This window comes from Phodopus roborovskii, unplaced genomic scaffold (genome assembly GCF_943737965.1).
Source record: "Phodopus roborovskii unplaced genomic scaffold, PHOROB, whole genome shotgun sequence".
NCBI classification, from domain to species: Eukaryota; Metazoa; Chordata; class Mammalia; order Rodentia; family Cricetidae; genus Phodopus; species Phodopus roborovskii.
In genome coordinates, this window is record NW_026127074.1 from 32,123 (window position 1) to 176,301 (window position 144,179).

Consider the following 144,179-nt stretch of genomic DNA (forward strand, 5'->3'; position numbering starts at 1 on the left):
GATGGGTTATTCCTGTGCCACAGGCCATTGGTGCCAAGGGATAAAGTTTTGTCCTACCCCCTTCGTCTCAAGCCTCCCCTCCTAAGGCTACTCAGGGAGGAAAGTTCCTCACATGGCCACCCCATAAGCATAGGGGCTGGTGAAACAAACTCAGGAAGATGAAACAGGAAGATTGCTGTAAATATGAGACTAACCTGGGCTACACAGTGAGCCCTCGTTTCAGAGTAGACAGACAGACAGACAGGCAGACAGATTCAAGGAAAGAGAGACAGCGGAGAGTGAGATCAGAGATAGGAAGGTAGAAAAAAGATCCATGGATGGATAAAACAGAGATTATAGAAAGATCATAGGTAGGTAGACCCCTGGCCTCTACAGTGTAAAGCTTTCTTTCAATCTATGTGTATATTGAGAGTTCTATCTCATGCTAAAGTGAAGGCTTCAGTGAGCACTCTAAGCTCTGACTTCTGAGAAGTAGAATCTGGTGGTAGAGTGCCAGATTGTTCAAACTGGTGAGGGCAGACTCAGACTCAAAGCCTGCATGCCAGGAGCCAGCACTGTTGAGAGATGAACTTCCAGTTACAAGCCTTGCAGAGACAGAGGAAACAGCAAGTAGTGGATTTCAGTAGGTAAAGGTTTCAAGTGACTCCAGGCAGGAATGGATGAGCATACTGGCCTTGGCAAGGGGTGTGGCAGGGTAACATGGAGGGCGGGAAAGAAAAGAGATGTGGGGGTTGTCTACTAAGATGATGTTCAAAAGATGAAGCTCAGCAGGATCCAGAGTGGCTGGACTCTTTTGTACTAGGAGCTCCTCAGCCATTGTGGTGAGAAGACGGGTCAGGCTATGGCATCCCACAATGCCATTGTCAGATTTCAAGGGTATTGACAGTGGCAAACCCCATCTTGACATCTTTCACTCGGGGTCAGACCCTGTAGGAAGGAGTGGCTCCTTCCTATCCAGGAAGACAGAAAGGACTGTGTGAAGTACTAGAGAACACAGGAGGACCTGAAGCTTCCCAGAGGCCTGTCTTTGGGATCCCTCATGAGCCCCTCCCTCCTTCTCTTAAGCACTAGGACCTAAGAAATGTTTTTTGTTTTGTTTTGTTTTGTTTTATTCCTCATCTTAACCTTGTCCTCTGTTCTTCCGATATCTTTACAGGTGGAAATGGAACCAGAGAGTTCCAGACAACCAGCAACCCCAGAACTTGGCAGCACTTAGCTTTCTCGGGTCGCCCTGGGATGGTCAGGGCCCCGGACCCAGGTCAGCAGGAATGCCTCATGATAACGCAAAGTCCTTATCCCCTGACTGCCATGCACAACTCCTCACTGTTTAAATAAGTAAAGGATTGGTGCATTATGCTCCCTGCTCCTGTCACCTGGCACAATGCACTCAGGCAGTCCTCTGGTCAGCCCAGGGTTCCATGAGTACCAGTCTGCACACAGGTGGGGCAATCCCTTTAAAAGAAAGACCTCTGCCCACTTAAGCTCTCTTTCTAGCTCCTGTCCCTCTGCTCTCTTCTCTTTCTGCTTTTCCAGCTCGATTCCTGCTCTCTCTTCTCACTGTTCCCCTGGGGCAGACAGGGTGTTTCCTATCTCCTTCTTATCTTCTGTCCTCTCTCTATCTCTGTATCTCTTTACCTCTTTTCTCTCTCCTTCCCCCTCCCTCCAGTTTCTAATAAAACTTCACTTCTTACTTAATCTCTGTGTGCCTGGCACTTTTGTCCCCTGACTCAGTCACCCTCACCCATCATGGAACCTGCCATGGTCCCCATGCAGTGTCTCATCCTAACAGATCTACATGTTGTAAGACTGTCTCCTTCCAGCCCCAGGGTATAAGCAATCTGTCTCAACCTCCACCACATTCTGTACTTACAACAGGTGCAGGAAAGTATCTTCTCCAGGTGCCACTTAAACTTGCCTCCTTGTCTGGGAAGCATAGCAATACTAACTCTGTTGCATCATGGCATTAGGTTTCCACTGAGAGCTTTGGTGTGTGGGATGCCAGCCAGGCAGGCAGCCCTTCATTCCCATGCAATGGGAAGAGTTTTCTACTTTGTCTCTCACAGACAGCAGCAGCTTCAGTGTCAGCATTTGGGTACCTCCCAAGTCTCCATCCCTAGCCATGCACAGGCTGGGGATCCCTGACTTCCCATGTATCCTTCCCCCTGTGGCAGGCGAGTGTAAGCTCATACTGCCCAGACTTTGAGGGAACATGTGGAGTTGGTCTTTAGGGCTTCCCTGTGGACTATGTGAGGGTCCAGGACACAGTGGACAGGGACAACCTCGAACCTATGGCTTGTGTTTCTGTCCCAATGACAACCCTCCTGTAGTGAAAGGTTATTTATGCTCTTTATTGGGATCTTAGGAGAGATGTGTCGATCATTACATGGTGACTAGGTTTTGCATCCTCCCTCTCCTGAATGATCACAACAACCCCCTGAGCAGATGGGGAAAGTCCTATTCTCAGGGTCTCAGGAGCCACCCCAGTGTTGCAGCTTTCCTGGCTGACTCTCAACAGGTTTCTTCCTACCAAATCTGTGCACAGGAAAGCAGAGTTGTGTTTGCAGGAATGTGTCCTGGCTCACAGTGGAACCAGGCAGTCATGGCCTCCCATATCCTTTACTTGGTTGGGCAGAAGTTACATGCAGACTTTCCTCATGGAAATGCCCCTTTCTTAAACTTGGTTCACTTCTCCAAATCCTCTCTGTTCCAATTTTTATGCTTATGGACTACCACTTCAACAGGGTATATCTTTCTCTTTCCACATAATAGTCTCCCAGGATTTTCTTTCCCAACCTCACAGTACTTTGATGTCAGTGTTTACCATTACTAATATTTAGGGAATTCTTTACTAACATTTGAACTACCTCTGAAGATGTTTGACTAAGGTTGACAGAATCAGAATTTGGGGGTCTGTTTCAGTGGGTTAGAAAACTTAGACTGTATTGAGTGGAGCTTTCTTTATCTTTCTAACAAGTAGGTGCTGATGTCTGAAAGCCAGGTTTGCTAAGCCAGCTAACATGGAGAGCACTTCCCTGGGAGGTGTTTTTCCCTAAAGGGCCTCTCTCTGTCTCTCTGTCTCTCTCTCTCTATTTCTTTCTCTGCCTCTCTCTGTCTCTGTCTGTGTCTCTCTCTGTCTCTGTCTCTGTCTCTGTGTCTCTCTCTGTCTCTCTCTCTTTCTCTGTCTCTCTGTCTCTCTCTTTCTCTGTCTCTTTCTCTCTCTGTCTCTCTCTGTGTGTGTATGTGTGTTGAGGGGGCACCTTCAGTTTGAAATGCAAATATCAGGGAATAAAGGGTCTCAGAGTTCCCAGATCAGTAGGGAAAGTCCAGGGTGCAACAAGTGTTTATTTCAGAGATAAGAAAAGGCTGTTTTAAAGATAATTAGCTAATCCTAACTCAATTATACATTCTGCCTGATTTAATGGGCACATATTTGTTCAAAAGGAAAAAGATGCTCACTGACACAATTCAGGGTTTCTTTTTTTAAATTTTTTTAAATTATTTTATATAACAAAGTCCATTTAAATGAAATCAAACACTTATAGACAATATTTGGGAATTTTGGCGTTGTTCTTTCCAAACTACTTCCTGCTGGTAAGGGGCGCTGTCTTGGGGGATTCGAAGAAGATTCAGATATCCTGGCTCTAGTCTGTAGGGCTGCTTTGTCCAGCTGTTTTGAATGTAGGATCACCTTGTACTCTGTTTCAGGCTGTCTGGCATGATCAAACCACATTAGTCTGGAAGGAATCCCCAGCTTTTCATTTTCTGTGGAAACAAAAATAGAAAACCTTTTCCCAGTAACTTGTCCTTGAACTTAAATTTTGGAGTCAAAGCACTTTTTTAAATTTAATTTATTATTTTACATGTCGATCCAAGTTCCCTCTCCCTCCCTCCTTACTTCCCTCCATCCATCCCTTTTACCCTCTCTGCTCTCTCAGATGCACTTTAACCACCCTCTCCTCCCATCCTCCCACCCCAATTCCATATGTAGGGGAATGCCATCCAGTTGGGGTCATGTAGATCTGACAGGTCATGTGAAGTAGGGACTAGGGCTTCTCTCCTATCTCTAGATTAAGGCCTATAATTCACATCACCAGAGGAACTAGGATACAAGGATACAAGGTGTATTCTAAGAAATTCGTATAAAGTCCCTCACAGAAATGGGAAGGGGCAAGTCCCCCAGAGCACAGGGGAAGTGGGGGGGGGACAGTGAATGGAGAGAGAAGCAGGAAAAAACGAGGGGGAGGAAAGGAAACCATGTGTGACCAGGAAGATTGAGCCTGGTTAGGAATAGAAGACAGGAAAGAGAGAGACAGAGACAGAGAGAGAAAGAGAGAGAGAGAGAACATAAAAGAGGGAGCCAGTATTGGTTTGAAGATAAAATTGACACAAAGAAAGGTCTAGAGAACTACAAGACTGCTCCCAACTAACAATTTGAGCTTCCATGGAAAGGCTGTCATAAATGCCCTTCCCGGAGAGTGAGATCAACAACTAACTTTTCCATGGAGGCCTCAACTAATGCCTGTTGGAAACAGGATCAAACACCCATACATAAACACTGAGTCGAACTAGAACCCAGATGCAGATGGAGAAGACAGACCAGGCTGCAGAAACACATAGAGACAGCTTACCTGAACAATGAGGAGCTAAGGGCCACTAGACTGACAGCTGGGAAGCCAGCATGGGAATGACTCAGAGACCCCCGAATATGGGTCTCAGCCAGAAGGACTGAGCAGTCTAAGGGACCTCAGACAATGGAGCCAGGATGTATCCCTGGTGCAAAAAATGACTTTGAGAACAATGCAGTGGTTTTAATGTACTGTTTCTAGAAATAAAATACAAGAACTAGCATAGTTGGTATTTACACCATAGGTTTATCCTGTGTCATTTTACTGAAATCTCATGCACCTTGGTCCAGTTCTCTCCATAATAAAAACAGAACATGTGCATATCTGACTGTTTCTCTATGATCTGTTCTGTAGGCCACTTTTGCACTATTATTCTGGAAGTTTCTCTCAGATACTGTAGTTCATGCTCAGGTTTTGGCCTTTAGGTAGGCCATGAAAATGTTCAGAGCAGAAAATATCAGAAAATTGAGGTGGGGACAGCAGCTAAACCAGAGCAGCATCTCTCAAAATGTTCAAGAGTTTAGCGACCAATTCCAGTGCTTACTTATTGATTAGTGGGCAGAGTGGTACACATTCTGGAGAAGAAGGCAGAAAATTCTAGGGAGAGCACTGCTTGAGATTGAAGCCAGAAGAACTACAAAGCTTCCCTTGCATGGGGGTCCATAAAGGAGGGGGAGGAACATAATTTGTAAGCAGTTCTCTATGTGAGGAAGAGGAAGTCTAGACAGTCAAAGTAATCATGAGATCACTGTCCTGTATGTACAAGTCTTTGTGTGAAAGTTTTGTAGCCACAGAGTATCTAGGTGATGAGGGTCTAGGAATGTCACAGAAATGACACCATCTAACAGATTTCACCAATTTGAAAAGTGGCTACCTCTGAGTGAGGATGGACACACTGGCAGGATCAGATGTCAGATTTATGGAGAGGTAGGGATATGGTGCATTTACATATGGAAAACCTGGGTAAGGTGGGGACAGAGGAAATGTGTCACCTTGGCCCTGGTGATAGGAGGGCATTGTTGCTGAGACATTAGGCAGGGTGAGGATGAGGGTAGGAACCTCCTGGTTCTGGAATGTGGACAGTTCTTAGTTAACTAACACTTTGCATAAATTTCACAGAATGGTAAAATAACAAAAGTGATGATGTATTCATTGGGATGGATAGATATATTGGCACTCAGTTGAGTTAGAAATTGGTTAAAAAGCTGATGGAACCCTAATTGTGTAATTGGCATTAAAACAGTGCTGTAACACAGGCATAAAACCCAATCACTGGCTAGTAGTGGTGCACGCCTTTAATGCCAGCACTCAGGAGGCAGAGACTGGTGGGTTCTGTAACTTCAGGGCCAGCCCAGTTTACAGAGCACATTCCAGGACAGCCAGGGCTTCTCAGAGAAAACCTGTCATACAAAACAAAAACAAACAAACAAAATCCCAACTCTTAAAAATATGTTAGTGTCACTGTATCATTGAAATCTAGACAACAATCTTTTAATTAATTTACACAAAACAGTGCCTATAATTTAGTGCTTACAATAGTTTTCAAAATCAACTAAAGCTCAAAGGTTTTAAGACCACATGAAGGACTTATTTGTTTCAAGGTGCTCAATAAACCCCACGACTGTCTAAATAATACTCCATGATCCATTGTACTTAGTGTAAATGATGATACAGTTGAGGCTCTGTGAATGTTATTTTCCTCCAACCTATGTTTTAGAGGTGTGGCAAGCTTAATCAATCATTCAGAAGTGTGTGAACAAGATCACTTAGTGCAACATAAATTATAATGAGAACATTTGGGGGGTTAAGATGATAGGTTGTGGGTATAAAACTTCAGAAAACTGGTGTTAACAATAAGTTTATATAGTCCCTTGAGGTTTCCAGAGGAAGGTATTGTAGTGGCTACTATGTGGTCTTCAGTTTCATTTTAAGCTTGTTTATAATAACCAAAAGTAGTTATGTTCAGCGGTTCCTCTGCCAATTTAGTTGATGGGCTAATTCATTTGCCTCTGTATTACTCCAGTCACTCTGTGTACATGACTCTTGGAAGTGTTGGGGCATCAGTTACATATATGGCTTGTTGCTATACCTACTCCATTTCTGAAGCTTAACCAGACCCTCAAAATGTAGCTTTCGTCTGTAAAACTTTTGTACAAAACCTTTTATTTTAATAAAACAGCTTGACTTTAAAGACACACAATATTCAAATATAGGAGTGTTATTCAGAGAGTTGACACCAAAAAATATATTTAGGCATTTCAGTGTGTGTGTGATATACTTGATATTAATATATATAATTTTGCACTGTACATATTGATTTAAATGTTTTCATATATCATGAGACATAAAAGTAGCGAATAAGCCATCATTTTTATGTGGAAAGTTTCTAAGGAGAGATGTTAGGCAATACATTTTATATAATGGTTTTCAAGGCTGTGTAGGTGGACTTCCTCCTGATTTTCATGTTTAACCTATATAGCGATAAAACCTCATGGTCTCATAGAATTAGGACCTATGCACCTACAACCAGTTGGAGGGGCGACTGGATACTCAAGTGAAAGTCCAATGACCTTGTCTCTGTCCTCCTTATTTGAAAAAATATTAGTATTTAACAAGTCCAGCTATAATTGTTTTAAGCAGGCAGTGATGGCACTCTGAAGATAGACATTGTTGAGTCAGAAGGCATTCTGTCACCTAACCTTAACAAGAGAAGGCTGAAGACCTTTACACAAAAGAAGTGATTAAAGAAACTACTGTTACCTGTGTACCTACTGCAAAAACCATTAGGTATTATAAGTTCTAAGGTCAACCTTATAGAAAACATAACCTACTTTTTTCCTATCTTCAAAACCAAGCATGTGCTGTACAACTGGTTTTTCCCTCTAGCAAAACATACATATTTGTATTGGAGCATTGAACCAAGTTGTACTATTAATTTGTGTTTTCAGTGTTACATTTCCTTAGAGGAGTAGGATACAAATGTTAGCTTTCATGGTTATTCCTTTCACTGCCAACCCTACCCCCCCTTTTTAGGTTTTGGTTTTTAGTTTCGTTTGTTTTTGTTTTGGTTTTTAGTTTCTCATATTAGTCCATCATAAAAATCACTTTCATTACAGGTACATTGTTGTACCTCAATGTGTAGTGATAGAGGTAGTGATGCATTTTTACAGGTGTAGAAACACCGCATCTAACAGTCACTAAATTAGAGTGGTTTTGCTTGACATTGCATAGGTCTACATGGTTCTGGCATGGTTATTACTTTGGGGCTGGGCTAAGGGAGGTGCTGGAGGAGGAGAGATGAATATTTTGCTACAAACTTTAAGTAACAAATTTTTGTAACAAACACATTTTGGGGAGAAGCTTTAGCTCTTACATGTCAAGTTTTGTTCTGTTCCCCTGTACCTAGTCTCTCTCTCTCTCTGGTGTGTGCATGTGGGTGGCTGGGTGGGTGGGTGTGGGTTTGTGTTTGTCTCTCTCTCTACAGTCCTCCTACACTCCAAACCTCTCTCTCTTAATCTTGGTTACAACATAATTCATCTACCATGTTCAACATATTGAATCATGAATGTTACAGTCAAGCTTTACAGCTAAAGGGTGTCTTCACCTCTGGATAAAAGACATGCTTTGGGACTGGTGACAGTCGATTAGAGGGGATGGAGGGCCATATCAAGGGTCCCATGAATGCATTTATGGTGGTCTAGGACTCAGAGGCTTAAGTTAGCCCTGGAGAATCCAAGCATGGAAAATGCAGAAATCAGTAAGCAACTGGGATACCAGTGGAAATCACTTACAGAAGCTGAAAAAAGGCCATTTTTCCAAGAAGCACAGAGACTGAAGACCTTACACAGAGAGAAATACCCAGACTATATATATAGGCCTCACCGGAGAGCTAAAGTACCACAGAGGAGTGACACTTTGCTGCCTGCAGATGCCTCTTCAAAGCTTCACAACCAGCTGCAAAGGAACAAGAACCTGTGCACATTCACATACAGAGAGGAAGGGCCTAGGACTGCACACTTGCCCTCCAGGATCCAGCTAAGCTATTTGCATCCCCACTGAGTACTCAGTCCAGCAGCAGCACCAGCAGCAGCACGTACTTTACCAACAACAGACATCACCGGTGACCACACAACTTAGCAGGATCACATCAATAAAACAGTGTGGCAGTGCAATGGCAGTGGCTTCTGTTGGGATGTATGTCAATATTCCCTCTTGCTATAATTCGCAGCCTCAGATTTCTCACCTTTAATTTGGTTACTGATTATCCTTCTCCTGTAATAAAGACCATGCTCATTTTGTCTGGATTCCAAAATGAGGTGGGTAAAGATGATTCGTGTATAAGAAAGGAGAATACTTGGAAGGGATTTTACCCAATTTTAAGGTTGTTTAATAGATACCTGTTGCACCACTGTGGAAAGTATTGTTTATCTGTAACTCTTCAATGTTCATCTATAAGAAAAGCACAGAGTTTAATGGTATGGAAAAACAGCCTGTGCTTCTTTGAAAATGCAAAACCCTTTTTCTTTCAGGGTTCTTTACATCATCTTACTCCACACCTATGAAGTATGCTTTGAACTCTTTAGAACATCCTTTGGCAAAATAAAGCCTGCTTTTCCCTTAACTATTGTCTGTCTTTAAATATCTAGCTGTTTTATTAAATAAAAGATTTTCTACAAAAGTAGTACAGACCAAAGCTACATAGCATCAGTTGACCCTTCAATCTGAACTGGAGAAATATCACAAAGTCCCTCTCTAAGATGAAGAATTACAAGACTTTAACAAACCTGAGAGAAGGTGAATTAGTACTTTGTTGGGAGGAATATCTGACTAATGATCTCATACTCATACTTAGTGTTCAGCTCTAAAAACGAAACAAATTCGGGTAACATTCAATGTACATTTACAGTATGGGGAACTATCGAGGCCACGAGTTAGGTCCAGGCCAAAGGGACTCAGGAATTAGCATGACTGGGCTCGCTATGGCCACTAATAATGAAAGACCCCCCAAGAGACCCCAAGAGTTTAGAGCCTGTCACGGGGGAAGGCCCTTGCCCCCAAGAGACGAGACCAGAACACTGGATGCAAGTGCAAGAGGTTGTTTATTGTTCACACAGGTACCTGTGGATGCTTCAGTCTTTCGCGGGACTGAGCGTGCTGAGGTTAAAACTCAGGCAGTTTATACAGGGTTGGTGTGGCAAGAAGCAGCATTACAGAAGCAGAAGCATGGCTACAGGGATTTCATTGTTTCATCTAAATGTAGCAGTTGTAGTTAACCAAAGGACAGTTGGTTATTCAGGTTGGGCACAAAGAATACAAAGAAGTCAGTTATGACTCTCTCAGCATCCCGGATACCGTCCTGCTGACCTTGCTTTGGTCCAAGCTGCAGACCACAGATACCTGGTTGGCGTTGGATGAGAGCAGCACCTGGTTCCCTCCTGTACTTTTCCCATAACTTGACCCTGGCAAATTAGCAAGAGCAGTTTAAACAGGCAATAAGCATAGTGGGGGTCTTTCAATAAAACTCCCTGTGAATTATTATGGAAGACAAACACACCGTACTGAAACTCAAATATGTTATTGCCTGAGTTCATAGTAAACATCACATATCGACCTTCTTCAGTGCATACTCACAACAGCTCCTTCCAAACACAGATAAAGGGAGAGGGTGAGATGGCTCAGGTGTAGAGGCACTTGCTGTCAAGCCTAACAATTTGAGTTCAATGCCGAGGAACTTCACAGTAGAATGAGAACCAACTCGCTCAAAATTTTCCTGACCTCCTCAATTCCATCACAAAGTGTGTGTGTGTGTGTGTGTGTGTGTGTGTGTGTGTGTGTGTGTGTGTGTGTGAATGTATATATGTTTATACTGTGTGAAGAGGTATCACTGTGATTGGTTTAATAAAGATCTGAATAGTCAAAAATACAGGAATTCTGGGCAGAGTAAGGAACTAAGGTGCTTAGGAGACACCAACCAGTAAGACACTGAGGAAGTCAGACATATATTTCAGAGGAGAGGGACCTGAGGCATGTGATATAATAATAATTTCAGGTTAATTTAAGGAAAAGCTTAGCCAAGGCCCAGGTTTCATGATTAATTATGAGTCTCTGTGTCAATTTGTGGGAGATGGTGACACAAAGGATAGTGGATTACACCTGTGTCTCCTGTTTCATCTGTGTGAGTTCATATAAACTCTGCTCACTTGATTTGGAGGGTCTTTTTCTCTTGGTGTCCTCCATCCCCTCAGGCTCTTGCCCACATTGCTGCCTCTTCTCACAAGGGGTTCCCTGGATGGGATGGAGAAGACTACTCACAGCTGAGGGATCCAAGATCAAACATAAACCACACTCTGTCTGTCTGTCTGACTGTCTTTCTGCCTAACTGCCTGCCTGCCCCCCTCTCTCCCTCCCCTCTCTCTCTCTCTCTCTCTCTCTCTCTCTCTCTCTCTCTCTGACTACACAATGTCTCACTGTAGGCAATTGATCCCATCTGCAAAGCATTCCTGGGTCAGCCCAGGGGAACAGAAATCCAAGAACCATGAGTGAACCCTGAGGTGGGGACTTCTAATGTCCTCTGGAGAGGTGGAGCCTCCAAGAACAGGATTTTTAGGGGCAGAGTGTGGACTGAGGTGACTCAGGACAGGGCCCAATCTTGGCATCTTGAGGGAAGGGTTTGGAGCAGGGCTACAAACGCACATGTCCTCTGAACACTGAGGTCCCTATGTTCACTGACCTCTGATGTCACCCTGTCCTCTGATGGGTCTTGTCTCCAAGTCCAGTGACCTCTGATGTCCACTGTCTTCCCATGTCACCGTGTCCATGGGCTTCTGTCCATGTCCCCTGACCTCTCATACCCCTCTGTAACTTACCTCTGATATCTACCAACGCTGGAGTTCTGTGTCTTCTCATGCTTTACCCTTTGGACACTTTTTGTGCTGACCTGAGCCCTAGAACTCGAGTATGTCTGTGATGCTCTCTCGTAACCACAGCCCCGGGTCCTCATCTGGCCTCCAGAGACATCAAGAAGGATACAATTAGAAGAACACTTACAGTCCCAGGTTCAGGAACACTCACCCTTGTTATCCACCTCATTATTGCCAGGCTAGGGATGGCCACCACCCAGTGCCAAGTAAATGCCAGGTGCTGATGTGTCATGTGATAAACTTCTCAGTCCCTCCATGCCTCAGAAGAGCCTCAGCGGGCACAGAACCCTGAAGAGTTCCAGGTGATAAGGGTCCAGCATGTCAAGACTCAGGTCACATGCATGTCTGTCCCACAGGGTGCCTTCCTCCAGCCCTCCAGAATTTCCTGTCCTCATGGACAGAGTAAGGACCTAAGGCTGGCCTCCTGCTTGGCAACCTGACCTGTGTGCTTGAGCCTCTGGCCTGCAAATTGAAGAACATTGCCAGAGGACAGCCACCCTTTTCTGCACCAAAGCACCTGGCGTGTGTTCCCGTATGGAATTTCTCTGTTGATGCCCAAGGCCTTCTACTAACTTCCAGACTTTCCTGAAGCCCCATGCCCTTTCACATGTCTGTAGCTCTGCCAGGGCAGGGCTGCCTATCTTGTCCCCTGCCCACCTTTATTAAGGACAGCCTTTACAACAGTAAACATACTGGCCAGAGAGCATGGGTGACTGCCCTACTATGTGTAAGTATGGTTACTGTAACCCACTGAGTGCTAGCTGCAGGTCCTGTCACACACAGAACCTTCCCTCACACTAGTGTCAGACATACTGCCCAAGAACAGTCAGCATGGGTTATTGCTGTGACAAAGGCCAAGGATGACACAGGATTACAGCTCTGCGCACCCTAAGTCTTCTCATGGAGAAAACTACCTAAAACACCAACCCCCTTATGTGGAAGGGCTGCGGAATCTAATATTCCTGAAGATGAAATAGGAAGATTGCTCTAAATATGAGCCTAGGCAAGGCTACACAGTGAGCCCTTATTTCATACTTTATGAGACAGAGACAGACAGAGAGAGAAAGGGAGAGAGAGAACGTAGATATGAAGGAAAATAAAACATCCATAGATGAATAAATCAAGGAGAGATCATAGAGAGTCAGATGTGTGTCCTGTCCACTGCATGGGGTACAGTGTAGTTATTGGAGAGTATGGTGTGTTTCACTGACCGTCAGCCACTGTCCCATACAGAGGAGCCCCTTTCTGAATGTCAGGAGTACAGCAATCTTTGGTCCCTCCCTCCTAACAATTGCTGCCTCTCTGTCCTCAGTGCCCTGGAAGCCCTACGTGTCCTAGTCGGGGTTCTGGTCCTTAGTGGGAACAGAGTGTGGAGCAGAACCTACTGTGCTTCAAGAAACACATTCATTCTCTGCTACAGGGGATCAAGCAAAGGCTGTTCCTAGAGCTGTCAGTAAGGGAAAGTCCAGGCCTTGGGATTCCAGCCAGGGGCTTGCAAGTGTAGACTAAGGAGAGGCCTGCAGGCCTGGGGGTGGCCCCAAAGCTTCCCACTTAAGAGTTGGGATCTGTGTTTGAATCTCTAAAACCCCGTGTAAAATCCTAGTCATAGGCCAGCTGTGATGGCACAAGCCTTCATTCCCAGCATGTGGGAGCAGGCAGGAGGCAGGAGGATCTCTGCAAGGAGTCTTGCTCCAAAATGAGTCTGATGACCTGGGACCTTAGACTGATGTGTGAAGGTTGCACATCTAAGAAACTATGACCACCTGCTTCAAACAAACAACCCCAGATTGCTTGGCTTGTTGCTACTATTACTACAGTTCCAATGGATTGCATGAACAGTTTCTCAATAGTTACAATAATCAAAGTCCATCGTTGCCATACTTCTTTCCCCTCCCATCCACCAACTTTCCCACCAGTAACAATTATCAACCTGAGTCGTAGCCCTAATGTTAAAAGCATAAACGGTATTGTATGTCACCAAAAATAAAAGACACAGAAACCGATTCTGTGGGTCAAGCTTCAAGCTAAAGATCAGAAAGGCAAAGCAGCTGGCCACTGATCAAGGCCCCACCAAACCTCAGACTGCAATCCCAGACTTCTGTGCTCTCAACAATTAACTGGGAAATACCAAGACCATCTAATGAAGACCCTGCTCCTGTCTGTTATATCTCTCTGGTGCTGGGATTACAGGTGTGAGCCCTGTTAATCTTTGAGACCATTCAGTCTCTCATAGAGCTGGGTGGCCTTGATCTCAGAGAGCTCCATCCTCCTTTTGTCCTGATTCCTGGGATTAAAGGTGTGTGTCACCACCACCTGATCTCTATTATGGCTTCAGTCCGACTTTGCTCTCTGAATCCTCAGCCATGCTTTAGTACATTGGAAATAAGGTAACACCAGAGTATTGCAAGGGAAAAGGGGAGTGTTGTAACCAGGCCTGCCTACAGGGACAACAGTGTCCACAGTTGGCATCAGTAGCAGTTATAGTATCATGCAGAGAGAAAGGGAATTTTTACTCTAGTTGACAGTTTAGACCACTGGTAAAATCTAAGTTCTCAGGATCAAATCACCAAGCAAGGCTGGATCAATTCCTTCTTCATCCTCTACTACTCTATCTCCTGTATCTACATGACTAAAAACTCACCCTCAATAGTTGGCACTGCTCATACCTTGTACTCATGTTCCTTCTTTTCAACTCCCTACAGTATTGTAACAGTATTGTAATTTAGAGGGAGGACATTGTGGGTTTCTATGATTCTGCGTATTTCACTATTCCTAGACTATTCCTGGTCCCATTAACTCCTGATATCAATTTATTATCATTTCTCCAAGACTGTTGTGTTTCAAATCATTCTCTACAGATCTACACATATGCAAATTTGCATTGTCATTAACTGCTGTGACTCTCTCAGGCTAACAAGAAGGTGACTGGCTAGGCAACATCCTGTCCTTGAGCAGCCTGAATTCATGGGTCACACCTGAAACATCAAAGACTTTAGGGGCTGAACCAGGTCTACTGTGTACTTTTAACAACATCCTCTCTGGCTCTCCCAGAGGGCAGTCTTCAGGGGAAAGTTTTCCTTAAAGAACAGGTATTTTATCCATAACTCTGAGAAAGTGAAACAGAGGCAGCCAGTAATATGTTTGGTACAGAGAAAGCAAGAGAGCAGGCAGTACATGTGCTCCTATGGCCATGCCCAGCATTATGCAGTGAACTATAAACGTTTCCCAGAAGAAATCACATGACTCCTAGAACATGTAGCCTATCCTGGTCTATGTAGTGAGACCCTGATACTTTCTTTATCTTTTCTTTTCTTAAGGTCAGTCTTACAGTCACAGTGGTTCATGCCTTCAGGCAGCCTGCAAAAGTGGAGACACTCTCCAGGAATTCTGGCTGAGCAGGGAGAACCAGGTTCCTGTGGGAGACCCTGTTAAAAAACAAAAACAAAACAAACCAAGCAGACAAACAAAAACCTGTGGGCTGACTCTGGGGGCCTGGCCTTTTATCCCACCACTCAGCAGAAAGAGGCAGGCCAATCCCCTACTTTGGTGCCAGCCTTGTCTGTGGTGTGAGTTCCAGAACAACCAGAGATTTACAGGGAAACCCTGTCTCCAAAACCCTAAAAAGCAAACAAGAAAACTAACACAGGGGAGAAAAGCAGTTGAGAAACAACCTGACTTCAATTCCAGGCCCCAAAGCACACAATGAAAGGCATCCTGTCATTCCCAGAACTGAGTCAGGCAGAAGGCAAGATCTATTCAAGTCACTCCTGGTCTTTGTACTCACAGATGCAGTGGCAGTCAGACAGTCTCTTCTGTCTGTCCATAGAGGTGTTTGGCCTGTGAAAAGGGCCATTTAAATTCCTTCAGTTCCTGAAAAAGTTTTGCTCATTGCCAGTTGATTTTCTACTAAGTCGCTGGTCTTAAGGAGCAACGGGAACTCAATACATACAGAGGCTCCTCAGCATTTCAACGTTTGCTTTCTTGATGAGTATTAAGTCACATAGAGGTTTTCAATGAAGGATCTGGTCCCCTAGCCTCAGGTACCTGGGGTGGACAGAGGAACTCATGACATATGCATTCCCTCTTCTGTTGGAGGCATGTGGCCTCTCGTCATGGTTACCCCCAGAAAGTGGCAAAAGACAAGTAAGAGGTCTTGTCTGACCAGGATGCCAACCCTGTTATCAGCCTGGAGACTGGTGTGAAGGTCACTTTGTCTGCAGCCTCACCTCTCTTGTGGGAATTAAAAGAAAAGGTTGGCCTGAGCTTCCTATCCTGAATCTCTAGGGGGCAGCACACACACCCAGTTGTACCTCTGTGTCACAGGGATAGCAGGGCACTGATTCTGGGGTACTGGAGTGGGATGTTCAGGGCCTCTGCACGGGTATGCAAAGTCTTTCCCCCCTAGTGTAATGCAGACCCTGTGGTTAAGGAACAGGATCCTCCCTGCAACGAGGTCCCAGGTCTGAGACCTGCAGGAACATCACCCAGTTAGATAATATCACAAATATTATAGGTGCTGGGCATGGTGTCAGCTCCTGATCACAGCACTCAGGGAGCCAAGGGGGGAGCACTGTCAGTTTGAGGTCAGTGGGGAGTGAAGAGGGACACATCCACCCCGTGAGACTGTAGCTCAGCAGGGATCGACTCAGTGATTCTCCCTTCTAAGACTTCATGGCTCTCTATGCATCCAGGAAGATGTCCTGGATGGTGAGTGTTTCCGTGAGAGCCTGGCAGTCCCTCACTGCACCAAGTGGTTCCAGGTTAGGGTGTACTGGGTGGTCCAGAGTGGGGACAGTCACCATCCACATCTGTCCCAGAACCCCACTGATCAACAGAGGCTCCACCAGTGGGCTGCCGCTGTGCATGACTGTTCTGGTGGGGGTACCTGTCCACTCTGCAGAGGCCTGCCCACCTAGGAAAGTGGGCAACCACAGCAGGGGGCCAGCCATGTCTCTAATCAGCACTGCGCTGACCCGTGTAGGCACATGGGAGGTCTAACAAGACACATGTCACCAGGCCCCCTCCTAAAAAACTAAAATTTGGCTCACTTTCATATTTGACAGTCACCTTAAATGCCAAACTGGGGGATAGAGTCCAAGCCCTATGCAAATGCGGGCAACCCAGAGAAATGTAAGCTCATCCATCACGCAGGCCTGCCAGCATCAGTCTGAGGAGCCTGGCAGCCCTAGCCTTCTCACACCTCACTTCATAGTATGCTGAGCTTGTCCAGTCCACAGACACCTACTATAGCTTGGCCTCATCATCTCTGCCCCCCGTCCCAGCCACAGAGTGTCCCTTGTGTTCCTCCTCCTCCCCCTATCATGTCTCCATGTCCTGTTTAATCCGGGGAGCTGGTGGTGGAGAACATACAGCGGACAGTACCCCCGCCCATGAGCCCGGGGTGCTATGAGGCAGGTCCTGGAGTATGTGGCACACAGCTGACAGGTCAGTCATGCTCCAGGAATGGGGTGGGGGAGTCTAGGGCATGGGCAGCAGAGGCCATGGCCATCTGAATACATGCACAGGAAACAAGTATCACCCACACTCACTGGGCTTGAGATCCAAGCATACAGCAGGAAGGGCAGAGACACCACCATCCTCTAGGGACACAAAGAGTGACAAGGGCAGGAGTCTGTCTCATACCCAAGCCAGGACTACCCCATTAGTCTCCCTATGCCAACAGCATGTGCTATGGGTAGTGCAGCTTGTGCCTGCCTACTCCAAGTGCACTTGAACCATGACTGGGTTTCAAGGGAAGCCACAGGACACTCTGTTTATGTGGAGCTATGGCACCTGGCTAGCTGTGGTTCAGTGGGTGGAACATCCACCTAGTATGCCCAGAGTCCCTGAATCTTGTCCTCAGCACATCACAGTCCAGGCCTGGTGGCACACACCTATCACCCCAGCACTTGGGAAGCTGAGCAAGGTGGGTGATGAGTTCAAGGACAGCCATGTTACATTAGGTGGCTGATGATCAGAATGTGACACTTGCCAACCTTGGAAGGGACAAGAGTGGGTGTAAGGATTCGGGCATTAGGCTGGCCTGCCCTGTCACCTGGCAGAATGCACTCAGGCAGAGTCCTGGACAGCCCAGGGTTTCATGAGTACAGTCTGCAGGCAGGTGTAAAGGACCCCTTTAAAAGTCGGGCCCCTGCCCACTTTCTTTTGCTTACTCTTTTGCTTTTGCTTTCTTTGCTCTCTTTACTCTTTCAAGCTCTTCTCTCTTTCTCCCTGTCTCTCTCTCTCTGCCTGCCTCTCTGTGTGTCTTTCTCTCCCTCTGTCTCTGTCTCTCTCCCACTCCTTCCCTCTCTCTCTTTCTCTATCTCTTGTTTTCAGTTCCTGCTGCCTCTATGTCTCTTCCCTTCCCCCTCACTCCCCTTTCTAAATAAACTCCTCATTCAAGCTCCATCTGCCTGGCATGTATTTCCCCTCACCACGGTCACCCTCTCCTGCTATGAACCTGCTATGCTCTCCTAGGTGGTCCCTTACCTTGGGAACCCCCACACAGGACCACACCCCCCTGCAGTTTTATCCTATAACTGTAACACAAGAACTTCAATGGGTCCTGGAAGGAGGTCCCTACAGGCTTTACTTTACCCTGGAGACAGGTGTGACTCTGAGCAGGAAAGCAGGATCAAAGGTCAGCCCTGTCCTGTGGGCGTTCACACAGGCTAGAGCATGGTACCTGCACAGGTTCAAAGTGGTCAAGGGGACCCATGCAGTGCACCCCAGGGCTGACTGTATGTTACCAAGGCAGGCCTTGCCCAATGTAGGCCTTGGGTCAGTGTACTGCAGCCACAGCACAGACTACAAGTGCAGTCACCCACCATCGTAAATGGTCCCTGTGTCCATCTATTCCTAACAAGGTTTACACTTTTCCCCTGGCTCAGATGGGACAGGCATACAGGACCCCAGTGAGAAAGGCCCACAGAACACTCTGGAGCTCATAATCCCACAGCAGTGAGAAGACCTGATGGCCAGAAAACAGAAAATAGGAAGGGTAAAACTATGTTGTAGATACCAATATCCTTGTTCTTGTTGTGTATTCCACAAAAACGAACTTTAAATCTCCTCAATTGTGACAGGGAGCTTTCTTTTGCTTCATTTTGAACAAAAATGTGCCCTCAACTTTAATAATGTAGAATATAAAATTAAATAAAGATAGCTAGTTACCTTTAAAGGAGTGTTTGTTTGTTTGTTTGTTTGTTTGATTTTATCTCTGATGGAAGCCATGCATGTTTCCAGGGGTCATGAGAAGATGAGAAGCAGCACTTTGGAAAGAGGGAACCACCAGCCTCTCTCCTTCATTCACCTGAAAGGAAGGGAATCTTAATCTGAGCCCACACCCAAGGGTGCTAGCACGAAGCAGTCATATACCATGCTTTTACACTCTTTCAGCCAGCATCCATCTGTGCACAGCTGAAACAAAGCTTAAGTAATGACTAAAGGATAGGTTAAGTCATTACTTCGTTAATAGCTGCTAGGTAAAAAAAAAAAATCTTGGAAACAATTTAAAGGCACCATTTTAATAGTGAATTGAAAGACTCATTTTGGTCAAGGACAGTAACAATCACAGTTAGGCCAAGTTGGCTAATGCACCAATTCTAACTAGGATGGTTGTAGGGAGATAGTTCTGTGGAACTGGCCACGCCCATTGGGGGTGGAGCCATGGGCGGAGTGACCTGTGGAAGGAGGTCGGAGGGGGCCAGGAAAGGTGGTCTCTTTCTGGCCTGACTCGGACAGGAGAGGATCGGGTTGAATTTCCTGGTGTTCATCTGTCTAGGTTGTAAGTTATTTCTCCCTGAATAAACATCTATTCGGCCTATTTGTTTATCCTGATCCTTCTTTTCCGTGATAGATGGTTAGGTGACTAAAGGCTATGATTAATTCCTTGTACCTATTTCTTCCCTCATCTCCTTATAAGATTTAATAATGATAATGATAAAGAAAAGTGTTGCTGATTGGGTATGCATCCTGAGGATTTAAAGTAGAGATGACTGTTTTTCATATAGAAAACCTTAGACTTATGACTTCTTTTGATAATTTTGTCTAATTTAACTTTGAAAAAGCTTGCTTTACATGTCAATTCCAGGTTCTGGGCACTCCCATCCACCCCAGTTTTCCCATCAACCCCCATCCCATTACCATTGTGCTCCCCAAGGAGGGTGAGGCCTTCCATGGTGAATCTTCAAGTCTGTCATATTATTTGGAGCACGGCCTGGCCCTCCCACATGTGTCTAGGCTGAGGCTTCTATGTGGAATGGGCTCCCAAAGTCCATTCCTACACCAGGGATAAATACTAACCCGCTACCAGAGGCCACGTAGACTGCCCAGTACCCATTTTCTGGGTGTCTGGGTTGGTGCTATGCTGGTTGTTTCCCAGCTTTCAGACTGGAATCCATGAGCTCCCCCTTGTTCAGGTCAACTATTTCTGTGGGCTTCTGTAGCCTGGTCTTGACCCCTTTGCTATTTAGTCCTCCCTCTCTGCAACTGGATTCCAGACTTATAAATCTTTTAAGATTTTTTTTTTAAATCAGATTAACTTTTGAGATAAAGTGATTGTTTTTGTTGTTGTTGTTGTTGTTTTTTGTTTGTTTGTTTGTTTTTTTGCAGGTAGTGGGTGCAGTCTATGGGCCAGAGAACTAACTGAAAAAATTACCAAAGTGCTTGGACATCAATGTATGTGTGTTCTTGGGATAATATGCTTTTCACCTGTAAATTCTTAAAACATTTAATCATATTAAGGGATATGGAAAACATGATGTTTTTTTAGAAGAATAGTACAACCTGCCAGGAGAAAACAGCAAATAACACTTAAAGGCAGGTCTATTAGGGTTACACCAGATCTCTCAATGGAGATCCTAAAAGCCAGACAGATGTGCTTCAGATGCTTCAGACTGTTAGGAGACCAGCGGTGCCGGTTCAGACTATTACACCCAACAAAACTTCCGATCACAATTTTGGAGAAAGTAAAATTCTAAATTTGAAACCAAGGTAAACAAAGTAAAGCACTGTAAACGTGCTCGAGGGAAAACTCCACAAGACTGACACTGGGTATTTTCATCACTTAAGATTCACTTTTAACGTGGGACAGGGTGTTCCACATGGACCTGGCAGACTCAGAGTGCTCAGCTATCCAGCTTGTCCCCAAGGTGCCCCATATCCAACATCCAGGTGCTGGAATCAGGAAGCTGGCATTTGTGGATCCTAGAGATCTGAACTAGTCTCACACTGGTGTGGAAACAGTTTAGGAAAAAAGCCACAGCCCTAGCCATTTTTCCTATTTATTGTGTTTCCCCCTTCACGGCCATTTCCCGCTTGTTAGCCTTTGTGTTGTGTGTTTTGTATGAAAACTAAGTTTTGGACCATATACAATCCATACAATGGGGCAACTAGTTGAAGAGTAACTCAAAAGATGATTAGTTGCGGATCATAGGAGGACACCTTAAAAAAGCATACACTTGTAGGGAAGTGGCAAGACAAAGGCAAGTAGCCATCAAACCTAGGTTCTGTGGGGACAATAGCCCACTCCAGCATGTGGTTAGCTCTTCTCCAGAACTCCAAACACATTTCCATCAACCAACACACTGAGCTTTCCTTCTTACTGCCTATTCCTTAGGTTGGGGTTTCTCCCTCTTTCCCTGGTCTTGGGACTCCTCTTCCCAAGCCCTAGCAATAAGAAACTATTTCTCATGCACATCCAAGATGAAAGAAAGAAAGAAAGAATAAATTTTCTCCCTAAAATGCTAAACTTCACCCCTGTCCCTCTTCTATCTGCACAACTGATTTCAAATCATGAGACTGCTTCAGCAACCCAGAGCCAGCCTCAGCTTTTCCCAGGGAATCTAATTCCTGACATCCTGACCCAGCCTCACAGACTTCCCTAGCTTCAGATGTTCCCATACAACCTGGTCATTGACAGACACAACCTCTGCTTCCAGGCCTTGACCAACAACTCAGCTTCCTCCGGTCCCTAACAGCAATGCTCCAATGTTAACTGGAGGCAGCCAGAGGGAACAGCAGCCACTTCCCCAAACCCCAGTACTCAGACATAAACCAAACAGATGGGAATGAAGGGAGCCCACTGGAGCTTGGGGCTCTGGCAGGCAGGGCCTTGACTTTCTGCTGGACCCTCTATCCCCAATTCCTCTGCCTGGTTAAATCATTTAGATTACATTCCTAGCTACCAACTCTTCCTAGAGTTGGCCACATTCTCCTCCTGAGCTGACTACCAAGTCAAAGTATTTTCCTTCAACAATCACAGGCCCTCTTTGGCTCCCCTAATTAACATCCCCAATGAAAATACACCAAACGTCCTAGCCCATTCTAACACAGACCTTGTTTCTTTTCTTACAAATAAGATCTGCAAGCTCTTCTGCTGCTGTTTGCAGCCCCAGTCAGAAATTAGACACTTTTAACTTCTCTTCCCAGGGTATTAAAGGATCCCGCCGTGGTGAAAAAAGTGCTTTGTGTCCAATATGGGGTCAGGGAGAGAAGACCCTGGTGTGTGCGTCCACACTTGCATGTGTACGTTCCTGTGTGCGTGTTTGTGTCTGCGCGTGTTTTCTTGTAGGTTGTCTGCAACAACAGTTTCCTCTCATGCTGTTTTAGCTGAGGCATCCTGACAACCAGTGTTTCCTTTATTTTATTTTTTTAGTAATAACTAATGCTCTGTGTATTTTTCTTTGTTCTTAAGACAACAGTTTCTCTATGTTGCACTGGGAGTTCTAGAACTATGTAGACCAGTGAACTCAGAGATCTCCCTGCCTCTGCCACCCAGTGTTAGAATTAAGGTTTGTCTCAATCCCATCCCTTAGTGTGTGTGTGTGTGTGTGTGTGTTTTACTTTAGTTCCTCTCTAGTTCTCTGTTATTGCATTAATATTGCTTATTGTTTTGCTATTATAATCTTGGCTTAATAATTCTGAAATTCCTAGCCTATTATCCTTGCACACTAGTTCCTTTCTTTGCTACAGTACTGAGGGTATAGGTCATGTTTGTGTGGTATAATGAAGTATCTGGCCTGTTTTCTTTTGTTGCACCTATCCTCAGTCCTGGTTCTTCTGTGTACAGTGACTTGAAGAAAAGCTTACAACAGCCCCCAGTGCAGCGATACAAAAGTAGGATACTCAGAGGACAGTTGTATTCATCTTATAACTTAAAAAACACATATATGTGACTAGACATACAAGATGACTCCTCTAAAAGTCTGAAAGACTTCATTAGTCAACTTAATCATAACGAAATGTTTGAAACGACAAAGAGTTAAAGTTACTTTCTAAAATGATCCATGACACACAGACGATTCGCCAAAACAGATCTGCACAGTAAAAATGTATATATATATATATATATAAAAAAAAACCCAACAAAATAACAAGAAAGAAAAGCCGAGTAGAAAACCATTCAAGAATCCCATAAAAGTTCAGCTCCTGGAGGAAAAGAAAACAAAGGAGAAAGAAGGAAACCATAGAATAGAAGAACAGGTCAAGAAGTCAAACACTCAGGGCAAGCATCATCAGTCAGCTAAATCAACCAGAAAGAAATGAATTATCAGGGAGTGGAGATGGGCTGAAGATACCAAATGGAAAAAACAGCAAGTATTACCACAACTTTCAACAACTCTGGGATACAATGAAAGAACATTTAAGATTCCATGTGGTACATCATTTGGGGCAGGGCCTAGACCCTCTCCCTTGTGTCTAAGATCAGAGAGTTTTCTCTGGGTCGCCCATGGAAGCAGAAAGAGAATGGGTCATTGGGGGACATGGGAGGATGGGACAGAGAAGGAACTGGGATTGACAGGTAAAATAAGATTGTTTCTAATTTAACAAAATTATCCAAGTACTAGAACCAGGAGATAACAAGCACAGGAGAAGAAACAAACATGTTCAGTGGAATCATATCCCCAAACTCCCCAAATCCAGGGAAATGTGTGCACATGGAAATACAGAAGACATTTGGAAGTCAAAATAGACATGACCAAAAAGTTCCTTCTGGTCCCATTAGGTTTAAAACGCCAGGTCCGGAAACCTAGCTAATGAGACCAAGATCTAAGGAAGTCACAGATCTCTGAGAGGAATGTTCAGCCACCACTTTTCCAAACCCGAATAATGCCTACAGCATAATCCCTAAACCCACAGAGAAGTTGATCACAGAAAGCCCGCTGCAACAGGTTAAGAGACCTTACTAAAAAGGACACCCAATCAGAATGCAAACAGTTGTGAAGCCTGGGGCCAATGGACGTAACTACAAACACAAATCCTGTACCTAGGCTCAAAACCACTACAAAAGAGGGGGGAAGAAAGATTCCCAAGAGACAGAGGTCTGCTGTGACAATGTGTCCTGCTTGGAATGGCAAAAGCTTACCAATCAGAGTGCCTAAACATGAGCGCAACAAGGATGAACAGGAATAACAACCACACTAATGTGGACTGGAAGAGTCCTTAGCCCTAGAGGATCTACATGCCCCTTGGGAATGGGGGAGACGGACCACCCCAGGGAGAAGCACACCGATTTGTTTATCCAATACTAAATGGTGCAGCCCAGGAGACATACATGCAAATGACATTACAGTGAGCAAGCACTTCCTTTTTAGGAAATAAATGTAGATACACACGCGTGTGTGTATATAATAGAATTTAATGGGAGGAAAAGCAGCCATGAACTTCAAAGGGCAAGGAGGAATTTATTGGAATATTAAGGGGGAGGCAATGGAAGGGGTAAGGAAATGAAAAAAAATACTATTATCTCACAAGGCAGTAACTGTTTGAGAAGTTACGGGCTGAGGAAGAGTTTCGGAGGGGTGGGGGTGGGGGTGGAAAAGACCAAAATGTATCATAGGGAGACATTTTAATTAAAAATGAAAAATGCAGACACTACTGGACAAAGAGTATTCAACGCTGTCAGAGGAAAAGTGACCCTTGACTTATTCACAAAGGTATTTTCTCCAGAATTACTTCAGACCTCCAAGGGCTTAGAAAAGATGCTCCAAGAGGCTACACCTGCCAACCACATAACTATACTGCGCAATGCTGTCTTTCAATCAATGTAACTCTTCATAGCACGTTCCAAGTCAAATACAGACAACAGTCATTCAGACACAGGACGCCGGCACTGCAGAAGAAACAGGAATGCAATATACACATGAGGAAACAAGGTACCTGAAATCACGTCGTCTCAGGAATGAACACTTTTCACAAAAGTGGCGACTAGCAAAGCATCAAACATTTTTCAACTCAAGAAACCCTCAAGTCACAGAGAGATTAATGTCAAAATGCACGCAAATACAGTTCTGACTCAAGCAGCAAAAAGGTTATGTGCCCGGGTTCAGGGGCGTGAATGGGTGTTACAGGGAGGGCATCCGAGACCTGACAATTCTCCTAAATGTAAAGAGCTGTCCCAACTGAAAGAGGTAGATTAGCGCAAATAGCAAATCCAAAAAAAACACAGGCAGGTAGATACATACTCAATAATACTACACACGTGAAGTAGCAATCAACTTTCAGGCTTTATCCCTAATAACCACCTTTCATCCCCTTATTTCAGATGAGCAATTGGCAGGGGACAAACAATCAAGGGACAGGATGAAGGTAAGACAGAGGATCCCAACCCACAGCAGCCGGAACTGGGGTCTGTGCTTCGTCTGAACATCACTATGACAGATGCGAGGCTGGAGAAAGAAAGGGCTGACCTCACTGTGGACAGGCAGCCACCACAGTGACTTCTCCCTAAGCAGACACAACAATGGGAAAGTCGGCATAACACAAGTGTATGACAGGAGTGGACGTTTCATCTTCGGTATTGTATTTGAATACTGGAAACCGTGCATGCTGCTTCTGCGCTGCTGGACTTTTTGTCCCTGTAACCTACTCATCTTAGATTAAGGCTTCCACTTCCTCACCGGGATTACAGCATTCCCACCCTTGACAGGAGAGGAAGACACACTGCTTATAGACTGAAAATTTTATTACTGTGAATTCCAGTGCCAAACCATGTGAAAAGCAGTATGAAAAATTCTAGAAACAAGCAAGTCTGGACTCAGGTGTCTTCACACCTTAGCAGGGTTCTGACACAGGCTAACAGAACTGAAAGACAAGAGTCAGTAAGAGGTCAGCGGATGATGTATCGTACATAGGGAACATCGACGTCCTCTCCACTCTCGTTGTTGCAGCACAGCTCAAACACAAGGGTCCTCACATGATGGCCCAGGTTTCGCTTTGACACACGGCTCACAATCCCTGTCATCCTGAAGCCAGGGAACACAGAGTTAAGAGGGAAGACAGCAAATATGAAGGGAAGGGAGGAGGCACATTACAGCGAAAGAAAGTGAACTGTGTGAGTAGCACACTCAGTGGGATGCCGAGAATCCCCCAGGAGGCTTCCCACTCCCACCAGCCCAGAGAGGCTAACTCACGGCTGATCCAACCGTTCCTTGAGCTTGGGGGGTGGCATAAAGAAGGAATAGAGCATGGACACACCGTGGGACAGCATGGTGATCTCCAGCCTGTGCTTTGTCTGCAGGGGTTCAGACGGAAGCGGGTGGTGACTGTGAGATGGACAGTGCTAAAGCAAATGAACAACTCCCCACACACAGGGAGTTCCAGGAGGAAAGTTCCCTACCTTAAAGTAGTCTAGAAACTGCTTGAGGGTCATCTCCTTGCCGCCAGGTTGTAGTGCCTGTACGTCAAAGCGATCCCACAATGTCCACTCCTGATCATAGTACTGGAGGACAAGACAAGTGCTAAGAGAGGGGCTACCCCCACCCCAAATGTTCTTCTTAGCACGTATTAACCACAGCCCTTTTGTCAACAACACTCCTGTGGCCTGAACTGAGCATGATCAGTCAGTCAGCAGCTGGAATGTTTGCAACGAAAAGGACACCCACCACAAAGACCCAGCTGTCTCCTTCCCCCAACCTCAGCATTAAATGTTTGATTTAGTGAAGACAGACAGGACTCACAATGAACCCATGCTGCCAGCTCTTCTAAACGGCAACACCAACATTACCTATACTTTTTGGCACCATACCTGGTGACAGGTTGGAGCCAGGGGTGCAGAAAAGCTAAAGAAAGGCAAAGCCAAGTTGATAAAACTGTTTTTGTAAGACTCCAGTTGTTGGTGTCCCTGAACCACCTTGTACAGCTCCAAACACACAAGCCCGACTACAGCTGCTGTGGTGGTTGCAATGGTTGGGATGATCTTCCCTGCAATCAGCTTGCTCTGTAAGACAGTGAAAACAAGGATTACTGAGTAAGAGGTGTTAGGGGCCTACCAAAGACCCAAAGGAAAACACCCTGGGCAAGGGTCAACGGTAGGTAAAACTCCTTTGACCTTATGCCGGTCTGCCGGGGAAATGCCGTAGTTTTCTGCCCGCAGGTTGGATGCTGCCACGATGAAATCCATGTGGAAGTTGCTGTCATCATCCTTGTTTTCAGTAGAGAACTAAGGTGAACGTCTATGCAGGACACAAATGTCTCCCCAGAACCCCGGTGACTACATGATGTACTGAAGGCCTAAGGGCCTTTTTGTAATTATCATGAAACTGCTTTTTTAATAAGCCAAATGTAATTATGCCATTTCTCTCTCTCCTTTCCTCATTCAAATCACTCCCAAATCCTCTAAGCCCTGCTTCTTCTCTTGAAAAAGCATGGCTCCTTCCAGGTTACTTTTAAATAATACCCCTAAATATATAAACAGAGCTTGCTAAGTCTGTGATCATTACATGTGATCCATGACTGCAGGGCTGACAACTTTGTACACAATAAGCAATTAGAAGACTCGGGAGGAATACTTCTCCCTTCTTTGCCTCTACTTTTTGTCCCTGGGCTGGATTCCATGAGACACCTCCCTTCCTATTAGGCAACTCCCTGAGAACTCCCAGGCCACTCCTGCCCTGCTGCGAACCAGGTATAGTACTGTAGACCTTCCCCTTTCATTCTCTTCCTCGTGGGAGTCCAGTCGCCCACTATCATCTTCACAGCAGAATGGGTGAAGCAGGCTCCCCACCCCAGACCTCATCTCTTGTGGATCCCACAGAGCTTTTCCTCTTAACACACCTACACTTGTCACTTGTTTTCCTTTCTCTCTCTCCCTCTCCCACCCTCCCTCCCATGCTTACTCTCTTTCTCTCTCTCTCCCCTCCCCCTAATCCTCCACCCCACTGTCTCTGTCTTGTGCTTATCTCAGCCCTGTACTTCAGGATTCCCTGGATAATGCAGGACACTCTGGTCTGGAAAACATGTGGTGTAACTTAAACCACATCCTCATCTCTCTCTGAATTCTTCCAAGTCCAAACCCCCAATCTCCCTCAGCTCTACCGAACCAAATCTGCCAGTCTCATTCCTAGTTCTGCAGCAGATCACATGTGGCACCCTCTCCTGCCACTTCATCTCTGTTAAGATTCCACAGATCTTCCCTCCATAGTCTCCAACCTACTAGTTGCTTTGTTCAACCCTGCAATTCAGGAGGCACTCCCTAGGAACCCACAGGCATGCCCTGCCCAGCAGGGAACCAGGTAAGCTACTTCCACATCATCCCTTCCAAGTCAGCTGTTCCAAGGTCAGTGCCCCTTTCTCATCCCCAGCCCCCTAACAAAGGTAATAAACAATGAGATTCTGGTGAAACACCTAACTTCCCTCCTTTTTGAGAAGCCCTCCCACCATCCCAAACCTACTCCAATTCCTAGGTCTCAGGTCCCAACAGCAAGCAACACTATTTACCCAGTCCCCACACTTGTCAGTACCCCAGAGGATTTTCCTACAAGCAATGTGCAGCCACCATACCCTCCTAAATAGCAGAGCGAGAACAGACACCTAGGAAGTAATTGCTCATCCCAACAAGGACAAGAGCAGGTTTCAGCACCTAGAATTACAACCTCCCCACCAACAGATACCAAGATGGTCATAAAACATTATCAACAACAGCAACGGCACTATGTCTCCACAAGAGCCCAGCAACCCAAACACAGCGGTCCCAACACGGCTGAAACACAAGTAAAATACCATAAAGCAGCCTTGACAGATACGACAGCGGACCTTCAAGATAAAATTAGTAAATATCTCTTAAAGTAACCTCTGGAAACACAAACAGATCGTGGAAGGAAATGAACAAAACAGGCAAGGACCCAAAGGAGAAATAATCAATAGAGAAAACCCAAACTGAGGGAAATCTGGAGATGAAAAATCTGGGACCCTGAAGAGGAACAACAGAGGGAAGTTTCACTAACAGAGCACAGGAGACGCAAGAGAGAATCTCAGGGGTTGAAGATAACATAGAAGACATGGAAACTTTCTGTCAAAGACTACGCTAACTCTAAAAATCCACACCTGCCCTGAGGTATCCAGGAAATCAGGGACACCTAAGAATAATAGGATAGAGGTGGTGGAAAAATCAGAGGTCAAAGGCGCAGAAAGTGTTTCCAACAAAACAATAGGACAACATTGTTCTATCCTAAAGGAGATGCCTATAAAGGTACGACAACACACAACAAATACCAAAAAGACTGGACCAGAAAAACCAGAGTCCTCACACCACATAAAACACTAAATATGAAGAACTGAGAAAGGATGTTAAAAAGCTGCAAGGGATAAAGGCCAAGTGACGAAGCAGAATAATGGAATTGCAATCACCTTCTCAGAGAACAACTTAAAATTCACAAGGGATGGACAGATGACAGACTATATATACTTGTAAGAGACTACACATGCCAGCCCAGATTAATGTACCCAGAAAAAGTTTCATTTACCATAGATGGAGAAAATAAGATACTCCCTATGGAAAACATATTTAAGCAACAGCTATCCAGAAATGCAGCCCTGCAAAAAGTGACAGGACAACTGCGACCTAAACAGTTTAACCACAACCATGAAAACGCAGGGAGTGAACATCCCGAGATCAGAAAATCATAGAAGGGAAGGAGAGAGGCACCGGTGGTGCCTGCTCACATGAAAGCATGCATGCATGCAGGCACATGCACACACACACACACGCACACACAGGTACAGACACACCCCATCACCTACCACCACCACCCACCGTTACTACCCACCTCTATCACCAATACCTCCCTCTGCCGCCACCACCACCAAGACAAAATTTTACTGGTCATTGATATTGCTCAATACGTAGTCTAACATACTTAAATAGAAGACACACACACACGCTAACAATGGACTTTGGGACGTGAAAACAGAATCCACCTCTCCCTTCCATGCAAGAAATGCCCGGGAAGTTTACACATCCCCTCAAGGTATTAAGATGTAGATAGATATTCCAAGCACATGGAACCGTGAAACAAGCTAGTGTAGCTATGTTAATGTCTGACAAAACAGACTTCACACTAAACTAATAGAAGAGATGGAAGGACACTATGTTTGCATCAAAGGAAAAAGGAGCCAAACAAGAGGACATTTCAAGCCTAAATGTCTATGCCCCAAATACACTGGCACCCAACTTCATAAGAAACACTACCACTACTACAGCTGAGAGCACACACTGATCCATACAAACAGATAGTGGGAGACTTCTGTATCCCAGATTCAACAACAGACAAGTCATCCAGGAAAACAACAAAGAGAAAAATGGAGGCGCTGTGTTTATAAACAAAACAAAGGGGTCTAAAATATATATACTTATAAACATTAAATAAATATATAAAACATCTCTCCCAAACATAAAAGACCACACCTTCTTATCAGCACCCCATGGTGTGTAAAAAACTGATCATGTTACATGATCAACACAAAAATCCCAACAGGTACCAAACATGAAATCACACCAGTTTAAAGCTGGAGGTCAACAATAGAAAACTTACAAACTCATGGAAAATGAACAACTCTCTACCGGAATGAAAAAAGGGTCTAGACAGAAATTAGAAATGAAACACTTCCTAGAACTGAATGGTCATGGATACACAATGTAGCCAATTTCAAGGGCACACTGAGGGTGGTACAAAGAGCAAAGTTAGTAGGCACTAAAGGCCTATGGATGAGAACCCAGAAATCTCCTATTAGCAACTTAACAGCACACACAAAAGCTCTAGAAAAAAAATGAGGGAGTCACACCCAACAGGAGTAGACAGCAAGAAATAAAACTGGGACTGGAATCAATAAAACAGAAAAAAAAAAAAAACCAAACAAACAACACAATGAAACAACAGTACGTTCTTTAATAAAGTCAGTTCATATTAACAAACTTTTCACAAAAAAGATAAAGGATGAAAAGAAGACAACAGGCAGGAAATTCAAAGCATCTTAAGAAAGAACATACTTTTCTTTCTTTCTCCTTTTTAATTTTACTTTTTGCTCTTTCCAGACAAGGTTTCTCTGTGTAAGCCTGGCTGTCGTGGAACTTGCTTTGTAGACCAGGACGGCATCGAACTCACTGAGCTCATCCTGGCCCTGCCTTCCAAGTGCTGGGAATAAAAGCATGCACCACCACTTCCTGGCTTAAAAACACGCTTTTAGGAACATGTGTGGTCCACCTAATTGGAAAACCTAAGCAAAAGGATAATTTTCTTCACACTTAACTTACCAAAGTTAAAACAAGAACAGACAATCTAGTTAAAAAAAATTATAATCTACAGTGGGAGAGAAGTCATGAAAGTCTCCCAACCAAAGAAAGGCCAGGTTCAGATAATTTTAGCATGTAATTCTATCAGGCATTCAAAGGATACTGAATGCCAATACCTGAAAAACTATTTAAAAGAGTAGATACAGAGCTCTACTGCAGAACTCACCTGTGAGACCGCAGCTACCCTGCTAACCAGACCACATACATGCCAAAGAAAGACCAAGTCCCCTTTTGAATGTGAATGAAAAATACTTAACAACCATGCAAATATACTCAATAAAACTGCAAACCTAAACCAAGAACACTTCAAAAAGACCATCCACCATGATCAGGTAGGCTCTATTCCAGAAGTGCAGGAATGTTCTATATACAAAAATTAATAAATGTGATTCTCCATATAAGAAAAATGAAGGGAGACTATGGGGAGACAGCTCAAAGTAAGGTGATGTAAAAAGGGTATATAAAAACCTAAAACTCATACTCACATCTACACACCTACACATTCATATGTGGATGTTCATATATACATGTGTGTACCTCTCTCTTTCCTCTCTCTCTCTCTCATTCTGTGTGTGTGTGTGTTATTTGCACTCTCTCCAGAGAAGATAAACACCAAGCTAACCAGTTTATCTACAATTGCGTCCTGTCTGCAATATACTGTAGGGAAACTGTGGGACAAAGTTTGCGGGAGTAACCAACTGGTAACTGATTTGATTGTAAGGCCTACACCATGAGATGGAACCCATACCAGACCATGCTTGGCTGTCTGATCAAGAACCTGAGACTAGCTAGGGACCCAGTGTGAAAGCACATACTGGTCTAAAAGCAAAGAAGGAAATCATGACCCCTAATCGACATGGATCAGCGTCTTATTCAACCAGCATCAGAGACGCTTCCCTCTGTGACAGATGGGTTATAGACACCCACCCACGGCCAGACATTATGCAAAGGGTGGGAGACCTTGGAACACTTATCCCTAAATGGGATGGACCCATGAAGTTCCACTTCTCAGAGCTCAGGGCACCTTGAGGGAGAGGAGGCAGAAAGAGTGCAAGCGTCAGAGGCGTTGGCGAATCAAAACAAACAAGGCCCTCTAAGTCAACACAAGCAAAGTTCTTATGGTTTCCACATCAGTGTTTTTGATGGAATTCATGAATGTGCAAACATGTGGGTGGGTCTCTGACTCATGTCCCTTCTCATGAGCTAAATTTGCCTTCTGCTGGACAGTTTTTGTTTAATATTATTCTGCTATTAGTACACATGTACACACACACACACACGCACACGCACACACACTTAAAATAAATGATGTACAAGAGTAATGTCATTAGGTAAAGGCAATGAAGTGAACAGATATTTGTACCTTCCCAGAGAGGGAAAATCAGTTTTCTCCAACCGAGTGTTAACAACTACTTCAAGGCAGGTATAATGTTCAGGAGGAGTTGAACAGCACATAATGGACTAAACAGGTAGCGTGTGTGTGAGTGCTTTTAATTCCTTGCAGTTTGGTGGGGTTTGTTGTTTTGGGGGTTTTGTTGTCGTACTGCATTTTTGCTTTTTGAGGATGAACTTAAAAGCTGGGTGGGGAAGGAGGGGTTGATGAACTGCAAGGGGAAGAATATGATCAAAATATATTTAAATGTAAAAGTTGTTTTGAACAGGAAAATGTCTCTTGGTGCCATCTCCGTTCGGGTCTTGTTTAGGAAGCCCTAGTGTATACTGTCACGTCAAGGTGACAGGCTCTCAAAGCAGCAGTTATCTTTATCCTCTGGATCTTATATTCCTTTCACCCGCCCCCTCCCCTTCCTGAGTCTTAGGTGGGGCAGTTGTTTGGAGATGTATCCACTGAACATACTGAAAGGAACCATTGGTGGTTTGTGGAAATCAAGCCAAGTACTGGGCCCCTAAGCCATCTTAAAGAAGCTGCTAGTACCTCTTTACCTCACCAGCCTCATTCCTAACTGCACTCTGGGGATTGATTCTAAAATACCCACAGATGTAGTTCTCACCCTTCATCAAAGAAACTTCTCCATGAAACAGATGGACGCCACTCTAGGCCCCCAGCATTGACAAAGGCCTCTGTGCCCATCACACTAACCATCCTGTGAAACCCACCAAATACCTTCTCAAACTCAATGGGGTACATCTTGAATCCAACGAGTTTGTCTTGAGGAGGAAGTGAAGTCTTGAGTTCCTCCAGGTGGCTGTACTCTGAAAAGTGAAGGAACACCATTGAATCTGGTGAACCCGTAGCACTTGCCCAAGGTGAAATCAGGAGTGGAAGGGTGGTGTTCACTTAGGTGTTTGAAAAGGAGAGGCATGCCGGAAGTTGTGAGGGAAGACCAGAAGAGACAAGAGAAAACACTTCTCTTGTCCCCTGAAAAGGACACACATACATGGGGTTAAAAAATACAAACAAGTCCAGGAAGACTTGGAGAACCCCAGTAACAAAGATGAACACACACGCACACACGCACGCACACGCACGAACGCACGCAGTGCACACACACACACACACACACACACACACACACACACACAAACACACGAAAGGAGGTAGCATATCTATAAGAGATAAAGGACACAAGCAAAGAAATTATCCTTCAACAGATGAACACACCTAGACACTACTAAGGTCAAAAGAGAGGAAATTACAGATGTCTATCAATGCATAGCCATGACACTGAGTAAGACAGATTTGCTCTAGAAAAATCAGGCATAGTTACTCAACCTCTATGGCTCAACGAATAGGGTACAGCTGGTGGTCAAACAAAAGAAACAAAAAGCAGACAAAGGTTTTCAGGGCCAGTGAGGGGGTGGAGGCCAGGAGAAGTTGTTCAACAGGCATAGTTGTTCAACAGGGTAAGATGAAGACAATGGATCTGGGGGGGAAAGGGATTCACCAAAGTTCACAGAATGAAATGACAAGCAATGGTATAGGGGAGAGAAGCACACATACTGCTATTAAGAATGAGAGGATTCTGAAGAGGAAATCTCTGGCAAATAGTATATACAGAAAGGAACGCCGAGAGACAAACACTATGGAAGGGAAATCGAGAACTGTATCGGTGGGAGACTTGCACAAGAGAAGAGTCTTTTCAGAGATATCAGAGGAGGAGGAGATGGGAGTGCAAAAGCCAGATGTGTCTCTAGCAGACACACAGAGGGCACTGGCACAGAGGAAAGTCTGAGACACATGCCCCAGTGGGAAAACAGAGGAGACCTGTCACCAGACAAAGCAGCAAAGGTATCAAGACACCAGAGGGCAGGGAGAAATCACAGTCTTGGTGTATGAAAGCCAATCAACAGAAACAAGAAGTAGAATTCTGTGAAGATACCACACAAGAGAAGGAATGGAACATTTCCATTAACCTATAGTGCAAAGAAATGAGATACAGAAATTCGCTTCAAGCATCCATCCTTAAGCACAGATGCAAAAGAAGGCAGCCTAGGTAAATCTCAGAAATACAGTAAAAGGCACGACCTGTGGCAAACACCAGAGGGGAGGCTAAGGGGGAGAGGAGACAAATGGGATCCCTGAACTCATGGCAAAGCATTCTCACCAAATGTGGCACTGGTGCTCTTCAGTTCCTGCTCTGAAACATGGATCCTGACACCAGACTTGGGAGCCAACCTGGGGACCTGCAGAGTCTGCAGGAGTTTGGAGCAGCAGCGCGGTCCTGGGACCCTCCTAGCCCATATGTCTGGGCGAACAGGTTGGCAGCGGCCATCACGTAGTCCAGATGCAAGGGCTGAAGGAAAGGCAGGGCAAAGAAAAGCGAGCTCAGCAACCTTACTGGGGAGGGGTAGAGACCCACTCCCCAGGCACCCACCTAGGAGACCCCAAGGACACTTACATTGTTTGTGTCAAAGGTGAGCGGGTGTGGGCAGCGCTTTGGCCCCGACCAGAAGAGTGCACCAGAGCTTGTCAGCTAAGAGAATGCAAAGTTAAGGACAGGGCTGGGAGAGAAGGAACTCTCCAGCAATCCTTGGGCCGAGAAGCATATGCTCACCACCCTTTGAGTGACACACACACACACACACACACACACACACACACACACACACACACACAGAGCGAGTTAAACTTATTGATTTATATGAGGTACTAAACTCATGCAATATGAATTTGTGCACATTAATTCTTCTTAAACTACCACTCACCATTATTGCACTGATTTCACCGATATGGCGTATCAAGGCATTACACCCAACAAGACCCACTATCAAAGGCTCCTGGACTTGAACCCACAGCTTGCTGTATGCTTAACCATAAATGTCTCACTTGTCACCACAACCCTCCTGAGCAATCTGACCTGCCTCAGCCCACAACAAGTGCAGGCAGAAAGGAACCTAAGCCCCTTCCTTGTGGGACGGCAAGAAGGGAAACACAAATGGGTGCGCATAAAGTACTTGTAGGACGCTTGCAAGCAGCTCTCCACGGGTCAGTAACCATCCAATTTCCAGGAAGCCCCTTTGGCCAAATGGACCCATCACATCTGTGATACCTGGTCTGGAGGGAAGTTGTGCAGCAACTGCTGGATGTTGTCAGAATACTGGGTGTGCCAGTGCCGGTAGGCCCAAGTCACACAGTCAGCCCAAGTGTTTGGCCTCTGCAAGACTAGGGTACGCTGTACAGCCGCCAGTACTTCCAAAGTCTGGGTGCCAGACAGCTGCAGTGTGCGCTCCATGAACTTGGGATCTCTGTCCAACACATAGAGCTGGATTATTTCAGAGGCCTGGAAATAAGGTTTCTGGACAAGCCTCCTTTCTCCATGGAAAAGTCAGCCCTGACCACCTCCCTCAGCAACCATTAACTCATCAAACAGCTCATCCACTTGCCTGAGGGACACAAGGCAGGATGCCTTACTTGGCTGGCAAGGCAGTGTCTGTTACTTACGTGAGGTACTGGTTAACGCTTTGTGCTGACTTCTTGAAGAGCCCGTCAAACTCATCCCGAGCCCACTACAGACAAGAGTAAACAAATGCCAGTCAACAAAGGTTCTGTACATATCCGTGAGGCTACCAGATAGTAGAGCTTGCTCTGGGTGGAGAGTACATTCAGGTTCTGAATTCTAACTAGTGCATTCAGGTTCTGAATTCTAACTGTCACACATACTACCTACCTAGTCTTATGACCCACAGCAAAGGAATAAACACCCCTGTACCCATCTCAGTTTACAGCCTCTCATGTAACTGTAGTAGCTGCACTCATCAAAGTGGATGAGCATACACCTACCGCATTACTGAGGACAGAGCCAACTGCAGACCCAGTGCTAAAGTCCTGCGATGTATATGACAAAACCGTATCCAGAACTAAATGCTTTACAAAATCTCTGGTAGATATTACTTCACTACTATGCACGACTTCAATGCACATTTTTTTTTCACATGAGGAATCTCATCTACAGAACAGAGAGTCTCCTAAAAAATGCACCGAACACATTCTGAAACCTTTTGTGCCTCTCTGCCTGCTGTGCAGACTCGGAGAACAATTCCATAACCTGTAGCAAAGAATACGGCACCGCAATACGGTTGAAGCTCTCCACAATGGATTTCCTCCTGATCTCCAACTCCTTAGCAAGTCCTTAATAGACTACACTACAAACCTATGAACCAAGAGAAATCAAAACAGGTTTCTCCTTGAATTGAAAGAACACAAGCAGGACTAGGCTTTAGGTCAAGTTTCCTTCCAAGGACATCAGAAATTATATACTTGATTGTACAGGCAGAAGCCACACTGACAAACCAGCTAGCTGCTTAACATATCTGAGTAGGATTTAATCAAGCCAAAAATGCACTCATTATTACAGGTGAAAATGAAATCAGTAGACGATATTAGCTGCTTCTTCTTTTTTTCTTTTTTGCAAGCACTGTTTACATAGATCATTCTCACTGTTCAGACACAGGTTTAATGATGCTCCCTTAACGCCTTCTAAAATAAAAAAAGCTCAAGGCTCTTCAATTGTATCCTTTTCACACAATATTTTTGTCCTGTGCCAACACCTCCCAGAAACTCCTGAACTCCCTACCCACTTAACTCATGTTCTCTCTCTCTCTCTCTCTCTCCTGTCCCTCTACTCCCCACCCCTCTCTCAAGAAAGCACAATAAATGTGAAGTCATAACAAAGAGAGGAAGAAGCAAAGCCCATTAGCAAGACAAGAAATACCAAAAGTATCCAAGAAAAACAGCATGTCCATTCAGCCATCTCCTCCTAGGCACAGAGACCTTCCCTAGAATGTGGTCGGTATACACCATAACATTCAAGTCTAGACAACACATTTTCCCTTTATGAGCAGGTATCCTATCTTGACTGGGGGGTGCGTTTGGTGGTGGTGCGGGCTGTGTGAGGGCTTCCCCTACTTTGTGCTGGGGTTTTGCTGGTTTGAACTTGTGCAATCTTGTGAGTGTTGTTACCAGAAGTGAACAAGGACCTCAAAAGAACCATGTCTGCTAGTTACAACAGGGTGGACATTCGTAAGGTCTCAGACACTCTGACAGCACACTCAAGATGTGAGCGAATGTGAAGTTCTTTTCAGAAGAAAGGAGTCGCTGGTAGGTACTCTGGGTGTTGGTATAGTCAAGGCACGTGTTCTGGACACACCACACAGCACACAGCACACAGCACAGAGCAAACGGGAATTTGGAGGCTGGGAAGGGCAGAGGCTTGGTGACCTGTTGACTAACCAACCCTTCTGCCTCCCATTCCTCCCAAGGTTGATCACCTGCAGTGTGTGCTCAATGGCATTGGGGAAGTTCTTCAGTGTGCAGATGGGGATGGATTTCTCAGGTGGGTCCTGGCTAGAGCTGTAGGATTCTGTCAAGAAGGGAACAACCACCTGCACGTTGCCCTTGGTGCCCACTGTGCCTGACTCCAGCAGAGGCTTATGGTAGTACACACAACGGCGGTCCATGTATAAACCTTCAGGGAGACGGATGGGGGGGGGGGATTGGCAGGTGAGCAGCAGGAATGTTAGAGTAAACACAGGAACACAAGAACATCATAAAACACACAAGCACATGTGTGCTCACTCACACACACACACACACACACCCCTACCTCTTGTCTTCACTTGACTCCATACTTACGAGCATCCAAATTGTCCAGAGCATTGGCCACACCATCCAGGTTCTGGAAGAAGTCATCATCGTAGATGTGTTCTGTCTCTGGGCCCACTCGATTCTGGTGGCTCAACACCCTGATGTGTGGATTTATGTTACGCACCGCAGCAGCAGCAGTCTCAGATTTTAATTTCTGTGTAGAAATATGGAGAACACAGCTGTTTCCCGTGCACTGACACACAACAACTCCATCGAGAGATCTGGGGAGACATCTATCTCATGAAGAGCAAAACAAGGCTCAATGAGAAGCAGGCTCCAATTATGTAAATACCACCTGTGGGGGGAGGGGGGATACTGTAAAGGAGGTTAGGGACCAAAGAATGCTCTTTTATGACAGCACTAAGTATTCCTATTATCCACAGGAGTGAGTCTCTGTTTTCTTGTGCTTTAAGAATTATAAAAGAAATTTGGATACAGGCTATTTTGAGTCTCCTGAAGTTGGTATTTTCTTAGATCATAAGTGAGTGAGTGAGTGAGTGAGTGTGTGTGTGTGTACGTGGGTATGTTGCTGGTGGTGTTTATATTTTAGTGTGTAAGCACATTCAAATTCTAAAGGTGAGTAGAAAGAAAAACTGAAAGAAGAAACAAGGGGTCAGAATGGCCTAACACCTACTGGTTTTTCAGTTAACTACATCCAGAATAACCTAACTAAAACCACAGACAAGAAGGTTCTTTGAAAGTCTGAGTCACATACCACTGCTCAAAATCCTCCTCTGGTCCCACTTCATTTACGGTATAAACCGATTGTGACCTCATCTGCCTGGACTCTCTATTCTTTAACATCACACAGCCCCATTCATACCTCTTTCAGGCTTCCACTACTTTTTTGCGTGGTTACGTGTTCGTCCACATACCCCTTTCATTCCTGGAATGCCAATTTCCCTGGGGGGGGGGGAGTCTTCATAAGCCCTGAAAACCAGCCCCCTCTGACATTCCCAATTGTTACTTCTCTTACACATTTGACATTCTAATATTAACCATAGTCCCCATCCAAGTACTCACTCACTACAACAGTAGTCAAACATGTGCTAAGAACATTCTTCAAACGACGAGCTTTGGGCACCATGTTAGAACTTCAAGTAGACTATTTAAAGCAAGAGTCCATTTAGCACAGGATGTCAAGATAAACAGGAAGCATTTATCATGAATAATGTTTCTAACACACAATTTCCCTGAGGAGTCACACCACATCAGATTTTTACAAATCTGTGTATTTGTAAAATTCGTGTACATACTACCTGACAACAGATGTAGTTTTATGTCCATGGCATTCCTAAAGTCCTAAATCCGTTTTCTATTACTTTAAAGACTATGAAGGGGATCTACAAACATAGAACATTATTCATCTCCTGAGGTTATTATTTTTTAAGTTCTATTTTGCTGTACATTCGGTACCTGTGCCATGCCAGGCTAGCTTTTGCTTACTGTGTTTGTCCTGTGGTCCAGGCTGGTCATAACCTCAGAGGTATCGGTCTCCCCATGATGGAAGTCTACCTAGAGGCAAGTGCCACAAAGCCTGCCCTGTCTGACCTTATCATTTACATACGTATGTATGTCATCACAACCCAATCATCTCTGGAAAATTCCTTCACAGAACTAGGAAAGGCATCCCACAAGTATGGAAGAAATTTCTCCTTTCCACTGATGGAGCAATCTGGGTAAGGAAAGACAAATAGTATCTAAGATCATTTAAGATATTACTGGGTTTGCAGAGTCGGTACACGTGTTACAGGAAGAGGACATCAAGAGGCTTCAGGAAACTGCTCCCTTGTACCGTATTAGAGAAGGACAGGAACATTTCTCTTGTTGCTGCACTACACCCATTACATGGGGCCAGGAACATTTCTTTTGTTACCTTCTGTTTTCTAAATCCAGGGTCTAGAATGCACAGTGTAAAATGAAGCTAGGGAGAAGCGCATTATGAGCAGCGAGTCAAGGGAACACCGACCTTTAGACAATTCCCAGGTATGCTTGTATTACCCCATCTCGCAAGGTCACATCTGAAATAAACAGGCATCAATCTTGAGATTGCTAAGAGGGAAAACCAGGCCAATGAAACAATGTGACAGGTAATAACGTCTACTGATCTCACACCTGAATGACTGAAATGTAGGAACGAATGTAGGACACAGAAAGCTGAAACATAAAGGTCATTAGGTTAGTACCAAAGCAAAGAGAAAGCCACCCCATGGTACTCACTGTGACATCCCAGGGTCGGAAGAGAAACTGTCGGTTCAGATTTGATTTATCAATGGTGTCCATGTCTGTAACTGTGATTTCTCCATCTTCCCCCACAGCCAAGGCCAATCATGGCAAAGTTCTTGAGCAGCTCACAGCCGATGGCACCCGCACCTACCTGGAAGTAGGCACACAGTCTAATCAGTAACAGTGAGTGCCCACGTGAAAGCACACGTAACACCACGTAACACCACAAAGTCACAGGGCTGGAAAATCCTATGGGTGACTGAGGGAGGAGGAAACAAAGGAAAAACAGAGATGCACAGGCATATCCTCAACATGGTGATGTGACCAGGATACCAAAACCAAAAGACCCCTCCCTCCTCAAAAGGATGTGGGAGAGAGGGGGAGAGAGTGCGTGGGGATAGGGAGAGAGACGGGGGGGGTTTGAGAGTGTCAGAGAGGGAACAACAGTAAGAGAGACAGAAACAGAGAGAGGGAGAGAGAATCCATTAGTGTCAATCACCAGGAAGTACTTCTGCTTGCCAAGCTTCTCTTGGAAGTCAGATCCAAATACAGCCACTTGCCCATCATAACGGTTCTGGCGCTAGATTTACGAGAACAAAGGCAGGTTAGACAGAGGCTCCCCTCAAGACGTTCCCAAAGTCCCACTGTTCCCACTGACCTACCGGCAGGCACTTATCTTCCATGAAAGCCACTTTGTGCTCAGGGAGACATTCAAGGGCATCAAAGTACAGCCACTGCTTAACGGGCATGAACTTCCCAGAACAAGCCTGGGAAAAGAGCCTTGTCAGCAGCCACTGCAACTAAGGGGCAGAGATGGTTTCAGCAAGGCACAGCACCTTCCCACTCCTGCTGACCTTCATGACCTCCAGGGCAGCCAAACCACCAATGAAGGCATTCACGGGTGCCAGATCCCCAGCAGCCACATGTGCCAGCTTCCGGATGAGGTCTATGTCCAAGCAATCCTGCTGAACTGTTGGCGATGCTCGAGCGTTCACAGCTTGTGCTAAGGTCACCATTTCTGCTGCATCCTCCTGGTTGGATACAAGGAACCAAGAGAGTATCTATCATACCCTACTGCAGGGAGACTAGGCACTACACACCACGGTGTCTGGCTGGCTTTCTACACATTTACCTCATTATGGGGCCGAGGAAGCCTGCCATGTTCAGTAGAGAAATGATGCAGGGCCTGGAAACCAATGTGCAGCTGAGCAGGGTGACGACACTTAGCAAAATCTGCTACCACAAAATCTGGTTCTGTCAAGGAGGCGAGTAGTGGTTTCTGTGGAAAATGGATCATCAAGACCAGATGTGAACCACCTAGGAGTCCCCAAAACATGAGTTCATCTACCCACAACCCTTCCCCACCTACTCACAAAGCTGATCTTCTGAGATACTTTCACTTGACTGACAATGCCTCCGTGGATGTAGTCAGAGAAACCAGATGTGTCACAGATGCTAAAGGTGCAGGGACCTGAAAGATGAAAAAGATGGAGAAGACTGCCAGCCCATGCAGTGCCTCAGCCACTCTCCAAAGATCAATGCACCAACTAATCCAAAGCACAAAAACCTGACACTACAGGCCTAACACCTTAGTTGTATGTTTTATACAGCAAGCTTTACTCAGAGGAGTGGGGGAGGGATAGGGAAGGATTGGGGGGAAAACCAGGGCAACAACAATGCCAAGCAAAAACCACGCCCACCAAAGGCATTGGAGTATACAACTCTCATCCCAGAATGCCAGAAGTCAACTCAGGAGGATTCAGAGTTCAAAGGCAGCTCCCCAAAGCAAGCAGAGTGATCTCAATCTCACTTCTCTGGCCTCAGACTCTGGGTGCTGACACATCTTGTTTCTGTTGCAACACAGAGGGGAAAAAAAAACATGGGAGGGAACAGTATTCCCCTTCTGACCAACAATTTGACTCAATGATTCCAAGAGCTCCCTGCTTTCCCAGAAGACAGGATTCTGGTTTAGATACATAAACTACAATGGAAGCTCCATGTGTCTGTACCAAGGCATCCCAACACACACACACAGAAATAGGTAAGCACACAAACATACACTGACACACATATACAGACACACACCACACAGACACAACCACACAGCCCCAGACAGACACACACAGAGACATAGACATCGAAAGTCACACACATACACACTACCGTAGCTTACAGACAGAAACACACACTTCGACACCACACACACACACACACACACACATAGGTAAGCACACGCACACTGACACACGTATACAAACACATACCAGAGACACCACATACACAACCACACAGCCCCAGAGAGACACACAGAGACATAGACACAGAAAGTCACACATAGACACAATTTGAGGTCACAGGCCTCTCCTACTTTTCTTAATTTAAGGGACATTATCTTCACAGGAGCTGTGTTAGTTTCACGCCTTTGTGGGGATCCACTCTATTGGCCAACTGCATACCCTAGCCGTTTTAAAGAACTGTAGGTGATTCTCCTCAACTCCATCACCACCTTATGACCTCCAGTTACTTTCTCAGAGAAGCAGGTAGGATGGCTGAGGTGACCCCATCAGGATCATCTGCCCCTCCCACCTCCCCGGTGCTAGGGTTTCCCTACAGTACCATAGGTACTGCCGTGTCCTACCATGAAACAGCATTTTACAAGGCTGTGTCTAAATCCAAATCCTGTCATGAGGAGTATAGAACAAGCACTCTTTGACAACTGAGCCATCCTTCCAGGCCCTAGTGTATCAGAACCTAGTTTACCGGCCTTATGTACTAGGAAGGATTTGCCTAAGCTACATCCCAGAAAATCAAAAGGGAGTAAACCCAAGAATGATTGGGCTGTCTGACAAACAGCAGTGCAACAATGGGGGAGGGCTGTGGCGGGGTGGCACAAGTTAAAGGCAGTGTTTCACCAGGTGGCACATGGCTTCAATCGCAGCACTCTGGGGGCAGGCAGAGGTAAGTCAATGCTGAGTCTGAGATAAGCCCAGTGTACCTGGCAAGCTCTACAGTGGATCTCCTGGCTTCGGAGACAGCCCATATCACAGAGAGCCACTTTTCCCTTTGTTCTGTACTACCACTTCTCAACCTCCTTCCCTGGGCTTGCCATACCCAGAACTTTGATCTCTATGGGACCGATGCCATTGAGTTCACTCATGCCCTGAACTTCTGTGAAACAGACAAAGTCACCACTCTCAAATCCGTGATGGGATTCCTCCAAGCAGGTGACGACCCCCGGACTCTCCTGATTCGGAAAGAAAAGTAAGAGTTAAGCAGCATGCTCCTAGTCACAACTCTAAGGACGCAAAGGCAGCAAGGTCACCCTCTAGTCAAGGCTAGCCTCAGCTACATTACTGAGAATGTCTCAAACAAAAACACAAACAAAACAACAAAAACAAAGCAAACAGCAAGCAGGATTTGCAGGCTAGGGCATGCTGACAGCAAGTAAGGTCAACTAGTGGCTAACAGTATTACCTGGGTGGCAGGCTACTCAACTGTTTTAGTGACAGGCCCCTAGTTCAACAGTCAGGAGGGGGTGGGGGTGGGGGGTTGAAGGGGGGGAGGGCTGGGTGGGAGGGGCTGGGGTGCGGAAAGAATGATGAAATGAGAGGGACAGGAAAAGGAAACGTCAAGAAAAGAAAGAAAGGGAGGAGAGGGGAGAGAAAACGGAAGGCGTGCAGAAAATAGGAAAAGCAGAGAGAAAAGAAAGGACAATTACCACCCAGTTCCGCATTAGAACCTATGGGGCTGGCGTCCTTTTACCTTGGTGATCATGGAAACCATGGCACTGAGTGGCTGTTCCCCATTTGAATCAGTGAGAATCATTTCCTCTCCAAAATCACAGAACAGTTGTCTAGGGAGGGAGGCAACAGGAGAGGAGCTTTGGACTAAGCACAGGGCCTTCCAGCTCTCAAGGTACTGGAGCAGATCAGATGATGCTCATACCGCACAGGAAAAGCAAAGCAAAGCAAAACAAAGCAAAAGCTTAATGCAGATGTGTTTGGTGGAGGAGGACCTGAAGGCTTGGGAAGACACCCCGCCCGCCCACATCCAGTGGAAGTCAGACAAGGAAGAGGCAAGAACTCACCCAACTAGGCCCCGAGTGTCTGCCACCACCAGCTTGATTCCACGGCTATGACAGAACTCACCCACCTGCAGCTGATATTCTAAAGCAGTATTGGTAAGAACCACCACCTGTAAAGACCAACAGGCTCAGGCTTGGGGTGGAGGGAGAGAATGAAACATAAAAGCTGACAAGGTTGAAGGAGAAGGGGGAAGAAAACAACACCCACGCTTGTCGGGCTCAGCCTTCTCCATGTGAACACACAAGTCTCAAGGGTGACACACTCAAGGGACAGAGAAAAGCTTTTTAAAAAACACTCCCAAACACAACAAATATAATAGTAGTGCTGCACGTACGAGGTCTGAGCTGGCTAAGTTAATTTACCTACAGCCAGGGTATACACAGCGACAGTTGACAACCCAGTCAGCCTGAGTTTCCTCTCATTACACCTGCTTGTGCAAGGCTTGAGAATTACACGTGCAGGTGCTTTGTTTCAGAGCCCTTGTACAAGCGAATCTGCCCCTCTGGGGAGCTCTAACTACTGCCTTCACCTCCTAGTTTCCCAGCACAAAGTCTGACACACCGAGGCCGCCCAAATGACAACAAAGCTGAAAGAAAAAGGCAGGAAGATTGGGGATACCTGAAAACCACTCAGGAAGTCCTCGACTAGGGCTCCAGTGTAGGTATGCACAGGCACGTAACTGTTGAGTTCCGCAAGGCGAGCTTGGGATATCTCAGCTCGGTTTTTGCCAATATCTTCCTCACGCAGGTAGAACTACAGAAAGGATGGAGGATGACAGTGCTGAAAACACAGGCAGTGCACAAGCTGGGTCCTAGACAAGGAGAAGCCAAAACGAGATACCTGGGAAGAAAGATCAGCCCACTGGGCAGTGCCCTGGTCATGGAGAGTGACAGCCTTGACCCCACCAAGGATGATATTCTTGGCAATTTCCACACCCAGACCTCGCAGGCCTGATATCAGTACACTGGAATTCTGGAGGTGCTTCATTGCCTCATGACCTAGTACATACCTGTCGGCAAAGAACTCCACGTTAGGGCCTGACCCACCCTGTCTCCTTCCACTCTGCATCTCCTGCCCTAGGATACTACTCACAGCTGACGAGAGTAGAGGCTTTCATCGATGTCCATGTCCTTGTCTTCTGACGTTCCCTAAAAATCAACACGGAGTTCCAGGAGAGATAAGGGTAATGGGGGCTGGCCATGTGAAAAAAATATGAGGTACTTTACCACCCTCCACCTATTGTTTCCATCCTGAAAGCCTGTAAAGTCAGATACTCACTTTGGTTGACCCAGGGGGTGTAGGAGACGAGTAAGAATCCACCTCCGTGTCCGGTCCAGACACTCTGCGTTTCTTGGACAACATCGAGCTGGCTATCTGAAGGTAAAGGGGTTATCAGCAATGAGGCACACGTGCGCAGGAAGTTTATGCTGGCAACACAGGGGAGAAATTAAGTTGCTACTACTCTCCTTTTCTGACAGAGGAGAAAGACAGGATGGATCCTGACAAAGTAAGGCAGCTTAAGGGCTCAATGGGGAAACCAAACTCTTGAGAGGCACAGGAAAGATCCAGTAGTTGACACTAACTGGATCCTAAAGTTTTTAGTGTAACTAAAAACAAGTTCTATGTATTTTGAAGTCTGCTTTTGAAGCCACCCAAGGAAAGTTCTTGAGGCAAGATAGGAATTGTGCAGGCTCTGACTGAATCTGGGCTGGAACATGAAAAGTGTGGCTGGACTGCGTATTTCAAGAGTTCCTTTCACATATGTGATCCTTTGAGTTTCATGGGGAGAGCTGGAACGGCAAACTGAAAAGTGCCGGATGGCACAATGAAACCTGGGAGCTATCTTAGAAAAGGAGATGCAGTCTTCTGTTTAAGGGAAATGGCTTGACTCTTAAGTGCTCTTTTAAGGTCAGGTGATGTCAGAGTTGAGAAAGGCAACAAGATTCATGAAATGTACACACACAGATCTCTCTCTCTCTGTCTCTGTCTCTCCACACACACACACACACGAAAGGGGGAACATGCACACACATGCACAGGCACACACAGATATCCACACCCACACACAGATGCAAACACAGGCAGGCACGCATAGGCAGACACACAGGAACACACACATGCGCGCACAGGCACGGCACACCAGCGCGCACACACACACCCAGGCACACACAGGCACGCGCACACACACACAAGTACACACACTCACAAAAACACAGGCACGCACACGAGCACAGGCACGCTCAAAGGTACTCACACGCACACCCAGGCACACACTGGCCCGCACACAGGTACACACGCGCACACGTACACACACGCACAGGTACGCACACCGGCACGCGCACACAGGTAATCGGCCTGCTCAGCGCGGCCCTGAGTCCTACTCCATCCAGGCCCTGAGTTGTACTCCGTGCACAAACTCACAGAAACCACCAACTACCTTCCTGTGCCCCTGAATCTAAGGTAGTGAGGTAAAAGTGGGCTCCTCAACCTGCTATAAATCCTCTCACTGGAACGTCCCTCCCTCCAGGCCGCCCGCTCCAACAAGCGGCCCGGGGTTCCTCCGACAGCCGCTGAAGCCTCCGCCACAGGCGGTTTGCGCCGCCCACCCAGCAGAACCCCCCTTGCCTGCCACGCTCTTCCCTACTTCCTCTTCCCCCGAAGACCCGGCCCCAGACGAGTACAGGCCCCACCTTCAGGTCCCCGGCCTGCTGCGATCCTGGAAACTGCCTCCACAGGAGGACAGACCTCCTCCTCAGCGAGGGAACAAGATGGCCCCTGCCCAGCCGGAAGCAGAGGCGGAAGCAGGAGCGCGAGACCACGCCCCGCCCACTCATGAATCATCTATGACGCAGGACGCGCGCAGCGCAGCGCAGCACTCAGGAAGGAATCCGCACGTGAGGGTCTACGCTCTAGCCTGTGGGGAATGTGAGCTCACTGATACAATCTACCTTCCATGCGGGGATGCTGATGCCTCCTCCTGGACAGGAAGCATGCATGGCATGAAATCACAGGAAAATCACCTGCTGGCAAAAATGCTCGCATACAGGCAGGTAGCACAACATGACAGCTAACCAGAACATGCCTTTAAATTTAAGCCCCTAGGCACTCGCCCGTGCTGTGGCACTTTGCTTCTCCACCCCCTGCAAGAGGTCCTTCGTGCTGAGCTAGCCACGGTGTTTGTCCCTCTTGACTGAAACAAAAATCATCCTCCATCCTCCAATGCCATCCTAAATAACACTTGCACCTTTAAAACTAGCAAAGCTGACAAAAATATAAACCCTCGATCACGCTGGGAGGGAATATTGCTACGCACACGAGGCCCGGCGCACAACGGAAGCCAAATTATGAAGGAAAAATCCATCGAAGCTGTATCTATGAAATTTCAGTACCATACTTGCATAACAAAGATCTGAAAACTGATAGCATCAGTTCACCCTTCAAATCTGAACTGGAGAAATATCACAGAGTCCCACTCTAAGACAAAGAATTACTACAAGACTTTAACATCTCCTGAGAGAAGGTGAATTAGTACTTTGTTGGGAGGAATATCTGACTAATGATCTCATACTCATACTTAGTGCTCAGCTCTAAAAACGAAACAAATTCGGGTAACATTCAACGTACATTTACAGTATGGGGAACTATCGAGACCACGAGTTTGGAGCCTGTCAGGGGGAAGGCCCTTGCCCCCAAGAGACGAGACCAGAACACTGGATGCAAGTGCAAGAGGTTGTTTATTGTTTACACGCAGGTACCTGTGGACGCTTCAGTCTTTCGGGGGACTGAGCGTGCTGAGGTTAAAACTCAGGCAGTTTATATAGGGTTGGTGTGGCCAGAAGAAGCAGCCTTACAGAAGCAGAAGCATGGCTACAGGGATTTCATTGTTTCATCTAAATGTAGCAGTTGTAGTTAACCAAAGGACAGTTGGTTATTCGGGTTGGGCACAAAGAATACAAAGAAGTCAGTTATGACTCTCTCAGCATCCCGGATACCGTCCTGCTGACCTTGCTTTGGTCCAAGCTGCAGACCACAGATACCTGGTTGGCGTTGGATGAGAGCAGCACCTGGTTCCCTCCTGTACTTTTCTCATAACTTGACCCTGGCAAATTAGCAAGAGCAGTTTAAACAGGCAATAAGCATAGTGGGGGTCTTTCAATAAAACTCCCTGTGAATTATTATGGAAGACAAACACACCGTACTGAAACTCAAATATGTTATTGCCTGAGTTCATAGTAAACATCACATATCGACCTTCTTCAGTGCATACTCACAACAGCTCCTTCCAAACACAGATAAAGGGAGAGGGTGAGATGGCTCAGGTGTAGAGGCACTTGCTGTCAAGCCTAACAATTTGAGTTCAATGCCGAGGAACTTCACAGCAGAATGAGAACCAACTCCCTCAAAATTTTCCTGACCTCCTCAATTCCATCACAGTGTGTGTGTGTGTGTGTGTGTGTGTGTGTGTGTGAATGTATATATGTTTATACTGTGTGAAGAGGTATCACTGTGATTGGTTTAATAAAGGTCTGAATAGTCAAAAATAAAGGAATTCTGGGCAGAGTAAGGAACTAAGGAGACACCAACCAGTAACACACTGAGAAAGTCAGACATATATTTCAGAGGAGAGGTAACTGAGGCATGTGATATAATAATAATTTCAGGTTAATTTAAGGTATAAGAGCGAGTTGGGAAAAAGCTTAGCCAAGGCCCAGGTTTCATGATTAATTATGAGTCTCTGTGTCAATTTGTGGGAGATGGTGACAAAAAGGAGAGTGGATTACACCTGTGTCTCCTGTTTCATCTGTGTGAGTTCAGATTTGAAGGGTCTTTTTCTCTTGGTGTCCTCCATCCCCTCAGGCTCTTGCCCACATTGCTGCCTCTTCTCACAAGGGGTTCCCTGGATGGGATGGAGAAGACTACTCACAGCTGAGGGATCCAAGAACAAACATAAACCACACTCTGTCTGTCTGTCTGACTGTCTTTCTGCCTGCCTGCCTTCCCGTCCCTCCCCTCTCTCTCTCTTTCTCTCTCTCTCTCTCTCTCTCTCTCTCTCTCTCTCTCTGACTACACAATGTCTCACTGTAGGCAATTGATCCCATCTGCAAAGCATTCCTGGGTCAGCCCTGAGGAAGAGAAATCCAAGAACCATGAGTGAACCCTGAGGTGGGGACTTCTAATGTCCTCTGAGAGGTGGAGCCTCCAAGAACAGGATTTTTAGGGGCAGAGTGTGGACTGAGGTGACTCAGGACAGGGCCCAATCTTGGCATCTTGAGGGAAGGGTTTGGAGCAGGGCTACAAACGCACATGTCCTCTGAACACTGAGGTCCCTATGTTCACTGACCTCTGATGTCACCCTGTCCTCTGATGGGTCTTGTCTCCAAGTCCAGTGACCTCTGATGTCCACTGTCTTCCCATGTCACCATGTCCATGGGCTTCTGTCCATGTCCCCTGACCTCTCATACCCCTCTGTAACTTACCTCTGATATCTACCAACGCTGGAGTTCTGTGTCTTCTCATGCTTTACCCTTTGGACACTTTTTGTGCTGACCTGAGCCCTAGAACTCGAGTATGTCTGTGATGCTCTCTCGTAACCACAGCCCCGGGTCCTCATCTGGCCTCCAGAGACATCAAGAAGGATACAATTAGAAGAACACTTACAGTCCCAGGTTCAGGAACACTCACCCTTGTTATCCACCTCATTATTGCCAGGCTAGGGATGGCCACCACCCAGTGCCAAGTAAATGCCAGGTGCTGATGTGTCATGTGATAAACTTCTCAGTCCCTCCATGCCTCAGAAGAGCCTCAGCGGGCACAGGACCCTGAAGAGTTCCAGGTGATAAGGGTCCAGCATGTCAAGACTCAGGTCACATGCATGTCTGTCCCACAGGGTGCCTTCCTCCAGCCCTCCAGAATTTCCTGTCCTCATGGACAGAGTAAGGACCTAAGGCTGGCCTCTTGCTTGGCAACCTGACCTGTGTGCTTGAGCCTCTGGCCTGCAAATTGAAGAACATTGCCAGAGGACAGCCACCCTTTTCTGCACCAAAGCACCTGGCGTGTGTTCCCGTATGGAATTTCTCTGTTGATGCCCAAGGCCTTCTACTAACTTCTAGACTTTCCTGAAGCCCCATGCCCTTTCACATATCTGTAGCTCTGCCAGGGCAGGGCTGCCTATCTTGTCCCCTGCCCACCTTTATTAAGGACAGCCTTTACAACAGTAAACATACTGGCCAGAGAGCATGGGTGACTGCCCTACTATGTGTAAGTATGGTTACTGTAACCCACTGAGTGCTAGCTGCAGGTCCTGTCACACACAGAAACTTCCCTCACACTAGTGTCAGACATACTGCCCAAGAAGAACAGTCAGCATGGGTTATTGCTGTGACAAAGGCCAAGGATGACACAGGATTACAGCTCTGCGCACCCTAAGTCTTCTCATGGAGAAAACTACCTAAAACACCAACCCCCTTATGTGTAAGGGCTGCGGAATCTAATATTCCTGAAGATGAAATAGGAAGATTGCTCTAAATATGAGCCTAGGCAAGGCTACACAGTGAGCCCTTGTTTCATACTTTATGAGACAGAGACAGACAGACAGACAGAGAGAGAGAGGGAGAGAGAGAACATAGATATGAAGGAAAATAAAACATCCATAGATGAATAAATCAAGGAGAGATCATAGAGAGTCAGATGTGTATCCTGTCCACTGCATGGGGTTCAGTGTAGTTATTGGAGAGTATGGTGTGTTTCAAATACCCTTAATGTAGTCAGCACCTCCAATATGCAGAGAGAGTCATCTTACACACAGAGACTGTTGAATTTGTTCCTGATAGTCCAGAATTATCTTCATTGTTTATACAGTTACAAGAAACAATGAGGAATAAGACCTATCTTATATATAAAACACACATCAGTGTTAGGCTATGGCATCCTACAATGCCATTGTCAGATTTCAAGGGTATTGACAGTGGCAAACAGTGCCATCTTGACATCTTTCACTCGGGGTCAGATACCCTGTAGGATGAGTGGCTCCTTCCTGTCCAGGAAGACAGAGAGGACTGTGTGAAGTACTATTGAATACAGGAGGACCCGAAGCTTTCCAGAGGCCTGTCTTGTGAATCGCTCATGAGATCCTCCCTAGTCTTATTAACTCCTCCTTTTAAGTACCAGGACCTAAGAAATGTTTTTTCTTAACCTTGTCCTCTGTTCTTCCAATATCTTTCCAGGTGGAAATGGAACCAGAGAGTTCCAGACACCCTGGACTGCGATTAAACAACCAGCAACCCCAGGACTTGGCAGCACTTAGCTTTCTCGGGTCGCCCTGGGATGGTCAGGGCCCCGGACCCAGGTCAGCAGGAATGCCTCATGATAACGCAAAGTCCTTATCCCCTGACTGCCATGCACAACTCCTCACTGTTTAAATAAGTAAAGGATTGGTGCATTATGCTCCCTGCTCCTGTCACCTGGCACAATGCACTCAGGCAGTCCTCTGGTCAGCCCAGGGTTCCATGAGTACCAGTCTGCACACAGGTGGGGCAATCCCTTTAAAAGAAAGACCTCTGCCCACTTAAGCTCTCTTTCTAGCTCCTGTCCCTCTGCTCTCTTCTCTTTCTGCTTTTCCAGCTCGATTCCTGCTCTCTCTTCTCACTGTTCCCCTGGGGCAGACAGGGCGTTTCCTATCTCCTTCTTATCTTCTGTCCTCTCTCTATCTCTGTATCTCTTTACCTCTTTTCTCTCTCCCTTCCCCCTCCCTCCAGTTTCTAATAAAACTTCACTTCTCACTTAATCTCTGTGTGCCTGGCACTTTTGTCCCCTGACTCAGTCACCCTCACCCATCATGGAACCTGCCATGGTCCCCATGCAGTGTCTCATCCTAACAGATCTACATGTTGTAAGACTGTCTCCTTCCAGCCCCAGGGCATAAGCAATCTGTCTCAACCTCCACCACATTCTGTACTTCCAACAGGTGCAGGAAATTATCTTTTCCAGGTGCCACTTCAACTTGCCTCCTTGTCTGGGGAGCATAGCAATACTAACTCTGTTGCATCATGGCATTAGGTTTCCACTGAGAGCTTTGGTGTGTGGGATGCCAGGCAGGCAGGCAGCGCTTCATTCCCATGCAATGGGAAGTGTTTTCTACTTTGTCTCTCCCAGACAGCAGCAGCTTCAGTGTCAGCATTTGGGTACCTCCCAAGTCTCCATCCCTAGCCATGCACAGGCTGGGGATCCCTGACTTCCCATGTATCCTTCCCTCTGTGGCAGGCGAGTGTAAGCTCATCCTGCCCAGACTATGAGGGAACATGTGGAGTTGGTCTTTAGGGCTTCCCTGTGGACTATGTGAGGGTCCAGGACACAGTGGACACGGACATCCTTTACCTCGAACCTATGGCTTGTGTTTCTGTCCCAATGACAACCCTCCTGTAGTGAAAGGGTATTTATGCTCTTTATTGGGATCTTAGGAGAGATGTGTCGATCATTACATGGTGACTGGGTTTTGCATCCTCCCTCTCCTGAATGATCACAGCAACCCCCTGAGCAGATGGGGGAAAGTCCTATTCTCAGGGTCTCAGGAGCCACCCCAGTGTTGCAGCTTTCCTGGCTGCCTCTCAACAGGTTTCTTCCTAAAAAATCTGTGCACAGGAAAGCAGAGTTGTGTTTGCAGCAAATGTGTCCTGGCTCACAGTGGAACCAGGCAGTCATGGCCTCCCATATCCTTTACTTGGTTGGGCAGAAGTTATATGTAGACCTTCCTCATGGAAATGCCCCTTTCTTAAACTTGGTTCACTTCCCCAAATCCTCTCTGTTCCAATTTTCATGCTTATGGACTACCACTTCAACAGAGTACATCTTTCTCTTCTCACATTATTAATAGTCTCCCAGGATTTTCTTTCCCAACCTCACAGTACTTTGATGTCAGTGTTTACCATTACTAATATTTAGGGAATTTTTTACTAACATGGCATTTGAACTACCTCTGAAGATGTTTGACTAAGGTTGACAGAATCAGAATATGGGGGTCTGGTTGTGGGTTAGAAAACTTAGACTTTATTGAGTGCAGCTTTCCTTCTCTTTCTAACAAGTGGGTGCTGATGTCTGAAAGCCAGTTTTGCTAAGACTGGTAACAAGGAGAGCACTACCCTGGGAGGTTTTTCCCTAATGGGCCTCTCTCTGTGTCTCTCTCAATGTCTCTCTCTCCTTCTGTCTCTCTCTGTCTGTCTCTGTCTCTCTGTCTCTCTGTCTCTCTCTGTCTCTCTCTCTTTCTCTGTTTCTCTCTGTCTCTCTCTTTCTCTGTCTCTGTCTGTCTCTGTCTCTCTCTGTGTGTGTATGTGTGTTGAGGGGGCATCTTCAGTTTGAAATGCAAATATCAGGGAACAAAGGGTCTCAGAGTTCCCAGATCAGAAGGACGAGTCCAGGGAGCAACAAGTGTTTATTTCAGAGATAAGAAAAGGCTGTTTTAAAGATAATTAGCTAATCCTAACTCAATTTTACATTCTGCCTGATTTAATGGGCACATATTTGTTCAAAAGGAAAAAGATGCTCACTGACACAATTCAGGGTTTCTTTTTTAAATTTTTTTAAATTATTTTATATAACAAAGTCCATTTAAATGAAATCAAACACTTATAGACAATATTTGGGAATTTTGGCGTTGTTCTTTCCAAACTACTTCCTGCTGGTAAGGGGCGCTGTCTTGGGGGATTCGAAGAAGATTCAGATATCCTGGCTCTAGTCTGTAGGGCTGCTTTGTCCAGCTGTTTTGAATGTAGGATCACCTTGTACTCTGTTTCAGGCTGTCTGGCATGATCAAACCACATTAGTCTGGAAGGAATCCCCAGCTTTTCATTTTCTGTGGAAACAAAAATAGAAAACCTTTTCCCAGTAACTTGTCCTTGAACTTAAATTTTGGAGTCAAAGCACTTTTTTAAATTTAATTTATTATTTTACATGTCGATCCAAGTTCCCTCTCCCTCCCTCCTTACTTCCCTCCATCCATCCCTTTTACCCTCTCTGCTCTCTCAGATGCACTTTAACCACCCTCTCCTCCCATCTTCCCACCCCAATTCCATATGTAGGGGAATGCCATCCAGTTGGGGTCATGTAGATCTGACAGGTCATGTGAAGTAGGGACTAGGGCTTCTCTCCTATCTCTAGATTAAGGCCTATAATTCACATCACCAGAGGAACTAGGATACAAGGATACAAGGTGTATTCTAAGAAATTCGTATAAAGTCCCTCACAGAAATGGGAAGGGGCAAGTCCCCCAGAGCACAGGGGAAGTGGGGGGGGGACAGTGAATGGAGAGAGAAGCAGGAAAAAACAAGGGGGGAGGAAAGGAAACCATGTGTGACCAAGAAGATTGAGCCTGATTAGGAATAGAAGACAGGAAAGAGAGAGAGAGACAGAGACAGAGAGAGAAAGAGAGAGAGAACATAAAAGAATGAGCCAGTATTGGTTTGAAGATAAAATTGAACACAAAGAAAGGTCTAGAGAACTACAAGACTACTCCCAACTAACAATTTGAGCTTCCATGGAAAGGCTGTCATAAATGCCCTTCCCGGAGAGTGAGATCAACAACTAACTTTTCCATGGAGGCCTCAACTAATGCCTGTTGGAAACAGGATCAAACACCCATACATAAACACTGAGTCGAACTAGAACCCAGATGCAGATGGAGAAGACAGACCAGGCTGCAGAAACACATAGAGACAGCTTACCTGAACAATGAGGAGCTAAGGGCCACTAGACTGACAGCTGGGAAGCCAGCATGGGAATGACTCAGAGACCCCCGAATATGGGTCTCAGCCAGAAGGACTGAGCAGTCTAAGGGACCTCAGACAATGGAGCCAGGATGTATCCCTGGTGCAAAAAATGACTTTGAGAACAATGCAGTGGTTTTAATGTACTGTTTCTAGAAATAAAATACAAGAACTAGCATAGTTGGTATTTACACCATAGGTTTATCCTGTGTCATTTTACTGAAATCTCATGCACCTTGGTCCAGTTCTCTCCATAATAAAAACAGAACATGTGCATATCTGACTGTTTCTCTATGATCTGTTCTGTAGGCCACTTTTGCACTATTATTCTGGAAGTTTCTCTCAGATACTGTAGTTCATGCTCAGGTTTTGGCCTTTAGGTAGGCCATGAAAATGTTCAGAGCAGAAAATATCAGAAAATTGAGGTGGGGACAGCAGCTAAACCAGAGCAGCATCTCTCAAAATGTTCAAGAGTTTAGCGACCAATTCCAGTGCTTACTTATTGATTAGTGGGCAGAGTGGTACACATTCTGGAGAAGAAGGCAGAAAATTCTAGGGAGAGCACTGCTTGAGATTGAAGCCAGAAGAACTACAAAGCTTCCCTTGCATGGGGGTCCATAAAGGAGGGGGAGGAACATAATTTGTAAGCAGTTCTCTATGTGAGGAAGAGGAAGTCTAGACAGTCAAAGTAATCATGAGATCACTGTCCTGTATGTACAAGTCTTTGTGTGAAAGTTTTGTAGCCACAGAGTATCTAGGTGATGAGGGTCTAGGAATGTCACAGAAATGATACCACCGAACAGACTTCACCAATTTGAAAAGTGGGTACCTCTGAGTGAGGATGGACACACTGGCAGGATCAGATGTCAGATTTATGGAGAGGTAGGGATATGGTGCATTTACATATGGAAAACCTGGGTAAGGTGGGGACAGAGGAAATGTGTCACCTTGGCCCTGGTGATAGGAGGGCATTGTTGCTGAGACATTAGGCAGGGTGAGGATGAGGGTAGGAACCTCCTGGTTCTGGAATGTGGACAGTTCTTAGCTAACTAACACTTTGCATAAATTTCACAGAAAGGTTAAATAACAAAAGTGATGATGGAGAATGCATGCAGACTAAGTATCTTCCAGAGAAAGATACTTAGTATTCATTGGGATGGATAGATATATTTGCACTCAGTTGAGTTAGAAAGCTGTTGTTAAAAAGCTGATGGAACCTTAATTGTGTAATTGGCATTAAAACAGTACTGTAACACAGGCATAAAACCCAATCACTGGCTAGTAGTGGTGCACGCCTTTAATGCCAGCACTCAGGAGGCAGAGACTGGTGGGTTCTGTAACTTCAGGGCCAGCCCAGTTTACAGAGCACATTCCAGGACAGCCAGGGCTACTCAGAGAAAACATGTCATACAAAACAAAAACAAACAAACAAAATCCCAACCCTTAAAAATATGTTAGTGTCACTGTATCAATGAAATCTACACAACAATCTTTTAATTAATTTACACAAAACAGTGCCTATAATTTAGTGCTTACACTAGATAGTTTTCAAAATCGACTAAAGCTCAAAGGTTTTAAGACCATATGAAGAACTTATTTGTTTCAAGGTGCTCATTAAACCCCATGACTGTCTAAATAATACTCCATGTTGCATTGTACTTAGTGTAAATGATGATACAGTTGAGGCTCTGTGAATGTTATTTTCCTCCAACCTATGTTTTACAGGTGTGGCAAGCTTACTCAGTCATTAAGAAGTGTGTGAACAAGATCACTTAGTGCAACATAAATTATAATGAGAACATTTGGGGGGTGGTTAAGATGATAGGTTGTGGGTATAAAACTTCAGAAAACTGGTGTTAACAATAAGTTTATATAGTCCCTTGAGGGTTCCAGAGGAAAGTATTGTAGTGGCTGCTGTGTGGTCTTCAGTTTCATTTTAAGCTTGTTTATAATAACCAAAAGTAGGCATGTACAGCGGTTCCTCAGATTAATATCTGCCAATTTAGTTGATGGCTAATTCATTCGCCTCTGTATTACTCCAGTCACTCTGTGTACATGACTCTTAAGTTACATATATGGCTTGTTGCTATACCTATTTCATTTCTGATGCTTAACCAGACCCTCAAAATGTAGCTTTCGTCTGTAAAACTTTTGTACAAAACCTTTTATTTTAATAAAACAGCTTGACTTTAAAGACACACAATATTCAAATATAGGAGTGTTATTCAGAGAGTTGACACCAAAAAATATATTTAGGCATTTCAGTGTGTGTGTGTGATATACTTGATCTTAATATATATAATTTTGCACTGTACATATTGATTTAAATGTTTTCATATATCATGAGACATAAAAGTAGCAAATAATGCCATCATATTTATGTGGAAAGTTTCTAAGGAGAGATGTTAGGCAATACATTTTATATAATGGTTTTCAAGGCTGTGTAGGTGGACTTCCTCCTGATTTTCCTGTTTAACCTATATACCCATAAAACTTCATGGTTTCATATAGTTAGGACCTATGCACCTACAACCAGTTGGAGGGGCGACTGGATACTCAAGTGAAGGTCCAATGACCTTGTCTATGTCCTCCTTATTTGAAAAAATATTAGTATTTAACAAGTCCAGCAGGCAGTGATGGCACTCTGAAGATAGACATCGTTGAGTCAGAAGGCATTCTGTCACCTAACCTTAACAAGAGAAGGCTGAAGACCTTTACACAAAAGAAGTGATTAAAGAAACTACTGTTACCTGTGTACCTACTGCAAAAACCATTAGGTATTATAAGTTCTAAGGTCAACCTTATAGAAAACATAACCTACTTTTTTCCTATCTTCAAAACCAAGCATGTGCTGTACAACAGGGTTTTCCCTCTAGCAAAATATACATATTTATATTGGAGCATTGAACCAAGTTGTACTATTAATTTTTGTTTTCAGTGTTACATTTCCTTAGAGGAGTAGGATACAAATGTTAGCTTTCATGGTTATTCCTTTCACTGCCAACCCTCCCTCCCCCCCCCCTTGTAGGTTTTGGTTTTTAGTTTCATTTGTTTTTGTTTTGATTTTTAGTTTCTTATATTAGTCCATCATAAAAATTACTTACATTACAGGTACATTGTTGTACCTCAATGTGTAGTGATTGAAGTAGTGATGCATTTTTACAAGTGTAGAAACACGGCATCTAACAGTCACTAAATTAGAGTGGTTTTGGTCGCCATTGCATAGGTCTACATGGTTCTGGCATGGTTATTACTTTGGGGCTGGGCTAAGGGAGGTGCTGGAGGAGGAGAGATGAATATTTTGCTACAAAGTTTAAGTAACAAATCATCCCAACCATTGCAACCACCACAGCAGCTGTAGTCGGGCTTGTGTGTTTGGAGCTGTACAAGGTGGTTCAGGGACACCAACAACTGGAGTCTTACAAAAACAGTTTTATCAACTTGGCTTTGCCTTTCTTTAGCTTTTCTGCACCCCTGGCTCCAACCTGTCACCAGGTATGGTGCCAAAAAGTATAGGTAATGTTGGTGTTGCCGTTTAGAAGAGCTGGCAGCATGGGTTCATTGTGAGTCCTGTCTGTCTTCACTAAATCAAACATTTAATGCTGAGGTTGGGGGAAGGAGACAGCTGGGTCTTTGTGGTGGGTGTCCTTTTCGTTGCAAACATTCCAGCTGCTGACTGACTGATCATGCTCAGTTCAGGCCACAGGAGTGTTGTTGACAAAAGGGCTGTGGTTAATACGTGCTAAGAAGAACATTTGGGGTGGGGGTAGCCCCCTCTCTTAGCACTTGTCTTGTCCTCCAGTACTATGATCAGGAGTGGACATTGTGGGATCGCTTTGACGTACAGGCACTACAACCTGGCGGCAAGGAGATGACCCTCAAGCAGTTTCTAGACTACTTTAAGGTAGGGAACTTTCCTCCTGGAACTCCCTGTGTGTGGGGAGTTGTTCATTTGCTTTAGCACTGTCCATCTCACAGTCACCACCCGCTTCCGTCTGAACCCCTGCAGACAAAGCACAGGCTGGAGATCACCATGCTGTCCCACGGTGTGTCCATGCTCTATTCCTTCTTTATGCCACCCCCCAAGCTCAAGGAACGGTTGGATCAGCCGTGAGTTAGCCTCTCTGGGCTGGTGGGAGTGGAAGCCTCCTGGGGGATTCTCGGCATCCCACTGAGTGTGCTACTCACACAGTTCACTTTCTTTCGCTGTAATGTGCCTCCTCCCTTCCCTTCATATTTGCTGTCTTCCCTCTTAACTCTGTGTTCCCTGGCTTCAGGATGACAGGGATTGTGAGCCGTGTGTCAAAGCGAAACCTGGGCCATCATGTGAGGACCCTTGTGTTTGAGCTGTGCTGCAACAACGAGAGTGGAGAGGACGTCGATGTTCCCTATGTACGATACATCATCCGCTGACCTCTTACTGACTCTTGTCTTTCAGTTCTGTTAGCCTGTGTCAGAACCCTGCTAAGGTGTGAAGACACCTGAGTCCAGACTTGCTTGTTTCTAGAATTTTTCATACTGCTTTTCACATGGTTTGGCACTGGAATTCACAGTAATAAAATTTTCAGTCTATAAGCAGTGTGTCTTCCTCTCCTGTCAAGGGTGGGAATGCTGTAATCCCGGTGAGGAAGTGGAAGCCTTAATCTAAGATGAGTAGGTTACAGGGACAAAAGTCCAGCAGCGCAGAAGCAGCATGCACGGTTTCCAGTATTCAAATACAATACCGAAGATGAAACGTCCACTCCTGTCATACACTTGTGTTATGCCGACTTTCCCATTGTTGTGTCTGCTTAGGGAGAAGTCACTGTGGTGGCTGCCTGTCCACAGTGAGGTCAGCCCTTTCTTTCTCCAGCCTCGCATCTGTCATAGTGATGTTCAGACGAAGCACAGACCCCAGTTCCGGCTGCTGTGGGTTGGGATCCTCTGTCTTACCTTCATCCTGTCCCTTGATTGTTTGTCCCCTGCCAATTGCTCATCTGAAATAAGGGGATGAAAGGTGGTTATTAGGGATAAAGCCTGAAAGTTGATTGCTACTTCACGTGTGTAGTATTATTGAGTATGTATCTACCTGCCTGTGTGTTTTTTTTGGATTTGCTATTTGCGCTAATCTACCTCTTTCAGTTGGGACAGCTCTTTACATTTAGGAGAATTGTCAGGTCTCGGATGCCCTCCCTGTAACACCCATTCACGCCCCTGAACCCGGGCACATAACCTTTTTGCTGCTTGAGTCAGAACTGTATTTGCGTGCATTTTGACATTAATCTCTCTGTGACTTGAGGGTTTCTTGAGTTGAAAAATGTTTGATGCTTTGCTAGTCGCCACTTTTGTGAAAAGTGTTCATTCCTGAGACGACGTGATTTCAGGTACCTTGTTTCCTCATGTGTATATTGCATTCCTGTTTCTTCTGCAGTGCCGGCGTCCTGTGTCTGAATGACTGTTGTCTGTATTTGACTTGGAACGTGCTATGAAGAGTTACATTGATTGAAAGACAGCATTGCGCAGTATAGTTATGTGGTTGGCAGGTGTAGCCTCTTGGAGCATCTTTTCTAAGCCCTTGGAGGTCTGAAGTAATTCTGGAGAAAATACCTTTGTGAATAAGTCAAGGGTCACTTTTCCTCTGACAGCGTTGAATACTCTTTGTCCAGTAGTGTCTGCATTTTTCATTTTTAATTAAAATGTCTCCCTATGATACATTTTGGTCTTTTCCCACCCCCACCCCCACCCCTCCGAAACTCTTCCTCAGCCCGTAACTTCTCAAACAGTTACTGCCTTGTGAGATAATAGTATTTTTTTTCATTTCCTTACCCCTTCCATTGCCTCCCCCTTAATATTCCAATAAATTCCTCCTTGCCCTTTGAAGTTCATGGCTGCTTTTCCTCCCATTAAATTCTATTATATACACACACGCGTGTGTATCTACATTTATTTCCTAAAAAGGAAGTGCTTGCTCACTGTAATGTCATTTGCATGTATGTCTCCTGGGCTGCACCATTTAGTATTGGATAAACAAATCGGTGTGCTTCTCCCTGGGGTGGTCCGTCTCCCCCATTCCCAAGGGGCATGTAGATCCTCTAGGGCTAAGGACTCTTCCAGTCCACATTAGTGTGGTTGTTATTCCTGTTCATCCTTGTTGCGCTCATGTTTAGGCACTCTGATTGGTAAGCTTTTGCCATTCCAAGCAGGACACATTGTCACAGCAGACCTCTGTCTCTTGGGAATCTTTCTTCCCCCCCTCTTTTGTAGTGGTTTTGAGCCTAGGTACAGGATTTGTGTTTGTAGTTACGTCCATTGGCCCCAGGCTCCACAACTGTTTGCATTCTGATTGGGTGTCCTTTTTAGTAAGGTCTCTTACCTGTTGCAGCGGGCTTTCTGTGATCAACTTCTCTGTGGGTTTAGGGATTATGCTGTAGGCATTATTCGGGTTTGGAAAAGTGGTGGCTGAACATTCCTCTCAGAGATCTGTGACTTCCTTAGATCTTGGTCTCATTAGCTAGGTTTCCGGACCTGGCGTTTTAAACCTAATGGGACCAGAAGGAACTTTTTGGTCATGTCTATTTTGACTTCCAAATGTCTTCTGTATTTCCATGTGCACACATTTCCCTGGATTTGGGGAGTTTGGGGATATGATTCCACTGAACATGTTTGTTTCTTCTCCTGTGCTTGTTATCTCCTGGTTCTAGTACTTGGATAATTTTGTTAAATTAGAAACAATCTTATTTTACCTGTCAATCCCAGTTCCTTCTCTGTCCCATCCTCCCATGTCCCCCCGATGACCCATTCTCTTTCTGCTTCCATGGGCGACCCAGAGAAAACTCTCTGATCTTAGACACAAGGGAGAGGGTCTAGGCCCTGCCCCAAATGATGTACCACATGGATTCTTAAATGTTCTTTCATTGTATCCCAGAGTAGTTGAAAGTTGTGGTAATACTTGCTGTTTTTTCCATTTGGTATCTTCAGCCCATCTCCACTCCCTGATAATTCATTTCTTTCTGGTTGATTTAGCTGACTGATGATGCTTGCCCTGAGTGTTTGACTTCTTGACCTGTTCTTCTATTCTATGGTTTCCTTCTTTCTCCTTTGTTTTCTTTTCCTCCAGGAGCTGAACTTTTATGGGATTCTTGAATGGTTTTCTACTCGGCTTTTCTTTCTTGTTATTTTGTTGGGTTTTTATATATATATATATATATATATATATATATATATATATATATATACACATTTTTACTGTGCAGATCTGTTTTGGCGAATCGTCTGTGTGTCATGGATCATTTTAGAAAGTAACTTTAACTCTTTGTCGTTTCAAACATTTCGTTATGATTAAGTTGACTAATGAAGTCTTTCAGACTTTTAGAGGAGTCATCTTGTATGTCTAGTCACATATATGTGTTTTTTAAGTTATAAGATGAATACAACTGTCCTCTGAGTATCCTACTTTTGTATCGCTGCACTGGGGGCTGTTGTAAGCTTTTCTTCAAGTCACTGTACACAGAAGAACCAGGACTGAGGATAGGTGCAACAAAAGAAAACAGGCCAGATACTTCATTATACCACACAAACATGACCTATACCCTCAGTACTGTAGCAAAGAAAGGAACTAGTGTGCAAGGATAACAGGCGAGGAATTTCAGAATTATTAAGCCAAGATTATAATAGCAAAACAATAAGCAATATTAATGCAATAACAGAGAACTAGAGAGGAACTAAAGTAAAACACACACACACTCATACACACACACACTAAGGGATGGGATTGAGACAAACCTTAATTCTAACACTGGGTGGCAGAGGCAGGGAGATCTCTGAGTTCACTGGTCTACATAGTTCTAGAACTCCCAGTGCAACATAGAGAAACTGTTGTCTTAAGAACAAAGAAAAATACACAGAGCATTAGTTATTACTAAAAAATAAAATAAAGGAAACACTGGTTGTCAGGATGCCTCAGCTAAAACAGCATGAGAGGAAACTGTTGTTGCAGACAACCTACAAGAAAACACGCGCAGACACAAACACGCACACAGGAACGTACACATGCAAGTGTGGACGCACACACCAGGGTCTTCTCTCCCTGACCCCATATTGGACACAAAGCACTTTTTTCACCACGGCGGGATCCTTTAATACCCTGGGAAGAGAAGTTAAAGTGTCTAATTTCTGACTGGGGCTGCAAACAGCAGCAGAAGAGCTTGCAGATCTTATTTGTAAGAAAAGAAACAAGGTCTGTGTTAGAATGGGCTAGGACGTTTGGTGTATTTTCATTGGGGATGTTAATTAGGGGAGCCAAAGAGGGCCTGTGATTGTTGAAGGAAAATACTTTGACTTGGTAGTCAGCTCAGGAGGAGAATGTGGCCAACTCTAGGAAGAGTTGGTAGCTAGGAATGTAATCTAAATGATTTAACCAGGCAGAGGAATTGGGGATAGAGGGTCCAGCAGAAAGTCAAGGCCCTGCCTGCCAGAGCCCCAAGCTCCAGTGGGCTCCCTTCATTCCCATCTGTTTGGTTTATGTCTGAGTACTGGGGTTTGGGGAAGTGGCTGCTGTTCCCTCTGGCTGCCTCCAGTTAACATTGGAGCATTGCTGTTAGGGACCCGAGGAAGCTGAGTTGTTGGTCAAGGCCTGGAAGCAGAGGTTGTGTCTGTCAATGACCAGGTTGTATGGGAACATCTGAAGCTAGGGAAGTCTGTGAGGCTGGGTCAGGATGTCAGGAATTAGATTCCCTGGGAAAAGCTGAGGCTGGCTCTGGGTTGCTGAAGCAGTCTCATGATTTGAAATCAGTTGTGCAGATAGAAGAGGGACAGGGGTGAAGTTTAGCATTTTAGGGAGAAAATTTATTCTTTCTTTCTTTCTTTCATCTTGGATGTGCATGAGAAATAGTTTCTTATTGCTAGGGCTTGGGAAGAGGAGTCCCAAGACCAGGGAAAGAGGGAGAAACCCCAACCTAAGGAATAGGCAGTAAGAAGGAAAGCTCAGTGTGTTGGTTGATGGAAATGTGTTTGGAGTTCTGGAGAAGAGCTAACCACATGCTGGAGTGGGCTATTGTCCCCACAGAACCTAGGTTTGATGGCTACTTGCCTTTGTCTTGCCACTTCCCTACAAGTGTATGCTTTTTTAAGGTGTCCTCCTATGATCCGCAACTAATCATCTTTTGAGTTACTCTTCAACTAGTTGCCCCATTGTATGGATTGTATATGGTCCAAAACTTAGTTTTCATACAAAACACACAACACAAAGGCTAACAAGCGGGAAATGGCCGTGAAGGGGGAAACACAATAAATAGGAAAAATGGCTAGGGCTGTGGCTTTTTTCCTAAACTGTTTCCACACCAGTGTGAAGACTAGTTCAGATCTCTAGGATCCACAAATGCCAGCTTCCTGATTCCAGCACCTGGATGTTGGATATGGGGCACCTTGGGGACAAGCTGGATAGCTGAGCACTCTGAGTCTGCCAGGTCCATGTGGAATACCCTGTCCCACGTTAAAAGTGAATCTTAAGTGATGAAAATACCCAGTGTCAGTCTTGTGGAGTTTTCCCTCGAGCACGTTTACAGTGCTTTACTTTGTTTACCTTGGTTTCAAATTTAGAATTTTACTTTCTCCAAAATTGTGATCGGAAGTTTTGTTGGGTGTAATAGTCTGAACCGGCACCGCTGGTCTCCTAACAGTCTGAAGCATCTGAAGCACATCTGTCTGGCTTTTAGGATCTCCATTGAGAGATCTGGTGTAACCCTAATAGACCTGCCTTTAAGTGTTATTTGCTGTTTTCTCCTGGCAGGTTGTACTATTCTTCTAAAAAACATCATGTTTTCCATATCCCTTAATATGATTAAATGTTTTAAGAATTTACAGGTGAAAAGCATATTATCCCAAGAACACACATACATTGATGTCCAAGCACTTTGGTAATTTTTTCAGTTAGTTCTCTGGCCCATAGACTGCACCCACTACCTGCAAAAAAACAAACAAACAAACAAAAAACAACAACAACAACAACAAAAACAATCACTTTATCTCAAAAGTTAATCTGATTTAAAAAAAAAAATCTTAAAAGATTTATAAGTCTGGAATCCAGTTGCAGAGAGGGAGGACTAAATAGCAAAGGGGTCAAGACCAGGCTACAGAAGCCCACAGAAATAGTTGACCTGAACAAGGGGGAGCTCATGGATTCCAGTCTGAAAGCTGGGAAACAACCAGCATAGCACCAACCCAGACACCCAGAAAATGGGTACTGGGCAGTCTACGTGGCCTCTGGTAGCGGGTTAGTATTTATCCCTGGTGTAGGAATGGACTTTGGGAGCCCATTCCACATAGAAGCCTCAGCCTAGACACATGTGGGAGGGCCAGGCCGTGCTCCAAATAATATGACAGACTTGAAGATTCACCATGGAAGGCCTCACCCTCCTTGGGGAGCACAATGGTAATGGGATGGGGGTTGATGGGAAAACTGGGGTGGATGGGAGTGCCCAGAACCTGGAATTGACATGTAAAGCAAGCTTTTTCAAAGTTAAATTAGACAAAATTATCAAAAGAAGTCATAAGTCTAAGGTTTTCTATATGAAAAACAGTCATCTCTACTTTAAATCCTCAGGATGCATACCCAATCAGCAACACTTTTCTTTATCATTATCATTATTAAATCTTATAAGGAGATGAGGGAAGAAATAGGTACAAGGAATTAATCATAGCCTTTAGTCACCTAACCATCTATCACGGAAAAGAAGGATCAGGATAAACAAATAGGCCGAATAGATGTTTATTCAGGGAGAAATAACTTACAACCTAGACAGATGAACACCAGGAAATTCAACCCGATCCTCTCCTGTCCGAGTCAGGCCAGAAAGAGACCACCTTTCCTGGCCCCCTCCGACCTCCTTCCACAGGTCACTCCGCCCATGGCTCCACCCCCAATGGGCGTGGCCAGTTCCACAGAACTATCTCCCTACAACCATCCTAGTTAGAATTGGTGCATTAGCCAACTTGGCCTAACTGTGATTGTTACTGTCCTTGACCAAAATGAGTCTTTCAATTCACTATTAAAATGGTGCCTTTAAATTGTTTCCAAGATTTTTTTTTTTTACCTAGCAGCTATTAACGAAGTAATGACTTAACCTATCCTTTAGTCATTACTTAAGCTTTGTTTCAGCTGTGCACAGATGGATGCTGGCTGAAAGAGTGTAAAAGCATGGCATATGACTGCTTCGTGCTAGCACCCTTGGGTGTGGGCTCAGATTAAGATTCCCTTCCTTTCAGGTGAATGAAGGAGAGAGGCTGGTGGTTCCCTCTTTCCAAAGTGCTGCTTCTCATCTTCTCATGACCCCTGGAAACATGCATGGCTTCCATCAGAGATAAAATCAAACAAACAAACAAACAAACAAACACTCCTTTAAAGGTAACTAGCTATCTTTATTTAATTTTATATTCTACATTATTAAAGTTGAGGGCACATTTTTGTTCAAAATGAAGCAAAGAAAGCTCCCTGTCACAATTGAGGAGATTTAAAGTTCGTTTTTGTGGAATACACAACAAGAACAAGGATATTGGTATCTACAACATAGTTTTACCCTTCCTATTTTCTGTTTTCTGGCCATCAGGTCTTCTCACTGCTGTGGGATTATGAGCTCCAGAGTGTTCTGTGGGCCTTTCTCACTGGGGTCCTGTATGCCTGTCCCATCTGAGCCAGGGGAAAAGTGTAAACCTTGTTAGGAATAGATGGACACAGGGACCATTTACGATGGTGGGTGACTGCACTTGTAGTCTGTGCTGTGGCTGCAGTACACTGACCCAAGGCCTACATTGGGCAAGGCCTGCCTTGGTAACATACAGTCAGCCCTGGGGTGCACTGCATGGGTCCCCTTGACCACTTTGAACCTGTGCAGGTACCATGCTCTAGCCTGTGTGAACGCCCACAGGACAGGGCTGACCTTTGATCCTGCTTTCCTGCTCAGAGTCACACCTGTCTCCAGGGTAAAGTAAAGCCTGTAGGGACCTCCTTCCAGGACCCATTGAAGTTCTTGTGTTACAGTTATAGGATAAAACTGCAGGGGGGTGTGGTCCTGTGTGGGGGTTCCCAAGGTAAGGGACCACCTAGGAGAGCATAGCAGGTTCATAGCAGGAGAGGGTGACCGTGGTGAGGGAAATACATGCCAGGCAGATGGAGCTTGAATGAGGAGTTTATTTAGAAAGGGGAGTGAGGGGGAAGGGAAGAGACATAGAGGCAGCAGGAACTGAAAACAAGAGATAGAGAAAGAGAGAGAGGGAAGGAGTGGGAGAGAGACAGAGACAGAGGGAGAGAAAGACACACAGAGAGAGGCAGGCAGAGAGAGAGAGACAGGGAGAAAGAGAGAAGAGCTTGAAAGAGTAAAGAGAGCAAAGAAAGCAAAAGCAAAAGAGTAAGCAAAAGAAAGTGGGCAGGGGCCCGACTTTTAAAGGGGTCCTTTACACCTGCCTGCAGACTGTACTCATGAAACCCTGGGCTGTCCAGGACTCTGCCTGAGTGCATTCTGCCAGGTGACAGGGCAGGCCAGCCTAATGCCCGAATCCTTACACCCACTCTTGTCCCTTCCAAGGTTGGCAAGTGTCACATTCTGATCATCAGCCACCTAATGTAACATGGCTGTCCTTGAACTCATCACCCACCTTGCTCAGCTTCCCAAGTGCTGGGGTGATAGGTGTGTGCCACCAGGCCTGGACTGTGATGTGCTGAGGACAAGATTCAGGGACTCTGGGCATACTAGGTGGATGTTCCACCCACTGAACCACAGCTAGCCAGGTGCCATAGCTCCACATAAACAGAGTGTCCTGTGGCTTCCCTTGAAACCCAGTCATGGTTCAAGTGCACTTGGAGTAGGCAGGCACAAGCTGCACTACCCATAGCACATGCTGTTGGCATAGGGAGACTAATGGGGTAGTCCTGGCTTGGGTATGAGACAGACTCCTGCCCTTGTCACTCTTTGTGTCCCTAGAGGATGGTGGTGTCTCTGCCCTTCCTGCTGTATGCTTGGATCTCAAGCCCAGTGAGTGTGGGTGATACTTGTTTCCTGTGCATGTATTCAGATGGCCATGGCCTCTGCTGCCCATGCCCTAGACTCCCCCCACCCCATTCCTGGAGCATGACTGACCTGTCAGCTGTGTGCCACATACTCCAGGACCTGCCTCATAGCACCCCGGGCTCATGGGGGCGGGGTACTGTCCGCTGTATGTTCTCCACCACCAGCTCCCCGGATTAAACAGGACATGGAGACATGATAGGGGGAGGAGGAGGAACACAAGGGACACTCTGTGGCTGGGACGGGGGCAGAGATGATGAGGCCAAGCTATAGTAGGTGTCTGTGGACTGGACAAGCTCAGCATACTATGAAGTGAGGTGTGAGAAGGCTAGGGCTGCCAGGCTCCTCAGACTGATGCTGGCAGGCCTGCGTGATGGATGAGCTTACATTTCTCTGGGTTGCCCGCATTTGCATAGGGCTTGGACTCTATCCCCCAGTTTGGCATTTAAGGTGACTGTCAAATATGAAAGTGAGCCAAATTTTAGTTTTTTAGGAGGGGCCTGGTGACATGTGTCTTGTTAGACCTCCCATGTGCCTACACGGGTCAGCGCAGTGCTGATTAGAGACATGGCTGGCCCCCTGCTGTGGTTGCCCACTTTCCTAGGTGGGCAGGCCTCTGCAGAGTGGACAGGTACCCCCACAGAACAGTCATGCACAGCAGCAGCCCACTGGTGGAGCCTCTGTTGATCAGTGGGGTTCTGGGACAGATGTGGATGGTGACTGTCCCCACTCTGGACCACCCAGTACACCCTAACCTGGAACCACTTGGTGCAGTGAGGGACTGCCAGGCTCTCACGGAAACACTCACCATCCAGGACATCTTCCTGGATGCATAGAGAGCCATGAAGTCTTAGAAGGGAGAATCACTGAGTCGATCCCTGCTGAGCTACAGTCTCACGGGGTGGATGTGTCCCTCTTCACTCCCCACTGACCTCAAACTGACAGTGCTCCCCCCTTGGCTCCCTGAGTGCTGTGATCAGGAGCTGACACCATGCCCAGCACCTATAATATTTGTGATATTATCTAACTGGGTGATGTTCCTGCAGGTCTCAGACCTGGGACCTCGTTGCAGGGAGGATCCTGTTCCTTAACCACAGGGTCTGCATTACACTAGGGGGGAAAGACTTTGCATACCCGTGCAGAGGCCCTGAACATCCGACTCCAGTACCCCAGAATCAGTGCCCTGCTATCCCTGTGACACAGAGGTACAACTGGGTGTGTGTGCTGCCCCCTAGAGATTCAGGATAGGAAGCTCAGGCCAACCTTTTCTTTTAATTCCCACAAGAGAGGTGAGGCTGCAGACAAAGTGACCTTCACACCAGTCTCCAGGCTGATAACAGGGTTGGCATCCTGGTCAGACAAGACCTCTTACTTGTCTTTTGCCACTTTCTGGGGGTAACCATGACGAGAGGCCACATGCCTCCAACAGAAGAGGGAATGCATATGTCATGAGTTCCTCTGTCCACCCCAGGTACCTGAGGCTAGGGGACCAGATCCTTCATTGAAAACCTCTATGTGACTTAATACTCATCAAGAAAGCAAACGTTGAAATGCTGAGGAGCCTCTGTATGTATTGAGTTCCCGTTGCTCCTTAAGACCAGCGACTTAGTAGAAAATCAACTGGCAATGAGCAAAACTTTTTCAGGAACTGAAGGAATTTAAATGGCCCTTTTCACAGGCCAAACACCTCTATGGACAGACAGAAGAGACTGTCTGACTGCCACTGCATCTGTGAGTACAAAGACCAGGAGTGACTTGAATAGATCTTGCCTTCTGCCTGACTCAGTTCTGGGAATGACAGGATGCCTTTCATTGTGTGCTTTGGGGCCTGGAATTGAAGTCAGGTTGTTTCTCAACTGCTTTTCTCCCCTGTGTTAGTTTTCTTGTTTGCTTTTTAGGGTTTTGGAGACAGGGTTTCCCTGTAAATCTCTGGTTGTTCTGGAACTCACACCACAGACAAGGCTGGCACCAAAGTAGGGGATTGGCCTGCCTCTTTCTGCTGAGTGGTGGGATAAAAGGCCAGGCCCCCAGAGTCAGCCCACAGGTTTTTGTTTGTCTGCTTGGTTTGTTTTGTTTTTGTTTTTTAACAGGGTCTCCCACAGGAACCTGGTTCTCCCTGCTCAGCCAGAATTCCTGGAGAGTGTCTCCACTTTTGCAGGCTGCCTGAAGGCATGAACCACTGTGACTGTAAGACTGACCTTAAGAAAAGAAAAGATAAAGAAAGTATCAGGGTCTCACTACATAGACCAGGATAGGCTACATGTTCTAGGAGTCATGTGATTTCTTCTGGGAAACGTTTATAGTTCACTGCATAATGCTGGGCATGGCCATAGGAGCACATGTACTGCCTGCTCTCTTGCTTTCTCTGTACCAAACATATTACTGGCTGCCTCTGTTTCACTTTCTCAGAGTTATGGATAAAATACCTGTTCTTTAAGGAAAACTTTCCCCTGAAGACTGCCCTCTGGGAGAGCCAGAGAGGATGTTGTTAAAAGTACACAGTAGACCTGGTTCAGCCCCTAAAGTCTTTGATGTTTCAGGTGTGACCCATGAATTCAGGCTGCTCAAGGACAGGATGTTGCCTAGCCAGTCACCTTCTTGTTAGCCTGAGAGAGTCACAGCAGTTAATGACAATGCAAATTTGCATATGTGTAGATCTGTAGAGAATGATTTGAAACACAACAGTCTTGGAGAAATGATAATAAATTGATATCAGGAGTTAATGGGACCAGGAATAGTCTAGGAATAGTGAAATACGCAGAATCATAGAAACCCACAATGTCCTCCCTCTAAATTACAATACTGTTACAATACTGTAGGGAGTTGAAAAGAAGGAACATGAGTACAAGGTATGAGCAGTGCCAACTATTGAGGGTGAGTTTTTAGTCATGTAGATACAGGAGATAGAGTAGTAGAGGATGAAGAAGGAATTGATCCAGCCTTGCTTGGTGATTTGATCCTGAGAACTTAGATTTTACCAGTGGTCTAAACTGTCAACTAGAGTAAAAATTCCCTTTCTCTCTGCATGATACTATAACTGCTACTGATGCCAACTGTGGACACTGTTGTCCCTGTAGGCAGGCCTGGTTACAACACTCCCCTTTTCCCTTGCAATACTCTGGTGTTACCTTATTTCCAATGTACTAAAGCATGGCTGAGGATTCAGAGAGCAAAGTCGGACTGAAGCCATAATAGAGATCAGGTGGTGGTGACACACACCTTTAATCCCAGGAATCAGGAGTTTTAACCTCGGCACGCTCAGTCCCCCGAAAGACTGAAGCGTCCACAGGTACCTGTGTGTTAACAATAAACAACCTCTTGCACTTGCATCCAGTGTTCTGGTCTCGTCTCTTGGGGGCAAGGGCCTTCCCCCGTGACAGGCTCCAAACTCTTGGGGTCTCTTGGGGGTCTTTCATTATTAGTGGCCAAAGCGAGCCCAGTCATGCTAATTCCTGAGTCCCTTTGGCCTGGACCTAACTCGTGGTCTCGATAGTTCCCCATACTGTAAATGTACGTTGAATGTTACCCGAATTTGTTTCGTTTTTAGAGCTGAGCACTAAGTATGAGTATGAGATCATTAGTCAGATATTCCTCCCAACAAAGTACTAATTCACCTTCTCTCAGGTTTGTTAAAGTCTTGTAATTCTTCATCTTAGAGAGGGACTTTGTGATATTTCTCCAGTTCAGATTGAAGGGCAACTGATGCTATGTAGCTTTGGTCTGTAATACTTTTGTAGAAAATCTTTTATTTAATAAAACAGCTAGATATTTAAAGACAGACAATATTTAAGAGAAAAGCAGGCTTTATTTTGCCAAAAGATGTTCTAAAGAGTTCAAAGCATACTTCATAGGTGTGGAGTAAGATGATGTAAAGAACCCTGAAAGAAAAAGATGTTTTGCATTTTCAAAGAAGCACAGGCTGTTTTTCCACACCATTAAGCTCTGTGCTTTTCTTATAGATGAACATTGAAGAGTTACAGATAAACAACACTTTCCACAGTGATGTAACAGGTATCTATTAAACAACCTTAAAATTGGGTAAAATCCCTTCCAAGTATTCTCCTTTCTTATATACGAATCATCTTTACCCACCTTATTTTGGAATCCAAACAAAATAAGCATGGTCTTTATTACAGGAGAAGGGTAATCAGTATCCAAACTACAGGTGAGAAATCTGAGGCTGCAAATTATAACAAGAGGGAATATTGACATACATCCCAACAGAAGCCACTGCCATTGCACTGCCACACTGTTTTATTGATGTGATGCTGCTAAGTTGTGTGGTCACCGGTGATGTCTGTTGTTGGTAAAGTACGTCCTGCTGCTGCTGCTGCTGCTGCTGGACTGAGTACTCAGTGGGGACGTCCACATGCTAGTGCAAATAGCTTAGTTGGATCCTGGAGGGAAAGTGTGCAGTCCTAGGCCTGTCCTCTCTGTATGTGAATGGGCACAGGTTCTTGTCCCCTTGCAGCTGGTTGTGAAGTTTTGAAGAGGCATCTGCAGGCAGCAAAGTGTCACTCCTCTGTGGTACTTTAGCTCTCCGGAGAGGCCTGTACTTATAGTCTGGGTATTTCTGTCTGTGTAAGGTCTTCAGTCTCTGTGCTTCTTGGAAAAATGGCCTTTTTTCAGCTTCTGTAAGTGATTTCCACTGGTATCCCAGTTGCTTACTGATTTCTGCATTTTCCATCCTTGGATTCTCCAGGGCTAACTTAAGCCTCTGAGTCCTAGACCATACCATAAATGCATTCATGGGACGCTTGATATGGCCCTCCATCCCCTCTAATTGACTGCCACCAGTCCCAAAGCACTTCTTTTCTCCAGAGGTGAAGACACCCTGTGGCTGTAAAGCTTGACTGTAACATTCAGGATTCTATATGCTGAACATGGTTGATGAATTATGTTGTAACCAAGATTAAGACAGAGAGGTTTGGAGTGTAGGAGGGCTATAGGGATAGAGACAAACACACACCCACACCCACCCACCCAGCCACCCACATGCACACACCAGAGAGAGAGAGAGAGACTAGGTACAGGGGAACAGAACAAAACTTGACATGTAAGAGCTAAAGCTTCTCCCCAAAATGTGTTTGTTACAAAAATTTGTTACTTAAAGTTTGTAGCAAAATATTCATCTCTCCTCCTCCAGCACCTCCCTTAGCCCAGCCCCAAAGTAATAACCATGCCAGAACCATGTAGACCTATGCAATGTCGACCAAAACCACTCTAATTTAGTGACTGTTAGATGCCGTGTTTCTACACTTGTAAAAATGCATCGCTACTTCTATCACTACACATTGAGGTACAACAATGTACCTGTAATGTAAGTAATTTTTATGATGGACTAATATAAGAAACTAAAAATCAAAACAAAAACAAATGAAACTAAAAACCAAAACCTACAAGGGGGGGGAGAGGGTTGGCAGTGAAAGGAATAACCATGAAAGCTAACATTTGTATCCTACTCCTCTAAGGAAATGTAACACTGAAAACAAAAATTAATAGTACAACTTGGTTAATGCTCCAATATAAATATGTATATTTTGCTAGAGGGAAAACCCTGTTGTACAGCACATGCTTGGTTTTGAAGATAGGAAAAAAGTAGGTTATGTTTTCTATAAGGTTGACCTTAGAACTTATAATACCTAATGGTTTTTGCAGTAGGTACACAGGTAACAGTAGTTTCTTTAATCACTTCTTTTGTGTAAAGGTCTTCAGCCTTCTCTTGTTAAGGTTAGGTGACAGAATGCCTTCTGACTCAACGATGTCTATCTTCAGAGTGCCATCACTGCCTGCTGGACTTGTTAAATACTAATATTTTTTCAAATAAGGAGGACATAGACAAGGTCATTGGACCTTCACTTGAGTATCCAGTCGCCCCTCCAACTGGTTGTAGGTGCATAGGTCCTAACTATATGAAACCATGAAGTTTTATGGGTATATAGGTTAAACAGGAAAATCAGGAGGAAGTCCACCTACACAGCCTTGAAAACCATTATATAAAATGTATTGCCTAACATCTCTCCTTAGAAACTTTCCACATAAATATGATGGCATTATTTGCTACTTTTATGTCTCATGATATATGAAAACATTTAAATCAATATGTACAGTGCAAAATTATATATATTAAGATCAAGTATATCACACACACACACTGAAATGCCTAAATATATTTTTTGGTGTCAACTCTCTGAATAACACTCCTATATTTGAATATTGTGTGTCTTTAAAGTCAAGCTGTTTTATTAAAATAAAAGGTTTTGTACAAAAGTTTTACAGACGAAAGCTACATTTTGAGGGTCTGGTTAAGCATCAGAAATGAAATAGGTATAGCAACAAGCCATATATGTAACTTAAGAGTCATGTACACAGAGTGACTGGAGTAATACAGAGGCGAATGAATTAGCCATCAACTAAATTGGCAGATATTAATCTGAGGAACCGCTGTACATGCCTACTTTTGGTTATTATAAACAAGCTTAAAATGAAACTGAAGACCACACAGCAGCCACTACAATACTTTCCTCTGGAACCCTCAAGGGACTATATAAACTTATTGTTAACACCAGTTTTCTGAAGTTTTATACCCACAACCTATCACCTTAACCACCCCCCAAATGTTCTCATTATAATTTATGTTGCACTAAGTGATCTTGTTCACACACTTCTTAATGACTGAGTAAGCTTGCCACACCTGTAAAACATAGGTTGGAGGAAAATAACATTCACAGAGCCTCAACTGTATCATCATTTACACTAAGTACAATGCAACATGGAGTATTATTTAGACAGTCATGGGGTTTAATGAGCACCTTGAAACAAATAAGTTCTTCATATGGTCTTAAAACCTTTGAGCTTTAGTCGATTTTGAAAACTATCTAGTGTAAGCACTAAATTATAGGCACTGTTTTGTGTAAATTAATTAAAAGATTGTTGTGTAGATTTCATTGATACAGTGACACTAACATATTTTTAAGGGTTGGGATTTTGTTTGTTTGTTTTTGTTTTGTATGACATGTTTTCTCTGAGTAGCCCTGGCTGTCCTGGAATGTGCTCTGTAAACTGGGCTGGCCCTGAAGTTACAGAACCCACCAGTCTCTGCCTCCTGAGTGCTGGCATTAAAGGCGTGCACCACTACTAGCCAGTGATTGGGTTTTATGCCTGTGTTACAGTACTGTTTTAATGCCAATTACACAATTAAGGTTCCATCAGCTTTTTAACAACAGCTTTCTAACTCAACTGAGTGCAAATATATCTATCCATCCCAATGAATACTAAGTATCTTTCTCTGGAAGATACTTAGTCTGCATGCATTCTCCATCATCACTTTTGTTATTTAACCTTTCTGTGAAATTTATGCAAAGTGTTAGTTAGCTAAGAACTGTCCACATTCCAGAACCAGGAGGTTCCTACCCTCATCCTCACCCTGCCTAATGTCTCAGCAACAATGCCCTCCTATCACCAGGGCCAAGGTGACACATTTCCTCTGTCCCCACCTTACCCAGGTTTTCCATATGTAAATGCACCATATCCCTACCTCTCCATAAATCTGACATCTGATCCTGCCAGTGTGTCCATCCTCACTCAGAGGTACCCACTTTTCAAATTGGTGAAGTCTGTTCGGTGGTATCATTTCTGTGACATTCCTAGACCCTCATCACCTAGATACTCTGTGGCTACAAAACTTTCACACAAAGACTTGTACATACAGGACAGTGATCTCATGATTACTTTGACTGTCTAGACTTCCTCTTCCTCACATAGAGAACTGCTTACAAATTATGTTCCTCCCCCCTCCTTTATGGACCCCCATGCAAGGGAAGCTTTGTAGTTCTTCTGGCTTCAATCTCAAGCAGTGCTCTCCCTAGAATTTTCTGCCTTCTTCTCCAGAATGTGTACCACTCTGCCCACTAATCAATAAGTAAGCACTGGAATTGGTCGCTAAACTCTTGAACATTTTGAGAGATGCTGCTCTGGTTTAGCTGCTGTCCCCACCTCAATTTTCTGATATTTTCTGCTCTGAACATTTTCATGGCCTACCTAAAGGCCAAAACCTGAGCATGAACTACAGTATCTGAGAGAAACTTCCAGAATAATAGTGCAAAAGTGGCCTACAGAACAGATCATAGAGAAACAGTCAGATATGCACATGTTCTGTTTTTATTATGGAGAGAACTGGACCAAGGTGCATGAGATTTCAGTAAAATGACACAGGATAAACCTATGGTGTAAATACCAACTATGCTAGTTCTTGTATTTTATTTCTAGAAACAGTACATTAAAACCACTGCATTGTTCTCAAAGTCATTTTTTTGCACCAGGGATACATCCTGGCTCCATTGTCTGAGGTCCCTTAGACTGCTCAGTCCTTCTGGCTGAGACCCATATTCGGGGGTCTCTGAGTCATTCCCATGCTGGCTTCCCAGCTGTCAGTCTAGTGGCCCTTAGCTCCTCATTGTTCAGGTAAGCTGTCTCTATGTGTTTCTGCAGCCTGGTCTGTCTTCTCCATCTGCATCTGGGTTCTAGTTCGACTCAGTGTTTATGTATGGGTGTTTGATCCTGTTTCCAACAGGCATTAGTTGAGGCCTCCATGGAAAAGTTAGTTGTTGATCTCACTCTCCGGGAAGGGCATTTATGACAGCCTTTCCATGGAAGCTCAAATTGTTAGTTGGGAGTAGTCTTGTAGTTCTCTAGACCTTTCTTTGTGTTCAATTTTATCTTCAAACCAATACTGGCTCATTCTTTTATGTTCTCTCTCTCTTTCTCTCTCTGTCTCTGTCTCTCTCTCTCTTTCCTGTCTTCTATTCCTAATCAGGCTCAATCTTCTTGGTCACACATGGTTTCCCTTTCCTCCCCCTTGTTTTTTCCTGCTTCTCTCTCCATTCACTGTCCCCCCCCCCCCCACTTCCCCTGTGCTCTGGGGGACTTGCCCCTTCCCATTTCTGTGAGGGACTTTATACGAATTTCTTAGAATACACCTTGTATCCTTGTATCCTAGTTCCTCTGGTGATGTGATTATAGGCCTTAATCTAGAGATAGGAGAGAAGCCCTAGTCCCTACTTCACATGACCTGTCAGATCTACATGACCCCAACTGGATGGCATTCCCCTACATATGGAATTGGGGTGGGAGGATGGGAGGAGAGGGTGGTTAAAGTGCATCTGAGAGAGCAGAGAGGGTAAAAGGGATGGATGGAGGGAAGTAAGGAGGGAGGGAGAGGGAACTTGGATCGACATGTAAAATAATAAATTAAATTTAAAAAAGTGCTTTGACTCCAAAATTTAAGTTCAAGGACAAGTTACTGGGAAAAGGTTTTCTATTTTTGTTTCCACAGAAAATGAAAAGCTGGGGATTCCTTCCAGACTAATGTGGTTTGATCATGCCAGACAGCCTGAAACAGAGTACAAGGTGATCCTACATTCAAAACAGCTGGACAAAGCAGCCCTACAGACTAGAGCCAGGATATCTGAATCTTCTTCGAATCCCCCAAGACAGCGCCCCTTACCAGCAGGAAGTAGTTTGGAAAGAACAACGCCAAAATTCCCAAATATTGTCTATAAGTGTTTGATTTCATTTAAATGGACTTTGTTATATAAAATAATTTAAAAAAATTTAAAAAAAGAAACCCTGAATTGTGTCAGTGAGCATCTTTTTCCTTTTGAACAAATATGTGCCCATTAAATCAGGCAGAATGTAAAATTGAGTTAGGATTAGCTAATTATCTTTAAAACAGCCTTTTCTTATCTCTGAAATAAACACTTGTTGCTCCCTGGACTCGTCCTTCTGATCTGGGAACTCTGAGACCCTTTGTTCCCTGATATTTGCATTTCAAACTGAAGATGCCCCCCTCAACACACATACACACACAGAGAGAGACAGAGACAGACAGAGACAGAGAAAGAGAGAGAGACAGAGAGAAACAGAGAAAGAGAGAGAGACAGAGAGAGACAGAGAGACAGAGAGACAGAGACAGACAGAGAGAGACAGAAGGAGAGAGAGACATTGAGAGAGACACAGAGAGAGGCCCATTAGGGAAAAACCTCCCAGGGTAGTGCTCTCCTTGTTACCAGTCTTAGCAAAACTGGCTTTCAGACATCAGCAGCCACTTGTTAGAAAGAGAAGGAAAGCTGCACTCAATAAAGTCTAAGTTTTCTAACCCACAACCAGACCCCCATATTCTGATTCTGTCAACCTTAGTCAAACATCTTCAGAGGTAGTTCAAATGCCATGTTAGTAAAAAATTCCCTAAATATTAGTAATGGTAAACACTGACATCAAAGTACTGTGAGGTTGGGAAAGAAAATCCTGGGAGACTATTAATAATGTGAGAAGAGAAAGATGTACTCTGTTGAAGTGGTAGTCCATAAGCATGAAAATTGGAACAGAGAGGATTTGGGGAAGTGAACCAAGTTTAAGAAAGGGGCATTTCCATGAGGAAGGTCTACATATAACTTCTGCCCAACCAAGTAAAGGATATGGGAGGCCATGACTGCCTGGTTCCACTGTGAGCCAGGACACATTTGCTGCAAACACAACTCTGCTTTCCTGTGCACAGATTTTTTAGGAAGAAACCTGTTGAGAGGCAGCCAGGAAAGCTGCAACACTGGGGTGGCTCCTGAGACCCTGAGAATAGGACTTTCCCCATCTGCTCAGGGGGTTGCTGTGATCATTCAGGAGAGGGAGGATGCAAAACCCAGTCACCATGTAATGATCGACACATCTCTCCTAAGATCCCAATAAAGAGCATAAATACCCTTTCACTACAGGAGGGTTGTCATTGGGACAGAAACACAAGCCATAGGTTCGAGGTAAAGGATGTCCGTGTCCACTGTGTCCTGGACCCTCACATAGTCCACAGGGAAGCCCTAAAGACCAACTCCACATGTTCCCTCATAGTCTGGGCAGGATGAGCTTACACTCGCCTGCCACAGAGGGAAGGATACATGGGAAGTCAGGGATCCCCCAGCCTGTGCATGGCTAGGGATGGAGACTTGGGAGGTACCCAAATGCTGACACTGAAGCTGCTGCTGTCTGTGAGAGACAAAGTAGAAAACTCTTCCCATTGCATGGGAATGAAGGGCTGCCTGCCTGCCTGGCATCCCACACACCAAAGCTCTCAGTGGAAACCTAATGCCATGATGCAACAGAGTTAGTATTGCTATGCTCCCCAGACAAGGAGGCAAGTTGAAGTGGCACCTGGAAAAGATAATTTCCTGCACCTGTTGGAAGTACAGAATGTGGTGGAGGTTGAGACAGATTGCTTATGCCCTGGGGCTGGAAGGAGACAGTCTTACAACATGTAGATCTGTTAGGATGAGACACTGCATGGGGACCATGGCAGGTTCCATGATGGGTGAGGGTGACTGAGTCAGGGGACAAAAGTGCCAGGCACACAGAGATTAAGTGAGAAGTGAAGTTTTATTAGAAACTGGAGGGAGGGGGAAGGAGAGAGAAAAGAGGTAAAGAGATACAGAGATAGAGAGAGGACAGAAGATAAGAAGGAGATAGGAAACGCCCTGTCTGCCCCAGGGGAACAGTGAGAAGAGAGAGCAGGAATCGAGCTGGAAAAGCAGAAAGAGAAGAGAGCAGAGGGACAGGAGCTAGAAAGAGAGCTTAAGTGGGCAGAGGTCTTTCTTTTAAAGGGATTGCCCCACCTGTGTGCAGACTGGTACTCATGGAACCCTGGGCTGACCAGAGGACTGCCTGAGTGCATTGTGCCAGTGACAGGAGCAGGGAGCATAATGCACCAATCCTTTACTTATTTAAACAGTGAGGAGTTGTGCATGGCAGTCAGGGGATAAGGACTTTGCGTTATCATGAGGCATTCCTGCTGACCTGGGTCCGGGGCCCTGACCATCCCAGGGCGACCCGAAAGCTAAGTGCTGCCAAGTCCTGGGGTTGCTGGTTGTTTAATCGCAGTCCAGGGTGTCTGGAACTCTCTGGTTCCATTTCCACCTGGAAAGATATTGGAAGAACAGAGGACAAGGTTAAGAAAAAACATTTCTTAGGTCCTGGTACTTAAAAGGAGGAGTTAATAAGACTAGGGAGGATCTCATGAGCGATTCACAAGACAGGCCTCTGGAAAGCTTCGGGTCCTCCTGTATTCAATAGTACTTCACACAGTCCTCTCTGTCTTCCTGGACAGGAAGGAGCCACTCATCCTACAGGGTATCTGACCCCGAGTGAAAGATGTCAAGATGGCACTGTTTGCCACTGTCAATACCCTTGAAATCTGACAATGGCATTGTAGGATGCCATAGCCTAACACTGATGTGTGTTTTATATATAAGATAGGTCTTATTCCTCATTGTTTCTTGTAACTGTATAAACAATGAAGATAATTCTGGACTATCAGGAACAAATTCAACAGTCTCTGTGTGTAAGATGACTCTCTCTGCATATTGGAGGTGCTGACTACATTAAGGGTATTTGAAACACACCATACTCTCCAATAACTACACTGAACCCCATGCAGTGGACAGGATACACATCTGACTCTCTATGATCTCTCCTTGATTTATTCATCTATGGATGTTTTATTTTCCTTCATATCTATGTTCTCTCTCTCCCTCTCTCTCTCTGTCTGTCTGTCTGTCTCTGTCTCATAAAGTATGAAACAAGGGCTCACTGTGTAGCCTTGCCTAGGCTCATATTTAGAGCAATCTTCCTATTTCATCTTCAGGAATATTAGATTCCGCAGCCCTTACACATAAGGGGGTTGGTGTTTTAGGTAGTTTTCTCCATGAGAAGACTTAGGGTGCGCAGAGCTGTAATCCTGTGTCATCCTTGGCCTTTGTCACAGCAATAACCCATGCTGACTGTTCTTCTTGGGCAGTATGTCTGACACTAGTGTGAGGGAAGTTTCTGTGTGTGACAGGACCTGCAGCTAGCACTCAGTGGGTTACAGTAACCATACTTACACATAGTAGGGCAGTCACCCATGCTCTCTGGCCAGTATGTTTACTGTTGTAAAGGCTGTCCTTAATAAAGGTGGGCAGGGGGACAAGATAGGCAGCCCTGCCCTGGCAGAGCTACAGATATGTGAAAGGGCATGGGGCTTCAGGAAAGTCTAGAAGTTAGTAGAAGGCCTTGGGCATCAACAGAGAAATTCCATACGGGAACACACGCCAGGTGCTTTGGTGCAGAAAAGGGTGGCTGTCCTCTGGCAATGTTCTTCAATTTGCAGGCCAGAGGCTCAAGCACACAGGTCAGGTTGCCAAGCAAGAGGCCAGCCTTAGGTCCTTACTCTGTCCATGAGGACAGGAAATTCTGGAGGGCTGGAGGAAGGCACCCTGTGGGACAGACATGCATGTGACCTGAGTCTTGACATGCTGGACCCTTATCACCTGGAACTCTTCAGGGTCCTGTGCCCGCTGAGGCTCTTCTGAGGCATGGTGGGACTGAGAAGTTTATCACATGACACATCAGCACCTGGCATTTACTTGGCACTGGGTGGTGGCCATCCCTAGCCTGGCAATAATGAGGTGGATAACAAGGGTGAGTGTTCCTGAACCTGGGACTGTAAGTGTTCTTCTAATTGTATCCTTCTTGATGTCTCTGGAGGCCAGATGAGGACCCGGGGCTGTGGTTACGAGAGAGCATCACAGACATACTCGAGTTCTAGGGCTCAGGTCAGCACAAAAAGTGTCCAAAGGGTAAAGCATGAGAAGACACAGAACTCCAGCGTTGGTAGATATCAGAGGTAAGTTACAGAGGGGTATGAGAGGTCAGGGGACATGGACAGAAGCCCATGGACATGGTGACATGGGAAGACAGTGGACATCAGAGGTCACTGGACTTGGAGACAAGACCCATCAGAGGACAGGGTGACATCAGAGGTCAGTGAACATAGGGACCTCAGTGTTCAGAGGACATGTGCGTTTGTAGCCCTGCTCCAAACCCTTCCCTCAAGATGCCAAGATTGGGCCCTGTCCTGAGTCACCTCAGTCCACACTCTGCCCCTAAAAATCCTGTTCTTGGAGGCTCCACCTCTCAGAGGACATTAGAAGTCCCCACCTCAGGGTTCACTCATGGTTCTTGGATTTCTCTTCCTCAGGGCTGACCCAGGAATGCTTTGCAGATGGGATCAATTGCCTACAGTGAGACATTGTGTAGTCAGAGAGAGAGAGAGAGAGAGAGAGAGAGAGAGAGAGAAAGAGAGAGAGAGGGAGGGACGGGGAAGGCAGGCAGGCAGAAAGACAGTCAGACAGACAGACAGAGTGTGGTTTATGTTTGTTCTTGGATCCCTCAGCTGTGAGTAGTCTTCTCCATCCCATCCAGGGAACCCCTTGTGAGAAGAGGCAGCAATGTGGGCAAGAGCCTGAGGGGATGGAGGACACCAAGAGAAAAAAGACCCTTCAAATCTGAACTCACACAGATGAAACAGGAGACACAGGTGTAATCCACTCTCCTTTTTGTCACCATCTCCCACAAATTGACACAGAGACTCATAATTAATCATGAAACCTGGGCCTTGGCTAAGCTTTTTCCCAACTCGCTCTTATACCTTAAATTAACCTGAAATTATTATTATATCACATGCCTCAGTTACCTCTCCTCTGAAATATATGTCTGACTTTCTCAGTGTGTTACTGGTTGGTGTCTCCTTAGTTCCTTACTCTGCCCAGAATTCCTTTATTTTTGACATTCAGACCTTTATTAAACCAATCACAGTGATACCTCTTCACACAGTATAAACATATATACATTCACACACACACACACACACACACACACACACACACACACACTGTGATGGAATTGAGGAGGTCAGGAAAATTTTGAGGGAGTTGGTTCTCATTCTGCTGTGAAGTTCCTCGGCATTGAACTCAAATTGTTAGGCTTGACAGCAAGTGCCTCTACACCTGAGCCATCTCACCCTCTCCCTTTATCTGTGTTTGGAAGGAGCTGTTGTGAGTATGCACTGAAGAAGGTCGATATGTGATGTTTACTATGAACTCAGGCAATAACATATTTGAGTTTCAGTACGGTGTGTTTGTCTTCCATAATAATTCACAGGGAGTTTTATTGAAAGACCCCCACTATGCTTATTGCCTGTTTAAACTGCTCTTGCTAATTTGCCAGGGTCAAGTTATGAGAAAAGTACAGGAGGGAACCAGGTGCTGCTCTCATCCAACGCCAACCAGGTATCTGTGGTCTGCAGCTTGGACCAAAGCAAGGTCAGCAGGACGGTATCCGGGATGCTGAGAGAGTCATAACTGACTTCTTTGTATTCTTTGTGCCCAACCCGAATAACCAACTGTCCTTTGGTTAACTACAACTGCTACATTTAGATGAAACAATGAAATCCCTGTAGCCATGCTTCTGCTTCTGTAAGGCTGCTTCTTCTGGCCACACCAACCCTATATAAACTGCCTGAGTTTTAACCTCAGCACGCTCAGTCCCACGAAAGACTGGAAGCGTCCACAGGTACCTGCGTGTAAACAATAAACAACCTCTTGCACTTGCATCCAGTGTTCTGGTCTCGTCTCTTGGGGGCAAGGGCCTTCCCCCTGACAGGCTCCAAACTCTTGGGGTCTCTTGGGGGTCTTTCATTATTAGTGGCCAAAGCGAGCCCAGTCATGCTAATTCCTGAGTCCCTTTGGCCTGGACCTAACTCGTGGTCTCGATAGTTCCCCATACTGTAAATGTACGTTGAATGTTACCCGAATTTGTTTCGTTTTTAGAGCTGAGCACTAAGTATGAGTATGAGATCATTAGTCAGATATTCCTCCCAACAAAGTACTAATTCACCTTCTCTCAGGAGATGTTAAAGTCTTGTAGTAATTCTTTGTCTTAGAGTGGGACTCTGTGATATTTCTCCAGTTCAGATTTGAAGGGTGAACTGATGCTATCAGTTTTCAGATCTTTGTTATGCAAGTATGGTACTGAAATTTCATAGATACAGCTTCGATGGATTTTTCCTTCATAATTTGGCTTCCGTTGTGCGCCGGGCCTCGTGTGCGTAGCAATATTCCCTCCCAGCGTGATCGAGGGTTTATATTTTTGTCAGCTTTGCTAGTTTTAAAGGTGCAAGTGTTATTTAGGATGGCATTGGAGGATGGAGGATGATTTTTGTTTCAGTCAAGAGGGACAAACACCGTGGCTAGCTCAGCACGAAGGACCTCTTGCAGGGGGTGGAGAAGCAAAGTGCCACAGCACGGGCGAGTGCCTAGGGGCTTAAATTTAAAGGCATGTTCTGGTTAGCTGTCATGTTGTGCTACCTGCCTGTATGCGAGCATTTTTGCCAGCAGGTGATTTTCCTGTGATTTCATGCCATGCATGCTTCCTGTCCAGGAGGAGGCATCAGCATCCCCGCATGGAAGGTAGATTGTATCAGTGAGCTCACATTCCCCACAGGCTAGAGCGTAGACCCTCACGTGCGGATTCCTTCCTGAGTGCTGCGCTGCGCTGCGCGCGTCCTGCGTCATAGATGATTCATGAGTGGGCGGGCGTGGTCTCGCGCTCCTGCTTCCGCCTCTGCTTCCGGCTGGGCAGGGGCCATCTTGTTCCCTCGCTGAGGAGGAGGTCTGTCCTCCTGTGGAGGCAGTTTCCAGGATCGCAGCAGGCCGGGGGACCTGAAGGTGGGGCCTGTACTCGTCTGGGGCCGGGTCTTCGGGGAAGAGGAAGTAGGGAAGAGCGTGGCAGGCAAGGGGGTTCTGCTGGGTGGGCGGCGCAAACCGCCTGTGGCGGAGGCTTCAGCGGCTGTCGGAGGAACCCCGGGCCGCTTGTTGGGAGCGGGCGGCCTGGAGGGAGGGACGTTCCAGTGAGAGGATTTATAGCAGGTTGAGGAGCCCACTTTTACCTCACTACCTTAGATTCAGGGGCACAGGAAGGTAGTTGGTGGTTTCTGTGAGTTTGTGCACGGAGTACAACTCAGGGCCTGGATGGAGTAGGACTCAGGGCCGCGCTGAGCAGGCCGATTACCTGTGTGCGCGTGCCGGTGTGCGTACCTGTGCGTGTGTGTACGTGTGCGCGTGTGTACCTGTGTGCGGGCCAGTGTGTGCCTGGGTGTGCGTGTGAGTACCTTTGAGCGTGCCTGTGCTCGTGTGCGTGCCTGTGTTTTTGTGAGTGTGTGTACTTGTGTGTGTGTGCGCGTGCCTGTGTGTGCCTGGGTGTGTGTGTGCGCGCGCTGGTGTGCCGTGCCTGTGCGCGCATGTGTGTGTTCCTGTGTGTCTGCCTATGCGTGCCTGCCTGTGTTTGCATCTGTGTGTGGGTGTGGATATCTGTGTGTGCCTGTGCATGTGTGTGCATGTTCCCCCTTTCGGTGTGTGTGTGTGTGTGGAGAGACAGAGACAGAGAGAGAGAGATCTGTGTGTGTACATTTCATGAATCTTGTTGCCTTTCTCAACTCTGACATCACCTGACCTTAAAAGAGCACTTAAGAGTCAAGCCATTTCCCTTAAACAGAAGACTGCATCTCCTTTTCTAAGATAGCTCCCAGGTTTCATTGTGCCATCCGGCACTTTTCAGTTTGCCGTTCCAGCTCTCCCCATGAAACTCAAAGGATCACATATGTGAAAGGAACTCTTGAAATACGCAGTCCAGCCACACTTTTCATGTTCCAGCCCAGATTCAGTCAGAGCCTGCACAATTCCTATCTTGCCTCAAGAACTTTCCTTGGGTGGCTTCAAAAGCAGACTTCAAAATACATAGAACTTGTTTTTAGTTACACTAAAAACTTTAGGATCCAGTTAGTGTCAACTACTGGATCTTTCCTGTGCCTCTCAAGAGTTTGGTTTCCCCATTGAGCCCTTAAGCTGCCTTACTTTGTCAGGATCCATCCTGTCTTTCTCCTCTGTCAGAAAAGGAGAGTAGTAGCAACTTAATTTCTCCCTGTGTTGCCAGCATAAACTTCCTGCGCACGTGTGCCTCATTGCTGATAACCCCTTTACCTTCAGATAGCCAGCTCGATGTTGTCCAAGAAACGCAGAGTGTCTGGACCGGACACGGAGGTGGATTCTTACTCGTCTCCTACACCCCCTGGGTCAACCAAAGTGAGTATCTGACTTTACAGGCTTTCAGGATGGAAACAATAGGTGGAGGGTGGTAAAGTACCTCATATTTTTTTTCACATGGCCAGCCCCCATTACCCTTATCTCTCCTGGAACTCCGTGTTGATTTTTAGGGAACGTCAGAAGACAAGGACATGGACATCGATGAAAGCCTCTACCTCGTCAGCTGTGAGTAGTATCCTAGGGCAGGAGATGCAGAGTGGAAGGAGACAGGGTGGGTCAGGCCCTAACGTGGAGTTCTTTGCCGACAGGTATGTACTAGGTCATGAGGCAATGAAGCACCTCCAGAATTCCAGTGTACTGATATCAGGCCTGCGAGGTCTGGGTGTGGAAATTGCCAAGAATATCATCCTTGGTGGGGTCAAGGCTGTCACTCTCCATGACCAGGGCACTGCCCAGTGGGCTGATCTTTCTTCCCAGGTATCTCGTTTTGGCTTCTCCTTGTCTAGGACCCAGCTTGTGCACTGCCTGTGTTTTCAGCACTGTCATCCTCCATCCTTTCTGTAGTTCTACCTGCGTGAGGAAGATATTGGCAAAAACCGAGCTGAGATATCCCAAGCTCGCCTTGCGGAACTCAACAGTTACGTGCCTGTGCATACCTACACTGGAGCCCTAGTCGAGGACTTCCTGAGTGGTTTTCAGGTATCCCCAATCTTCCTGCCTTTTTCTTTCAGCTTTGTTGTCATTTGGGCGGCCTCGGTGTGTCAGACTTTGTGCTGGGAAACTAGGAGGTGAAGGCAGTAGTTAGAGCTCCCCAGAGGGGCAGATTCGCTTGTACAAGGGCTCTGAAACAAAGCACCTGCACGTGTAATTCTCAAGCCTTGCACAAGCAGGTGTAATGAGAGGAAACTCAGGCTGACTGGGTTGTCAACTGTCGCTGTGTATACCCTGGCTGTAGGTAAATTAACTTAGCCAGCTCAGACCTCGTACGTGCAGCACTACTATTATATTTGTTGTGTTTGGGAGTGTTTTTTAAAAAGCTTTTCTCTGTCCCTTGAGTGTGTCACCCTTGAGACTTGTGTGTTCACATGGAGAAGGCTGAGCCCGACAAGCGTGGGTGTTGTTTTCTTCCCCCTTCTCCTTCAACCTTGTCAGCTTTTATGTTTCATTCTCTCCCTCCACCCCAAGCCTGAGCCTGTTGGTCTTTACAGGTGGTGGTTCTTACCAATACTGCTTTAGAATATCAGCTGCAGGTGGGTGAGTTCTGTCATAGCCGTGGAATCAAGCTGGTGGTGGCAGACACTCGGGGCCTAGTTGGGTGAGTTCTTGCCTCTTCCTTGTCTGACTTCCACTGGATGTGGGCGGGCGGGGGTGTCTTCCCAAGCCTTCAGGTCCTCCTCCACCAAACACATCTGCATTAAGCTTTTGCTTTGTTTTGCTTTGCTTTGCTTTTCCTGTGCGGTATGAGCATCATCTGATCTGCTCCAGTACCTTGAGAGCTGGAAGGCCCTGTGCTTAGTCCAAAGCTCCTCTCCTGTTGCCTCCCTCCCTAGACAACTGTTCTGTGATTTTGGAGAGGAAATGATTCTCACTGATTCAAATGGGGAACAGCCACTCAGTGCCATGGTTTCCATGATCACCAAGGTAAAGGACGCCAGCCCCATAGGTTCTAATGCGGAACTGGGTGGTAATTGTCCTTTCTTTTCTCTGCTTTTCCTATTTTCTGCACGCCTTCCGTTTTCTCTCCCCTCTCCTCCCTTTCTTTCTTTTCTTGACGTTTCCTTTTCCTGTCCCTCTCATTTCATCATTCTTTCCGCACCCCAGCCCCTCCCACCCAGCCCCTCCCCCCCCTTCAACCCCCCACCCCCACCCCCTCCCTGACTGTTGAACTAGGGGCCTGTCACTAAAACAGTTGAGTAGCCTGCCACCCAGGTAATACTGTTAGCCACTAGTTGACCTTACTTGCTGTCAGCATGCCCTAGCCTGCAAATCCTGCTTGCTGTTTGCTTTGTTTTTGTTGTTTTGTTTGTGTTTTTGTTTGAGACATTCTCAGTAATGTAGCTGAGGCTAGCCTTGACTAGAGGGTGACCTTGCTGCCTTTGCGTCCTTAGAGTTGTGACTAGGAGCATGCTGCTTAACTCTTACTTTTCTTTCCGAATCAGGAGAGTCCGGGGGTCGTCACCTGCTTGGAGGAATCCCATCACGGATTTGAGAGTGGTGACTTTGTCTGTTTCACAGAAGTTCAGGGCATGAGTGAACTCAATGGCATCGGTCCCATAGAGATCAAAGTTCTGGGTATGGCAAGCCCAGGGAAGGAGGTTGAGAAGTGGTAGTACAGAACAAAGGGAAAAGTGGCTCTCTGTGATATGGGCTGTCTCCGAAGCCAGGAGATCCACTGTAGAGCTTGCCAGGTACACTGGGCTTATCTCAGACTCAGCATTGACTTACCTCTGCCTGCCCCCAGAGTGCTGCGATTGAAGCCATGTGCCACCTGGTGAAACACTGCCTTTAACTTGTGCCACCCCGCCACAGCCCTCCCCCATTGTTGCACTGCTGTTTGTCAGACAGCCCAATCATTCTTGGGTTTACTCCCTTTTGATTTTCTGGGATGTAGCTTAGGCAAATCCTTCCTAGTACATAAGGCCGGTAAACTAGGTTCTGATACACTAGGGCCTGGAAGGATGGCTCAGTTGTCAAAGAGTGCTTGTTCTATACTCCTCATGACAGGATTTGGATTTAGACACAGCCTTGTAAAATGCTGTTTCATGGTAGGACACGGCAGTACCTATGGTACTGTAGGGAAACCCTAGCACCGGGGGAGGTGGGAGGGGCAGATGATCCTGATGGGGTCACCTCAGCCATCCTACCTGCTTCTCTGAGAAAGTAACTGGAGGTCATAAGGTGGTGATGGAGTTGAGGAGAATCACCTACAGTTCTTTAAAACGGCTAGGGTATGCAGTTGGCCAATAGAGTGGATCCCCACAAAGGCGTGAAACTAACACAGCTCCTGTGAAGATAATGTCCCTTAAATTAAGAAAAGTAGGAGAGGCCTGTGACCTCAAATTGTGTCTATGTGTGACTTTCTGTGTCTATGTCTCTGTGTGTCTCTCTGGGGCTGTGTGGTTGTGTATGTGGTGTCTCTGGTATGTGTTTGTATACGTGTGTCAGTGTGCGTGTGCTTACCTATGTGTGTGTGTGTGTGTGTGTGTGGTGTCGAAGTGTGTGTTTCTGTCTGTAAGCTACGGTAGTGTGTATGTGTGTGACTTTCGATGTCTATGTCTCTGTGTGTGTCTGTCTGGGGCTGTGTGGTTGTGTCTGTGTGGTGTGTGTCTGTATATGTGTGTCAGTGTATGTTTGTGTGCTTACCTATTTCTGTGTGTGTGTGTTGGGATGCCTTGGTACAGACACATGGAGCTTCCATTGTAGTTTATGTATCTAAACCAGAATCCTGTCTTCTGGGAAAGCAGGGAGCTCTTGGAATCATTGAGTCAAATTGTTGGTCAGAAGGGGAATACTGTTCCCTCCCATGTTTTTTTTCCCCCTCTGTGTTGCAACAGAAACAAGATGTGTCAGCACCCAGAGTCTGAGGCCAGAGAAGTGAGATTGAGATCACTCTGCTTGCTTTGGGGAGCTGCCTTTGAACTCTGAATCCTCCTGAGTTGACTTCTGGCATTCTGGGATGAGAGTTGTATACTCCAATGCCTTTGGTGGGCGTGGTTTTTGCTTGGCATTGTTGTTGCCCTGGTTTTCCCCCCAATCCTTCCCTATCCCTCCCCCACTCCTCTGAGTAAAGCTTGCTGTATAAAACATACAACTAAGGTGTTAGGCCTGTAGTGTCAGGTTTTTGTGCTTTGGATTAGTTGGTGCATTGATCTTTGGAGAGTGGCTGAGGCACTGCATGGGCTGGCAGTCTTCTCCATCTTTTTCATCTTTCAGGTCCCTGCACCTTTAGCATCTGTGACACATCTGGTTTCTCTGACTACATCCACGGAGGCATTGTCAGTCAAGTGAAAGTATCTCAGAAGATCAGCTTTGTGAGTAGGTGGGGAAGGGTTGTGGGTAGATGAACTCATGTTTTGGGGACTCCTAGGTGGTTCACATCTGGTCTTGATGATCCATTTTCCACAGAAACCACTACTCGCCTCCTTGACAGAACCAGATTTTGTGGTAGCAGATTTTGCTAAGTGTCGTCACCCTGCTCAGCTGCACATTGGTTTCCAGGCCCTGCATCATTTCTCTACTGAACATGGCAGGCTTCCTCGGCCCCATAATGAGGTAAATGTGTAGAAAGCCAGCCAGACACCGTGGTGTGTAGTGCCTAGTCTCCCTGCAGTAGGGTATGATAGATACTCTCTTGGTTCCTTGTATCCAACCAGGAGGATGCAGCAGAAATGGTGACCTTAGCACAAGCTGTGAACGCTCGAGCATCGCCAACAGTTCAGCAGGATTGCTTGGACATAGACCTCATCCGGAAGCTGGCACATGTGGCTGCTGGGGATCTGGCACCCGTGAATGCCTTCATTGGTGGTTTGGCTGCCCTGGAGGTCATGAAGGTCAGCAGGAGTGGGAAGGTGCTGTGCCTTGCTGAAACCATCTCTGCCCCTTAGTTGCAGTGGCTGCTGACAAGGCTCTTTTCCCAGGCTTGTTCTGGGAAGTTCATGCCCGTTAAGCAGTGGCTGTACTTTGATGCCCTTGAATGTCTCCCTGAGCACAAAGTGGCTTTCATGGAAGATAAGTGCCTGCCGGTAGGTCAGTGGGAACAGTGGGACTTTGGGAACGTCTTGAGGGGAGCCTCTGTCTAACCTGCCTTTGTTCTCGTAAATCTAGCGCCAGAACCGTTATGATGGGCAAGTGGCTGTATTTGGATCTGACTTCCAAGAGAAGCTTGGCAAGCAGAAGTACTTCCTGGTGATTGACACTAATGGATTCTCTCTCCCTCTCTCTGTTTCTGTCTCTCTTACTGTTGTTCCCTCTCTGACACTCTCAAACCCCCCCCGTCTCTCTCCCTATCCCCACGCACTCTCTCCCCCTCTCTCCCACATCCTTTTGAGGAGGGAGGGGTCTTTTGGTTTTGGTATCCTGGTCACATCACCATGTTGAGGATATGCCTGTGCATCTCTGTTTTTCCTTTGTTTCCTCCTCCCTCAGTCACCCATAGGATTTTCCAGCCCTGTGACTTTGTGGTGTTACGTGGTGTTACGTGTGCTTTCACGTGGGCACTCACTGTTACTGATTAGACTGTGTGCCTACTTCCAGGTAGGTGCGGGTGCCATCGGCTGTGAGCTGCTCAAGAACTTTGCCATGATTGGCCTTGGCTGTGGGGAAGATGGAGAAATCACAGTTACAGACATGGACACCATTGATAAATCAAATCTGAACCGACAGTTTCTCTTCCGACCCTGGGATGTCACAGTGAGTACCATGGGGTGGCTTTCTCTTTGCTTTGGTACTAACCTAATGACCTTTATGTTTCAGCTTTCTGTGTCCTACATTCGTTCCTACATTTCAGTCATTCAGGTGTGAGATCAGTAGACGTTATTACCTGTCACATTGTTTCATTGGCCTGGTTTTCCCTCTTAGCAATCTCAAGATTGATGCCTGTTTATTTCAGATGTGACCTTGCGAGATGGGGTAATACAAGCATACCTGGGAATTGTCTAAAGGTCGGTGTTCCCTTGACTCGCTGCTCATAATGCGCTTCTCCCTAGCTTCATTTTACACTGTGCATTCTAGACCCTGGATTTAGAAAACAGAAGGTAACAAAAGAAATGTTCCTGGCCCCATGTAATGGGTGTAGTGCAGCAACAAGAGAAATGTTCCTGTCCTTCTCTAATACGGTACAAGGGAGCAGTTTCCTGAAGCCTCTTGATGTCCTCTTCCTGTAACACGTGTACCGACTCTGCAAACCCAGTAATATCTTAAATGATCTTAGATACTATTTGTCTTTCCTTACCCAGATTGCTCCATCAGTGGAAAGGAGAAATTTCTTCCATACTTGTGGGATGCCTTTCCTAGTTCTGTGAAGGAATTTTCCAGAGATGATTGGGTTGTGATGACATACATACGTATGTAAATGATAAGGTCAGACAGGGCAGGCTTTGTGGCACTTGCCTCTAGGTAGACTTCCATCATGGGGAGACCGATACCTCTGAGGTTATGACCAGCCTGGACCACAGGACAAACACAGTAAGCAAAAGCTAGCCTGGCATGGCACAGGTACCGAATGTACAGCAAAATAGAACTTAAAAAATAATAACCTCAGGAGATGAATAATGTTCTATGTTTGTAGATCCCCTTCATAGTCTTTAAAGTAATAGAAAACGGATTTAGGACTTTAGGAATGCCATGGACATAAAACTACATCTGTTGTCAGGTAGTATGTACACGAATTTTACAAATACACAGATTTGTAAAAATCTGATGTGGTGTGACTCCTCAGGGAAATTGTGTGTTAGAAACATTATTCATGATAAATGCTTCCTGTTTATCTTGACATCCTGTGCTAAATGGACTCTTGCTTTAAATAGTCTACTTGAAGTTCTAACATGGTGCCCAAAGCTCGTCGTTTGAAGAATGTTCTTAGCACATGTTTGACTACTGTTGTAGTGAGTGAGTACTTGGATGGGGACTATGGTTAATATTAGAATGTCAAATGTGTAAGAGAAGTAACAATTGGGAATGTCAGAGGGGGCTGGTTTTCAGGGCTTATGAAGACTTCCCCCCCCCAGGGAAATTGGCATTCCAGGAATGAAAGGGGTATGTGGACGAACACGTAACCACGCAAAAAAGTAGTGGAAGCCTGAAAGAGGTATGAATGGGGCTGTGTGATGTTAAAGAATAGAGAGTCCAGGCAGATGAGGTCACAATCGGTTTATACCGTAAATGAAGTGGGACCAGAGGAGGATTTTGAGCAGTGGTATGTGACTCAGACTTTCAAAGAACCTTCTTGTCTGTGGTTTTAGTTAGGTTATTCTGGATGTAGTTAACTGAAAAACCAGTAGGTGTTAGGCCATTCTGACCCCTTGTTTCTTCTTTCAGTTTTTCTTTCTACTCACCTTTAGAATTTGAATGTGCTTACACACTAAAATATAAACACCACCAGCAACATACCCACGTACACACACACACACTCACTCACTCACTCACTCATTTATGATCTAAGAAAATACCAACTTCAGGAGACTCAAAATAGCCTGTATCCAAATTTCTTTTATAATTCTTAAAGCACAAGAAAACAGAGACTCACTCCTGTGGATAATAGGAATACTTAGTGCTGTCATAAAAGAGCATTCTTTGGTCCCTAACCTCCTTTACAGTATCCCCCCTCCCCCCACAGGTGGTATTTACATAATTGGAGCCTGCTTCTCATTGAGCCTTGTTTTGCTCTTCATGAGATAGATGTCTCCCCAGATCTCTCGATGGAGTTGTTGTGTGTCAGTGCACGGGAAACAGCTGTGTTCTCCATATTTCTACACAGAAATTAAAATCTGAGACTGCTGCTGCTGCGGTGCGTAACATAAATCCACACATCAGGGTGTTGAGCCACCAGAATCGAGTGGGCCCAGAGACAGAACACATCTACGATGATGACTTCTTCCAGAACCTGGATGGTGTGGCCAATGCTCTGGACAATTTGGATGCTCGTAAGTATGGAGTCAAGTGAAGACAAGAGGTAGGGGTGTGTGTGTGTGTGTGTGTGTGTGAGTGAGCACACATGTGCTTGTGTGTTTTATGATGTTCTTGTGTTCCTGTGTTTACTCTAACATTCCTGCTGCTCACCTGCCAATCCCCCCCCCCATCCGTCTCCCTGAAGGTTTATACATGGACCGCCGTTGTGTGTACTACCATAAGCCTCTGCTGGAGTCAGGCACAGTGGGCACCAAGGGCAACGTGCAGGTGGTTGTTCCCTTCTTGACAGAATCCTACAGCTCTAGCCAGGACCCACCTGAGAAATCCATCCCCATCTGCACACTGAAGAACTTCCCCAATGCCATTGAGCACACACTGCAGGTGATCAACCTTGGGAGGAATGGGAGGCAGAAGGGTTGGTTAGTCAACAGGTCACCAAGCCTCTGCCCTTCCCAGCCTCCAAATTCCCGTTTGCTCTGTGCTGTGTGCTGTGTGCTGTGTGGTGTGTCCAGAACACGTGCCTTGACTATACCAACACCCAGAGTACCTACCAGCGACTCCTTTCTTCTGAAAAGAACTTCACATTCGCTCACATCTTGAGTGTGCTGTCAGAGTGTCTGAGACCTTACGAATGTCCACCCTGTTGTAACTAGCAGACATGGTTCTTTTGAGGTCCTTGTTCACTTCTGGTAACAACACTCACAAGATTGCACAAGTTCAAACCAGCAAAACCCCAGCACAAAGTAGGGGAAGCCCTCACACAGCCCGCACCACCACCAAACGCACCCCCCCAGTCAAGATAGGATACCTGCTCATAAAGGGAAAATGTGTTGTCTAGACTTGAATGTTATGGTGTATACCGACCACATTCTAGGGAAGGTCTCTGTGCCTAGGAGGAGATGGCTGAATGGACATGCTGTTTTTCTTGGATACTTTTGGTATTTCTTGTCTTGCTAATGGGCTTTGCTTCTTCCTCTCTTTGTTATGACTTCACATTTATTGTGCTTTCTTGAGAGAGGGGTGGGGAGTAAAGGGACAGGAGAGAGAGAGAGAGAGAGAGAACATGAGTTAAGTGGGTAGGGAGTTCAGGAGTTTCTGGGAGGTGTTGGCACAGGACAAAAATATTGTGTGAAAAGGATACAATTGAAGAGCCTTGAGCTTTTTTTTTATTTTAGAAGGCGTTAAGGGAGCATCATTAAACCTGTGTCTGAACAGTGAGAATGATCTATGTAAACAGTGCTTGCAAAAAAGAAAAAAAGAAGAAGCAGCTAATATCGTCTACTGATTTCATTTTCACCTGTAATAATGAGTGCATTTTTGGCTTGATTAAATCCTACTCAGATATGTTAAGCAGCTAGCTGGTTTGTCAGTGTGGCTTCTGCCTGTACAATCAAGTATATAATTTCTGATGTCCTTGGAAGGAAACTTGACCCAAAGCCTAGTCCTGCTTGTGTTCTTTCAATTCAAGGAGAAACCTGTTTTGATTTCTCTTGGCTCATAGGTTTGTAGTGTAGTCTATTAAGGACTTGCTAAGGAGTTGGAGATCAGGAGGAAATCCATTGTGGAGAGCTTCAACCGTATTGCGGTGCCGTATTCTTTGCTACAGGTTATGGAATTGTTCTCCGAGTCTGCACAGCAGGCAGAGAGGCACAAAAGGTTTCAGAATGTGTTCGGTGCATTTTTTAGGAGACTCTCTGTTCTGTAGATGAGATTCCTCATGTGAAAAAAAAAATGTGCATTGAAGTCGTGCATAGTAGTGAAGTAATATCTACCAGAGATTTTGTAAAGCATTTAGTTCTGGATACGGTTTTGTCATATACATCGCAGGACTTTAGCACTGGGTCTGCAGTTGGCTCTGTCCTCAGTAATGCGGTAGGTGTATGCTCATCCACTTTGATGAGTGCAGCTACTACAGTTACATGAGAGGCTGTAAACTGAGATGGGTACAGGGGTGTTTATTCCTTTGCTGTGGGTCATAAGACTAGGTAGGTAGTATGTGTGACAGTTAGAATTCAGAACCTGAATGCACTAGTTAGAATTCAGAACCTGAATGTACTCTCCACCCAGAGCAAGCTCTACTATCTGGTAGCCTCACGGATATGTACAGAACCTTTGTTGACTGGCATTTGTTTACTCTTGTCTGTAGTGGGCTCGGGATGAGTTTGACGGGCTCTTCAAGAAGTCAGCACAAAGCGTTAACCAGTACCTCACGTAAGTAACAGACACTGCCTTGCCAGCCAAGTAAGGCATCCTGCCTTGTGTCCCTCAGGCAAGTGGATGAGCTGTTTGATGAGTTAATGGTTGCTGAGGGAGGTGGTCAGGGCTGACTTTTCCATGGAGAAAGGAGGCTTGTCCAGAAACCTTATTTCCAGGCCTCTGAAATAATCCAGCTCTATGTGTTGGACAGAGATCCCAAGTTCATGGAGCGCACACTGCAGCTGTCTGGCACCCAGACTTTGGAAGTACTGGCGGCTGTACAGCGTACCCTAGTCTTGCAGAGGCCAAACACTTGGGCTGACTGTGTGACTTGGGCCTACCGGCACTGGCACACCCAGTATTCTGACAACATCCAGCAGTTGCTGCACAACTTCCCTCCAGACCAGGTATCACAGATGTGATGGGTCCATTTGGCCAAAGGGGCTTCCTGGAAATTGGATGGTTACTGACCCGTGGAGAGCTGCTTGCAAGCGTCCTACAAGTACTTTATGCGCACCCATTTGTGTTTCCCTTCTTGCCGTCCCACAAGGAAGGGGCTTAGGTTCCTTTCTGCCTGCACTTGTTGTGGGCTGAGGCAGGTCAGATTGCTCAGGAGGGTTGTGGTGACAAGTGAGACATTTATGGTTAAGCATACAGCAAGCTGTGGGTTCAAGTCCAGGAGCCTTTGATAGTGGGTCTTGTTGGGTGTAATGCCTTGATACGCCATATCGGTGAAATCAGTGCAATAATGGTGAGTGGTAGTTTAAGAAGAATTAATGTGCACAAATTCATATTGCATGAGTTTAGTACCTCATATAAATCAATAAGTTTAACTCGCTCTGTGTGTGTGTGTGTGTGTGTGTGTGTTTGTGTGTGTGTGTCACTCAAAGGGTGGTGAGCATATGCTTCTCGGCCCAAGGATTGCTGGAGAGTTCCTTCTCTCCCAGCCCTGTCCTTAACTTTGCATTCTCTTAGCTGACAAGCTCTGGTGCACTCTTCTGGTCGGGGCCAAGCGCTGCCCACACCCGCTCACCTTTGACACAAACAATGTAAGTGTCCTTGGGGTCTCCTAGGTGGGTGCCTGGGGGAGTGGGTCTCTACCCCTCCCCAGTAAGGTTGCTGAGCTCGCTTTTCTTTGCCCTGCCTTTCCTTCAGCCCTTGCATCTGGACTACGTGATGGCCGCTGCCAACCTGTTCGCCCAGACATATGGGCTAGGAGGGTCCCAGGACCGCGCTGCTGCGTCCAAACTCCTGCAGACTCTGCAGGTCCCCAGGTTGGCTCCCAAGTCTGGTGTCAGGATCCATGTTTCAGAGCAGGAACTGAAGAGCACCAGTGCCACATTTGGTGAGAATGCTTTGCCATGAGTTCAGGGATCCCATTTGTCTCCTCTCCCCCTTAGCCTCCCCTCTGGTGTTTGCCACAGGCCGTGCCTTTTACTGTATTTCTGAGATTTACCTAGGCTGCCTTCTTTTGCATCTGTGCTTAAGGATGGATGCTTGAAGCGAATTTCTGTATCTCATTTCTTTGCACTATAGGTTAATGGAAATGTTCCATTCCTTCTCTTGTGTGGTATCTTCACAGAATTCTACTTCTTGTTTCTGTTGATTGGCTTTCATACACCAAGACTGTGATTTCTCCCTGCCCTCTGGTGTCTTGATACCTTTGCTGCTTTGTCTGGTGACAGGTCTCCTCTGTTTTCCCACTGGGGCATGTGTCTCAGACTTTCCTCTGTGCCAGTCCCTCTGTGTGTCTGCTAGAGACACATCTGGCTTTCTGCACTCCCATCTCCTCCTCCTCTGATATCTCTGAAGAGACTCTTCTCTTGTGCAAGTCTCCCACCGATACAGTTCTCGATTTCCCTTCCATAGTGTTTGTCTCTCGGCGTTCCTTTCTGTATATACTATTTGCCAGAGATTTCCTCTTCAGAATCCTCTCATTCTTAATAGCAGTATGTGTGCTTCTCTCCCCTATACCATTGCTTGTCATTTCATTCTGTGAACTTAGGTGAATCCCTTTCCCCCCCAGATCCATTGTCTTCATCTTACCCTGTTGAACAACTATGCCTGTTGAACAACTTCTCCTGGCCTCCACCCCCTCACTGGCCCTGAAAACCTTTGTCTGCTTTTTGTTTCTTTTGTTTGACCACCAGCTGTACCCTATTCGTTGAGCCATAGAGGTTGAGTAACTATGCCTGATTTTTCTAGAGCAAATCTGTCTTACTCAGTGTCATGGCTATGCATTGATAGACATCTGTAATTTCCTCTCTTTTGACCTTAGTAGTGTCTAGGTGTGTTCATCTGTTGAAGGATAATTTCTTTGCTTGTGTCCTTTATCTCTTATAGATATGCTACCTCCTTTCGTGTGTTGTGTGTGTGTGTGTGTGTGTGTGTGTGTGTGTGTGTGTGTGCACTGCGTGCGTTCGTGCGTGTGCGTGCGTGTGTGCGTGTGTGTTCATCTTTGTTACTGGGGTTCTCCAAGTCTTCCTGGACTTGTTTGTATTTTTTAACCCCATGTATGTGTGTCCTTTTCCAGGGGACAAGAGAAGTGTTTTCTCTTGTCTCTTCTGGTCTTCCCTCACAACTTCCGGCATGCCTCTCCTTTTCAAACACCTAAGTGAACACCACCCTTCCACTCCTGATTTCACCTTGGGCAAGTGCTACGGGTTCACCAGATTCAATGGTGTTCCTTCACTTTTCAGAGTACAGCCACCTGGAGGAACTCAAGACTTCACTTCCTCCTCAAGACAAACTCGTTGGATTCAAGATGTACCCCATTGAGTTTGAGAAGGTATTTGGTGGGTTTCACAGGATGGTTAGTGTGATGGGCACAGAGGCCTTTGTCAATGCTGGGGGCCTAGAGTGGCGTCCATCTGTTTCATGGAGAAGTTTCTTTGATGAAGGGTGAGAACTACATCTGTGGGTATTTTAGAATCAATCCCCAGAGTGCAGTTAGGAATGAGGCTGGTGAGGTAAAGAGGTACTAGCAGCTTCTTTAAGATGGCTTAGGGGCCCAGTACTTGGCTTGATTTCCACAAACCACCAATGGTTCCTTTCAGTATGTTCAGTGGATACATCTCCAAACAACTGCCCCACCTAAGACTCAGGAAGGGGAGAGGGGCGGGTGAAAGGAATATAAGATCCAGAGGATAAAGATAACTGCTGCTTTGAGAGCCTGTCACCTTGACGTGACAGTATACACTAGGGCTTCCTAAACAAGACCCGAACGGAGATGGCACCAAGAGACATTTTCCTGTTCAAAACAACTTTTACATTTAAATATATTTTGATCATATTCTTCCCCTTGCAGTTCATCAACCCCTCCTTCCCCACCCAGCTTTTAAGTTCATCCTCAAAAAGCAAAAATGCAGTACGACAACAAAACCCCCAAAACAACAAACCCCACCAAACTGCAAGGAATTAAAAGCACTCACACACACGCTACCTGTTTAGTCCATTATGTGCTGTTCAACTCCTCCTGAACATTATACCTGCCTTGAAGTAGTTGTTAACACTCGGTTGGAGAAAACTGATTTTCCCTCTCTGGGAAGGTACAAATATCTGTTCACTTCATTGCCTTTACCTAATGACATTACTCTTGTACATCATTTATTTTAAGTGTGTGTGCGTGTGCGTGTGTGTGTGTGTGTACATGTGTACTAATAGCAGAATAATATTAAACAAAAACTGTCCAGCAGAAGGCAAATTTAGCTCATGAGAAGGGACATGAGTCAGAGACCCACCCACATGTTTGCACATTCATGAATTCCATCAAAAACACTGATGTGGAAACCATAAGAACTTTGCTTGTGTTGACTTAGAGGGCCTTGTTTGTTTTGATTCGCCAACGCCTCTGACGCTTGCACTCTTTCTGCCTCCTCTCCCTCAAGGTGCCCTGAGCTCTGAGAAGTGGAACTTCATGGGTCCATCCCATTTAGGGATAAGTGTTCCAAGGTCTCCCACCCTTTGCATAATGTCTGGCCGTGGGTGGGTGTCTATAACCCATCTGTCACAGAGGGAAGCGTCTCTGATGCTGGTTGAATAAGACGCTGATCCATGTCGATTAGGGGTCATGATTTCCTTCTTTGCTTTTAGACCAGTATGTGCTTTCACACTGGGTCCCTAGCTAGTCTCAGGTTCTTGCTCAGACAGCCAAGCATGGTCTGGTATGGGTTCCATCTCATGGTGTAGGCCTTACAATCAAATCAGTTACCAGTTGGTTACTCCCGCAAACTTTGTCCCACAGTTTCCCTACAGTATATTGCAGACAGGACGCAATTGTAGATAAACTGTGGTTAGCTTGGTGTTTATCTTCTCTGGAGAGAGTGCAAATAACACACACACACACAGAATGAGAGAGAGAGAGAGGAAAAGAGAGGTACACATGTATATATGAACATCCACATATGAATGTGTAGGTGTGTAGATGTGAGTATGAGTTTTAGGTTTTTATATACCCTTTTTACATCACCTTACTTTGAGCTGTCTCCCCATAGTCTCTCTTCATTTTTCTTATATGGAGAATCACATTTATTAATTTTTGTATATAGAACATTCCTGCACTTCTGGAATAGAGCCTACCTGATCATGGTGGATGGTCTTTTTGAAGTGTTCTTGGTTTAGGTTTGCAGTTTTATTGAGTATATTTGCATGGTTGTTAAGTATTTTTCATTCACATTCAAAAGGGGACTTGGTCTTTCTTTGGCATGTATGTGGTCTGGTTAGCAGGGTAGCTGCGGTCTCACAGGTGAGTTCTGCAGTAGAGCTCTGTATCTACTCTTTTAAATAGTTTTTCAGGTATTGGCATTCAGTATCCTTTGAATGCCTGATAGAATTACATGCTAAAATTATCTGAACCTGGCCTTTCTTTGGTTGGGAGACTTTCATGACTTCTCTCCCACTGTAGATTATAATTTTTTTTTAACTAGATTGTCTGTTCTTGTTTTAACTTTGGTAAGTTAAGTGTGAAGAAAATTATCCTTTTGCTTAGGTTTTCCAATTAGGTGGACCACACATGTTCCTAAAAGCGTGTTTTTAAGCCAGGAAGTGGTGGTGCATGCTTTTATTCCCAGCACTTGGAAGGCAGGGCCAGGATGAGCTCAGTGAGTTCGATGCCGTCCTGGTCTACAAAGCAAGTTCCACGACAGCCAGGCTTACACAGAGAAACCTTGTCTGGAAAGAGCAAAAAGTAAAATTAAAAGGAGAAAGAAAGAAAAGTATGTTCTTTCTTAAGATGCTTTGAATTTCCTGCCTGTTGTCTTCTTTTCATCCTTTATCTTTTTTGTGAAAAGTTTGTTAATATGAACTGACTTTATTAAAGAACGTACTGTTGTTTCATTGTGTTGTTTGTTTGGTTTTTTTTTTTTTTTCTGTTTTATTGATTCCAGTCCCAGTTTTATTTCTTGCTGTCTACTCCTGTTGGGTGTGACTCCCTCATTTTTTTTCTAGAGCTTTTGTGTGTGCTGTTAAGTTGCTAATAGGAGATTTCTGGGTTCTCATCCATAGGCCTTTAGTGCCTACTAACTTTGCTCTTTGTACCACCCTCAGTGTGCCCTTGAAATTGGCTACATTGTGTATCCATGACCATTCAGTTCTAGGAAGTGTTTCATTTCTAATTTCTGTCTAGACCCTTTTTTCATTCCGGTAGAGAGTTGTTCATTTTCCATGAGTTTGTAAGTTTTCTATTGTTGACCTCCAGCTTTAAACTGGTGTGATTTCATGTTTGGTACCTGTTGGGATTTTTGTGTTGATCATGTAACATGATCAGTTTTTTACACACCATGGGGTGCTGATAAGAAGGTGTGGTCTTTTATGTTTGGGAGAGATGTTTTATATATTTATTTAATGTTTATAAGTATATATATTTTAGACCCCTTTGTTTTGTTTATAAACACAGCGCCTCCATTTTCTCTTTGTTGTTTTCCTGGATGACTTGTCTGTTGTTGAATCTGGGATACAGAAGTCTCCCACTATCTGTTTGTATGGATCAGTGTGTGCTCTCAGCTGTAGTAGTGGTAGTGTTTCTTATGAAGTTGGGTGCCAGTGTATTTGGGGCATAGACATTTAGGCTTGAAATGTCCTCTTGTTTGGCTCCTTTTTCCTTTGATGCAAACATAGTGTCCTTCCATCTCTTCTATTAGTTTAGTGTGAAGTCTGTTTTGTCAGACATTAACATAGCTACACTAGCTTGTTTCACGGTTCCATGTGCTTGGAATATCTATCTACATCTTAATACCTTGAGGGGATGTGTAAACTTCCCGGGCATTTCTTGCATGGAAGGGAGAGGTGGATTCTGTTTTCACGTCCCAAAGTCCATTGTTAGCGTGTGTGTGTGTCTTCTATTTAAGTATGTTAGACTACGTATTGAGCAATATCAATGACCAGTAAAATTTTGTCTTGGTGGTGGTGGCGGCAGAGGGAGGTATTGGTGATAGAGGTGGGTAGTAACGGTGGGTGGTGGTGGTAGGTGATGGGGTGTGTCTGTACCTGTGTGTGCGTGTGTGTGTGTGTGCATGTGCCTGCATGCATGCATGCTTTCATGTGAGCAGGCACCACCGGTGCCTCTCTCCTTCCCTTCTATGATTTTCTGATCTCGGGATGTTCACTCCCTGCGTTTTCATGGTTGTGGTTAAACTGTTTAGGTCGAAGTTGTCCTGTCACTTTTTGCAGGGCTGCATTTCTGGATAGCTGTTGCTTAAATATGTTTTCCATAGGGAGTATCTTATTTTCTCCATCTATGGTAAATGAAACTTTTTCTGGGTACATTAATCTGGGCTGGCATGTGTAGTCTCTTACAAGTATATATAGTCTGTCATCTGTCCATCCCTTGTGAATTTTAAGTTGTTCTCTGAGAAGGTGATTGCAATTCCATTATTCTGCTTCGTCACTTGGCCTTTATCCCTTGCAGCTTTTTAACATCCTTTCTCAGTTCTTCATATTTAGTGTTTTATGTGGTGTGAGGACTCTGGTTTTTCTGGTCCAGTCTTTTTGGTATTTGTTGTGTGTTGTCGTACCTTTATAGGCATCTCCTTTAGGATAGAACAATGTTGTCCTATTGTTTTGTTGGAAACACTTTCTGCGCCTTTGACCTCTGATTTTTCCACCACCTCTATCCTATTATTCTTAGGTGTCCCTGATTTCCTGGATACCTCAGGGCAGGTGTGGATTTTTAGAGTTAGCGTAGTCTTTGACAGAAAGTTTCCATGTCTTCTATGTTATCTTCAACCCCTGAGATTCTCTCTTGCGTCTCCTGTGCTCTGTTAGTGAAACTTCCCTCTGTTGTTCCTCTTCAGGGTCCCAGATTTTTCATCTCCAGATTTCCCTCAGTTTGGGTTTTCTCTATTGATTATTTCTCCTTTGGGTCCTTGCCTGTTTTGTTCATTTCCTTCCACGATCTGTTTGTGTTTCCAGAGGTTACTTTAAGAGATATTTACTAATTTTATCTTGAAGGTCCGCTGTCGTATCTGTCAAGGCTGCTTTATGGTATTTTACTTGTGTTTCAGCCGTGTTGGGACCGCTGTGTTTGGGTTGCTGGGCTCTTGTGGAGACATAGTGCCGTTGCTGTTGTTGATAATGTTTTATGACCATCTTGGTATCTGTTGGTGGGGAGGTTGTAATTCTAGGTGCTGAAACCTGCTCTTGTCCTTGTTGGGATGAGCAATTACTTCCTAGGTGTCTGTTCTCGCTCTGCTATTTAGGAGGGTATGGTGGCTGCACATTGCTTGTAGGAAAATCCTCTGGGGTACTGACAAGTGTGGGGACTGGGTAAATAGTGTTGCTTGCTGTTGGGACCTGAGACCTAGGAATTGGAGTAGGTTTGGGATGGTGGGAGGGCTTCTCAAAAAGGAGGGAAGTTAGGTGTTTCACCAGAATCTCATTGTTTATTACCTTTGTTAGGGGGCTGGGGATGAGAAAGGGGCACTGACCTTGGAACAGCTGACTTGGAAGGGATGATGTGGAAGTAGCTTACCTGGTTCCCTGCTGGGCAGGGCATGCCTGTGGGTTCCCAGGGAGTGCCTCCCTGAATTGCAGGGTTGAACAAAGCAACTAGTAGGTTGGAGACTATGGAGGGAAGATCTGTGGAATCTTAACAGAGATGAAGTGGCAGGAGAGGGTGCCACATGTGATCTGCTGCAGAACTAGGAATGAGACTGGCAGATTTGGTTCGGTAGAGCTGAGGGAGATTGGGGGTTTGGACTTGGAAGAATTCAGAGAGAGATGAGGATGTGGTTTAAGTTACACCACATGTTTTCCAGACCAGAGTGTCCTGCATTATCCAGGGAATCCTGAAGTACAGGGCTGAGATAAGCACAAGACAGAGACAGTGGGGTGGGGGGGATAGGGGGATTAGGGGGAGGGGAGAGAGAGAAAGAGAGTAAGCATGGGAGGGAGGGTGGGAGAGGGAGAGAGAGAAAGGAAAACAAGTGACAAGTGTAGGTGTGTTAAGAGGAAAAGCTCTGTGGGATCCACAAGAGATGAGGTCTGGGGTGGGGGAGCCTGCTTCACCCATTCTGCTGTGAAGATGATAGTGGGCGACTGGACTCCCACGAGGAAGAGAATGAAAGGGGAAGGTCTACAGTACTATACCTGGTTCGCGGCAGGGCAGGAGTGGCCTGGGAGTTCTCAGGGAGTTGCCTAATAGGAAGGGAGGTGTCTCATGGAATCCAGCCCAGGGACAAAAAAGTAGAGGCAAAGAAGGGAGAAGTATTCCTCCCGAGTCTTCTAATTGCTTATTGTGTACAAAGTTGTCAGCCCTGCAGTCATGGATCACATGTAATGATCACAGACTTAGCAAGCTCTGTTTATATATTTAGGGGTATTATTTAAAAGTAACCTGGAAGGAGCCATGCTTTTTCAAGAGAAGAAGCAGGGCTTAGAGGATTTGGGAGTGATTTGAATGAGGAAAGGAGAGAGAGAAATGGCATAATTACATTTGACTTATTAAAAAAGCAGTTTCATGATAATTACAAAAAGGCCCTTAGGCCTTCAGTACATCATGTAGTCACCAGGGTTCTGGGGAGACATTTGTGTCCTGCATAGACGTTCACCTTAGTTCTCTACTGAAAACAAGGATGATGACAGCAACTTCCACATGGATTTCATCGTGGCAGCATCCAACCTGCGGGCAGAAAACTACGGCATTTCCCCGGCAGACCGGCATAAGGTCAAAGGAGTTTTACCTACCGTTGACCCTTGCCCAGGGTGTTTTCCTTTGGGTCTTTGGTAGGCCCCTAACACCTCTTACTCAGTAATCCTTGTTTTCACTGTCTGTCTTACAGAGCAAGCTGATTGCAGGGAAGATCATCCCAACCATTGCAACCACCACAGCAGCTGTAGTCGGGCTTGTGTGTTTGGAGCTGTACAAGGTGGTTCAGGGACACCAACAACTGGAGTCTTACAAAAACAGTTTTATCAACTTGGCTTTGCCTTTCTTTAGCTTTTCTGCACCCCTGGCTCCAACCTGTCACCAGGTATGGTGCCAAAAAGTATAGGTAATGTTGGTGTTGCCGTTTAGAAGAGCTGGCAGCATGGGTTCATTGTGAGTCCTGTCTGTCTTCACTAAATCAAACATTTAATGCTGAGGTTGGGGGAAGGAGACAGCTGGGTCTTTGTGGTGGGTGTCCTTTTCGTTGCAAACATTCCAGCTGCTGACTGACTGATCATGCTCAGTTCAGGCCACAGGAGTGTTGTTGACAAAAGGGCTGTGGTTAATACGTGCTAAGAAGAACATTTGGGGTGGGGGTAGCCCCTCTCTTAGCACTTGTCTTGTCCTCCAGTACTATGATCAGGAGTGGACATTGTGGGATCGCTTTGACGTACAGGCACTACAACCTGGCGGCAAGGAGATGACCCTCAAGCAGTTTCTAGACTACTTTAAGGTAGGGATCTTTCCTCCTGGAACTCCCTGTGTGTGGGGAGTTGTTCATTTGCTTTAGCACTGTCCATCTCACAGTCACCACCCCCTTCCGTCTGAACCCCTGCAGACAAAGCACAGGCTGGAGATCACCATGCTGTCCCACGGTGTGTCCATGCTCTATTCCTTCTTTATGCCACCCCCAAGCTCAAGGAACGGTTGGATCAGCCGTGAGTTAGCCTCTCTGGGCTGGTGGGAGTGGAAGCCTCCTGGGGGATTCTCGGCATCCCACTGAGTGTGCTACTCACACAGTTCACTTTCTTTCGCTGTAATGTGCCTCCTCCCTTCCCTTCATATTTGCTGTCTTCCCTCTTAACTCTGTGTTCCCTGGCTTCAGGATGACAGGGATTGTGAGCCGTGTGTCAAAGCGAAACCTGGGCCATCATGTGAGGACCCTTGTGTTTGAGCTGTGCTGCAACAACGAGAGTGGAGAGGACGTCGATGTTCCCTATGTACGATACATCATCCGCTGACCTCTTACTGACTCTTGTCTTTCAGTTCTGTTAGCCTGTGTCAGAACCCTTCTAAGGTGTGAAGACACCTGAGTCCAGACTTGCTTGTTTCTAGAATTTTTCATACTGCTTTTCACATGGTTTGGCACTGGAATTCACAGTAATAAAATTTTCAGTCTATAAGCAGTGTGTCTTCCTCTCCTGTCAAGGGTGGGAATGCTGTAATCCCGGTGAAGAAGTGGAAGCCTTAATCTAAGATGAGTAGGTTACAGGGACAAAAGTCCAGCAGCGCAGAAGCAGCATGCACGGTGTCCAGTATTCAAATACAATACCGAAGATGAAACGTCCACTCCTGTCATACACTTGTGTTATGCCGACTTTCCCCTTGTTGTGTCTGCTTGGGGAGAACTCACTGTGGTGGCTGCCTGTCCACAGTGAGGTCAGCCCTTTCTTTCTCCAGCCTCGCATCTGTCATAGTGATGTTCAGACGAAGCACAGACCCCAGTTCCGGCTGCTGTGGGTTGGGATCCTCTGTCTTACCTTCATCCTGTCCCTTGATTGTTTGTCCCCTGCCAATTGCTCATCTGAAATAAGGGGATGAAAGGTGGTTATTAGGGATAAAGCCTGAAAGTTGATTGCTACTTCACGTGTGTAGTATTATTGAGTATGTATCTACCTGCCTGTGTTTTTTTTTTGGATTTGCTATTTGCGCTAATCTACCTCTTTCAGTTGGGACAGCTCTTTACATTTAGGAGAATTGTCAGGTCTCGGATGCCCTCCCTGTAACACCCATTCACGCCCCTGAACCCGGGCACATAACCTTTTTGCTGCTTGAGTCAGAACTGTATTTGCGTGCATTTTGACATTAATCTCTCTGTGACTTGAGGGTTTCTTGAGTTGAAAAATGTTTGATGCTTTGCTAGTCGCCACTTTTGTGAAAAGTGTTCATTCCTGAGACGACGTGATTTCAGGTACCTTGTTTCCTCATGTGTATATTGCATTCCTGTTTCTTCTGCAGTGCCGGCGTCCTGTGTCTGAATGACTGTTGTCTGTATTTGACTTGGAACGTGCTATGAAGAGTTACATTGATTGAAAGACAGCATTGCGCAGTATAGTTATGTGGTTGGCAGGTGTAGCCTCTTGGAGCATCTTTTCTAAGCCCTTGGAGGTCTGAAGTAATTCTGGAGAAAATACCTTTGTGAATAAGTCAAGGGTCACTTTTCCTCTGACAGCGTTGAATACTCTTTGTCCAGTAGTGTCTGCATTTTTCATTTTTAATTAAAATGTCTCCCTATGATACATTTTGGTCTTTTCCACCCCCACCCCCACCCCTCCGAAACTCTTCCTCAGCCCGTAACTTCTCAAACAGTTACTGCCTTGTGAGATAATAGTATTTTTTTTCATTTCCTTACCCCTTCCATTGCCTCCCCCTTAATATTCCAATAAATTCCTCCTTGCCCTTTGAAGTTCATGGCTGCTTTTCCTCCCATTAAATTCTATTATATACACACACGCGTGTGTATCTACATTTATTTCCTAAAAAGGAAGTGCTTGCTCACTGTAATGTCATTTGCATGTATGTCTCCTGGGCTGCACCATTTAGTATTGGATAAACAAATCGGTGTGCTTCTCCCTGGGGTGGTCCGTCTCCCCCATTCCCAAGGGGCATGTAGATCCTCTAGGGCTAAGGACTCTTCCAGTCCACATTAGTGTGGTTGTTATTCCTGTTCATCCTTGTTGCGCTCATGTTTAGGCACTCTGATTGGTAAGCTTTTGCCATTCCAAGCAGGACACATTGTCACAGCAGACCTCTGTCTCTTGGGAATCTTTCTTCCCCCTCTTTTGTAGTGGTTTTGAGCCTAGGTACAGGATTTGTGTTTGTAGTTACGTCCATTGGCCCCAGGCTCCACAACTGTTTGCATTCTGATTGGGTGTCCTTTTTAGTAAGGTCTCTTACCTGTTGCAGCGGGCTTTCTGTGATCAACTTCTCTGTGGGTTTAGGGATTATGCTGTAGGCATTATTCGGGTTTGGAAAAGTGGTGGCTGAACATTCCTCTCAGAGATCTGTGACTTCCTTAGATCTTGGTCTCATTAGCTAGGTTTCCGGACCTGGCGTTTTAAACCTAATGGGACCAGAAGGAACTTTTTGGTCATGTCTATTTTGACTTCCAAATGTCTTCTGTATTTCCATGTGCACACATTTCCCTGGATTTGGGGAGTTTGGGGATATGATTCCACTGAACATGTTTGTTTCTTCTCCTGTGCTTGTTATCTCCTGGTTCTAGTACTTGGATAATTTTGTTAAATTAGAAACAATCTTATTTTACCTGTCAATCCCAGTTCCTTCTCTGTCCCATCCTCCCATGTCCCCCAATGACCCATTCTCTTTCTGCTTCCATGGGCGACCCAGAGAAAACTCTCTGATCTTAGACACAAGGGAGAGGGTCTAGGCCCTGCCCCAAATGATGTACCACATGGATTCTTAAATGTTCTTTCATTGTATCCCAGAGTAGTTGAAAGTTGTGGTAATACTTGCTGTTTTTTCCATTTGGTATCTTCAGCCCATCTCCACTCCCTGATAATTCATTTCTTTCTGGTTGATTTAGCTGACTGATGATGCTTGCCCTGAGTGTTTGACTTCTTGACCTGTTCTTCTATTCTATGGTTTCCTTCTTTCTCCTTTGTTTTCTTTTCCTCCAGGAGCTGAACTTTTATGGGATTCTTGAATGGTTTTCTACTCGGCTTTTCTTTCTTGTTATTTTGTTGGGTTTTTTATATATATATATATATATATATATATATATATATATATATATATACACATTTTTACTGTGCAGATCTGTTTTGGCGAATCGTCTGTGTGTCATGGATCATTTTAGAAAGTAACTTTAACTCTTTGTCGTTTCAAACATTTCGTTATGATTAAGTTGACTAATGAAGTCTTTCAGACTTTTAGAGGAGTCATCTTGTATGTCTAGTCACATATATGTGTTTTTTAAGTTATAAGATGAATACAACTGTCCTCTGAGTATCGCTGCACTGGGGGCTGTTGTAAGCTTTTCTTCAAGTCACTGTACACAGAAGAACCAGGACTGAGGATAGGTGCAACAAAAGAAAACAGGCCAGATACTTCATTATACCACACAAACATGACCTATACCCTCAGTACTGTAGCAAAGAAAGGAACTAGTGTGCAAGGATAACAGGCTAGGAATTTCAGAATTATTAAGCCAAGATTATAATAGCAAAACAATAAGCAATATTAATGCAATAACAGAGAACTAGAGAGGAACTAAAGTAAAACACACACACACACACACACACACACTAAGGGATGGGATTGAGACAAACCTTAATTCTAACACTGGGTGGCAGAGGCAGGGAGATCTCTGAGTTCACTGGTCTACATAGTTCTAGAACTCCCAGTGCAACATAGAGAAACTGTTGTCTTAAGAACAAAGAAAAATACACAGAGCATTAGTTATTACTAAAAAATAAAATAAAGGAAACACTGGTTGTCAGGATGCCTCAGCTAAAACAGCATGAGAGGAAACTGTTGTTGCAGACAACCTACAAGAAAACACGCGCAGACACAAACACGCACACAGGAACGTACACATGCAAGTGTGGACGCACACACCAGGGTCTTCTCTCCCTGACCCCATATTGGACACAAAGCACTTTTTTTCACCACGGCGGGATCCTTTAATACCCTGGGAAGAGAAGTTAAAGTGTCTAATTTCTGACTGGGGCTGCAAACAGCAGCAGAAGAGCTTGCAGATCTTATTTGTAAGAAAAGAAACAAGGTCTGTGTTAGAATGGGCTAGGACGTTTGGTGTATTTTCATTGGGGATGTTAATTAGGGGGAGCCAAAGAGGGCCTGTGATTGTTGAAGGAAAATACTTTGACTTGGTAGTCAGCTCAGGAGGAGAATGTGGCCAACTCTAGGAAGAGTTGGTAGCTAGGAATGTAATCTAAATGATTTAACCAGGCAGAGGAATTGGGGATAGAGGGTCCAGCAGAAAGTCAAGGCCCTGCCTGCCAGAGCCCCAAGCTCCAGTGGGCTCCCTTCATTCCCATCTGTTTGGTTTATGTCTGAGTACTGGGGTTTGGGGAAGTGGCTGCTGTTCCCTCTGGCTGCCTCCAGTTAACATTGGAGCATTGCTGTTAGGGACCCGAGGAAGCTGAGTTGTTGGTCAAGGCCTGGAAGCAGAGGTTGTGTCTGTCAATGACCAGGTTGTATGGGAACATCTGAAGCTAGGGGAAGTCTGTGAGGCTGGGTCAGGATGTCAGGAATTAGATTCCCTGGGAAAAGCTGAGGCTGGCTCTGGGTTGCTGAAGCAGTCTCATGATTTGAAATCAGTTGTGCAGATAGAAGAGGGACAGGGGGTGAAGTTTAGCATTTTAGGGAGAAAATTTATTCTTTCTTTCTTTCTTTCATCTTGGATGTGCATGAGAAATAGTTTCTTATTGCTAGGGCTTGGGAAGAGGAGTCCCAAGACCAGGGAAAGAGGGAGAAACCCCAACCTAAGGAATAGGCAGTAAGAAGGAAAGCTCAGTGTGTTGGTTGATGGAAATGTGTTTGGAGTTCTGGAGAAGAGCTAACCACATGCTGGAGTGGGCTATTGTCCCCACAGAACCTAGGTTTGATGGCTACTTGCCTTTGTCTTGCCACTTCCCTACAAGTGTATGCTTTTTTAAGGTGTCCTCCTATGATCCGCAACTAATCATCTTTTGAGTTACTCTTCAACTAGTTGCCCCATTGTATGGATTGTATATGGTCCAAAACTTAGTTTTCATACAAAACACACAACACAAAGGCTAACAAGCGGGAAATGTCCGTGAAGGGGAAACACAATAAATAGGAAAAATGGCTAGGGCTGTGGCTTTTTTCCTAAACTGTTTCCACACCAGTGTGAAGACTAGTTCAGATCTCTAGGATCCACAAATGCCAGCTTCCTGATTCCAGCACCTGGATGTTGGATATGGGGCACCTTGGGGACAAGCTGGATAGCTGAGCACTCTGAGTCTGCCAGGTCCATGTGGAATACCCTGTCCCACGTTAAAAGTGAATCTTAAGTGATGAAAATACCCAGTGTCAGTCTTGTGGAGTTTTCCCTCGAGCACGTTTACAGTGCTTTACTTTGTTTACCTTGGTTTCAAATTTAGAATTTTACTTTCTCCAAAATTGTGATCGGAAGTTTTGTTGGGTGTAATAGTCTGAACCGGCACCGCTGGTCTCCTAACAGTCTGAAGCATCTGAAGCACATCTGTCTGGCTTTTAGGATCTCCATTGAGAGATCTGGTGTAACCCTAATAGACCTGCCTTTAAGTGTTATTTGCTGTTTTCTCCTGGCAGGTTGTACTATTCTTCTAAAAAACATCATGTTTTCCATATCCCTTAATATGATTAAATGTTTTAAGAATTTACAGGTGAAAAGCATATTATCCCAAGAACACACATACATTGATGTCCAAGCACTTTGGTAATTTTTTTCAGTTAGTTCTCTGGCCCATAGACTGCACCCACTACCTGCAAAAAAACAAACAAACAAACAAAAAACAACAACAACAACAACAAAAACAATCACTTTATCTCAAAAGTTAATCTGATTTAAAAAAAAAAATCTTAAAAGATTTATAAGTCTGGAATCCAGTTGCAGAGAGGGAGGACTAAATAGCAAAGGGGTCAAGACCAGGCTACAGAAGCCCACAGAAATAGTTGACCTGAACAAGGGGGAGCTCATGGATTCCAGTCTGAAAGCTGGGAAACAACCAGCATAGCACCAACCCAGACACCCAGAAAATGGGTACTGGGCAGTCTACGTGGCCTCTGGTAGCGGGTTAGTATTTATCCCTGGTGTAGGAATGGACTTTGGGAGCCCATTCCACATAGAAGCCTCAGCCTAGACACATGTGGGAGGGCCAGGCCGTGCTCCAAATAATATGACAGACTTGAAGATTCACCATGGAAGGCCTCACCCTCCTTGGGGAGCACAATGGTAATGGGATGGGGGTTGATGGGAAAACTGGGGTGGATGGGAGTGCCCAGAACCTGGAATTGACATGTAAAGCAAGCTTTTTCAAAGTTAAATTAGACAAAATTATCAAAAGAAGTCATAAGTCTAAGGTTTTCTATATGAAAAACAGTCATCTCTACTTTAAATCCTCAGGATGCATACCCAATCAGCAACACTTTTCTTTATCATTATCATTATTAAATCTTATAAGGAGATGAGGGAAGAAATAGGTACAAGGAATTAATCATAGCCTTTAGTCACCTAACCATCTATCACGGAAAAGAAGGATCAGGATAAACAAATAGGCCGAATAGATGTTTATTCAGGGAGAAATAACTTACAACCTAGACAGATGAACACCAGGAAATTCAACCCGATCCTCTCCTGTCCGAGTCAGGCCAGAAAGAGACCACCTTTCCTGGCCCCCTCCGACCTCCTTCCACAGGTCACTCCGCCCATGGCTCCACCCCCAATGGGCGTGGCCAGTTCCACAGAACTATCTCCCTACAACCATCCTAGTTAGAATTGGTGCATTAGCCAACTTGGCCTAACTGTGATTGTTACTGTCCTTGACCAAAATGAGTCTTTCAATTCACTATTAAAATGGTGCCTTTAAATTGTTTCCAAGATTTTTTTTTTTACCTAGCAGCTATTAACGAAGTAATGACTTAACCTATCCTTTAGTCATTACTTAAGCTTTGTTTCAGCTGTGCACAGATGGATGCTGGCTGAAAGAGTGTAAAAGCATGGCATATGACTGCTTCGTGCTAGCACCCTTGGGTGTGGGCTCAGATTAAGATTCCCTTCCTTTCAGGTGAATGAAGGAGAGAGGCTGGTAGTTCCCTCTTTCCAAAGTGCTGCTTCTCATCTTCTCATGACCCCTGGAAACATGCATGGCTTCCATCAGAGATAAAATCAAACAAACAAACAAACAAACAAACACTCCTTTAAAGGTAACTAGCTATCTTTATTTAATTTTATATTCTACATTATTAAAGTTGAGGGCACATTTTTGTTCAAAATGAAGCAAAAGAAAGCTCCCTGTCACAATTGAGGAGATTTAAAGTTCGTTTTTGTGGAATACACAACAAGAACAAGGATATTGGTATCTACAACATAGTTTTACCCTTCCTATTTTCTGTTTTCTGGCCATCAGGTCTTCTCACTGCTGTGGGATTATGAGCTCCAGAGTGTTCTGTGGGCCTTTCTCACTGGGGTCCTGTATGCCTGTCCCATCTGAGCCAGGGGAAAAGTGTAAACCTTGTTAGGAATAGATGGACACAGGGACCATTTACGATGGTGGGTGACTGCACTTGTAGTCTGTGCTGTGGCTGCAGTACACTGACCCAAGGCCTACATTGGGCAAGGCCTGCCTTGGTAACATACAGTCAGCCCTGGGGTGCACTGCATGGGTCCCCTTGACCACTTTGAACCTGTGCAGGTACCATGCTCTAGCCTGTGTGAACGCCCACAGGACAGGGCTGACCTTTGATCCTGCTTTCCTGCTCAGAGTCACACCTGTCTCCAGGGGTAAAGTAAAGCCTGTAGGGACCTCCTTCCAGGACCCATTGAAGTTCTTGTGTTACAGTTATAGGATAAAACTGCAGGGGGTGTGGTCCTGTGTGGGGGTTCCCAAGGTAAGGGACCACCTAGGAGAGCATAGCAGGTTCATAGCAGGAGAGGGTGACCGTGGTGAGGGAAATACATGCCAGGCAGATGGAGCTTGAATGAGGAGTTTATTTAGAAAGGGGAGTGAGGGGGAAGGGAAGAGACATAGAGGCAGCAGGAACTGAAAACAAGAGATAGAGAAAGAGAGAGAGGGAAGGAGTGGGAGAGAGACAGAGACAGAGGGAGAGAAAGACACACAGAGAGAGGCAGGCAGAGAGAGAGAGACAGGGAGAAAGAGAGAAGAGCTTGAAAGAGTAAAGAGAGCAAAGAAAGCAAAAGCAAAAGAGTAAGCAAAAGAAAGTGGGCAGGGGCCCGACTTTTAAAGGGGTCCTTTACACCTGCCTGCAGACTGTACTCATGAAACCCTGGGCTGTCCAGGACTCTGCCTGAGTGCATTCTGCCAGGTGACAGGGCAGGCCAGCCTAATGCCCGAATCCTTACACCCACTCTTGTCCCTTCCAAGGTTGGCAAGTGTCACATTCTGATCATCAGCCACCTAATGTAACATGGCTGTCCTTGAACTCATCACCCACCTTGCTCAGCTTCCCAAGTGCTGGGGTGATAGGTGTGTGCCACCAGGCCTGGACTGTGATGTGCTGAGGACAAGATTCAGGGACTCTGGGCATACTAGGTGGATGTTCCACCCACTGAACCACAGCTAGCCAGGTGCCATAGCTCCACATAAACAGAGTGTCCTGTGGCTTCCCTTGAAACCCAGTCATGGTTCAAGTGCACTTGGAGTAGGCAGGCACAAGCTGCACTACCCATAGCACATGCTGTTGGCATAGGGAGACTAATGGGGTAGTCCTGGCTTGGGTATGAGACAGACTCCTGCCCTTGTCACTCTTTGTGTCCCTAGAGGATGGTGGTGTCTCTGCCCTTCCTGCTGTATGCTTGGATCTCAAGCCCAGTGAGTGTGGGTGATACTTGTTTCCTGTGCATGTATTCAGATGGCCATGGCCTCTGCTGCCCATGCCCTAGACTCCCCCACCCCATTCCTGGAGCATGACTGACCTGTCAGCTGTGTGCCACATACTCCAGGACCTGCCTCATAGCACCCCGGGCTCATGGGCGGGGGTACTGTCCGCTGTATGTTCTCCACCACCAGCTCCCCGGATTAAACAGGACATGGAGACATGATAGGGGGAGGAGGAGGAACACAAGGGACACTCTGTGGCTGGGACGGGGGCAGAGATGATGAGGCCAAGCTATAGTAGGTGTCTGTGGACTGGACAAGCTCAGCATACTATGAAGTGAGGTGTGAGAAGGCTAGGGCTGCCAGGCTCCTCAGACTGATGCTGGCAGGCCTGCGTGATGGATGAGCTTACATTTCTCTGGGTTGCCCGCATTTGCATAGGGCTTGGACTCTATCCCCCAGTTTGGCATTTAAGGTGACTGTCAAATATGAAAGTGAGCCAAATTTTAGTTTTTAGGAGGGGCCTGGTGACATGTGTCTTGTTAGACCTCCCATGTGCCTACACGGGTCAGCGCAGTGCTGATTAGAGACATGGCTGGCCCCCTGCTGTGGTTGCCCACTTTCCTAGGTGGGCAGGCCTCTGCAGAGTGGACAGGTACCCCCACAGAACAGTCATGCACAGCGGCAGCCCACTGGTGGAGCCTCTGTTGATCAGTGGGGTTCTGGGACAGATGTGGATGGTGACTGTCCCCACTCTGGACCACCCAGTACACCCTAACCTGGAACCACTTGGTGCAGTGAGGGACTGCCAGGCTCTCACGGAAACACTCACCATCCAGGACATCTTCCTGGATGCATAGAAAGCCATGAAGTCTTAGAAGGGAGAATCACTGAGTCGATCCCTGCTGAGCTACAGTCTCACGGGGTGGATGTGTCCCTCTTCACTCCCCACTGACCTCAAACTGACAGTGCTCCCCCCTTGGCTCCCTGAGTGCTGTGATCAGGAGCTGACACCATGCCCAGCACCTATAATATTTGTGATATTATCTAACTGGGTGATGTTCCTGCAGGTCTCAGACCTGGGACCTCGTTGCAGGGAGGATCCTGTTCCTTAACCACAGGGTCTGCATTACACTAGGGGGGAAAGACTTTGCATACCCGTGCAGAGGCCCTGAACATCCGACTCCAGTACCCCAGAATCAGTGCCCTGCTATCCCTGTGACACAGAGGTACAACTGGGTGTGTGTGCTGCCCCCTAGAGATTCAGGATAGGAAGCTCAGGCCAACCTTTTCTTTTAATTCCCACAAGAGAGGTGAGGCTGCAGACAAAGTGACCTTCACACCAGTCTCCAGGCTGATAACAGGGTTGGCATCCTGGTCAGACAAGACCTCTTACTTGTCTTTTGCCACTTTCTGGGGGTAACCATGACGAGAGGCCACATGCCTCCAACAGAAGAGGGAATGCATATGTCATGAGTTCCTCTGTCCACCCCAGGTACCTGAGGCTAGGGGACCAGATCCTTCATTGAAAACCTCTATGTGACTTAATACTCATCAAGAAAGCAAACGTTGAAATGCTGAGGAGCCTCTGTATGTATTGAGTTCCCGTTGCTCCTTAAGACCAGCGACTTAGTAGAAAATCAACTGGCAATGAGCAAAACTTTTTCAGGAACTGAAGGAATTTAAATGGCCCTTTTCACAGGCCAAACACCTCTATGGACAGACAGAAGAGACTGTCTGACTGCCACTGCATCTGTGAATACAAAGACCAGGAGTGACTTGAATAGATCTTGCCTTCTGCCTGACTCAGTTCTGGGAATGACAGGATGCCTTTCATTGTGTGCTTTGGGGCCTGGAATTGAAGTCAGGTTGTTTCTCAACTGCTTTTCTCCCCTGTGTTAGTTTTCTTGTTTGCTTTTTAGGGTTTTGGAGACAGGGTTTCCCTGTAAATCTCTGGTTGTTCTGGAACTCACACCACAGACAAGGCTGGCACCAAAGTAGGGGATTGGCCTGCCTCTTTCTGCTGAGTGGTGGGATAAAAGGCCAGGCCCCCAGAGTCAGCCCACAGGTTTTTGTTTGTCTGCTTGGTTTGTTTTGTTTTTGTTTTTTAACAGGGTCTCCCACAGGAACCTGGTTCTCCCTGCTCAGCCAGAATTCCTGGAGAGTGTCTCCACTTTTGCAGGCTGCCTGAAGGCATGAACCACTGTGACTGTAAGACTGACCTTAAGAAAAGAAAAGATAAAGAAAGTATCAGGGTCTCACTACATAGACCAGAATAGGCTACATGTTCTAGGAGTCATGTGATTTCTTCTGGGAAACGTTTATAGTTCACTGCATAATGCTGGGCATGGCCATAGGAGCACATGTACTGCCTGCTCTCTTGCTTTCTCTGTACCAAACATATTACTGGCTGCCTCTGTTTCACTTTCTCAGAGTTATGGATAAAATACCTGTTCTTTAAGGAAAACTTTCCCCTGAAGACTGCCCTCTGGGAGAGCCAGAGAGGATGTTGTTAAAAGTACACAGTAGACCTGGTTCAGCCCCTAAAGTCTTTGATGTTTCAGGTGTGACCCATGAATTCAGGCTGCTCAAGGACAGGATGTTGCCTAGCCAGTCACCTTCTTGTTAGCCTGAGAGAGTCACAGCAGTTAATGACAATGCAAATTTGCATATGTGTAGATCTGTAGAGAATGATTTGAAACACAACAGTCTTGGAGAAATGATAATAAATTGATATCAGGAGTTAATGGGACCAGGAATAGTCTAGGAATAGTGAAATACGCAGAATCATAGAAACCCACAATGTCCTCCCTCTAAATTACAATACTGTTACAATACTGTAGGGAGTTGAAAAGAAGGAACATGAGTACAAGGTATGAGCAGTGCCAACTATTGAGGGTGAGTTTTTAGTCATGTAGATACAGGAGATAGAGTAGTAGAGGATGAAGAAGGAATTGATCCAGCCTTGCTTGGTGATTTGATCCTGAGAACTTAGATTTTACCAGTGGTCTAAACTGTCAACTAGAGTAAAAATTCCCTTTCTCTCTGCATGATACTATAACTGCTACTGATGCCAACTGTGGACACTGTTGTCCCTGTAGGCAGGCCTGGTTACAACACTCCCCTTTTCCCTTGCAATACTCTGGTGTTACCTTATTTCCAATGTACTAAAGCATGGCTGAGGATTCAGAGAGCAAAGTCGGACTGAAGCCATAATAGAGATCAGGTGGTGGTGACACACACCTTTAATCCCAGGAATCAGGACAAAAGGAGGATGGAGCTCTCTGAGATCAAGGCCACCCAGCTCTATGAGAGACTGAATGGTCTCAAAGATTAACAGGGCTCACACCTGTAATCCCAGCACCAGAGAGATATAACAGACAGGAGCAGGGTCTTCATTAGATGGTCTTGGTATTTCCCAGTTAATTGTTGAGAGCACAGAAGTCTGGGATTGCAGTCTGAGGTTTGGTGGGGCCTTGATCAGTGGCCAGCTGCTTTGCCTTTCTGATCTTTAGCTTGAAGCTTGACCCACAGAATCGGTTTCTGTGTCTTTTATTTTTGGTGACATACAATACCGTTTATGCTTTTAACATTAGGGCTACGACTCAGGTTGATAATTGTTACTGGTGGGAAAGTTGGTGGATGGGAGGGGAAAGAAGTATGGCAACGATGGACTTTGATTATTGTAACTATTGAGAAACTGTTCATGCAATCCATTGGAACTGTAGTAATAGTAGCAACAAGCCAAGCAATCTGGGGTTGTTTGTTTGAAGCAGGTGGTCATAGTTTCTTAGATGTGCAACCTTCACACATCAGTCTAAGGTCCCAGGTCATCAGACTCATTTTGGAGCAAGACTCCTTGCAGAGATCCTCCTGCCTCCTGCCTGCTCCCACATGCTGGGAATGAAGGCTTGTGCCATCACAGCTGGCCTATGACTAGGATTTTACACGGGGGTTTTAGAGATTCAAACACAGATCCCAACTCTTAAGTGGGAAGCTTTGGGGCCACCCCCAGGCCTGCAGGCCTCTCCTTAGTCTACACTTGCAAGCCCTGGCTGGAATCCCAAGGCCTGGACTTTCCCTTACTGACAGCTCTAGGAACAGCCTTTGCTTGATCCCCTGTAGCAGAGAATGAATGTGTTTCTTGAAGCACAGTAGGTTCTGCTCCACACTCTGTTCCCACTAAGGACCAGAACCCCGACTAGGACACGTAGGGCTTCCAGGGCACTGAGGACAGAGAGGCAGCAATTGTTAGGAGGGAGGGACCAAAGATTGCTGTACTCCTGACATTCAGAAAGGGGCTCCTCTGTATGGGACAGTGGCTGACGGTCAGTGAAACACACCATACTCTCCAATAACTACACTGTACCCCATGCAGTGGACAGGACACACATCTGACTCTCTATGATCTCTCCTTGATTTATTCATCTATGGATGTTTTATTTTCCTTCATATCTACGTTCTCTCTCTCCCTTTCTCTGTCTGTCTCTGTCTCATAAAGTATGAAATAAGGGCTCACTGTGTAGCCTTGCCTAGGCTCATATTTAGAGCAATCTTCCTATTTCATCTTCAGGAATATTAGATTCCGCAGCCCTTCCACATAAGGGGGTTGGTGTTTTAGGTAGTTTTCTCCATGAGAAGACTTAGGGTGCGCAGAGCTGTAATCCTGTGTCATCCTTGGCCTTTGTCACAGCAATAACCCATGCTGACTGTTCTTGGGCAGTATGTCTGACACTAGTGTGAGGGAAGGTTCTGTGTGTGACAGGACCTGCAGCTAGCACTCAGTGGGTTACAGTAACCATACTTACACATAGTAGGGCAGTCACCCATGCTCTCTGGCCAGTATGTTTACTGTTGTAAAGGCTGTCCTTAATAAAGGTGGGCAGGGGACAAGATAGGCAGCCCTGCCCTGGCAGAGCTACAGACATGTGAAAGGGCATGGGGCTTCAGGAAAGTCTGGAAGTTAGTAGAAGGCCTTGGGCATCAACAGAGAAATTCCATACGGGAACACACGCCAGGTGCTTTGGTGCAGAAAAGGGTGGCTGTCCTCTGGCAATGTTCTTCAATTTGCAGGCCAGAGGCTCAAGCACACAGGTCAGGTTGCCAAGCAGGAGGCCAGCCTTAGGTCCTTACTCTGTCCATGAGGACAGGAAATTCTGGAGGGCTGGAGGAAGGCACCCTGTGGGACAGACATGCATGTGACCTGAGTCTTGACATGCTGGACCCTTATCACCTGGAACTCTTCAGGGTTCTGTGCCCGCTGAGGCTCTTCTGAGGCATGGAGGGACTGAGAAGTTTATCACATGACACATCAGCACCTGGCATTTACTTGGCACTGGGTGGTGGCCATCCCTAGCCTGGCAATAATGAGGTGGATAACAAGGGTGAGTGTTCCTGAACCTGGGACTGTAAGTGTTCTTCTAATTGTATCCTTCTTGATGTCTCTGGAGGCCAGATGAGGACCCGGGGCTGTGGTTACGAGAGAGCATCACAGACATACTCGAGTTCTAGGGCTCAGGTCAGCACAAAAAGTGTCCAAAGGGTAAAGCATGAGAAGACACAGAACTCCAGCGTTGGTAGATATCAGAGGTAAGTTACAGAGGGGTATGAGAGGTCAGGGGACATGGACAGAAGCCCATGGACACGGTGACATGGGAAGACAGTGGACATCAGAGGTCACTGGACTTGGAGACAAGACCCATCAGAGGACAGGGTGACATCAGAGGTCAGTGAACATAGGGACCTCAGTGTTCAGAGGACATGTGCGTTTGTAGCCCTGCTCCAAACCCTTCCCTCAAGATGCCAAGATTGGGCCCTGTCCTGAGTCACCTCAGTCCACACTCTGCCCCTAAAAATCCTGTTCTTGGAGGCTCCACCTCTCAGAGGACATTAGAAGTCCCCACCTCAGGGTTCACTCATGGTTCTTGGATTTCTGTTCCCCTGGGCTGACCCAGGAATGCTTTGCAGATGGGATCAATTGCCTACAGTGAGACATTGTGTAGTCAGAGAGAGAGAGAGAGAGAGAGAGAGAGAGAGAGAGAGAGAGAGGGAGAGAGGGAGAGAGGGGGGCAGGCAGGCAGTTAGGCAGAAAGACAGTCAGACAGACAGACAGAGTGTGGTTTATGTTTGATCTTGGATCCCTCAGCTGTGAGTAGTCTTCTCCATCCCATCCAGGGAACCCCTTGTGAGAAGAGGCAGCAATATGGGCAAGAGCCTGAGGGGATGGAGGACACCAAGAGAAAAAGACCCTCCAAATCAAGTGAGCAGAGTTTATATGAACTCACACAGATGAAACAGGAGACACAGGTGTAATCCACTATCCTTTGTGTCACCATCTCCCACAAATTGACACAGAGACTCATAATTAATCATGAAACCTGGGCCTTGGCTAAGCTTTTTCCTTAAATTAACCTGAAATTATTATTATATCACATGCCTCAGGTCCCTCTCCTCTGAAATATATGTCTGACTTCCTCAGTGTCTTACTGGTTGGTGTCTCCTAAGCACCTTAGTTCCTTACTCTGCCCAGAATTCCTGTATTTTTGACTATTCAGATCTTTATTAAACCAATCACAGTGATACCTCTTCACACAGTATAAACATATATACATTCACACACACACACACACACACACACACACACACACACACACACACACACACACTTTGTGATGGAATTGAGGAGGTCAGGAAAATTTTGAGCGAGTTGGTTCTCATTCTACTGTGAAGTTCCTCGGCATTGAACTCAAATTGTTAGGCTTGACAGCAAGTGCCTCTACACCTGAGCCATCTCACCCTCTCCCTTTATCTGTGTTTGGAAGGAGCTGTTGTGAGTATGCACTGAAGAAGGTCGATATGTGATGTTTACTATGAACTCAGGCAATAACATATTTGAGTTTCAGTACGGTGTGTTTGTCTTCCATAATAATTCACAGGGAGTTTTATTGAAAGACCCCCACTATGCTTATTGCCTGTTTAAACTGCTCTTGCTAATTTGCCAGGGTCAAGTTATGGGAAAAGTACAGGAGGGAACCAGGTGCTGCTCTCATCCAACGCCAACCAGGTATCTGTGGTCTGCAGCTTGGACCAAAGCAAGGTCAGCAGGACGGTATCCGGGATGCTGAGAGAGTCATAACTGACTTCTTTGTATTCTTTGTGCCCAACCTGAATAACCAACTGTCCTTTGGTTAACTACAACTGCTACATTTAGATGAAACAATGAAATCCCTGTAGCCATGCTTCTGCTTCTGTAATGCTGCTTCTTGCCACACCAACCCTGTATAAACTGCCTGAGTTTTAACCTCAGCACGCTCAGTCCCTGAAAGACTGAAGCATCCACAGGTACCTGTGTGAACAATAAACAACCTCTTGCACTTGCATCCAGTGTTCTGGTCTCGTCTCTTGGGGGCAAGGGCCTTCCCCCGTGACAGGCTCTAAACTCTTGGGGTCTCTTGGGGGGTCTTTCATTATTAGTGGCCATAGCGAGCCCAGTCATGCTAATTCCTGAGTCCCTTTGGCCTGGACCTAACTCGTGGCCTCGATAGTTCCCCATACTGTAAATGTACATTGAATGTTACCCGAATTTGTTTCTGTTTTTAGAGCTGAACACTAAGTATGAGTATGAGATCATTAGTCAGATATTCCTCCCAACAAAGTACTAATTCACCTTCTCTCAGGTTTGTTAAAGTCTTGTAATTCTTCATCTTAGAGAGGGACTTTGTGATATTTCTCCAGTTCAGATTGAAGGGTCAACTGATGCTATGTAGCTTTGGTCTGTACTACTTTTGTAGAAAATCTTTTATTTAATAAAACAGCTAGATATTTAAAGACAGACAATAGTTAAGGGAAAAGCAGGCTTTATTTTGCCAAAGGATGTTCTAAAGAGTTCAAAGCATACTTCATAGGTGTGGAGTAAGATGATGTAAAGAACCCTGAAAGAAAAAGGGTTTTGCATTTTCAAAGAAGCACAGGCTGTTTTTCCATACCATTAAACTCTGTGCTTTTCTTATAGATGAACATTGAAGAGTTACAGATAAACAATACTTTCCACAGTGGTGCAACAGGTATCTATTAAACAACCTTAAAATTGGGTAAAATCCCTTCCAAGTATTCTCCTTTCTTATACACGAATCATCTTTACCCACCTCATTTTGGAATCCAGACAAAATGAGCATGGTCTTTATTACAGGAGAAGGATAATCAGTAACCAAATTAAAGGTGAGAAATCTGAGGCTGCGAATTATAGCAAGAGGGAATATTGACATACATCCCAACAGAAGCCACTGCCATTGCACTGCCACACTGTTTTATTGATGTGATCCTGCTAAGTTGTGTGGTCACCGGTGATGTCTGTTGTTGGTAAAGTACGTGCTGCTGCTGGTGCTGCTGCTGGACTGAGTACTCAGTGGGGATGCAAATAGCTTAGCTGGATCCTGGAGGGCAAGTGTGCAGTCCTAGGCCCTTCCTCTCTGTATGTGAATGTGCACAGGTTCTTGTTCCTTTGCAGCTGGTTGTGAAGCTTTGAAGAGGCATCTGCAGGCAGCAAAGTGTCACTCCTCTGTGGTACTTTAGCTCTCCGGTGAGGCCTATATATATAGTCTGGGTATTTCTCTCTGTGTAAGGTCTTCAGTCTCTGTGCTTCTTGGAAAAATGGCCTTTTTTCAGCTTCTGTAAGTGATTTCCACTGGTATCCCAGTTGCTTACTGATTTCTGCATTTTCCATGCTTGGATTCTCCAGGGCTAACTTAAGCCTCTGAGTCCTAGACCACCATAAATGCATTCATGGGACCCTTGATATGGCCCTCCATCCCCTCTAATCGACTGTCACCAGTCCCAAAGCATGTCTTTTATCCAGAGGTGAAGACACCCTTTAGCTGTAAAGCTTGACTGTAACATTCATGATTCAATATGTTGAACATGGTAGATGAATTATGTTGTAACCAAGATTAAGAGAGAGAGGTTTGGAGTGTAGGAGGACTGTAGAGAGAGAGACAAACACAAACCCACACCCACCCACCCAGCCACCCACATGCACACACCGAGAGAGAGAGAGACTAGGTACAGGGGAACAGAACAAAACTTGACATGTAAGAGCTAAAGCTTCTCCCCAAAATGTGTTTGTTACAAAAATTTGTTACTTAAAGTTTGTAGCAAAATATTCATCTCTCCTCCTCCAGCACCTCCCTTAGCCCAGCCCCAAAGTAATAACCATGCCAGAACCATGTAGACCTATGCAATGTCAAGCAAAACCACTCTAATTTAGTGACTGTTAGATGCGGTGTTTCTACACCTGTAAAAATGCATCACTACCTCTATCACTACACATTGAGGTACAACAATGTACCTGTAATGAAAGTGATTTTTATGATGGACTAATATGAGAAACTAAAAACCAAAACAAAAACAAACGAAACTAAAAACCAAAACCTAAAAAGGGGGGTAGGGTTGGCAGTGAAAGGAATAACCATGAAAGCTAACATTTGTATCCTACTCCTCTAAGGAAATGTAACACTGAAAACACAAATTAATAGTACAACTTGGTTCAATGCTCCAATACAAATATGTATGTTTTGCTAGAGGGAAAAACCAGTTGTACAGCACATGCTTGGTTTTGAAGATAGGAAAAAAGTAGGTTATGTTTTCTATAAGGTTGACCTTAGAACTTATAATACCTAATGGTTTTTGCAGTAGGTACACAGGTAACAGTAGTTTCTTTAATCACTTCTTTTGTGTAAAGGTCTTCAGCCTTCTCTTGTTAAGGTTAGGTGACAGAATGCCTTCTGACTCAACAATGTCTATCTTCAGAGTGCCATCACTGCCTGCTTAAAACAATTATAGCTGGACTTGTTAAATACTAATATTTTTTCAAATAAGGAGGACAGAGACAAGGTCATTGGACTTTCACTTGAGTATCCAGTCGCCCCTCCAACTGGTTGTAGGTGCATAGGTCCTAATTCTATGAGACCATGAGGTTTTATCGCTATATAGGTTAAACATGAAAATCAGGAGGAAGTCCACCTACACAGCCTTGAAAACCATTATATAAAATGTATTGCCTAACATCTCTCCTTAGAAACTTTCCACATAAAAATGATGGCTTATTCGCTACTTTTATGTCTCATGATATATGAAAACATTTAAATCAATATGTACAGTGCAAAATTATATATATTAATATCAAGTATATCACACACACACTGAAATGCCTAAATATATTTTTTGGTGTCAACTCTCTGAATAACACTCCTATATTTGAATATTGTGTGTCTTTAAAGTCAAGCTGTTTTATTAAAATAAAAGGTTTTGTACAAAAGTTTTACAGACGAAAGCTACATTTTGAGGGTCTGGTTAAGCTTCAGAAATGGAGTAGGTATAGCAACAAGCCATATATGTAACTGATGCCCCAACACTTCCAAGAGTAATGTACACAGAGTGACTGGAGTAATACAGAGGCAAATGAATTAGCCCATCAACTAAATTGGCAGAGGAACCGCTGAACATAACTACTTTTGGTTATTATAAACAAGCTTAAAATGAAACTGAAGACCACATAGTAGCCACTACAATACCTTCCTCTGGAAACCTCAAGGGACTATATAAACTTATTGTTAACACCAGTTTTCTGAAGTTTTATACCCACAACCTATCATCTTAACCCCCCAAATGTTCTCATTATAATTTATGTTGCACTAAGTGATCTTGTTCACACACTTCTGAATGATTGATTAAGCTTGCCACACCTCTAAAACATAGGTTGGAGGAAAATAACATTCACAGAGCCTCAACTGTATCATCATTTACACTAAGTACAATGGATCATGGAGTATTATTTAGACAGTCGTGGGGTTTATTGAGCACCTTGAAACAAATAAGTCCTTCATGTGGTCTTAAAACCTTTGAGCTTTAGTTGATTTTGAAAACTATTGTAAGCACTAAATTATAGGCACTGTTTTGTGTAAATTAATTAAAAGATTGTTGTCTAGATTTCAATGATACAGTGACACTAACATATTTTTAAGAGTTGGGATTTTGTTTGTTTGTTTTTTTTTTTGTATGACAGGTTTTCTCTGAGAAGCCCTGGCTGTCCTGGAATGTGCTCTGTAAACTGGGCTGGCCCTGAAGTTACAGAACCCACCAGTCTCTGCCTCCTGAGTGCTGGCATTAAAGGCGTGCACCACTACTAGCCAGTGATTGGGTTTTATGCCTGTGTTACAGCACTGTTTTAATGCCAATTACACAATTAGGGTTCCATCAGCTTTTTAACCAATTTCTAACTCAACTGAGTGCCAATATATCTATCCATCCCAATGAATACATCATCACTTTTGTTATTTTACCATTCTGTGAAATTTATGCAAAGTGTTAGTTAACTAAGAACTGTCCACATTCCAGAACCAGGAGGTTCCTACCCTCATCCTCACCCTGCCTAATGTCTCAGCAACAATGCCCTCCTATCACCAGGGCCAAGGTGACACATTTCCTCTGTCCCCACCTTACCCAGGTTTTCCATATGTAAATGCACCATATCCCTACCTCTCCATAAATCTGACATCTGATCCTGCCAGTGTGTCCATCCTCACTCAGAGGTAGCCACTTTTCAAATTGGTGAAATCTGTTAGATGGTGTCATTTCTGTGACATTCCTAGACCCTCATCACCTAGATACTCTGTGGCTACAAAACTTTCACACAAAGACTTGTACATACAGGACAGTGATCTCATGATTACTTTGACTGTCTAGACTTCCTCTTCCTCCACATAGAGAACTGCTTACAAATTATGTTCCTCCCCCTCCTTTATGGACCCCCCATGCAAGGGAAGCTTTGTAGTTCTTCTGGCTTCAATCTCAAGCAGTGCTCTCCCTAGAATTTTCTGCCTTCTTCTCCAGAATGTGTACCACTCTGCCCACTAATCAATAAGTAAGCACTGGAATTGGTCGCTAAACTCTTGAACATTTTGAGAGATGCTGCTCTGGTTTAGCTGCTGTCCCCACCTCAATTTTCTGATATTTTCTGCTCTGAACATTTTCATGGCCTACCTAAAGGCCAAAACCTGAGCATGAACTACAGTATCTGAGAGAAACTTCCAGAATAATAGTGCAAAAGTGGCCTACAGAACAGATCATAGAGAAACAGTCAGATATGCACATGTTCTGTTTTTATTATGGAGAGAACTGGACCAAGGTGCATGAGATTTCAGTAAAATGACACAGGATAAACCTATGGTGTAAATACCAACTATGCTAGTTCTTGTATTTTATTTCTAGAAACAGTACATTAAAACCACTGCATTGTTCTCAAAGTCATTTTTTGCACCAGGGATACATCCTGGCTCCATTGTCTGAGGTCCCTTAGACTGCTCAGTCCTTCTGGCTGAGACCCATATTCGGGGGTCTCTGAGTCATTCCCATGCTGGCTTCCCAGCTGTCAGTCTAGTGGCCCTTAGCTCCTCATTGTTCAGGTAAGCTGTCTCTATGTGTTTCTGCAGCCTGGTCTGTCTTCTCCATCTGCATCTGGGTTCTAGTTCGACTCAGTGTTTATGTATGGGTGTTTGATCCTGTTTCCAACAGGCATTAGTTGAGGCCTCCATGGAAAAGTTAGTTGTTGATCTCACTCTCCGGGAAGGGCATTTATGACAGCCTTTCCATGGAAGCTCAAATTGTTAGTTGGGAGCAGTCTTGTAGTTCTCTAGACCTTTCTTTGTGTCAATTTTATCTTCAAACCAATACTGGCTCCCTCTTTTATGTTCTCTCTCTCTCTCTTTCTCTCTCTGTCTCTGTCTCTCTCTTTCCTGTCTTCTATTCCTAACCAGGCTCAATCTTCCTGGTCACACATGGTTTCCTTTCCTCCCCCTCGTTTTTCCTGCTTCTCTCTCCATTCACTGTCCCCCCCACTTCCCCTGTGCTCTGGGGGACTTGCCCCTTCCCATTTCTGTGAGGGACTTTATACGAATTTCTTAGAATACACCTTGTATCCTTGTATCCTAGTTCCTCTGGTGATGTGAATTATAGGCCTTAATCTAGAGATAGGAGAGAAGCCCTAGTCCCTACTTCACATGACCTGTCAGATCTACATGACCCCAACTGGATGGCATTCCCCTACATATGGAATTGGGGTGGGAGGATGGGAGGAGAGGGTGGTTAAAGTGCATCTGAGAGAGCAGAGAGGGTAAAAGGGATGGATGGAGGGAAGTAAGGAGGGAGGGAGAGGGAACTTGGATCGACATGTAAAATAATAAATTAAATTTAAAAAAGTGCTTTGACTCCAAAATTTAAGTTCAAGGACAAGTTACTGGGAAAAGGTTTTCTATTTTTGTTTCCACAGAAAATGAAAAGCTGGGGATTCCTTCCAGACTAATGTGGTTTGATCATGCCAGACAGCCTGAAACAGAGTACAAGGTGATCCTACATTCAAAACAGCTGGACAAAGCAGCCCTACAGACTAGAGCCAGGATATCTGAATCTTCTTCGAATCCCCCAAGACAGCGCCCCTTACCAGCAGGAAGTAGTTTGGAAAGAACAACGCCAAAATTCCCAAATATTGTCTATAAGTGTTTGATTTCATTTAAATGGACTTTGTTATATAAAATAATTTAAAAAAAATTTAAAAAAAGAAACCCTGAATTGTGTCAGTGAGCATCTTTTTCCTTTTGAACAAATATGTGCCCATTAAATCAGGCAGAATGTATAATTGAGTTAGGATTAGCTAATTATCTTTAAAACAGCCTTTTCTTATCTCTGAAATAAACACTTGTTGCACCCTGGACTTTCCCTACTGATCTGGGAACTCTGAGACCCTTTATTCCCTGATATTTGCATTTCAAACTGAAGGTGCCCCCTCAACACACATACACACACAGAGAGAGACAGAGAGAGAAAGAGACAGAGAAAGAGAGAGACAGAGAGACAGAGAAAGAGAGAGAGACAGAGAGAGACACAGAGACAGAGACAGAGAGAGACACAGACAGAGACAGAGAGAGGCAGAGAAAGAAATAGAGAGAGAGAGACAGAGAGACAGAGAGAGGCCCTTTAGGGAAAAAAACCTCCCAGGGAAGTGCTCTCCATGTTAGCTGGCTTAGCAAACCTGGCTTTCAGACATCAGCACCTACTTGTTAGAAAGATAAAGAAAGCTCCACTCAATACAGTCTAAGTTTTCTAACCCACTGAAACAGACCCCCAAATTCTGATTCTGTCAACCTTAGTCAAACATCTTCAGAGGTAGTTCAAATGTTAGTAAAGAATTCCCTAAATATTAGTAATGGTAAACACTGACATCAAAGTACTGTGAGGTTGGGAAAGAAAATCCTGGGAGACTAATATGTGGAAGAGAAAGATATACCCTGTTGAAGTGGTAGTCCATAAGCATAAAAATTGGAACAGAGAGGATTTGGAGAAGTGAACCAAGTTTAAGAAAGGGGCATTTCCATGAGGAAAGTCTGCATGTAACTTCTGCCCAACCAAGTAAAGGATATGGGAGGCCATGACTGCCTGGTTCCACTGTGAGCCAGGACACATTCCTGCAAACACAACTCTGCTTTCCTGTGCACAGATTTGGTAGGAAGAAACCTGTTGAGAGTCAGCCAGGAAAGCTGCAACACTGGGGTGGCTCCTGAGACCCTGAGAATAGGACTTTCCCCATCTGCTCAGGGGGTTGTTGTGATCATTCAGGAGAGGGAGGATGCAAAACCTAGTCACCATGTAATGATCGACACATCTCTCCTAAGATCCCAATAAAGAGCATAAATAACCTTTCACTACAGGAGGGTTGTCATTGGGACAGAAACACAAGCCATAGGTTCGAGGTTGTCCCTGTCCACTGTGTCCTGGACCCTCACATAGTCCACAGGGAAGCCCTAAAGACCAACTCCACATGTTCCCTCAAAGTCTGGGCAGTATGAGCTTACACTCGCCTGCCACAGGGGGAAGGATACATGGGAAGTCAGGGATCCCCAGCCTGTGCATGGCTAGGGATGGAGACTTGGGAGGTACCCAAATGCTGACACTGAAGCTGCTGCTGTCTGTGAGAGACAAAGTAGAAAACTCTTCCCATTGCATGGGAATGAAGGGCTGCCTGCCTGGCTGGCATCCCACACACCAAAGCTCTCAGTGGAAACCTAATGCCATGATGCAACAGAGTTAGTATTGCTATGCTTCCCAGACAAGGAGGCAAGTTTAAGTGGCACCTGGAGAAGATACTTTCCTGCACCTGTTGTAAGTACAGAATGTGGTGGAGGTTGAGACAGATTGCTTATACCCTGGGGCTGGAAGGAGACAGTCTTACAACATGTAGATCTGTTAGGATGAGACACTGCATGGGGACCATGGCAGGTTCCATGATGGGTGAGGGTGACTGAGTCAGGGGACAAAAGTGCCAGGCACACAGAGATTAAGTAAGAAGTGAAGTTTTATTAGAAACTGGAGGGAGGGGGGAAGGAGAGAGAAAAGAGGTAAAGAGATACAGAGATAGAGAGAGGACAGAAGATAAGAAGGAGATAGGAAACACCCTGTCTGCCCCAGGGGAACAGTGAGAAGAGAGAGCAGGAATCGAGCTGGAAAAGCAGAAAGAGAAGAGAGCAGAGGGACAGGAGCTAGAAAGAGAGCTTAAGTGGGCAGAGGTCTTTCTTTTAAAGGGATTGCCCCACCTGTGTGCAGACTGGTACTCATGGAACCCTGGGCTGACCAGAGGCTGCCTGAGTGCATTGTGTCAGGTGACAGGAGCAGGGAGCATAATGCACCAATCCTTTACTTATTTAAACAGTGAGGAGTTGTGCATGGCAGTCAGGGGATAAGGACTTTGCATTATCATGAGGCATTCCTGCTGACCTGGGTCCGGGGCCCTGACCATCCCTGGGGGACTGAGAAAGTTAAGTGCTGCCAAGTCCTGGGGTTGCTGGTTGTTTAATCGCAGTCCAGGGTGTCTGGAACTCTCTGGTTCCATTTCCACCTGGAAAGATATTGGAAGAACAGAGTACGAGGTTAAGATGAGGAATAAAACAAAACAAAACAAAACAAAAAACATTTCTTAGGTCCTGGTGCTTAAGAGAAGGAGGGAGGGGCTCATGAGGGATCCCAAAGACAGGCCTCTGGGAAGCTTCAGGTCCTCCTGTGTTCTCTAGTACTTCATACAGTCCTCTCTGTCTTCCTGGATAGGAAGGAGCCACTCCTTCCTACAGAGTATCTAAACCTGAGTGAAAGATGTCAAGATGGGGTTTGCCACTGTCAATACCCTTGAAATCTGACAATGGCATTGTGGGATGCCATAGCCTGACCCGTCTTCTCACCACAATGGCTGAGGATCTCCTAGTACAAAAGAGTCCAGCTACTCTGGATCCTGCTGAGCTTCATCTTTTGAACACCATCTTAGTAGACAACTTTCCTGCCCTCCATGTTACCCTGCCACACCCCTTCCCAAGGCCAGTATGCTCATCCATTCCTGCCTGGAGTCACTTGAAACCTTTACCTACTGAAATCCACTACTTGCTGTTTCCTCTGTCTCTGCAAGGCTTGTAGCTGGAAGTTCATCTCTCAACATTGCTGGCTCCTGACATGCAGGCTATGAGTCTCAGTCTGCCCTCACCAGTTTGAACAATCTGGCACTCTACCACCAGACTCTACTTCTCAGAAGTCAGAGCTTAGAGTGCTCACTGAAGCCTTCACTTTAGCATGAGATAAAACTCTCAATATACACATAGATTGAAAGAAAGCTTTACACTGGAGCGGCCAGGTGTCTACCTACCTATGATCTTTCTATAATCTCTGTTTTATCCATCCATGGATCTTTTTTCTACCTTCCTATCTCTGATCTCACTCTCCGCTGTCTCTCTTTCCTTGAATCTGTCTGCCTGTCTGTCCGTCTGTCTACTCTGAAACAAGGGCTCACTGTGTAGCCCAGGCTAGTCTCATATTTACAGCAATCTTCCTTTTTTCATCTTCCTGAGTTTGTTTCATCAGCCCCTATGTTTATGGGGGTGACCATGTGAGGAACTTTTCTCCCTGAGTAGCCTTAGGAGAGGGGAGGCTTGAGACTAAGGGGGTAGGACAGAACTTTATCCCTTGGCACCTTGGCCTGTAGCACAGGAATAACCCATACTGGCTATTCTCCTTGTACAGTATGTCTGTCACTAGTGTGAGGGCAGGTTCTGTGTGGAACAAGGTTTCTGCATTTACTGAATCACCCCTTCAGTGGAGTAGAGGGACATGCTTAGACAAAGCATGGAAGTCGTCCATGTATTCTGATCAGCACATCAACATTTGTAAAAGATGACCTGGACATGTGTGGGCTGGCAAAAAATAGCCAGCGCTGCCCTTGCAGAGCTACAGACAGTGTGCAAGGTTATGGGACTTCAGAGAGCCCAGGCAGGTGGCCGGTGACCATGCCCAGTAGCCGAGCAACTCCCATATGAGAACACATGCCAGTTGCTTTAGTGCAGAATGGCTCATTTTCCAAGAAAACCTACAACAGCACCCCATGGGACAGACATGCATGTGACCTGAGTCTTGACATGCTGGACCCTTAGCACTTGGAACTCCTCAGGGTCCTGTGCCCACTGAGGAGCTACTAAGGCATGGGAAGGATCACATGACTCTGGAGGACCTGGAAACCACTTGGCACAGGGTGGTGGCTATCCCTAGTCTGGCAATAATCAGTCATGTAGCAATGATGACTGCTCCTCAACCTGCTGAAGAGTGGGTCTCTCCCACTTTCCTAATCATCTACATCTTCTTGGTCTTGGGACTCTTCTTCCCATACCCTAAGATTAAGAAACATTTTCACATGTACGTTCAAGTGTAAAATCAACAACAAACACCAATAAACTTTCTCCCTAAAATCCGTACCTTTACCTCTGCCTCTATTCCATCTCCCCAATAGATTTCAAAGAAACAAACTGCTGCAGCAATCCTGTATCCGCCCCAGCTGTTTCCAGGGAATCTACATCCTGATGCAGCCTCACAGAGAACCTGGGCTTCGACTGACACAGACTCCCCTCCAGTGTCCTACATCTCAGCTACCTTGGGTCCCCTCACAGCAATGCTCCAATATTAACTGGAAGCAGCCAGAGGGAACAGCAGCCACTTATCCAGCGCGCAGGACTCAGTCATAAACTGAAAAGAAGCTCTAGCCAGCTCAAGCATGGCAAACATGGCTCTGGTAGATTACACCCATCTTCCCCACTCCCTCTGCCTTGCTTATAGTTTATATCTAACACTGTAAGATGTTAATGTGGGTATTCCACTGATGTAATAGATCATAACCCCTTCAATTTATTGCTACACATATGGCCCAGCCTTCCTCTCTGTCCTTCTGGTCCTATACATTGAACCCATCTAGTGCTTCACTTTACCTGAGACTGGGTTCCAACCCCTAAGAAGTGAACATTTGCCTCCTGCAGGGGCCATCTTGGAGGCCAAGATTTTTGAGTTATAATGGTTACATCTATCTCTGTGTCTACCAAGCCCATTGGCATAATCGTATTTATTTGTTCTCTTAATTTGGGTCATTGATTACTTATACTAGTTTGCCAAAATGTACTTTTTTCTTGTTTTTTGTTTATTTGTTTGATTCACCCTCCATATGTAACCTAATCTACCATCTATAGCAGCATGATTTTTTTCAATAGACAATGGACTTTCTAATCTTCCTGGAGAGGATTGTCCTCTATAGTGACGGGGAATGACGGAGCTACTTTTGACATGGGGACCATCGAGAGCCCCCACCCAAGGAGTTTCCTGATTGTAAGGGGGTCCTTGCTTGTCCCTGGTCGATCTACATTCATTGGTCCACTGTTGGCCATTGCCACAAATTCTACAGAACCTCGGCCTTCTGTTTGATTCATTCCTATAAGGAGTGTTATTTCTAGAAATGCTTTGCCTACAATTTCTTCTTAGATATCCTAGTCTACCACAATTAAAACACCTGTTATTTTGATGTCTTTCCAAACCTTTGGATATCCCAAGTGTCAGTGTCATGGTCGTGAAACTCAATGTTGGCTGTGTGCAGGACATTCATCTAATGTGCTGATCAGATCTTTTGAAGATTTTTATGGACATTTTCATGGTAATGTGAATGGATCTCATTTGAGAGGTTCTTCTTAAAGTTTACGTGATAAGGCAAACTCAACCATAACCCTAAGCAAAAATGATAACGCTAACCCTAATCGTGACTCTCACCATAACCCGGGCAGTAACACTCACCCCAAAAGGAAACGCCCCATCTAAGCCTTGAACCTAAAGCTAAACCTAAACCTTATACGTGAAGGTAAAACCAAAGCAAGACATCCCCCTGATCCTAACACTAACGTTGCTATGAGCCTAAGCCGAAACCCTTTGACTGGTGCTCAGCCTAACCTATCCCTAACACATACCCGAAAGCAAACCCCAACCCTAATGCTGACACTCACACTAACCCTATCCAACCCTCATCCTAATCGTAACCCTACACTTGACGCTAACATTTGTACTAAACCTAAGTATACGTCTTTTCGATGGACTCTGCCTTCTTCATCTACACTCCCTGTCTATTTGAGTTGGCAGCAACAGTGTGTCACGGAATCTTTCTTGTTTCCAAGAGAGGAGAAATCATTTCTAATCAGTACTCCTCTTTTCATGTGGCTCTTTAAGAGAAAATGACATGTCCCTTTCCTGCTGCCTGAAAACCTTTGCTCTAAAACTTACATCTTATCGTGGGCAATTTCAGCCACACATTGTAGTGTAACTGCACCTTCTGAAGAATGATAAAGCTTTCTCTAAGCACGGAACTTCGACATTCACAGGGATAGGTACAATGGAAGTTCCAAGGGACCAGTGGTTTTAAACAAAACGCCTTTGTGTCAAGCAGTTTCTGTTCATGTTACATCGATGGAGGTGTTCTTTTTCTCCTAGAGGACGAGGTGACAGAGCTTTTTGAAATGAGTATCGTTTTTTCTCCTGCTGCCAGGCTTGTCCCACTGCTGCACAACCCAATGAACACACATCGACCCTGTAGTAGATATAATTGTGCTGGCTAAGAACTCGCTTCAGGTCGGCTAGCTCTGTCTTAATGATTAACCCAACTCTATGTATTTCCACGTGGTCTTACCAGGGAGGCTATTATGTTTCTTCTTTCTGCAGACTCTCCATCTGACCCTTCTTTCCTACTGCCTCTTTCCTCCTTGTCTCCTAGTCTCTCCCTATCTTGCTTTCCTATTGGCAAACAGTGCTTGATTCGTTAACCAGTGTGAGAAAAATATACGGAACGAAATCTCCCATCACCTACTCCTTACATAATCAAATCTGCCCCTTTGCCTTTCTCTGAACGTGAAGGTCATCTTGCCTAGGAGATGCCATTCCTTCCTAATATAGTTGCCATTCAGACAGAGCGGTCGAACCAGTGTCACTCGCTGGCATGAGTTAGCATTCAAGGCAGTGTGTCTCAATGATCGCGTGTGCCATCTGAATTTTCCCCTGAGATCTACAATCACATTTGAAGTGGCGTCCAACAAGAGAAGTCAATTCATCTCTCTACCTTTCTGCACTGTTCTTTCTATTCGCGTTACTGACTACTGTCCAAGGAGGATCTTGCTGCTCTTCCCAGAGGAGTAACATATAATTGTGCTGGCCAGGAACTCGTTTCTTCTTTCTGCCCTCATCCTCACACGATCAACAGTGATTTTCACCCACAGAGAGACAATCGAGCTCTCTAGGGTCTCTATTGCCAAAGGCAATTCATTTCTCTAACCTGTTATTTTTTTCCCTGTTCCTTTCCATGTTGGGATTACAGTCGAAATATTATCCTGCCTCCTTCCCAAGTGAGACAATGCAGTCCTTATCAGCCCACAGCCTCTCTCTTTCTCATGATTTCTATATAGGCATGTAGGTTTTTCAGCGAAATAGAATGCCCGAATGGCAAAATCTCATCTAACATTCACCTTGGTACTGCATTCTTCAAACCATTTGGTCTTGGTAGCCTTAAACTGCAATGCATTCCTATCCAGTAGAAACAATTTTTCGATTCCCACGGCTACAGAATTCTTTCCGCTCTTCTCCCAGAAGACGGGTCATGTGTTATCTTTGACAACAACATTGAGCATTGCCGTGGTTCCTTTTCAAAGTGTGAAACGTAGTTACTTCTTTGCGAGATCACACATCTGCTAGTCACACTTGCGATTCGAAAGCTGTACTGCACACACAGTCCGACTTACGGCCATCTTTGGTAGAAGTGACATTGTATTCCACACAACCGTAATTTGCCATTACCTTTCTCCTTGGAGGGAGTATGCGGTACAGGTTCAGGCGAGTGCGCCTGTATGTGGAGAAAAACTTGAGGCGTTTCTCTGGCCTGAACATCATGTCATGTTTACAAGTCCCAACCAAACGGCCTTTCTTGCTGATACATGCTGTCTTCTTTGCATGTCTATGTTTGGAAAGCAGAGGTGTTCTATCAGCTAGAAAACAAAGGTTCATATCATACACAGACTGCCTTTTCATACGTCTTTGCATCTCTGAGAGATGAAGATTTTTATGGACATTTTCATGGTAATGTGAATGGATCTCATTTGAGAGGTTCTTCTTTAAAGTTTACGTGGATAAGTAAACCAACCATAACCTAAGCAAAATGATAACGCTAACCCTAATCGTGACTCTCACCATAACCGGGGCAGTAACACTCACCCAAAAGGAAACACCCCATCTAAGCCTGAACCTAAAGCTAAACCTAAACCTTATACGGAAGGTAAACCTAAAGCAAATATTGACCCTGATCCTAACACTAACGTTGCCATGAGCCTAAGCCGGAACCTCGCACTGGTGCTCAGCCTAACCTATCCCTAAACATACCCTAAAAGCAAACCCCAACCCTAATGCTGACACTCACACTAACCCTATCCAACCCTCATCCTAATCGTAACCCTACACTTTGACGCTAACATTTGTACTAAACCTAAATTATACGTCTTTTCGACACGGACTCTGCCTTCTTTCATCTACACTCCCTGTCTATTTGAGTTGCAGCAACAGTGGTCAAGGAATCTTTCTTGTTTCCAAGAGAGGAGAAATCATTTCTAATCAGTACTCCCTCTCTTTTCGATGTGGCTCTTTAAGAGAAAATGACATGTCCTTTCCTACAAATGAAAACCTTTGCTCTAAACTTACATCTTATCGTGGGCAATTTCAATACATTGTAGTGTAACTGGCACCTTCTGAAGAATGATAAAGCTTTCTCTAAGCACGGAACTTCGACATTCACAGGGATAGGTACAATGGAAGTTCAAAGGACCAGTGGTTTTAAAACAAAACGCCTTTGTGTCAAGCAGTTTTTGTTATGTCATATCGATGGAGGTGTTCTTTTTCTCCTAGAGGAGACGAGGCAGAGCTTTTTGAAATGAGTAGCCTTTTTCCTCCTGCCGCCAGGCTCGTCCCCTGCTGCACAACCCAATGAACACACAGAGACCCTGTAGTAGATATAATTGTGCTGGCCAGGAACTCGCTTCTTATCGTGCCAGCTCTGTCTTAATGATTAACCCAATTCTATGTATTTCCACGTGGTCTTACCAGGGAGAAGCGGCTGGCGTTTTCTTCTTTCTGCAGACTCTCCATCTTGACCCTTCTTTCCTACTGCCTCTTTCCTCCTTGTCTCCTAGTCTCTCCTATCTTGCTTTCCTATTGGCAAACAGTGCTTGATTCGTTAACCAGTGTGAGAAAAATATACGAACGAAATCTCCCATCACCTACTCCTTACATAATCAAATCTGCCCCTTTTGCCTTTCTCTGAACGTGAAGGTCATCTTGCCTAGAGATGCCATTCCTTCCGAATATAGTTGCCATTCAGACAGAGCGGTCGAACCAGTGTCACTCGCTGGCATGAGTTAGCATTCAAGGCAGTGTGTCTCAATGACCGCGAGCGATCTCATGAATTTTCCCCGTTGAGATCTACAATCACATTTGAAGTGGCGTCCAACAGGAGGAAGTCAATTCATCTCTCTTACCTTTCTGCACTGTTCTTTCTATTCGTGTTACATTGACTACTGTCCAAGGAGATCTTGCTGCTCTTCCCAGAGGAGAACATATAATTGTGCTGGCCAGGAACCTGTTTCTCTTTTCTGCCTCATCCTCACACGATCAACAGTGATTTTCACCTACAGAGAGACAATCGTACTTCCTGTGGTCTCTATTGCCAAAGGGCAATTCATTTCTCTAACCTGTTATTTTTTTCCCTGTTCCTTTCATGTTGGATTACAGCCTAAATACATCCTGCCTCCTTCCCAAGTGAGACAATGCAGTCCTTATCAGCCCACAGCCTCCTCTTTCTTTCATGATTTCTATATAGGCATGTATTTTCAGCTTTAACAGAATGCCCGAATGGCAAAAAATCTCGACCAATATTCACCTTTGCAATTACCTCAACCACTTGCCCTTTGTGCCTTCTTAAACTGCTAATGCATTCCTATCCAGTAGAAACACTCTTCGATTCCCACGGCTACAGAATTCTTTCCGCTCTTCTCCCAGAAGACGGGTCATGTGTTATCTTTGACAACAACATTGAGCATTGTGTTTTGGTTCCTTTTCAAAGTGTGAAAACGAAGTTACTTCTTTGCGAGATCACACATCTGCTAGTCACACTTGCGATTCGAAAGCTGTACTGCACACACAGTCCGACTTACGGCCATCTTTGGTAGAAGTGACATTGTATTCCACACGACCGTAATTTGCCATTACCTTTCTCCTTGAGGGAGTATGCGGCAGGTTCAGGCGAGTGCGCCTGTATGTGGAGAAAAAGGTAAACATGTTTATAAGTAAAGTTGATAAATATGTTTGAAAGCAGAGGTGGTCTATCAGTTAGAAAACAAAGTTTCATATTATACACAGAATTCCATTTTATACGTCTTTGCATCTCTGAGAGGTGGAGATGTTTATGGACATTTATATGGTAACGTGAATGGATCTCATATGAGAGGTTCTTCTTTAAAGTTTACTGGATAAGTAAACCAACCATAACCCTGCAAAATGATAAACGCTAACCCTAATCGTGACTCTCACCATAACCCGGGCAGTAACACTCACCCAAAAGGAAACGCCCCATCTAAGCCTGAACCTAAAGCTAAACCTAAACCCTAAACTCTAAAGCAAATATTGACCCTGATCCTAACACTAACCCTGATCCGGAACCTCGCACAGCCTCTATCCCTAACACATACCCTAAAGCAAACCCCAACCCTAACTGACACTCACACTAACCCTATCCAACCCTCATCCTAATCGAACCCCACACTTGACGCTAACATTTGTACTAAACCTAAGTATACGTCTTTTCGACGGGACTCTGCCTTCTTTCATCTACACTCCCTGTCTATTTGAGTTGGCAGCAACAGTGGTCAAGGAATCTTTCTTGTTTCCAAGAGAGGAGAAATCATTTCTAATCAGTACTCCCTCTCTTTTCGATGTGGCTCTTTAAGAGAAAATGACATGTCCCTTTCCTACAAATGAAAACCTTTTGCTCTAAACTTACATCTTATCGTGGGCAATTTCAATACATTGTAGTGTAACTGGCACCTTCTGAAGAATGATAAAGCTTTCTCTAAGCACGGAACTTCGACATTCACAGGGATAGGTACAATGGAAGTTCAAAGGACCAGTGGTTTTAAAACAAAACGCCTTTGTGTCAAGCAGTTTCTTGTTCATGTCATATCGATGGAGGTGTTCTTTTTCTCCTAGAGGAGACGAGGCAGAGCTTTTTGAAATGAGTAGCCTTTTTTCTCCCTGCCGCCAGGCTCGTCCGCTGCTGCACAACCCAATGAACACACAGAGACCCTGTAGTAGATATAATTGTGCTGGCCAGGAACTACTTCTTATCGGCTAGCTCTGTCTTAATGATTAACCCAATTCTATGTATTTCCACGTGGTCTTACCAGGAGAAGCGGCTGGCGTTTCTTCTTTCTGCAGACTCTCCATCTTGACCCTTCTTTCCTACTGCCTCTTTCCCTCCTTGTCTCCTAGTCTCTCCTATCTTGCTTTCCTATTGGCAAACAGTGTTTGATTCGTTAACCAGTGTGAGAAAAATATAATGAACGAAATCTCCCATCACCTACTCCTTACATAATCAAATCTGCCCTTTTGCCTTTCTCTGAACGTGAAGGTCATCTTGCCTAGAGATGCCATTCCTTCCGAATATAGTTGCCATTCAGACAGAGCGGTCGAACCAGTGTCACTCAACTGGCATGAGTTAGCATTCAAGGCAGTGTGTCTCAATGACGCGAGCGATCTCATGAATTTTCCCGTTGAGATCTACAATCACATTTGAAGTGGCGTCCAACAGGAGGAAGTCAATTCATCTCTCTTACCTTTCTGCACTGTTCTTTCTATTCGCGTTACTGACTACTGTCCAAGGAGATCTTGCTGCTCTTCCCAGAGGAGAACATATAATTGTGCTGGCCAGGAACTCGTTTCTTCTTTCTGCCCTCATCCTCACACGATCAACAGTGATTTTCACCTACAGAGAGACAATCGTACTTCCTGTGGTCTCTATTGCCAAAGGCAATTCATTTCTCTAACCTGTTATTTTTCCTTGTTCCTTTCATGTTGGGATTACAGTCGAAATACATCCTGCCTCCTTCCCAAGTGAGACAATGCAGTCCTTATCAGCCCACAGCCTCCTCTTTTCTTAATGATTTCTATATAGGCATGTAGGTTTTTCCGTGGAATAGAATGCCCGAATGGCAAAAAAAAATCTCGAATTAACATTCACCTTGGTAATTACTCTCAAATCTGACGGTCTTGTATTCTTAAAATCCGCAATGCATTCCTATCCAGTAGAAACACTCTTCGATTCCCACGGCTACAGAATTCTTTCCGCTCTTCTCCCAGAAGACGGGGTCATGTGTTATCTTTGACAACAACATTGAGCATTGTGTTTTGGTTCCTTTTCAAAGTGTGAAAACGAAGTTACTTCTTTGCGAGATCACACATCTGCTAGTCACACTTGCGATTGGGAAGCTGTACTGCACACACAGTCCGACTTACGGCCATCTTTGGTAGAAGTGACATTGTATTCCACACAACCGTAATTTGCCATTACCTTTCTCCTTGAGGGAGTATGCGGTACAGGTTCAGGCGAGTGCGCCTGTATGTGGAGAAAACCGGCGTTTCTCTGGCCTGAACATCATGTCATGTTTACAAGTCCCAACCAAACGGCCTTTCTTGCTGATACATGCTGTCTTCTTTGCATGTCTATGTTTGGAAAGCAGAGGTGTTCTATCAGCTAGAAAACACAGACTGCCTTTTCATACGTCTTTGCATCTCTGAGAGATGAAGATTTTTATGGACATTTTCATGGTAATGTGAATGGATCTCATTTGAGAGGTTCTTCTTTAAAGTTTACGTGGATAAGTAAACCAACCATAACCCTAAGCAAAATGATAATAAAAAACCTAATGACTCCTGCCATAACCCGGGCAGTAACACTCACCCAAAAGGAAACGCCCCATCTAAGCACAGACCTAAGCTAAACCTAAACCTTATACGTGAAGGTAAACCTAAAACAAGTATTGACCCTGATCCTAACACTAACGTTGCATGAGCCCTAAGCGGAACCTCTCTTTTGGTGCTAAGCCTAACCCTATCCCCCCACTTATGCCTAAAACAACCTTTAAGCCCTAATGCTGGCACTCCACTAACCTATCCAACCCTCATCCTATTGTCTCCCTACATATGACATCACATTGTGCTAAACCTAAGTATACGTCTTCAAATAGGGACTCACCTTCATTCATCCACACTCCCTGTCTCTTTGAGTTGGCAGCAACAGTGGTGGGAATCTTTCTTGTTTCCAGGGGAAAATCGCCTCTAATCAGCCTCCCTCCTTTCGATGTGGCTCTTTAGAAAAAATACATGTCCCTTTCCTACAAATGAAAACCTTTTGCTCTAAATTTACATCTTATGGTGGGCAATTTCCCCCACATTATGGTGTAACTGGCACCTTCTGAAGAATGATAAAGCTTTCCTAAGCATGGAACTTCGACAAACAAATCAGGATGGTACAATGGAAGTTCAAAGGACCCAGTGGTTTTAAAAACAAAAAAACGCCTTTGTGTCAAGCAGTTTCTTGTTCATGTCTTATAATGGGGTGTTCTTTTTTCTCTAGAGGGGGACGATGCGAAAGCTTTTTGAAATAAGTAGCCTTTTCTCCTCCTGCCCTAGACTCGTCCCTTTGCTGCTCAGCCCAATGAACACACAGAGACCCTTAGCGTGTAATTGTGCTGGCCAGGAACTGGCTTCTTATCGGCTAGCTCTGTCTTAATCAGGAACTTAATTCTAGTAACCCCATTGGTCTTCCAGGAAAAGCGGCTGGCGTTTCTTCTTTCTGCAGACTCTCCATCTTGACCCTTCTTTCTACTGCCTCTTTCCTCCTTGTCTCCCTAATCTCTCTATCTTGCTTTCCTATTGGCATCAGTGCTTGATTCGTTAACCAGTGTGAAAAATATCAGGCGAAATCTCCCATCACCTACTCCTTACACTTAATCAAATCTGCCCCTTTTTGCCTTTCTCTGAACGTGAAGGTCATCTTGCCCTAGGAAATGCCATTCCTTCCGAGTATCATTCCCATTCAGACAGAGCGGTCGAGACCAGTGTCACTCGCTGGCATGAGTTAGCATTCAAGGCAGTGTGTCTCAATGACCGCGAGCGATCTCATAATTTTCCCGTTGAGATCTACAATCACATTTAGTGGCGTCCAACAGGAGGAAGTCAATTCATTTCTCTTACCTTTCTGCACTGTTTTTCTATTCGCGTTACTGACTACTGTCCAAGGAGATCTTGCTGCTCTTCCCAGAGGAGAACATATAATTGTGCTGGCCAGAACTCGGTTCTTCTTACTGCCCTCATCCTCACCGATCAGCAGTGATTTTCTCACCACAGAGGAGACAATCGACACTTCCCTGTGGCTCTATTGCTTAAGGGCAATTCATTTCCTCCCAACCTGTTATTTTTCCTTGTTCCTTTCATGTTGGGATTACAGTCGAAGCCATCTGCCTCCTTCCCCCAGTGAGACAATGCAGTCCTTATCAACCCCAGCCTCCTCTTTTCTGTGGTTCTATCTGAGGTATGTAGTTTTTCACCGTGAATAGAATTCCTGAATGGCAAAAAAATCTGCTAATTAACATTCACCTTGGTAGTTACTCTCAAATCTGGCGGTCTTGTATTCTTAAAATCCAAATGCATTCCTATCCAGTAAAACACTCTTGATTCCACGGCTCAGAATTCTTTCAGCTCTTCTCCCAAGCCGGGTCTATGTTATCTTTGCTCAACATTGGGCATTGTGTTTTGGTTCCTTTTCAGAGTGTGAAAACGAAGTTACTTCTTTCGAGATCACACATCTGCTAGTCACACTTCGATTGACACTGTCTGCCACACAGTCAAACTTACGGCCATCTTTGGTAGAAGTGACATTGTATTCCACACACCGTAATTTGCCCATTACCTTTCTCCTTGAGGGGGTATGCGGTACAGGTTAAGCAGGTCCGCCTGTATTGGAGAAAAACCGAGGCGTTCTCTGGCCTGAACATCATGTCATGTTTAGAGTCCCAACCAAACGGCCTTTCTTGCTGATACATGCTGTCTTCTTTGCATGTCTATGTTTGGAAAACAGAGGTGTTCTATCAGCTAGAAAACAAAGGTTCATATCATACACAGACTGCCTTTTCATACGTCTTTGCATCTCTGAGAGATGAAGATTTTTATGGACAGTTTCATGGTAATGTGAATGGATCTCATTTGAGAGGTTCTTCTTTAAAATTTCGTGGATAAGTAAACTAACCATAACCTAAACAAAATGATAACGCTAGCCCTAATCGTGACTCTCACCATAACCCGGGCAGTAACACTCACCCAAAAAGGAAGACGCCCATCTAAGCCTGAACCTAAAGCTCAACCTAAACCTTTCCTGTGAAAAGGTAAACCTAAAGCAAATATTGACCCTGATCCTAACACTAACGTTGCCATGAGCCTAAGCCGGAACCTCGCACTGGTGCTAAGCCTAACCTATCCCTAACACATACCCTAAAGCAATACCCCAACCCTAATGCTGACACTCACACTAACCCTATCCACCCCTCATCCCTAATCGTAACCCTACACTTGACGCTAACATTTGTA

The 144,179-nt window shown here is 45.2% G+C and overlaps 2 protein-coding genes and 4 pseudogenes across 2 annotated transcripts; 3 read left to right on the top strand and 3 right to left on the bottom strand.

The window, feature by feature from the left end:
- The first annotated feature begins 8,167 nt into the window (after nt 1-8,167).
- Nucleotides 8,168-16,955, top strand: LOC127214796 (sex-determining region Y protein-like; annotated as a pseudogene).
- An 8,656-nt stretch (nt 16,956-25,611) lies between these two features.
- On the bottom strand, nt 25,612-45,898 carry LOC127214801 (ubiquitin-like modifier-activating enzyme 1 Y; annotated as a pseudogene).
- A 122-nt stretch (nt 45,899-46,020) lies between these two features.
- Nucleotides 46,021-59,739, top strand: LOC127214797 (ubiquitin-like modifier-activating enzyme 1 Y). Its single transcript, XM_051175054.1, has 7 exons — nt 46,021-46,035; nt 47,056-47,119; nt 47,190-47,422; nt 58,607-58,777; nt 59,085-59,186; nt 59,292-59,392; nt 59,560-59,739. Exons 1-7 carry the CDS (start codon nt 46,021-46,023, stop codon nt 59,693-59,695), a joined length of 822 nt encoding a protein of 273 aa, XP_051031011.1. The 3' UTR covers nt 59,696-59,739.
- A 9,098-nt stretch (nt 59,740-68,837) lies between these two features.
- LOC127214798 (sex-determining region Y protein-like) lies at nt 68,838-73,204 on the bottom strand (annotated as a pseudogene).
- A 13,367-nt stretch (nt 73,205-86,571) lies between these two features.
- Nucleotides 86,572-106,531, top strand: LOC127214800 (ubiquitin-like modifier-activating enzyme 1 Y). The gene is given in 25 exon segments (XM_051175055.1): nt 86,572-86,753; nt 86,841-86,975; nt 87,485-87,591; nt 87,827-87,917; nt 88,436-88,568; nt 90,210-90,307; nt 90,402-90,548; nt 90,650-90,826; nt 90,914-91,018; nt 91,101-91,181; nt 91,530-91,685; nt 93,751-93,916; nt 94,087-94,283; nt 96,049-96,113; nt 96,310-96,505; nt 97,074-97,107; nt 97,110-97,147; nt 97,254-97,443; nt 98,798-98,886; nt 105,166-105,258; nt 105,374-105,565; nt 105,872-105,973; nt 106,079-106,145; nt 106,148-106,178; nt 106,346-106,531. Coding segments are annotated over 25 exon segments (2,973 nt in total). The 5' UTR covers nt 86,572-86,606; the 3' UTR covers nt 106,482-106,531.
- A 9,075-nt stretch (nt 106,532-115,606) lies between these two features.
- On the bottom strand, nt 115,607-123,982 carry LOC127214799 (sex-determining region Y protein-like; annotated as a pseudogene).
- Between the last annotated feature and the right edge of the window lie 20,197 nt (nt 123,983-144,179).

Coding starts and splice junctions, on each gene's coding strand:
- LOC127214797 (XM_051175054.1), top strand. Junction 47,423..58,606: donor ACTCAGGAAGGAATCCGCAC/GTGAGGGTCTAC, acceptor TTTAAGTAACAA/ATCATCCCAACCATTGCAAC. Junction 58,778..59,084: donor TGGCTCCAACCTGTCACCAG/GTATGGTGCCAA, acceptor CTTGTCCTCCAG/TACTATGATCAGGAGTGGAC.